This window comes from Mytilus galloprovincialis, chromosome 1 (assembly GCF_965363235.1).
Source record: "Mytilus galloprovincialis chromosome 1, xbMytGall1.hap1.1, whole genome shotgun sequence".
NCBI lineage: Eukaryota > Metazoa > Mollusca > Bivalvia > Mytilida > Mytilidae > Mytilus > Mytilus galloprovincialis.
Genome location: NC_134838.1, coordinates 41,120,297 through 41,264,475, shown reverse-complemented (window position 1 = coordinate 41,264,475; position 144,179 = coordinate 41,120,297). Strand labels below are relative to the sequence as shown.

Sequence of the window (144,179 nt, the reverse complement as noted above, 5' to 3'; positions counted from 1 at the left end):
TTTTGTATTAAGAAGTTCTACTTGTTGTCATATCTACAAATTTACATATTATGTTAGGGACTATATTCTTTTGATTGTTGATTGTTTCAACAAGAACCATTGGTTTTCAATCTGTTCATGGACCCCCCTTATTTAAATTTCAACCTTTTCATCTAAAGATTATAGGATATACACATAAGAGACATTCATTTGCACTTGGACATATCTAATTATTACATATATATCAGTTATATAAAAATATAATTTCTCTTCTTACATTGTTCAACAACAAATACACCAACGTATCCCCAAAAGGCCCAACAAATTGTGGTGCTCCATTAAAGGAGGATGTGTTTTATTAGACTGTATCCATTTTGAAATATGAAGCATGGTGATATAATCTGAATCTTGTCTTTTAATGTAAATATAACGGAATTTGATGAGACTGTCATCAAAGTCAGGAATATGACAGTTCTTGTCCATTCGTTTTTGATGCGTTTTGTTATTTGATTTTGCCATGTGATTATGGACTTTCCGAATTGATTTTCCTCTAAGTTCAGTATTTATGTGATTTTACTTTTGATTATTGTTATTAAGTCAGAATAATTTTAATGTATTTGAATCTCAATTTTTTGTTTATGCTTCGATGGATTATGAAAAGCTGTGGTAGAATTATCCAGCAGTATATGAAATTACGATAAATAACAACTCACTTTGTTTTTGATGCTGACACTTTGTTATTGAATGTTATTGAACATTGTTGAATGAAAAGAAAGAGCGCGTCCTTATAATCGTTAGTTTTACCGATGCTGGGTCGTTCAAATTACCGATCTCGTTAAAATTACCGATTTCGTTAAAAGTACCGATCCGTCCTGACTGAATAACGTCATCAAATTCACGTTTGAAAACGCTTACCTACAATTTACAGTATTGTTAACAGTTAAAAAGTTGATTAATTGTATTGATACATCGTAAATAATATTAGGCTGAACAAATTCTCCATCAATGACCGTCCATGGTTAAATGAAACACATTTCAACAGACGTCTTGTAACAAAAAAAAATAAATCTATGGAAAGCCAATCTGGACATTAATCCAAGCATTTACCGTTTATCGATAAAAATATAACGGCAGCTTTTAAAATGAGTATAGTCGCCGTCAGCTGAAATTCGTAGCGGTTATCGGTAAAAATAATCTAAACTATAAATCGCGTTCACTCGAGATATAGTTTTTCACATTCCATTCATAAATCGCAAAAAGAAAAACCCCTACTGACCTACCTTTTAAGTGATCATACTGTAATAATCCTGACCTTCACATTTTGCAGAATATTTTCCATTGTAATTCCGCCATCTTCGTTTCTATGAGGATCATTTGTTTACATATGACATTCGTCACTGTACGCAGTTTCCTGAAATGTTCCTTTCATTGATGTGATAATCCAATCACTAACCTTTAAAATGCTGTAACTTTCTTATGAATGCATAAAAAACAATAAAAGAGGTATACATAGATAGATAAAAGATTAATCTTTTAAATGAATGCAATATTTTTATTATGCAATCATTATGTAATCAAATTATTATGTAATAAGTGGCAAAATCTGGGTAAGTTCACTTCAATGAATTTAGCTCTATCATCTCTTTAACAATACAGAAAATTTTAACGAAATCTTAATCAACACATCATGGGCTTCAAAAGGGTGTCTCAGATTGTCTCTATGGTATTCCATTCGCTTATCAATCTCTAACTAGTGTAAACATCCTAACCACATTAAAGAAGATAATGTTTAATTAGGTGTAAAATTTGTTCTATACATTATATCTGAAATCTGAGGCACGCTTTTGTAGATAATGGCCATAGGAACAACATATAATAAAATCAACCCTCTAGGGATACCTATGCAGAAGCTAATTTCATTTGAAAGTGGAAATTTGGTGAAAAATATTTTAGACACAGTTAACATTATAATTGGTTACATAATTGTTGCATAATACTAACATTGCATTAATTTAAAAGAGTAATCTGTTAGCTATCCAGAACTACCACTTTTATAAATTTTCAAGCATTATTAAGAAAGTTACAGCATTTTAAAACTAGGGAGTTGGAGTTATAAAATCTTTGTATTGTGCTACCTTAAACTAGCCAATTTTAACTTTAATTTTATCCTAATCCCTAGGAATGTTCCGTTATTAGGAACAGCTATTTTCCTTTTCAGGTGATAACTGCTATGAGTATGGAAAATTGTGGAATTTGTGTTAAAGATGACGACAGAGAATCCCTGGTCAAGTTGTGAGAAAAGGGGAGTCATGGTATTGATGAAGCAAGCAGCGAGATAGGGGTGATTTGAATGTAGAGTCAGGTCAGTTTGTTCACCAATCCTGCAGAAGAACATACACAAATCCGACAGAAATTCTTAAATATAATAGACAAAAAACATTCTGAAGGAAATTAAAGTCAATACTCCTTGTTTGCGTTCCAATTCAATTTCCATGATCACTTCTTTCGCTGTGGCAGAAAACCAACAAAAAATAAAAATAAAGGTAGCGAAGTTTTTCCTGTACGAACAGATGACTTTCAGACTGGAATTATTCAAGTATGCAATGAACGTGACGATGAATGGGCATCAGTAAATCAAGGAAGACTTCAATCAATAAGTGATCTGCATGCTGCAGATGCGCTGTACCATCAAGCATGCAGCGTGAATTTCAGGACAAACAAAAAGATTCCTTTAACGTTTTCACCTGAACCCAAGAAAAAAGAAAACAGCAGTAGAGGTAGGCCAGCAGCTTATGTGGATTATTTCTTAAACAGTTGAATACCTAAAAAATCATGATGATGAACAAATCACAATTAAGGAACTAGTTGATAATATGAACGATTCATGTGGAGAACAAGCCTACAGTTCTGTTTATTTGAAGAGAAAACTTAAGAACCATTTTAAAGATGATATTCTTATCACAGAGATATCCGATAGTATTGTTACAGTTAGAGATAATGCGACAACCATTCTAAAACTTTTACCTTCGACAAAGCCTCAAAATTCTGAAGATGAGAATTAAGCTATTATTTTAGCAGCTGCAAAGCTGATCAAAAGTGACATTCGATCAATAGAAACCTTTAAGGAGTACTATCCATTCCCTCAGACATAGCATCGATAGATCGGAATTTGCAATATGTCCCAGATAGTTTTAAAGACTCCTTATGAAAACAATGTTTGTTGAAAAAGACTCAAAACTGAAGATTGCATCAATTGGACAGGCAGTTATGCAAGCGTCTAGACCTCGCATACTTCTTACACCCTTACAGCTCGCATCAATTGGACAGGCAGTTATGCAAGCGTCTAGACCTCGCATACTTCTTACACCCTTACAGCTCGGGCTTGGCATAAAGCTTCACCATAAGTTTGACTCCCTCTTTCTTGTGTCGACCATACACCGTCTTGCATGGGTTTTGTACATCATACTCCAAGGTTCAAAGATTTGAATCATCTGCCGCTATCTCTCAGGGGATTGACCTGCCAGAAGATGTCAGCAATAGTTTTATTCAGTTTGTTGCAGACAATGTTGATCACAATATCAGAACACTGGATGGTATTGATACATTTTATGGGATGGGGCTTATTGCAGGAATTACACCTTGAATAATGAAAACTGATGCCATTCTTAGAAGGGGATGTTTCTGAAGAAGATATCAGAAGACTCGAAAATCAACATTCAATATTACAAACCCCAAAATGACTTTATGGCAAAAATGACATATCATGAGCTAGAAAAAATCAAAACTATAGGTAAAACAGATTTACTATCACTTGTAGTTTGGCCTTTGAAAAATCCAACTCCAAGATGGGAGAGGTAGCTGAATATATAATATACACCTTATCGCTATTTAGTCCAATCCGAGAAAAACAGTCATTCGGTGTTGACATGAATATCAATTATATTGTCATTTTTATAAATTTCTGTTTACACAACTTTGAATTTTTCGAAAAACTAAGGATTTTCTTACCCCAGGAGTAGATTACCTTAGCCGTATTTGGCACAACTTTTTGGGATTTTGGGTCCTCAATGCTCTTTAACTTTGTATTTGTTTGGCTTTTTAACTATTTTGATCTGAGCGTCACTGATGAGTCTTATGTAGACGAAACGCGCGTCTGGCGTATAAAATTATAATCCTGGTACTTTTGATAACTATTAACGCAACTTCCTGTTTGGGTCATGCCGCCGAAAATAGAGGTCATCAGTAGTGAGCAGAGAGAGGAAAAACTTTAGAAAGCGACCATTAAGAAACTTTGATAGAGTATGATCCACTTTTTCGAAATTAAAATTGAAGTAAAAAGATATTTTGTTTAAAGTATTTACGGTAGTTTAAACAGGGTCCCAGATAGCTTTAACTGGATGAAAAAGTTGTGTAATTTTAGAACTTATCCGGAATAGAATAAATAGCGATTAGGTGTATTGAGATAATGAAATATATAATAAACTGGAATTATTTTTCTTTAAAAAAAATACTTAGCCTTTCAATGCCATAATTCCAAAATACAGAATACACATAACATTGAAAACGACATTTTGAGACAATTAATTTCTATATGTCCGCGTTTTTTCGAGAGCAGTCTGTGCTTTTTTTCTAGTGCGTCCGTGTTTTATCGAATGATTATTAAAAATTTGTATTGCTTTAAATGTTGTCAGTATATTTACCTTTAAAAACAATAAAAAAAAAAAGGTTCAAAATAAGTACGTTCCAAGTCCAGAAACCAATGCATTCATCAGTTTGACAATGGTGTACTTACACTTATATTTTATAAAAGTATGGTTCATTTGTATTTATTATATTGCTGTTTGTCACATCTCATAAATTACATTTTCACACAGGCACTTTTCTCAGAAAAAAAAAACCCTTTATAAATATAGGAAAATGTGGTATGAATGCCAATGAGTCAACTTTCCATATATGATATAGATCAAAGTACTTTTTAAAAACAAGCCTTGGCTCTAACTGAACAGCGAGCTATAAAGGTCCCAAAAAAAACTAGTGTAAAACCATTCAAACGGGAAAATCTACGGACTAATCTATATAAAAAACGAGAAACACTTATGAACCAGATCTACAAACGATAAATACTGAACATCGGATTCGCGACTTAGGACTGCTGCAAACAAATTCAGCGGGTTACAACGTTTTAATAGGTACCAACCTTCACTTTCATCTTAAAAGATAGTGTAACATAACAATGTATCAATATATTGAGTTATAAAAAAAAAAATCTAAGACAAATGCTTGTGCATGTACAGTATATATTTGTGAGGTCAAAATCTAATGAAAATACAAAAAAGAAGATGTGGTATGATTGCCAATGAGACAACTCTCCACTAGAGACCAAATGACACATAAATTAACAACTATAGGTCACCATACGGCCTTCAACAATGAACAAAGCCAATGCCGCATAGTCAGCTATGAAAGGCAACGAAATGACAAATGTAAAACAATTCAAACGAGAAAACTAAATGCCTAATTTATGTACAAAAAATGAACAAAAAATAAATATGTAACATTCCAGCAAACGACAACCACTGAATTACATGCTTCTGACTTGGGACAGGCACATACACTCAAAAAGTGGCAGGTTAAACATGTTAGCGGGATCCTAACCTTAGACAGTGGTGTAACAGTAAAACATAAGAACACACTATAAATTTCAGTTGAAAAAAGCTCAACTCATCAAATGGATACAAAAAGAAATACGTAAAAAACACAGAGAGGACGTGGCCGGGTACTTGTATATCCCAACAACAAAAAGACACGAAGTACTCATGAGAGTAGTCGTAGTTACTGACAGCTAGTTCAAAGCCACTAATAACTAATATAAAAATCATGCATCTAATACTTAATTATCAATCAGTACACATCCAATTTAAAAACGTCATAACAAATCAGAGAAAAACATGACCAAGATACAGGTATCGACAGATTGTAGATCCATGAATGTGTAAATGTAGTTATATTTTTGACCTTATGCATAACTGATGATTATGCAACACTTATGCAGCAATATTTTTTGGATATTAAAATAGATCATTGCGTGGGTCGAACGCCATTTTGATGTACTACAGCAAGGTGACTGTAAAAAAAATCAAACTGCAAACATATGTATTAATTTTGCAATTTACATAGAAATGTATCCTTTCATTGGAATCCAGAATTTTGAAAATATACCCTTGATAGACTGTATTAACATAGCGCTCACCATCCGATGTATTTCTTTTGATTATTTTTTCAAGGGTTCAAGCTGTCAATATCTCATACTGTTTAGTTAAAGCATATTTATAGTGTACGTTTCGGAAAGTTTCTTTCTTTGTCAGTAGTTTTACCTGCATCTTTTGCTGCAAAATTTCTATCCTCTCCTTTGAAAACAGGAAATTGGTTGCAGAGGAAATTAAACTCATCATAGATACCAGGATTCAAATTTTATATTTATGCCAGACAAAAGACTCATCAGTGACGCTCAAATCAAAAAAATGTTTAAAAGGCCAAATAAAGTACGAAGTTGAATTGTTCCCTCGACAAGTTAAACCCATTTTTAAGGTACTTTTGTACATGTAATAACTTGTATTTTTACCTTGTACAAATTATAACATGTACAATTTTTTTGTACATGTTATAACCTGTACAAAATCGCAACTTGTACACGACATATATAACAATATTACATATGGTGTAGCATTCTACTGTTTTCATTGGATATAACGATCACGTATTTCAAAGGTTATTTGACGTATCTGTAGCCTTGATTCTATTTTTGTGTATATTGAAGCCAGGCCTGGGGTAATGGTAATTTGTAATTGTAATGCATTGTAATATTACATTTTTTGGATGTAATGCAAAGTAATTTGTAATGCACATTTTCTGCATTACAATTACATGTAATGTAATGATTACTTTAGTTAAAAATTGATGTAATGCCTCCATTACAGTACATTACTTTTCATTACAAATTGGTAAAATAGATAAAATTGAAGAATATTGTATAATAAAAATAAAATATTAACAAAAACAAAAGAAAGTATGGAATAAAAGTTTTGTCACAGTTACAGCGAGTTGACTGTTAGTGTTGCTCTCCACCAATTGCAACTCATTCAAAATTTTGACCAAATTGCAATTTGTTTTATTAAACCAAATTGTTCAACTGGTCAGAATATTGAACAAATTGTTCAGTCAAAATGTGAAAGTGCAAGGTGATAAAATAAAATATACTTACAATTCTATAAGACTTTAACTCCACTTTAATGATGATGTGACAAAATTTGTTTATCAGTTTGTATAGTTATATTATAGTCATTTCCATGCTGAAGAGGAACTGTTTATTTTGAATTGCTATAAAATTGTCCAAACTAAGCTTTCATATAGTTTTTCTTTCTAAAAGTATTCTATATTTATAAGAATCAGATATCATTTTAAATAAAACATCATATATTCATTCATTCAGTAAAATATGTGTGAAATAACAATATGCTATTGATAAGTTTTCAGGGGAGATAACCTAAAATATTATTCTTTTGAATAAAGACTTTTTGAAAGAAAAGTTATTATCTCCCCCATGGAAACTTCCTACAAACATATATTGCAATTTTACACATATTTTACTGAATATGAAATGTTTTAATTCACATAATGTCTAATTCTTATAAATATAGAATACTTTTAGAAAGAAAAACTATATGAAAGCTTAGTTTGGACAATTTAATAGCAATTCAAAATAAACAGTTCCCCTTCAGCATGGAAATGAATATAATATAACTATACAAACTGATAAACTAATTTTGTCACAACATCATTAAAGTGGAGTTAAAGTCTTATAGGATTGTAAGTATCTTTTATTTTATCACCTTGCACTTTCATGACTTGGCTGTGGTTTTCTACAGCAGTTGGTTCAAATTTCTGACCAGTTGAACAATTTGATTTTATAAAACAAATTGCAATTTGGTCAAAATTTTGAATGAATTGCAATTGGTGGAGAGCAACACTAACAGTCAACTCATTGTAATTACTGTATTAAATAAATTACATCAATCTTTAAAACACACATTAAGGTAAGAAATATAAAATGGTAAAAAATATCAAGTCTTTGATCTTGGTTTCTGATATTTGTTAAATATGATATGGGAATATTTTGGTGTTTGGTGGTCTATGAAAAATCTTATAAAAAAATTATCAAACAAAACTATATAGATCAATGAAAAAAAAATGAAGATGAAAATTTCATAATTCTATACACACCTTACATGTATTTCAATGAAATATTGAATATACCAAACAACATTTTTAAACCAAACTGTGGTTTGGGTCCTGTCTGTGTTGTTATTTCACCTAATTTAATATCACAATGTTTTTATTGCAATCAAATCTTCTCAACTTATGTTTGTCCTCACAGAACCCTTAGGCATTTCACAAGATAATCCTTTAATGACACATTTGTTATATCCCTTTGAAATCCTTAATGATGTCTTAATGATAAAGTGATCAATGTTAGAAACAAAATTATATGATAATTAATTTATTTATTTTTTACCACCACCTAAGAAACTTGAAAGTGACTTTTTCAGTTTCATGCCTCCTACTACTCAATCAATGGGTATAGACACAGGTACGGTGCAGTACATGATGTTGACATCTACTTGTCTGAGCCATGTGAAGAAATTTCAATCAATGCACTGGAATAATGGAAGTCAAATTCAGTGTGCCTTTCTTCTTTGGCTAATACAGCTATCAAGTATTTAGCCATTTCCCACACATAAGCTCCTGTAGAAAGGCTTTTAAGTATTGCCGGAAAGGTGTACAGAACTGATCGCTGTTCTCTTAATGGCATCACATTTAAACCACTTATGATGATAAAGTGCACATATTAATTAACCAGTATTTGAAGTCTATGTACCTAACACTGTATACATATATATATGTACATATACCTTTGTTTTTGAAATGCTTTTTGTTTTTATATTGAAAAAGTAATGTGTAATGTAATGCATTACACAGGCAAAGTAATTGTAATGTAATGCATTACATGTGAGAAAAAATGTAATTGTAATTGTAATTGTAATGGAAGAATCACAAAGTAATTGTAATGTAATGCATTACATTGCAATGTAATGGCCCCAGGCCTGATTGAAGCTATGTTTCTATTTATGTGTATATTGGTGGTCAATATAAAAACTAGAGGCTCCGAAGAGCCTGTATCGCTCAACTGAAGTTACTTGGGTTTATAAAATCATACAAAAAAAGAAAACATTTGGTTTAATATTGCATTCCATTCTGTGGATTTCTGAAAGAAGATATTTGTATGTATTTCTCATGGGGTCCTTTGTTAAACTAAATCCCCTGCTGGCAGCCATCTTTGATGATGGATCGGCTACAAAGTTCCAACACTTGGTCAGCATATCATAAGGAACATTTATGCAATGTTTCGTTTCATTCCATTCCGCGGTTCTCTAGAAGACTTGTGTATGCATTTCCCTTAGGGTCCTATGTTACTAACTAAGTCCACCGCTGGCCGCCATCTTGGATGTTGGATTGGTGACAAAGTAACAACACTTACTCAGTGCCCAAAAAGGAACATTCATGCTATGTTTGGTTTGATTTCATTCAGTGGTTCTCTAAAAGAAGACATTTGTATGAATTTCAAATAGGGGCCTATGTTAAAATAAGTCCCCCACTGGCGGTCATCTTGGATTTTTGATCAGCAACAAAGTAACAATACTTGGTCAGCACCTCATAAGGAACATTCATGCCATGTTTGGTTTCATTCAGTTCAGTGATTCTCTAAAAGAAGTCATTTGTATGCATTTCATATAGTGTCCTATGTTAAACTAAGATCCCCGATGGGTGTCCATCTTGGATGATGGATCGGCTACAAAGTAACAACACTTGGTCAGCACCTCAAATGGAACATTCATGCCATGTTTGGTTTCATGCTTTTCAGTGGTTCTCTAGAAGGAGTTCAAAATGTAAAAAGTTAACGACGACGATGGACGACGACGACCTTCGGGCCAGGTGAGCTAAAAATCTTAAATTAATGGCGTCATGACTCACAAAAAACAACCATAGAGGAATCAGTTTAAATCAGAGGAATACAGTTTATCAGGATATTTCAAGATTTTTATGTTAAATGCAGACTCCAGGAATGCAAGATAGTTTATGCAACAAGCTTTTGAAGTTATTAAAAAAATATTTAATTTTCAATACATTATTTACATATGTAATAGGAAAATTAAGGACTTTCAATCAGTTAATACGTTTTATATTGACCTGTTAGATTATATTCGACTTCGTCCTCGGTCAATATAATCTGAACAGGTCCATATATATCGTACTGACCTCGTCAAAAGTTCATGATCGATAAATAATATTTAGTTTGCTTTTAATTTAATGATAATAAAATCAATATTAGTACCAATAAAAACAATATTCAATGATCTACATACAGTATTGAATTGGATACCTTTTAGAATAAGTATATTGGAAGGATCAATAGGTTTATCAGGAAACGTTTCTAAATTTACGGGCACAGTAAACAACATTTCCGTAAGCATGAATATGTACTATCCCGTTTGAAATAAGTGTTCTGCAGTTACAACCAAACTAACAAAATATTTGTATCTATGGAAAAAGTTAGTTCAGGTTTTAATTAATTTGTGGGAATAAATTCCTTGGCATTTACCAGTTTTACATAGATTTTGTTCGTTAAAATCAAAAACGTCACAACAGACACCGGCATTGCGATCTAGTTGTGAAATATAGATACCGTAAGATGGATACGTCAACATTCAAAAATAGAAAATTAACGATAGTGTTCCCGTGTTAAACCGAAATATTTGAATCTAGGGAAGGACAGTTATTACCGTTTATCTAAGCATAGATTATTGGGATTCAGACGTACATACATATAGTTAATTGTTAATTATATATGAAATTTATGAAAGATTATGAGTCACCTGGATTATGTTGTAAAGACCGTTTTATAAAGGATCGAGTAAATCCTAACTTAAAACTGTAAACATTTTGATCAACGTATTAATATGCTTTGGTGATTTATTGGGAATATATGATAGTGTCGTGTCGTTCACTTATTTATAGTTATAAATTAGATAAAATAATTTTAAAGTCAAGAATACCTCTTTTTGTATTCAAATTTTCTTTTATAAAAAATCCCGGACAATTTCTTGAAAAACCCAGCCGGTTTCACTGTTGGTCGCGTAAAAACCAGACAACACATTAATTTTTCAATGTTAAATACAAGGAAATTGTACTTCTTTGTTGCTCAAAACATGCATAGTATTCAAAATAAGATGGGTAGTAATGTAAAAAAAATCTATTGTAATTACGCATATTTTATCTCTAAAAAAAACTACAATCGAAACAAAGTGGACCAATTCACATAAAAAAACCAAGATCCTAGCCGGACATTATATACCCATCGTGGCATTAGTTTCTTTAAATGAACCCTATGATAAGACTGAGACTATTAAAATGCACTAGTGGCAGGATAATGCATCATACCACTTTCAAATTGTTTTCGTGTTCTTTTTAATACTTTGCATACAATTCTTTGTTGGACGTGGTTTATAAACTTGAAATTCTTCTCTCAGTATTTTCAACGTATGAGCAAGAAAATGTTCAATAACGGGGAATACACCGAAATTAAAAATAAGAGAATAAGATAAAATGGTGTCCATGCCAGAATTCGAAGTGGCTGTGAATAAAGCCTAAGAAAAAGTCTCATTCTATAAAGTCATTGCAATCTAGTTGAGGTTTTCGAATGATTAAAAAAGAAAACACGGCTTGTTAATACAACAAGTAAAAATCTAGAATCTGGTAAAGATTATATAAGATGGCAAGATCCATATGTTGTTAAAGGTGCAATACAACCAAATCATAGTACTTCACATCCGGTTGTAAACCGAAAATAGGTCGAAAAAAATCCCTTGAATTTGACAGTTGTGGGCAAAAAGTAAAATCACAAAAATACTGAACTCAGAGGAAAATCCAATTGGAAATTCCATAATCACATGGCAAATTTAAACGACAAAACACACCAAAAACGAATGGACAAGAACTGTCATATTCCTGACTTGGTACAGGCATTTTCAAATGTAGAAAATGGTGGATTAAACCTCTCACTCTTGTCAGTCTTATCAAATTCCGTTATATTTACAGTGATGCTAACCCTACATTTCATTGCAGTAATACAAAACACCATTATTTTTTTATTAGGGGATTCTATGGAATATTTTGGAAACTTGAGGTTATAAAAAAGAAGATGTGGTGTGATTGCCAATGAGACAACTATCCACAAAAGACCAAAATGACACAGAAATTAACAATAGGTCACCGTACGGCCTTCAACAATGAGCAAAGCCCATACCGCATAGTGAGCTATGAAAGGCCCCGATAAGATAATGTAAAACAATTCAAACGAGAAAACTAACGGCCTTAATTATGTAAAAAAATGAACGAAAAACAAATATGTAACACAGAAACAAACGACAACCACTGGAGTACAGGCTACTGATTATAGGTTACATTGTTTCTAAAGTGTGTGCACAGGTTGAAAAAAGGGGTTTTTCATTGGCTACCTTCCAGTGATGGTTTTTTTTCGTATATGCAATTTTTTTTATAGTACAGGATAAAACTTTACTTATGCCAAGTATTTCTTTATTTGAAACAAAGATAAATTCTACACAATTTGTTGATAAGTGCAAATTTAACAAAGACTAATTGGGGAAAATCAATGGTGGTATTACACCTATAGAAATGTTGATAAATAATTCATAGAAATGTTGATAAATAATTCAGACTTTTCACACTTGATCAAAGGAAAATTGCATTCTGCAGTCATAGAACAAGGAATCCGCGTCTTTTTATTTGAATTACATAATTCGGTTTTATTATTACTTACTGTGTTTTAAGTTGCAGTAAGAATATTCATATTCCATGTAACACACGGATTGAAAACTATACTCAGAGGTATTGAATTAGTTGTTAAAAGAAAACAAGGAAATCTCAAGTGAAAATAAGAATGTAGTTAACTTAACTGTCAGTCAGTACATTATTGTTACTTTTATTATATGTATATGAATAACACGAGACGTAGATTATAATCTAATAACACAACGCTTACCACACAAAATAAAAAAAAACAATGTCTTTAACAATGAACAATTACCAACACAAAATGCCAAAGTATAACAAGTACCTACATAGAATATTTAAAAAATACCGATACAGAGAGCCATAGTCTAAATCGCCTTGGAGCTATGAAATAAGTTTGAATAAATTAGACAGACACTCAGCTCTCTTTTTTAATATATAGACAAGAATAGCCGAAACATCACTTCCGCACTGTGAACATTTTTACACTTTGATTTTTCACCTTTTTATTTAAAAATGGACGCTGTCCAGATGGCTGATTATGGGGTTTTTTTTTACACATAAACCTTTTTTTATCTTGATATTAACTTTTTTTAATAAGTACACATATGTGTTAATGCTGTTAAAAAATTGAAAACAAAACGTTTTATAATTTCTTGCGTTCGAAGCGCTTTTCTGGATGTACCTTCCCCAGGAACGCTCAAATCCAAACATTTGGAATCCGACACGATTGCAATATCATTTAACGAACCAATTTTCCTGCACAAGATGCACATTTCGACAATACATGTCTTTTCAGTGATGCTCGTAGCCGAAATATTTGAAATACAAAGCTTATATAAAAGGTGATGAGCTATAATCCAAAAGGTCTTAAAAGAATGGCCAAATCCGTAAGTTGCGTATTATTATTGTCTAATGAAGGCATATTTCCTGAACAAAATCCAAGACAGAAATATCATTTCTTTGATAAAAGCCTGTATGGTTTATCTCCCCTGTTACACATTTCATCACCTCATAGCTATTTAAACCACTGGGTCGATGCCACTGCTGGTGGACGTTTCGTCCCCGAGGGTATCACCATCCCAGTAGTCAACATTTCGGTGTTGACATGAATATCAATAATGTGGTCATTTTGATCAATTTTCAATTTCCTGTTTACAAAAATTTGAATTTTTCGAAAAACTAAGAATTTTCTTATTCCAGGCATCGATTACCTTAGCCGTATTTGGCACAAATTTTTGGAATTTTGTATCCTCAATGCTCCTCAACTTTTTACTTGTTTGGCTTTATAAATTAATATGGGATAATTTAGGTCGTCAATCAATGGCCACATCCACACTGTTTTGAATATGATTCTAAGGTTGTCTTGGTTATATATTCTGACGGTTGACTGAATCTATGCTATGAGAATGACGACATATAGATAAGATATATCTTGTCTGACAGTAATCAACCTATTGAAGATGAAGTCATTTCTCTTTTAATTTTATGGCTAGTTTTGTAAGTATAATCTGCTGATAATCTATAATGGAGGTAAAAGTCTTTAATCATATTTTTATTCTTTGCTGCTAGATTCAGCTTTTGTATATGTGGCAGAGACTTTTGATATCATCATTAATATTAAGTCTATAAAAGAAGAGTTGTGAAAATACATTTCCTTTTCAGAATCCATATATCAAATTATAAGCACTGAGGGCTTTCTTGTACAAGCATCAAGAAAGTTCACAAATATGATACCATGAACACAATAAACTCATCATAAATACCAGGATTGAACATTACAAAAGCCGCATCAGTGACGTTCGAATAAAAAAATGTTAAAAAGGCCAAATAAAACGAAGTTGATGAGCATTGAGGACCAAACATTCCCTAAAAATATTGCCAATTACAGCTAAGGTAATCAATACCTGAGGTAGAAAAGCCTAAGTATTTCAAAAATTCAAAGATTTGTAATTCGTTAATTAATAATTCTAACCATATCTATGATAATTCATGTCAAAACAGAAGTGCTGACTACTGGGTTTGTGACACCCTCGGGAAATTAAAACTCCGTCAACAGTGGCATCGTCACATTGGTTGTAAATAATATCATCAGAAATACAAGGATTGAAATTTAATATTTGCCCCAGATGCGCACGTGATGAATATAGTTTAATTATGTTAATTCCGCAATGATCGTACAATGTACATCTTCTGGAAAAGACCATAACAAGAGACAGCAAATGGTTAATATATATGGTACAATAAATAAGATTATTTGGTGTTGTTTGGTCAATCGATCAAAACAAATGACACGTGAGTGATATGAAATCAAGTATAAGTAAAGTTGTATTTGCTGCTGAATTCCTTACATTTCAATCCTGGTATCTATGATGAGTTTATTGGTACATACTTGAAGAAAAAGATTTAACTAATCGCGGAACACATTGATCCATCCTGAGTCAGACATAATTGCTCTTACACCTGGTGATGCCCCAACAAGTATGCCATCGTACCATTTCGTACCAGCAAAGACCAAGTATGGAGTAATATCCTCTCCAGCAGCACAACCATAACATATGATGGTAGTAGTTCTATATTTTCCGCTTGTTGCGTCTGGATGTCGATACCAATTTTTACCAACAACTGAAGGAGTAGTGTGGTTTTGAGAAACACCTTTCTCGAGCGTCAACATTATAAATATGATTGGGAACATTTTCTAGCTTGTATTTGTGTACTATTGCTTAGGGCTTCCTCTCTCTATGAAAAAATTCTGGAACGTCCCTTTGTGACACATTCTTGGTCAATCTTTCCTAAAACACGATTTCATTTAGTGTCTGCATATTACATTATACTGGCGTAAAGCACCACTTGCTGACATTCCATCGTTAAGAGATATGTATAAATTTGTTAGAGAGGTAGTTGAATACTGTACTTACTTCTGCTTCATGTCATATTTCAAAAAAAAAATAACAATATGAAGTCAAAAAAATAAGTAGGATGGGATAAGAATATCCATACAAAAATATAAGAATTGAACACATATGGCTACACATTTTATAGGACTAAAAATAAGTGCCCGAATCAATAGTTGATTTTGTCGCATTCACGGTTGGTATAGTGTCCGGCTAGGATCTTGGTTTTTCGAGTGATTTGATCGGGATTTTTCGATTTTTATCATTTTTATCCGAGTAAATATGATCATAAATTTAAACAAATAGACATCTTTTCTGACAAGACACGATATAGAAGCTTGAGTTTAATATACAAGGTCTGTTAGTATTTGAGATAAAAAGATATCAATATGGCATCATTTTTCGTAAAAAAAAAAAATAAACAATGCTTTTATTTCAAAATACAGAATAAATCCATTCTTACATATATACCGAAGGAAATGGATACATGTAATCTGTATATCCTTAGATAACAAGACACTAGCAAACTATCGATGAGTATGCATATTGCCTATAGCTTAAAATGTTATATTATCAGATTATTACATGGCTTTTTTCATATCGCATGTATTATCAGCCCTAGGTTCAATATCAGCCCAAGAGCCGCATGGCTCGAGGGCTGATATTGACCGAGGGCTGATAATACATGCGATATGAAAAATGACATGTTATGATCTTTTTATCATATGCTTCAACAGTAGAGGAAAATAACAGATTCATATATTGATCCTTCTACGTGGTTCCCGAAAAGAAGTTGAAAGAGTAAAAAGTTCACGGACGTCGGACCCCAAATTTGATACATTCAATATGAAATCTTTCTTTTATATGCCTCAACAAAGAAAAAAAACCCACATTTTAATATTGACGAATCGACTAAAAATAATTCAACAATATAGATAATAAACATTGTTTGGAAAAGTCAACTTTTTTAAAGTAACTTTCTAAATTATGTTTCAGAAAAACTTAAAAACTGCATTTATTTAATATATATATTTTTTTGATTTAATCAAGGACGTATAACTAACATATACGTCCTTGATTTAATGTAATCATTTTACACAATATACTTTCCACTATTCAAATAATTGTTTTGTGCACTACATTGTAATGTTTTTCACTGAAAACGTAGCATTGAGGTGTATTTTCCGGAATTTGCCGAGTATCACCGGAATGCCATGTGATAACGTCACGGAAAGGTATGTGATAACAATCGAAGCATGTGATAAACTTTTCATATCAGCCCGCTAAACACCAATTCGAAAAATATGGAAAATACTTTAATTTAATGCTATTATCATACGGTAAAAATCATATGTTATTTAGTCTAAGTATATGATAAGTCAGTATATTTACGTTTATAAAGTTTCATTCATGTGTGTATAGTGTTGTTTGTCACATCGCATACATAACAAGTACACACAGACACTTTTCTAAGAAAAATATCTTAAATACCTTAATATATTAAGGTATAAAGATTTTTTTCTGAAACAAAAGTCTGTGCATGTATAGTTTATATATGTGATGTCAACAATCTAATGTAAGCATAAACAATTTGGATTCAGACATACATACATATAGTGTATTTAGCTGATGAACTGTTCATTTCGTTTTATTGTTAATAAGAAAGACTATGATTCCCTGTATTATGTTCTAATGACCGTTTTATAAAGGATATAGTAAATTCTAATTTAACACTGGAAAGTTGTAGTAAAACTTCTCCGCACATTTTGATAATTGTAGTAATATGTTTCGGTGATTTTTTGGGCGCATATGATATTGTCCTTCGCTTAATAACAGTTACAATAACCACGAAAGAGTCACTTTTTTTAAAATTTCAAGAATACTTTCTTTTTTATATAAAAATCCGGATCATTTGTTGGAAAACCTGTACGGTTCACTGTTGCTCTAAAAAAAAAACAAAAAAAAAAACAGATAACAATTCACACTGAATGTTTTGGTTAAATCAATGGAAAATGTCCTTCTATGTTGCTAAAAACATGCATAGTATTCAAATAAAGATTGGTAGGAATGTAAATAAAATATAAGTACGAAATAGCAGTTAATTGAGCTTATCACATATTGTATCCCGTCCTACACTCGAACAAATTGGACCGGTTCACTTGAAAAACCGCGATCCTGGCCGAACACTATACCTACCGTGGCATAAGTTTCTTTAAATGAACTCTCTGATAAGACTGGGACTATTTTAATACACGTAGACTAGTAGTCTTATGATAATACACAGGCACTTGATGCATGTAACATCATCCCATTTTCAAATTGTTTTTGTGTTTTTCTAATACCATGCACACAATTTTTCGTTGAACGTGGTTTATAAACTTGAAACACTTCTCTCAATATTTTAAAAGTGTAAGCCCGAAATAATAAACTAATTGTATTGAAAATAAGAGAAAAAAATAAAAAGGTGTCAATGCCAGAACTGCTTGTGAATAGATCTTAGAAGAAAAAGTTTCATTCTATATAGTCATTGCAGATTTAGTGAATGATTTAGAATGATTAAAGAAGAAAACGCGGTTTGTTAATACAATAGAGATCAAGTAAATAAAGATTATATAAGATGACAACATCCATGCGTTGTTATAGAAACCTTGATAAATTATTCAGACTTTTCACACTTGATCAATGGAATATTGCCTTCTGCAGTCACAGAACATAGAATCCGCCTCTTTTTATGTAAATTACATAATTCTGTATTTCTTAAGACTACTTTATATGGTACTACTTATTCTGTTTTAAGTCGCAGTAATGTTATTTATATTCCATGCAACATACGGATTAAAAACCATCAAGGTATTAAATTAGTGGTTCAAAGAAAACAAGGAAATCTCAAGGGAAAATAAAAACATAGACCATTTTAACGTCAGTTGGATACATTGTTACTTTTACCATATGTATATGAATTTTAAGCTAACAACACAACACTAACCACACTAAACAATAAAAATATACTCTCAGTCAACAATAAACAACTACCAACTCAGAATGACAAAGTCTAACAAATACCCATATAGAATTTCTATAGGTACCGATACAGAATGCCAAAGTCTAAATCGCCTCAGACACATAGAAAAAGTTTGAATAAATTTAACATATATCCGAACCTGTCATTAATACAAAGTTCTTAACTGATGGAAAAATAGAAAACATGCTGCATAACAAAAACTATAAAGAAATTCACTGGCGTGGTTCTTCACTCAGGCGGAAACAAAGGAATTGGCAGGTACGGTGCATTACGTTTGCGCGCATTACCATTACATTTGCGCTCAAAATTCATTACGTTTGCGCGCAGCTTTTGATTACAATTGCGCGCATTTTTTGACAGGTAAAATACAGGTAATTATACTTATTTATTTATAATTTGTTCAATTATTTACAAGTATAGTACTCATTCCGTTAGTCCGTTCAGAAACATATCATACAATATTGTATTATATGTCTCTGGTCCGTTAGTTGGATTTCGAGACCATTTTATTATGCACAAGCACTAAATCCTAGAAATAAATATATATACAGATGTAACTGTTAAAATATGTTAAAACATCTAATCTTTAATAAAGGTAAAAGTATAGATAAATTCATTACTTTATATTACATGTCGGTAGGTGCCGAAACTCCATGTTTGTACCTTGGTGTAACTTTACAAACTAACTTATATTATTTACTAATTTTAAAAACGAACACTATATTAGTTGAAACACTTTTCATCCTAAAATATTCACAATGAAGTTACATGTATGCCTTAACACAGTGTAGATACTATTCTGTACGCTTTCCGGAAGTCGCGATTTTCGAAGCGAGAACTTTTTGGATCACATTTTAAATTTGTCGGATATACTATATTAAACGGTAAGATGTTCATCTGTACATTGCTTAATGATTAATTCAGCTGACATCGATACTCACAAATGGTTTATAATTAAATTTAGCACATTCATTATTCGTATCTTTGCCTTAATTAAGAGATTTTCAAGTGCATCACTAAGGAAAATCAGTTGGTGAACCTAAAAACAATCTTTTTGCACTCTTACTGTACAAATTAACGTAAAATCCAGACTTAATTTACTAGATAAAGTGTATTTTAAGTGGTGGTAAAAGTTTCAGCCAGATCTTTGAAGCCAGAAATAAGAAAATTACACTTGTTTGAATTTCTCACTGTACGATCAGTCTCGCTTGTATATTTTGAAACTGTATGATCAGTCGTTATTTCACTGTATTCTAGTAGTGATTTCAAAGTTATTTACGATACATTAGAAGATGGCATTTTTCTAAATAACACAAATATATTTTAATAAATTCACATCCTGTAAACTTTTCAAACATGTTTTAGCTTGATATGGTGTACTCGACTTATTACATTAAGTATAAGGATGTTTGAATGTGGCTGAAATAAGAAAAAGGTTTGTTTGTTTATAGAAGTTTCAGAAATGTCCTCCGTTTTACTTAAAATTGTACAAACACACAGATTTAATAGTTACTATATAAAAATGCATGAATTTACAAACATTCGAGGCCGTACTGTAGCCTATAATTGATCACAGTTCCTTCACTTTGTTTTGGATGTAGATCTGTCTCTTTCACACTCAATTGTACACCACTTTGTGAGGCGATGGTTTATAGTGATAATGAAGTCCGTCTTTCCGTTTGTCCGTTGGACCGGTACAACATGTTTCGCCGGTTTTGCAAGCGCATCTCCACATACACCACTTAATATACATTGGTGTTTCCAGACATTTTTAAATGGAGAGGGGGTCCAATCCAGGAGAAAAGAGGATTCCAAATATATGTTCCCATACAAATGCATTGAAAGTTAAAAAAAAGAGTTTCAAACCGCCGGATCCCAATTTTCTTGAATCCGTCAATGGTATAACTATTACTTATTTTTTTCTCGGATTCCGTATCATAAATATAAAAAAATATAAAAAAGAAGATGCGGTATGATTGCCAATGAGACAACCGTTCACAAGAGATCAAAATGACACAGATATTAACAAATGTAGGTCACCGTATGGCCTTCAACAATAAGCAAAGCCAATACCACAGAGTCGGCTATAAAAAGCCCCGAAATGACAATGTAAAACAATTCAAACGAGAAAATTAACGGCCTTATTTATATAATAAAAGGAATGTATTTCTGATTTTATTAAGAATATTTTATGGGGTCTCTTTATATAAGATACGGACTTGAACATTGCATTATATGGGGGCACCCATCAGATATTTTCAACCGTGACCTCCAAAACCAATTGTTAAACTTTTCTAAAATTGCTCCATTTGTAATCTATTAATGTATGTATGGACCTTCTATTTCGAATATTTTGTAAACATATTTTTGATGTTTCTCTATCGTAAATACGGACTTTGTCATAACCTTATATTGGGCGTACCTATTTTATATCCACAACTTCCTTCAGACACTTGTCATAACTTAATGAATCTTTTTTTTTTCAGATTCCTTATCATTTAATTCAATTGTGTACCTCTTATTTTGGTTTTTCGAAAAATCATCAGTTTTTTATTTCCATGATATGGACTTTTCCATTACCTTATTGGGTGGTACCCGCTTACTATACGCAACTTTCAAAAACTTACCATATACTAGTATTAATAAAACTTTCTCATATTCGTTATTAAATGATGCCCCTGTGCACCTATAATTTAGTTTTTCTGGTGGTTTATTTTTTTCCAAAACATGGACTATAGAAGTGGCGGGGTATAATTTCGTTAATTCTTTCCTCAATACCTAAAGTTTTTTAACAAAGCTTTCTCTATCTATTTTTTGTCATTTTAAAAGAGACAGGCTTGATGTATGTAATCACCAATTGATCAACGGTAGACGGTGTAAATAGTCTTTAAAAATGTAATAGTTAAACAGATAACTGCAACGACACACTAATACAGTCCACAAGCGAATCATGTATTACTTTTTAGGCATTTGATTTTAAGTAAGACTGACAGAACAAAAATTAATTTGCCGTCTACAAAAATCATCAGAAATATATTTGTATTGTCTGATGAAAGAAATTACACGTTATAGTTCCATGGACACAATCATAATATCACATAGACACATATATACCTTCAAATTGCCGTTGTTTTTCAGTCAAGGTCGTTAAAAACTTCCATTTGTTGTTGTTTTTTTCTTCAAAATCACGACTGGTCATACAGACAAAAAATCTGAAATCGCTACTAGAATACAGTCAGTTTTAGACTGATCGTACAGTAATTTATTTTGGGTTCCTCAAGGAAAGCATATTTTTTTATTTGAAATACGAACATTCTACTTAAATACGGTAGGAATATTGAAACAGTATATATTTTACTGTAAACTGATGCAAATATTCGCAATAAAAGATTATCTGCTTTGTACTACGGGAGCAAAATTGTCAATCGATTTCACTTTTTTCTATGAAGTTGATGTGATGCACGCGAATATTTTATATTCTACTGCATGTTTTTGTTACAGATACTCATATTTATGATGTTGTACATACATTTAAGATGTGCAAAGCACTTTATAGATATAGGAGTAAACAAATGATGAGAAAAAGCACCAAAACAAAACCGTTCTGTTAGCCAGTTTGAAATCCTCGCTTCGAAAATCGCGACTTCCGGATAGCGTACAGAATAGTATCTACACTGTGCTTAAGCTAAACTACTTTATAATGATAGCTTTATAATTCAATTTGGTTTACTCGGAATTCAATGTGAACAATATATAATCTGAATTAAGGAATATTTTCATAATTAATTATTGATAGTCATATATTATTATGAAAATAAAAAAAATATATAGTCAAATACAATTTGATTTAATTTTTATTTATATTTTTACCTGTAAATGAATGCGCGCAAATGTAATTGAAAGCTGCGCGCAAACGTAAAACATTTTAATCCCCAGGTAGGTAAACTAGTATCCTAATCTACCAATCAGCTCTTCTTTTTAATCTATAGACTAGACAAATGACAAAAATGTCAGAATTTTTTACACGATACCAACTCTTTATTTAAAATTAGACCCTGTCCGGATTGCTGATTTTGTTGGTTTTTTTACGCATATTACTTTTTTATATTAATATTAACTAATGTTTTATAAGTATATATGTCGCATATTTGTCAATATTGTAAATTTTTGGAAGTTGTGTGTCCTCTCGCATATATATACATAATGTATTGTTTGTATGCATGCTTTGTAAATATTCTATTGATATAAATTGTTATGGGAGAAGACTTTATAAGTTTGATTAACTTGTGTCTCATCCCTTTTGCACATTTACGCAAATAAAATATGTTTAAACTAAACTAAACTCTGCATTTATTTTTTATTTTTTTTGAATGAAAACATCAGTTAGGAATTTTTCATGTTAAGTTATTAAAGACTAAACATTGTTTTAAGTGCGTCAAATATATTTCTACGCAGCTTGTCTGATAACACCCTATATTTAAAGTAGACCAATCGCTTGTTTTAATGAGAGGCATTTAATCTGAATTTTGTTCAAGTTTGAAATGTTAATTTAGAGAAATAAAAAGTTTTAGCACACTATAAGGCTCAACTGTACTTGCAACACTATTTTCAATTTTAACGACATGACTCCCGTTGTTTTTTTCTTTCTTTTTTCTCATTTATTAAATTATTGAATTTGCTATGGATTTTTTTTTCAGACAAACTTTTTTTTTGCAACAAGTCGAAAACATTTTTTTTCTTTCAATTTTAGTATTACATATATATATAGTGGCATCTGAGGGTGCTCCCCCCCTAGAAAATCAAATGGTTGCTGTCTTAGAAATTTACCCGATACTATAAATACCTAAATACATGTGGTACATATTTATGGTGTAAGCTCGTCTAAAATCTTCCTAGTTAAAGAAGAGTTGTTAGTAAGATATGTGTGTACACAACCCGATGCTGACAATCTATCGAGAAACAAAAAGACACACACACACACACACACACACACACACACTGGCACTGCAAAATAGGACGTGACATTATCTCTTTCTATCAGTATCATTCTATATTTAATGAAAATTTAACTATTAGCTATAGCCGAATCAATATTTTCTAATAATACAAACAGAAACGGAAATATGGATTTTAATATTCTCTTTTAAACCGCTACAACTATCCGAACAGATTAAAATATTAATTCTTCAAAACACATCAAAATAGAAAGGTAGAAATCAATAACATCCTTAAAGAATTGTTTCACACCTCAGCACTATTGATTTTAAATTCCATCTTTTCATTTATTTTATGTATTATTCATGTTTGAAAATTTCAACATGTAATGTCATATGTCTTTGACTATCTGTGGTTCGGTTGCTAAACAACGCGATATACCTGTACAGGTTAGCTGACAGTTTTATCCAGGATCAGCAACATCGGTGCGACATAGTTGTGAGCGATGAAGAAAATGGCGGGTCTGTATACCCCGCTTTGTCTACTGATGATTGTTTCATGGACATCTCTTGGTGAGTAAATCATAAGTTATTAAAATTATTGTTTCTATTCTGACCATTGTAATTCTCTATTAAGAATAATTAAACACGGTCATTGTTTATTGATTATCCACCTTTTGTCAGAGTTAAACTTTTAAAATTATTTCAATTCTGCTTTTGATATTTAATTTCGAAAAACAACAAATACAGGGGGATCAATATACCAATTCAATAATAAAGCAAAGCCCAGTTTAAAAAAAAGAGTCATTCTTTTTAAAATGGAATCTTGCCTTTATAGAACTTTGATTAAAATGAATGGCCTGAAAAGATATTTTTATTTTTTGCAATCGGAAAGGCGATTTTTAAGTTTAAGTATAAATAGGAAGGGGTTAGAAACGATGAACGGCAAAATGATTTCTTTAGTAGTGATGAACAAACAGTAGATACATTCAGAATTGAGTGATTGGTTGAGTGATGCGGCAAATAGTTTATGTACAATGTGGATGAGAATAAATTGTATTAAACATAAAAGGTAAATCTGCCTAGTAGTTGTAGATAGACCAGGATAAAAGATGGAAATTCCATCTCTCCCCAGAAAATAATGGGATTATGGATGGGAGCATAAATATGCGTTCGACAGATTACCTTTACACCCCTCCATAGTTGTGGAAAGTGTTTTAATGGGGAGAGAGGTTAGTACTCTGCCTACATAAACTCGTTTCGATTATACGTGGCTGTGTATTTATGCATTCCGAAAAGTAAAACAGACGCTCTTACTAGCATATTTGGTTTTACTGCCAGGTTGGAGAATACCAATCCTGACCTTATTTCGAGTCAATCATTGGGGATTCCACATCATAAATTTGGATTACTAACAGGGAAGCAGGAAAATGTTAAGTAAGATCGACAAGAGAAAAAACACATATTTTCACATAATTTTACAAAACAGACACAATTAAGTCTGCCTCCTTTCTTGGCATACGTCTAGATATCGATAATGATGGTCGGTTTTGAACAAGATTGTACGACAAAACAGAAGATTTCAGCTTCCGAATTGTGAAATTTCCGTTTATATGTTGCAAAGTTCCAGCATTCGACAGTATATGAAGTGTATATCTTCCAAGTTTATACTTAACTCCAGAGCTGGCTTTTCATGTAATGACCTCTTTGATAGCGTGTAACTGATTACAAGGATGCCATTTAAACAAAAGTTCCAGGCAGTGACGATTTGGTTGAACGTTATCGAATTTGTTTCAGAGATAACCATATGTATTTTCCAACTGCCGTAACCACAATCCTGTCCTCTTCTGTCGACTGTGACCTACAAAATTAGAATTATCGACGGTATTGTACTTACATGAGTGACACGACAGGTACATTGTACCACGTGTGGAGCAATATCTACATTATCCTACCGAGGCACCTGAGATCACCAAGTTTTGGTCGGTTTCGTGTTGTCCAGTCTTGATTTCTTCATTCTGTGTTTTGTGTGACTTATGCGTTTATATATCCTTTAGATATGTTCGCCTTGTTTTCGCAAGGTAAATGATATGATAGTGGTAAACGGTTTGTTTCATTGTACCAGATATTCAAATAACACGAAAGTCATTCATAACTCCATTTTATGAAATTTAAAACAAATCGCTATCAGAAAGTTCTGTATGATCGGGATCCTTTAATATTCAGAAATTTATTTTGCTGTTCCCATGTGACATTGGAACAAAATATGAATCCCTGGGGGTATGTTTTGACACGGGGATATTTATATGCACCACATTCAACCACAAAGGTAATAAATGGAGTAATTGACATTTAGCTGCCCGGGTACTCCTATTTGGAAGCTAGACTATATCTAAGGAAGCCGCCGAGTAAGCTTTGCAACCAGCCACGTCTGTTCATAGTGTTCAAAAAGATGAGTGCAACGCGTTGTTTGCTGAGGGTAACACAACTGTATCAGTCCAAAATCCCTTAAAGTAAATATTTGAAAGTGACTTTATTTAAGACAGAATTTCTGCAGATGACGAAATTCCCTGATAGATCTTCGAATTTCCATTCTGCGTTTCTGTCCAGTTATGTTATTATGTTCTACTTAATATTTTAATTTCGTCAGCCGAGATGCAACGTCTTACGAAGTCAGGTTCTGTGATTTATGTTTTAAGTTTCATTTAAATCCATATATATATATACACTAGTAATGTTTTATTTGGTTTGTGGCACCGTTAAAGTCCACAGTTCCTCTAAAGTCTACAACACCGCTAAAGTCCACAACAGTTTTCCGCTAAAGTCCACAACGCCGTTAAAGTCCACAAAATTTCCGGTATAGTCCCCAAAATGACCTCCGCTAAAGTCCACAAAAAAGCAGCGTTTAAGTCAAAAAAAAATTTTTTTGTATTATCAAAAGATCAATTTTCTGTTTTTTTACACTCGATATTATAGATCTAATTAAAAGCATGTACTTTTGTTCTTAAAAAGTATATCTTGTCAGCATAAATTATATTTTTGATGAATGAAAAGATTATAGTATTTGCTTTATAACCATCAATTTGATCTTTGTTTTGCGATTTTATCAATCAAACAGACAACATTTCTGAAAAGTTATCTAGATATTATACTCTTTTATTCTTTAGTAGACATTTGTTCAAGATCTGTAATTGAGGTCTGGCTAAAATCGTGTTGAGGTCGAGGTATGAGCGGCATGAAATTGTAAATTTTCGTTGCTTTCACGATTCTACTACGTCCTCATTACGCTTCTACAACGATCCCGCTACGATTATATCACGTTCTCACCGCGCTTGTTCCGCAACCTCACTACGCTTATCAAGATCTTTCTACGTTCATCACGTTCTCACTACGACAATACCACGATTTATGCGATTGCTACACGATATTACCACGCTTCTACTGCGAGTATAGCACGCTTGTCGCACGACCATACTACGATCATACCACGCTCCCAACAATAACGTCAACATTGTGTCCCATATAAATACTACAACTCATTCCTTCTATTTCTCATGATACGTAGAGTTTCTCGTAAAAAAAAAGTCCTGCTACCAAAAGCTACGTAAGGGTACGAGTAGATACAGAGGCAGAGGGAGATCTGATAGTAACAAATCATGATCCAGAAGATATATATAAAAAAAGATATGATTGCCAATATGTCGGACTGACCAATCCAACCTGAATCACTTTTTTTTTTCTGGTCCATCAAGATCAAGTGACGATGCTTTAGTGATTGATAGTAGGGATGACACAGATGTGTCAAGAATGATTGAGCCGTTGGGGGAAAAGGACAAGAGGTTCAAATTACATACATACAAACAAAAGCTGGAGAGCTTTTATACATTGTGTATGATAATGACAATGAGCATGATGATCGTAGTATGAACGTAGTCGGGTCGTAAGAAAAGCGTGACGAGGACGGTATGGGCGTGCTAAAATCGTACTATGATCCTGAACAGCGCGATATAAGCGTGTATAAACGTGGTATAGTCGTAGTGGAAGCGTGTTTGGGTCGGGGTAAGATCGTGATGGTCGTAATGAAGTCGTAGTAAAGTCGCTGTGAGATCGTAGCGCAGTCTCCCCGACAAGAATCGCGCTGTCGCTACGATGGTACAGCGACCTTTGCGATCTTACCACGACCTAACTGCGCTGTCACTACGCTTCTTCTACGACCTGATTTTGCCACGACCGCACCACGATTGTATTGAACATGTTCAAAGTTGGTCACGCTCATCACGATCACGAAGACCTCACAACGACCCTACTACGACCTTACTGCGATCTGCACGATCGCACTACGATCGTCAAAATATTAATTTTTTCACAGATCTTAGTGCAATCGTGGCCTAGTGGGACTGCGCTTTTTTTCGTAAAAAAAAGTTTTTTTTACATGTCGCGCCATATCTCAGAAATTATTCAAGATTGTTGCATAAAACTTCTCACACGTATCATGTGCTCATGGCGCAGCTGTTTATTTCATAACAAATATTCTGGGACTATATCATGTAAGATTTTAATTAATCAAAGTTAGTACCAATAGAAGCAGAACTCTCATAGGTTTATTTGGTAGTATATCTATTATGAAGCGTTAATTATCAATTTCTGATGATATAACACAAAGTTTATATTTTATCCAAAAATTTAATTTGCACCAGGAGAAATATAAAACTAACCGAAGAAAAGTATGACCATATAAACAAATATATATTCAGACAATTCTGCGCCTTTCAACAAATGGTTTGTGAAAATCCAACTGTAAATGCCGTCAAATCTAATTTTTTTTGCATTCACTTGCCGATGTATTTGTGTGTTGAGAAATCCAGAACTAATAAAAATAAGTGTCTATGAGCATTTGAGGGCCAGTGTGGATATAGAATAAAGGCGATAGGAACGTTTATCTTGCATTGAGCCCGAACACCAACAATTGTTGAACAATATATAAGTCATATTGATTGATAAAATGTACGTCACATCAAAGTTCACGGTATCTCTCTCAGAGTTAATTTTCTTTCTCTATTCTCTTTTAAAGATGTGTAAGGTTTTCCTGTTTGAATGGTTTTAATTTTGGGGGACCTTTAAAGCTTGCTGTTCGGTGTGAGCTACGGTTCCGTGTTGAAGACCGTACCTTGACCTATAATGGTTTACTTTTATAAATTTTAACTTGGATAGAGAGTTGTCTCATTGGCACTCATACCACATCTTCCTATATCGATCAAATCAGGTTTTATTGTGACATTTTGGTAGAAACTCATTCAACGCATCGATATCCGATACTAATCGATAAAAATATAAATTAAAGCATAGAATATTTTATTTTTTATTTAGAATTTATCATACTGGCTACATTTCCCTTCTGAAAATCATAACACATTATTTTTCGTTGTTTTCTATAACGAACACCGAAATTAATAACGTTAAACGTTGGTTAAAAGATTTGCAAAAGGAGACCTTTGGGAATTTATAAACTTAGATTTTTTTTGTTTAATTTTATTATCAAGATTGTTGCCTGAATGAATACCTTTTAAATGTTATAGATTAGGAGGCTTTACACCAGTTCAGAGTTATGTCATTCACTGGAAAATTTTGTCAATTATACATAGATATAAGAAGATTTGGTATGAGTGCCATTTTTTTAGAAATGAGGTCCAAATTGGCCTTCATCATCATAATACAAAGATCAAAATTAATTGGACAAGATATTGTACTTTTTTCATGTATCAAACTGATAAAAAAAATACTACCGAGAAAAAAAGGCCCATGTTTTGTATTGTACTAACGGGATGAAAATAACGAATAACATGTTTTTAACAATAAAAAGATGGTGTGGACTTTAACGGTGCTTTTTTTTTGTGAACTTTAGCGGAACTTGCGATTGTGGACTTTATCGACGTTTTCTTTTGGACTTTAGCGGAGGTCATTTTGTGGACTTTAGCGGAAAGTTTGTGGACTTTAGCGGTGTTGTGGACTTTAGCGGAAAATTGTTGTGGACTTAAGAGGAATTGTGGACTTTAACGGTGCCACATTTAACTGCTCAGAGCCAAACAAACGGTATATCAGACTCAATAAATCTTGGGAAGTTGCTTTTGTTATAGGTAGGGTACAGATAATTTTAGAATTGAAAGGTGTTTTTGGTTACTTTTTGTCAGTAAATATTCAATCGTCATTCTAGTGTTATATTTCAGCGGTACTTGTTTCTAAGAATTGTTAAAAGAGGCGGGTACAGATAACATTATTAAAATTGAAAGGTGATTATTTTGTCAAGAAATATACAATCGTTATTGTGGTGTTACAATTTACAGGTACTTTTCTGAAAAATACTCTTTAACTTATATAAATATAGGAAATGGGGCGAAGCAGCCCCCTCCCCTTTTCATATTGCTAATTAGAACGTTCTCGAAACACCTTTGGTGAAGGAGATGTGTTTTAGTGTCATATTATGGTATAGGGGTAACTTATTTTTCATAGACAAGTACCTTGTGAATACGGCATTAATGGATTTTTTAAAAATAAATTTTGAAATTTGAAACGAAGCAGATTGAAACAAAATATTAAGTTATTTCATAAATGAAACTGATATTTTATACTTTAATTGAGGCAGATGATTGATGTATTTTTTTATTTTTTTATTTTTTTTTTTTTTTTTTTTTTTATTATTTCGAGTATTTACTTTTAGTTGTCTAAGATTGTTAGGACTTTTTTATTTTATTTTTCAACTTTCATAATATATCAATTAAAAATCATTCCAAACCTATATCACCCATTCAGGATTCGAACAGAATTTTATTCCAGGTATCATCTTAGGGCACTGTTAAAGTATAAACGAATAAATGTGCTTTTATAACTTTATATTTTGGCTTAATAATATATTAGAATTTTTACGTGTCCTTCTGAATCATATGAACATTAAGAAATTTAAATTGAAGTAAAATAACAGTTCCCACTAGTCTTTTAATTTCCTATTATGAAAAATCAAGACTTTTAGAGCAAGTTAAAATGCAAAAAGACAATCCACATAAAACACCTCAATAATTGATTTTCTTCTGTCTGTGCATATTATAATAGCGTAAAATTGATTTTAAAATATGATAAGCTGGATGCGGTGTCGTGTTGTGATTGGTGACAGTCTGTCAAGACGTCATTTCTCTCACATTGTACTAAAGCATTTATAATTACGGATATATTACCTATTATTCATGCGTGAGCGATATAATAGGTTATGGGCAATAAGAACTATTTGATTAACCTTACTTTAGAACAAAGAGACCGAACATTTATTAAAAAAAGGAAAAATAATGAAAAACTGGAAGCACAACAGTATAATCTCTCAGATTGGCCACCATTACCGATTATTGGGCAAATTAACCTTAAAGTAATTACAGAAGGTGATGTAGACAGTGTAGCTAGTTTTCATGATATTGAAGGTGTTTAGATGAAATCAATGTTGCCGAGTTCACTTGAAGACCTCAAATTAACATTACTTACTCGGGTTTGCTAGAACCTCTCGAGTTGACGCCTCATATCGGGGTCCAACTCTCAATGGGCCAGGGTTAAAGTCGAGCAACCGGTGAATGACGTCAAACCAATCATATTTTTTGTTTGCTTGGTCATGGCCATACCCTTCTGTTACCAGAGTTGTTCCGAGAAGCAACCCCAGTGCGTTCACGTGAGACTCTAACAACATATTTAGTCGACTCTATAGAGTTTTAATTATAAATCCCATGCGGTAGACTATCACTAATTTTATTTGTATTGCTCACTTGTTTCTCTAATGCTGGTGCTATTTTTCTGTGCAGTCTACACACCTTATTAACGTTTCAATGTGAGACATCCGCGGCATAGCGGGACGTCGATTATACTTATTTTCTGTATTCTCATCATTAACGGGTGAATTAAGTATTTATTTGAATATTACTGTAACTAGATGAACGGTTTCCGTCAAGCTTTGATCAACGACTATAAATGATGCAGCATGCGATGTTGCGAATGACACGTTTTGTTGGCTTTTGTTGGTGTATAATTTTAGCTTGTCTGAATCATGAATAAAGAAATCATGCATTCAATTTTAATATTGAGAAAATCAATAGAATGAAATTCAAAACAGTGTGGCTGTGGCCATTGATTGACACATTAAATTCATCCATTGACTGGGACAATTTACGTGAACGTTTGTCTGTAACGACCACTGTTCACGACGTACCTACGATAGACATTTAAACTGTGGGGTCACCAAAGGTTTCTTAACGCCTTTAATTATAAAATAATTCGAAAAATTAATCAGGAATAACCTTTATGTTTTGATTTATATAATTGATATAAATCAAAACATCGTGTTATTTCTGATTAATTTTTCGAATTACTTTATTAAGGTGTTGAGAACCTTTGGTGACCCCATAGTTTAAGTGTCTTTAAAAAGTACATAGTGAGCAGTGGTCGTTACATACAAACGTTCACTTAAATTGTCTCAGTCAATGGATGAATTCAATGTGTCAATCAATGGCCACAGCCACACTGTTTTGAATTTCATTCTAAAAGGAATTTGAGAGAAAATTGATTCAAGGGAAAAAGGAAACTTCTTCATTTCGATATCTGAATTTTTGAGGTTGGAAATAGACAACACAAACACCCAAGAAATTCATATTGTCCGCAAATTTTCCTGTCTACATAAGCATTTCAATAAACATGTAACTTTCAAAATTGCTATAAATAAAGTTTTTAATAATATTACAGAAAATGTGCAAGTGAACCGATGTGTATAAACTCCAATTCACTGTTCTGTGCATAGTAAATGACAACAACACCTTATATGTTTCATGCGTCCGAAGCTGCCTCCATCATTGGAAAATTAAGATTATTTCTCAACAGTGTCTTTTGGTAAACTTTTTTTTCCAATGTTATCCCCCTCCCCGATTCCTGATTGTAATATCTTTATCAATATTTTTAAATAAGTAATTTTATTTACATATTCTTCAGTATATCCTTGTTTCAAATTTCAGAATTAGACAAGGATACATTCTTACTACATAAATGGTCATCCTTTTGAATATTTTCTGAATTTGGTTTTCTTTATATTTTTTCTTCTTCAAAGTTTGACAATGTAATAAAAAAAATCTTTTAACAAATCTATAAAAAATATGACCTTATACAATAAATTCTTTTAAAACTAGTTTTACTTATGAACAAGAATGTGTCCCCAGTACACAGATACCCCCACTCGTACTATCATTTTCTATGTTCAATGGACACTGAAATTGGGGTAAAAAATCTTATTTGGCATTAAAATTAGAAATATCATATCATAGGGAACATGTGTACTAAGTTTTAAGTTGATTGGACTTCATCAAAAACTACATTGACCAAAAACCTTAAGCGGGACAGACGGACGAACGAACGAACGGACGCACAGACCAGAAAACATAAAGCCCCTCTACTATAGTAAATGGGGCATAAAAATCGTTTCCAGAAGCAAAAACAGTGCATGGCATTAACATAAGATACGCTTACGTATATGACTGCACCAGGTTATGACTGCAGTGTGAAAGAGCAAAGGTCGACGACTCTCACCAAATCTGATAACTCATTGTACCTTCTCATGCAAACATTCTAAAATTGAATAGCTGGTTTAAGTAAACAGAAAAACAAAACCCCAAAAGGATCAACAAAGAAATACATTAAAACAGTAACAAGTATAAAGTCGATTGTTTTATCAATTATTTTCTATATTCTTTAAAAAGCACAACCATTTGGAAGGATATAAGCATGTTTTGAATAAACTAAACCAGGTTTATCTACATGCAGCATGGTACAGAGCTTTGCGTATCTTAAAGCCTTAATTGATTATCAAGTAACGTTTTTGTTATTTCAATACCTGAGAGTAAACATTAATGGAAATATACAAATATTTGTTCAGCGACGCAAAAACACAATCATTCAATATTCACGATACAAAGCACACAAATCGATGTACATTGTTGCGTTGAATTTTTCCCATGTTCCATCTGATAGGCTTGCTCCATTAAAAAAGTGTAAAATGTAGTGTTAAGTGATAGCATTTGAACATGTTTGCTTATGTCTATATTTCCTTTAGTGCGTGTGCTTTTATGTAACATGTTGATCAATAATCGCAAAACTGTTAACAATTAAAATAAGATGTGCATATTGAAAGCTATAATGCTATAGCATACATTGTTTTATTTATTTTTGTTAAAGGAATATCTAGTTCAAAATGGAAAAAAAACTTTACCCAAACATGTTATATTGTATATCATGGTTGCCATCGAATATAATATATGTTTACCCCTACATGTTATATTGTATATTATGGTTGCCATCGAATATCTGTTTACCCCTACATGTTATATTGTATATTATGGTTGTCATCGAATATATGTTTACCCCTACATGTTATATTGTTTATTATGGTTGCCATCGAATATAGGTTTACCCCTACATGTTATATTGTATATTATGGTTGCCATCGAATATATGTTTACCCCTACATGTAATATTGTATATTATGGTTGCCATCGAATATATGTTTACCCCTACATGTAATATTGTATATTATGGTTGCCATCGAATATATATTTACCCCTACATGTAATATTGTATATTATGGTTGCCATCGAATATATGTTTACCCCTACATGTTATATTGTATATTATGGTTGCCATCGAATATATATTTACCCCTACATGTTATATTGTATATTATGGTTGCCATCGAATATACATTTACTCCTACATGTTATATTGTATATTGTGGTTGCATCGAATATAGGCATTTACCCCTAAATATTAAGCGCCCCTTGGTATCACGGTAGGCCGGGTTCTTGAATCGAATGTGGGATGTAGTTCCCGCGGTAGTTGTGGCTTCTCGTCTGCTTAACAATGCGGGATTAAGGATCAATAATAGCAATGAATTATCTGCCCCATTTGGGAAACAAATGTGACAAAGTAATGTTGCATGTCTCCAGTCTTGCTAACAGAGAGTCTATACGATGCAAGGAACATTGTGAGTTTGCTTATCTCCGTTACATAACGTCGCCCTGGGGTTGAAGTCATAAAACTTTGATCAGTGCTTGGAACACAAAAAAATGAAGCTCGAAACATGAAATCCAACATTTTGATTAGTTGCTTTTGGAGTATGAATACAAAAAACTGACTCGAAAGTTTTATGACTTCAAGGCCTGTATATTTGCGTAATATATGGCACTGGACGTTATGCAAGCATAACTCATTCAGTCAGCTGTTCTTTTTATTTGTGGATGGGCAAGACTTTTTGGTTCTTTAATTATCGGTTTGTTATTATGTTAAGTACGTTGTTTTACTAAAAATCCAAATCTTAAAAAAAAATAATGTCGCAATGAGGATAATTATGTTTTCACAGAAATCAACTAGTCATTACTTTTTGGATAAAAGATGTCAAAGTTTACGTTAGTAGCTTGCTGCTTATTTCGTTTCATGTTAAAAAAAATGTATTTCAGTTGATTGTGCCGCTCCGGCAGAACTTACACTTGATGTCAATCTTAAAGCTGGATTTGATGAGGTTGAAGTATACATTGGTGGTATGACTAAAATGGAGGTCAAAGTAGCTTTTCCGGTAGGAATGACGAGCGCAGTTAGTATAGAGCTTTTGCCGTCTACAAATGTGACAATTATGGCGTTAGGCCAAATAACAGTTACTGATGCCCCTACAACACATGTTACGAAGACTGGTTCCAGTTCAATAGTCCGGCACATTACTGATGAAACATTAGGTGTAAGTTTTATTAATATTTTCCACATTCTCTTCCATAAAAATCGAACATTTATCGTTACGGTCTTTGCTACCCTTCTTTGATTGAACAAGATTTTTATTTGAAACTGAAACACTGTTTGCATTCAAATGGAGTTGATTAAATTACTGAAATACTTAGACAGAATGTTAAGATAACTCCTAAGTTTGATTTATAGCTTCTTCTTTTTAAAGAGGGGGTGGATATTCTTTGGTTTCGTTTTGTAAATTTCATTTAAGGGCATACGAAACAGTTTTGATCCCGTATCTTAGTTTTTATGAGGCATGTATGCTATTTTTTACCTGATTAAATCTAATATGTAATAAAATATACCTGCAAGTGCTACTTTTTGAGTAAATTGAGATTCAAATTTCAGAAATTTTCCTCAAAATACGGATTTGTGGACGTATTTTTCCTTTCGATAGAAATACATAACTTTTTTGTTTAAAAAGATGAACACGAGCTGTTTTTTGTTACATTATTTGTAATTGATGATCATTTATGTGTAACAGTTATATAAATAGTGCATAAATTTGTACATTTTATTTTTACATATAACTAAAATTTATCAAATGATCATGAATGTAGGGAAAAAACGTAATTTTTTGCTGCATATTAATCAAATTTTTAAGAAAAGTGCACAAACGAGTTCATGGACCTCTCTGTTTTAAAATGCCATTTGGTTTGATTACGTAAGAAGATTATTTGTGCCAATTTTTATGAAAACGTAAATAGTGCATTTTTTTTTTTAAATTTGATCAATATGCAGCAAAAAAATACGTTTTTTTTTTTACTACATTCGTGAACATTTGATAAATATGAGTTATTTGAAAAACAAATTGCACAAACTTAAAAACGTTACGCACAGTGATCGGTTTAGTAATGCCTAATGGTAACGTTACTCGACGTATTTCAATTATTTTCAAACAACTTCTGTACAAAACGTCAAAGATTTGCGCGATTTTTAATACAGGTGGCATTTTCATGATTAACTAATCATTTAAAAAAAAAGACTGTTCACATGACTGATTGTATATTTTTGACAAATAAACTTTATTTCCTCATAATCTTAACTTATTGAAAGTGTACATTTCAAATTGTTAGCAAAATTTCAATATGGGATTAAAAACTTTATTATATACTTAGTAGTAAATACAGATAAATTGTATTTGTAATACAGTCATTGGCAAGCGTGCTGTATCAGCCACCCGTGATGATATCGATATCAGCACGGTTGCAAAAGCTTTATCACACCTTTAATCTGTATGACGTCACGTCATCGATTGCAGTCACTGTTACAAAGGCTTTCAAATCCCTAATCTGTATGACGTCATGTTACACTAAAAAACATCTACTTGAGGTATATGTATATAATAAAGTGTATATGATATGGCTTTTTCAATATCACACACCATATCAACCCTCAACCAATATAATCCCTCGAGCAGAGCTCTTGGGATTATATTGGTGTCTCGGGTTGATACGGATGCGATATTGAAAAAGCCATATGATATTCTCTATGTATCGTATGCCCTAACGGATGTTCGCTCCTCTTGTGTTTGAATATATTTTTCAAGGAGATATTCAGAATCCTCTGGTTTTATCCATGTAGTGCCATTAAAACATTTTGCCGACTTAACCCTACTTATCTTTCCATAATTTTAGTACATATAATTTGAAACGTCATCTTTGAAAATCTAATACAATCCTTGTTAATTTTTTTATTGTTTTCGAAAGGAAAAAGATACCTATTTTATGTGCATGAAAAATCTAGATAGAATTATTTCCAGCCAAATTTTAAATGGCTATTACAACATGTACTAGTATCTCGAAAACAAGCACACAGATCCTTAATTCTTTTCTCCTTTTTCAACTTATTTTCCCTTATTTAATTTATCCGTATTTTATCCATACACACATATATAACATAACTTTTACGTGCTGTTCCTCCATTCTTATTTTCCACATACGAATAGAGTGTCAGAACGTTAAAGATATAAGAAGATGTGGTATGATTGCCAATTAGACAACTCTCCATCCAAGTCAAAAAAATTTAAAAGTAAACTGGTATAGGTCAAAGTACGGTCTTCAACACGGAGCCTTGGCTAACACCGAACACATATAAAGGGTCCCACAAATGACTAGTGTAAAACAATTCAAACGGGAAATCTAGGGCACAGGACATTAGAAGTAATCATTACGTTAATGAACTTAATTTATATTTGTCATTATAGTAAGACAAATGGACCAGAATCCTCCAATGCCCACCATAATGAACAGTTCTACTCGACTCATCCGGCTTTATACATGGGCGTAAAGTGCTTTTCAATGTCCTATAAAAAAGCGCAAACGTCCCGCGCTGGAAATCTAACTGTCAATCTATATTAAAAAAAACGAGAATGTAAATGAGGAATGTATCAAAGAGACAGTTACTCGACCAAAGAACCGAAATCAACAAAAGGCCACCAATGGGTCTTCAACACATCGAGAAACTATCGCATCAGACCGAGGCGTACTTCTTTAAAAGAAAGATGAATACTTTGTTTGTTTAAGTATAATTTGAATAAACATCTCTCATATTTATTTCCTTGGGAGTGTATTTGATATTCTCACTGTAGAACAGAATTTCATTTAGACACTAAAATTAATCATGCTTTTTTTTTTTTAGAAAAATGTACAACTGTCGACTCGTGCTGTGATTGATTTAGGAGACGTTACTGTCACTAACAGTGGTGGAAATGAGGCCGACTATGCTTATCTTATCGAGTTTGAATCGTTTGTTGTGTCCACAACCGGACTGACAGACAACGAGACACACTGGGTCAGCGCAGGTGTTGAGTATGACAACAGTAATAGTATCTGGGTTGGACAGATTGCCCACTACATCAGAACCGCAACACTGGTTTGTTGAAATACGTCGTTGCCGTCAACTGACTAATATTTATAATTAATATCTGCGTTTTTGTATGCATAGAACGAATTTTTTGTTTCGTGTATTTTGACTATTTGCTTGAAAAATTATGATTTTTGTGGCATTGAGAATTAGTGCTGCAGTGAATGAATATTTTATCGAAATAATTTATTTGATCAAAGTTTGAGAATAAATGTTATCTTCACTGTCTTGATAAATGATAAAATACACTTTATTTTATACTGTTAAATTTGATTTTAATACAGTTGAACATATAAATTCAATTGACTTTGAATCTGCTGAACGAGACATCAAGAATATTTAAGAAATTAACCATGTATTGAATATGAACTCATCATAGATACCAGGATTAAATTTTGTATTTACGCCAGACGCGCATTTCGTCTACAAAAGACTCATCAGTAACGCTCGAATCCAAAAAAGTTAAAAAGGCAAAATTAAGTACGAAGTTTAACAGCATTGAGGATAATAAAATTGAGAATGGAAATGGGGAATGTGTCAAAGAGACAACAACCCGACCAAATAAAAAACAACAGCAGAGGGTCACCAACAGGTCTTCAATGTAGCGAGAAATTCCCGCACCCGGAGGCGTCCTTCAGCTGGCCCCTAAACAAATATATACTAGTCCAGTGATAATGAACGCCATACTAATTTCCAAATTGTACACAAGAAACTAAAATTAAAATAATACAAGACTAACAAAGGCCAGAGGCTCCTGACTTGGGACAGGCGCAAAAATGCGGCGGGGTTAAACATGTTTGTGAGATCTCAACCCTCCCCCTATACCTCTAACCAATGTAGTAAAGTAAACGCATAACAATACGCACATTAAAATTCAGTTCAAGAGAAATCCGAGTCTGATGTCAGAAGATGTAACCAACGAAAATAAACAAAATGACAATAATACATAAATAACAACAGACTACTAGCAGTTAACTGACATGCCAGCTCCAGACTTCAATTAAACTGACTGAAAGATTATGATTTCATCATATGAACATCAGGCACAATCCTTCCCGTTAGGGGTTTAGTATCATACCATCATAACATATATGAGAAGAACATAACCCGTGTCATGCCAACAACTGTTTTTAGAATAAATGTGTTTAGTTCCGATGCAAAGACCTTATCAGTGACTCAAAAACTTCCTAAACGTTTTGCCAAATAAAGCTAAGGTAATCTATTCCTGAGGTAGAAAAGCCTTAGTATTTAAAAATTCAGAAGTTTAGAAACCTTTCCTTTTCAGGCCAATTCGAAGACACCAGCTTTTTCCATGGAAAATGTGACAGAAATAAAGATGATGTCTTTAACCCCAGTTGCATTTGAAGCCTGGGTACCATACCCAAACTCATTTATAGCAGTCGAAGCTATTTCACTGTCAACTACGAATGATCATCTCCGTGTTGTGTCTTTGAAATGTATTGCAAGCGGATTAACAACCAATTACGAATTCTACGACACTACTAGCGCCACGACATTCTTGAACTATCCACTACTTCAGGCGTATGGAGCAGACTGCGCAACAGATCCAGGTGGAGCACGAAGACTTAGAGTAGAACTTGGATATATACCGAACAGGGGTAAACCTATAATACGTAGTTTTGTAAAATAATTATTAAGAAATTGATCTTGGGTTGAGTTAGAGATAACCGTAGTTTTTATTCCTTCGTTACATAGGTAAAAGGAGTATACTTATCTGTATCTATATTTACAGTTTTAAGTGCTTGTGCACAATGGAACGGACTTATCCTGCTCGAAAATCATAAATAAAAAAGTATAATCTCCATGTGTTTTAGAACCTAAGTTTAAATGTAAATGAATGCTCCCAAAAATAATCAAAAGATGCGAGCAAACGTAATAATTTTTGCGCGCCAATGTAATGGCTATGTCCTTCGAAAACGTAATGCATTGACGTAAAGTAACGCAGAATTGCGATCGACAGTATTTACATACCAGACGTATATGTAAAAAAAATAAGGAGATCTATGCCTTTAAGAATGTTGAGACATCTGTATGAATCAAAGACTAAATGACAACGACATAAACAACTACAAAATAGTTTAGATTCCGGAGGTATCTATATTGAATAGATAAGTGAAGGAACAAAACGTAGCCATAGATGTTGTTGCCTGTTTAAGCCATACAGATATTTGATCAAACATAAAAACTTACCACTAAGTTTTATAAACTTATCTAACTGTTGTTACCGCAGATTCGTAAATCATTAATATTGAGTTTCTTGGTAGTAATTTTGTTTTTCACAACTAAAATGACATAATATTAACTTTACGAATACTTTATACATTTTGAAACTTGAAAGTCACATTTATGATGAGTTTATTAAAACCTTTGATCTATAAAACAGATTCAACCGTGTATAAGTTTTTATTTACTTCTGCATTTGCAGTGCGTAACTATATTTTAATTATGATCGATATTTCAACCAACAGTATGTAAACGCCCACATATGAATGGTAAGGTGCATCAGTTCGTCCGTCCCTCCTTTTTAAATGTTCAAACCATTTCAAGCAGGTAGGTTTTTAAATCAGGCAAATATGATCATAGTCCGATTCGGGATAACATTATGGAAATATTGATTTACAATGCTAATCAACTTCGTAATTTCTTTGGCAATCCAACGGAATTTGAATCGAATTTCTAAGAAACAAGGTGCGCGTCTTTTGTTTTAAACTGTAAGCATCATGCCATTAACTAGTACGCTGCTAGACAAATGTTAAAACAAGGGCGGGACATTTAGGCGAAATAGTGGTACCATTATTATTGTAATTGGATCGAATCTGATTGATTACTCAGAGGAAAAGTTTAGTCCGTTTCTCTCTGTGTGTGTGTGTGTGTGTGTGTGTTACATTTTAATGTTGTGTCGTTGTTCTCCTCTTATATTTAATGCGTTTCCCTCAGTTTTAGTTTGTTACCCCGGTTTGGATTTTTGTCCATGGATTTATGAGTTTTGAACAGCGATATACTACTGTTGCCTTTATTTAAACATTTTTTTTATTTTAAAGATACGATTCGATATTGACAATTTGCATGGTCTTGCTGTAAGATATTAATTAATCATGAATATATAGGGACAATAAAGAAAAAAAAACCCTGCAGTTTGCATAATTTTGATATTTAAGAGTTGAAAGCAGTCCTTTGTTTAATCATACCATGAAATTTCGATTTATATCAAACTTTTCATTTGTTTTGTCAAGAGAATCACTAGCAGTCATGAATGTTGCATTCTATAGGGAAATAAAATCAAATTTTACCAAAGCTCGGGTTTGTTGTCGCCAATCAAAATTACGGAAACTAATGAAACATACATGGTCTTCTTCGCTATACTCATACGAACATAAAGATTGTTTAATAATACGTAAATAAAACAAAAAGCAATGTGGCATGAGAAATTGTACTGATCAGTTTAATATAAATGAATTGTGACAACTCTGGTCATGTAAATCATGGTCTCCGGATCTCCGAATAATGGGGGGGGGGGGGGGGGGTCTACAAATATAAAAATGTTCGATCAGAAAAAGATATAACTCTATTTAATAACATATCATGAATGCAAAATATACGTGTCGATCTAATCAGTGAATTTTCTTGACAAGAGAAAAGGCGCGAAATCTAGATTTGTATGTGTGAAAACTGAATTACTGAGTCTGAGCGCATGCGAATATTTATACGCCAAATTGAGAAATGAATATATCGAAACGTCGCACGATACTGGTGTCACCTAACGTTACACACTCAAAGACGTAAGCCAAAATAAAAACGTTGGAATGCATGTTGTTCAGATGGCTTTTTATTATAAATTTTAAAGGATTGATTTTTTTTTCCTCAGAAAGGATTAATTGTTTTTTCTTAGATAAAAGATGTTAAGCTTTAGTTTTATAAACAAATTAAAAATAAAAAAGTAACTTGAATTGAAACCATTTGTTTTATATACATTTTAATTATAAAGGCAATCGATTACTTTTTTAATGGATAAACTATGCACTGCAAATGCACTCATCTTTGCACTCCAGAATGTCAAGGCGAAAGGACTACGACATATCTAGCATGTTAGTTCTGCACAAATATATGCAAGGGAATTAGCGGGAACAATTATTATTGCTGTTTTTTTTCTATTAATTTGTATTATAGCGGATCCGACTATTATAGTCCGGAAAACACTTCAGTTCCGCGAGAAAATCTCTCCCAACCCCTTCTTTATGAATCGGTAGAGCTTCCACATAAAACATTAATTTTAAAGTTTTCTTATTAAGCAACAAAATAAAATAGCCGTATTCCAAATCGTCTGTGAAAACCGCAATAATGACACCTGAATGGTTTAAATTTCTATTTTTATTTTTCTCCTTACCAAAATCATATCCATAAAAAGTAGCGATTTCGTGTTCTTATAATTTTATAATTTTTTGTTTTGTTTTTGTATCAATGCTCAATATTAGACTGTATGATGTAGTCATGAAAATATGACAGAACTTATGCGAAACATTAGACTGTGCTTGTGTCATCTTTTTGTGCTTAGCGGTTCAAAAACTTCTGTACAACATTACAATTTCCGATTTTGTACACAACATATGTACACAAAATCAAAATATGAAAATAGACAGTTCAGACATTGCAACGTTGAAGCAGAACAAAACACATCTTTTATTTTTTAGTAATATTTCTAACATTCTGTACAACATAACAATTTGTACACAACAATTATACACAAAACAAAAATAAAAAAATGGACAGTTCAAATATTTCAACGTTGAAGCAGAACAAAACCCATCTTTTATTTTTAAAGTTTTTATTTTATGTATCGTTTAGGATCACGATTACCTGCGGTAGCTGGTGAAGTAGATAAAATAAAATTTGAAGCCATGGTACACATGAAATCAACTGCTATCCTGTCAGATGAATATCCATTTGGCGTTGGAGTAGAGATAGACGGATCGGAGGTCTGGGTAGCAACAATGAACGTCACTGCCATTGCAGCAGACCCGGTGTGTATTACAGATACAATGCATGTTATAACTGTTAAGTTAAGCTAAGGAGTCAATAACCAATGAATCATACATTAATGTATGCACATAATTAGAATCATTTAAAAGTGGTATGATGACAAATGAGACAACTCTCCAATGCTCCACAAGAGAACAAATTAATGAACCGTTGGTTTTCCCGTTTGAATGGTTTTACACTAGTAATTTTGGGGCCCTTTATAGCTTGTTGTTCGGTGTGAGCCAAGGATCCGTGTTGCTGGCCGTACATTGACCTATATTGGTTTACTTTTTTAAATTGTTATTTGGATGGAGAGTTGTCTCATTGGCACTCACACCACATCTACCTATATCTAAATGATACAGAAATTAACAGCTATAGGTCATCGTTCGGTCGTCAACAATGAGCAAAGCACATACCAATAAGTCAGCTATAAAAGACCCCGAAAGGTTAAACAATTCAATTGAGAAAACTAACGGACTAATTTAACATGTACAAAAAACGAACTAAAAATATACATGTAACACAACTAAATTTACAGTTTAAGAAGATCTTCTATAAAGATAAGGAGATGTGGTTTAATTGCCACTCAGACAACGATCCAAGAAATGATGTCACAGTACGCAATTGTAGGTCGCCGTATGACCTTCAACAATAGCAAACACTTAGCAGTATATTCAGCTTAAACCAACGCCTTGATTGCTGACATAACAATAAAATAGGTAAAAAAATATGGCAGACAGCAACTATTGAAAACTTAAATTACTGGATCCTGACTACGAACATACATTGGTCGGAGTTTAACATTTTTGTTAGTGCACAACCCTTGCCCATAACTTAGAAATGCTTAAAAACAGCACAACATTGTGTTTTCTCTCTTTAAAACTTATGTTATATTGTATACCTCTATACTTTTCTCTTTTTAAAACTTATGTTATATTGTATACCTCAATACTTTTCTCTCTTTAAAACTAATGTTATATTGTATACCTCTATGCTTTTCTCTCTTTAAAACTAATGTTATATTGTATACCTCTATACTTTTCTCTCTTTAAAACTAATGTTATATTGTATACCTCTATACTTTTCTCTCTTTAAAACTAATGTTATATTGTATACCTCTATACTTTTCTCTCTTTAAAACTAATGTTATATTGTATACCTCTATACTTTTCTCTCTTTAAAACTAATGTTATATTGTATACCTCTATACTTTTCTCTCTTTAAAACTAATGTTATATTGTATACCTCTATACTTTTCTCTCTTTAAAACTAATGTTATATTGTATACCTCTCTACAGATTGATTTCCCTCTAGACAGCTTTACGGCTGTAAACGGCCTATCAAAGCAAGTCGGAGAGGGATTTCTCGCTACTGCTGTCATAACCTTTGAAAAAAGAGGACTTGTTTCAGTTATCTATAAAGTTCAGTCATCTAAAAATGGAGGTGGAACATCTGGTATTATGATATCACAGGCTTATGTTGATAGTTCTGGGGCAAACATTGAATGTGCGTCTGTCACAACGACATACGAAGCATCTGAAGTAGATGGAATTGTGGACATTGCATATATAAACATTACCGCAGCTAATCATGGTACTAATAATACAGCAGTAAACACGGACGCCGACAAGATACATATCAATGTCGCTATGGTAGGAGGTGTTGGCTATGCAGTAGACGGCCAGCAATACGACGTCGTTATGACTATACACGAACCATCCGGGGGAGGGCATACAAAATCACTAACTTACACTATGAGCGGAACAGTTACGTATGCCGTAAGTACTATCAAACCTCTCTTCAGTAATCAAATAAAATTATTCATTTGTTAATGTAGAAAACTTTTTTTTTTAAAACCGAAATGAAGGATATTCGAGAAATTTTAAATCTTAGTCCGCTTGGTGTCTGTTGTCTTTCTATTACGAACCATCTATCTTTTTGCGAGCTGGAAAGTGTGCGAGCTTTTATATTGTTTGAAAATACTCTTCTTGACTACAGCTTGTGTTATTTATTGGCTGTTTTAAATATTATATGGAAAGAATTTATTAAAGTAATGCAGATTATTTTATTCTGTAAGGTTTTAATTAAATGCTCTTGATACATCTTAAATTAATGAAATGGTTGGTGTCTAACTTGTCTTATTTTAAATGAATACAAAGCAAAAATAGTAATCCTGCACTTTATATATCAAATGGTAGTATTTTTGTCTTTGTGTTATTTTCAGACCAACTGTAACCACACTTTTGAGTTGACGAGCGATTGTGGCGACAACCAGGTCATCACGGAAGGTTCAACCTTTGACCTAATTTTGACAATCACCACAGAAAGAGGCTCGAATCCGGAAAGTCTACAAATTGAGTTTCCTATTCCTTCCAATGTTACTGACGGAACGTTTGTTGTCTGTGGAATCGAAGTAGTAAAAATGGGGAAGAACTTAGTATGCTTCAATCCTGTCCAGCTTGTTGATAATGCCAATAAAACACTGTATGTAACTTTAGTTTGAATATGGAACAACGTCCCAATGCTCTAAGCTTTAACATATCATATAATCTGCGTGTTCAAATGAGATAAAAACCGTTTATTTAAATAACTGATTTCACAGTTTCTTGTTGATTACAGTGATTGCAAAATTGAAATTAAAGGTAAACTATCATACCATATACAATGTTAATAAATTGTTGGAACTAAAAGGTCAATACTAAATTAAAATAAACTATCAGTCACATGAATAGGATAGATTAACTTTTGATAAGCTGACAATATAAGTTTAGGCTAGAGATCGACTATTTAACTTCAAGGGGGTGGGTTATTACCAAAAAAACAAATTCTGATCCCTAATTTGATGAAAAAATATATTGTCGTCAAGCAAATGACAACAGGAAAAATCTGTATCCAGGTATCCAGATTTTTTCTCATAACTTAAAAAGTGTTAAATTTTGATATTGATATCATCGAAAAACTTAATGAACTTGAGGTTAAATAGTTGCTCCCTTCAGTATATTCATGACTGAGATTTTTCTTACCGTAACTCTGTTCTCTTGGGAAACATGCGACATTGTACATGTATAAAGCAGACACCAGCAGACACCAGCGCTCATGAACAATTCACTCTAAAACCTGATATTAAGACTTTAAAAGTAAATACGAGAACATAGATTACATATAAACATATCATGTGTGAGTGAACTTATGATATAAGTGTTTAGTTCGAACTTTACTTTCAGCCTTAGCGATGGTACTTATGAATACGTTGCTGTGGACATGAAGCCTGCATGTAATATGCCCCTTTTTGATGACGAGGAAGAAGATAAATTGGTACTTCGAATCAAGTCAAAATTTAAAGAGGGAATAAATCTAACAAGATCAGAGGACTATTGGTTCGGAATTGGTTCTAAATACACATCCACGCAAATATGGGTAGCTCAGTATCCGCTCTCTGGACAGCCTATAGTATGTTAATTTTTCAATAACATGTAATATGCTGCTATATTTTGAATTCGTTTCTAAGTTGAAAATAGTTCTTAATCATTTATATAGATTATATTTCTTGTTTAACTTTGTTTTAACTTTGGCAAATGAGTTTCTCACAATGTTTATGTTTATTTTAGATTGCACCACACACAAACTCTTAAAATCACAAAACTTAAGTTATCATATAAAATTATTTGAGAATGAATGCAGATAAGACCCATATAATGTAATTTTATTCTTTTATTCACAATATATATGTGGTTTTTGGCTCTGATTCTGACCAATGCTAATATTGTAAATATATATTTTACATGTGACTATTATTTTTGTTGTTACCAATTATGTAAATCAATTGTATCTGATTTTATGCCCTTCATGGGACCTATAATTTTGGAAATAAAATATTCTATTCTATTCTATTTTCATACAGTACGACTTTGAAGGTCCAGCTATCATCACGCATGTGAACATTCTTAACAATATCAACGACAACTCCACATTTCCAGGAAACTACTCCATGTCAAGAAGTTTTGATGGTACTAGCTTCGATACACTTCCAGTTGACGTAAGTAGAATAGCCAATTTTTCTCGAAGAAATATTAACTGTTTTTATTGCTGATTTTATCTACACCTTCTTAGTGGGGGATTAGAAATCCATGGTGCTCGGAAAAAACAACAACGACAAACTCTGAACTCAGAAAGAGCACTACATACTATGAAATATTTGTGTATCGTGTCTTTGTTTTGAGGAACGAAAAGATCAAAGCCATTGCATAATAATGGTGCATAGCACATAGAAATATAAACGCACAATGTCATTTTTAAAATATTTAGTAATATATCGTTTCGCCCCATTTGTAGATTGGTGCACCAGCGGATAACGGAACTCATTCCATTTATCAATTGACAAGTCCACTGATTGCCAAAAAGGCAGGTCTAATGACAGAAAACTGTAATTCCATGTGTGGTGTTGACTACGACTTTACCTATGTCTCACGTGAGTTAACTGTTACAGGAACGACCATGTAACTGAAAAGTTGGGGTCTGTTTATTTTTTTATTTTTTTTTTATTTTCTGATTTCAATTTCAAGCGGATGAAAAACCATATTCTGAATTCTGAATCCAGATTTTCCCAATACCTTATAGGATTAAATACTAAATAATTTGATTGATATCGTTGAAAAAAAAATAAAAAATGTTCGCGCTTTGCTGACTAAGAAAAAAAAAAACATATCTCCCTTGTTAGTTAAATGGTTGCTCCCTAAGGCTACAAATAAAAGTAAAGAAAATATTTTATATATATCGATAGGTTCTTAATCAGTTTTCTTTTACAATAAAACATGTCATCTATATTTTGGTTTTCTTCTACGGACACTCCGTTTTGAACAGAATTTGATTTTATTAATGATTATTATTAGTTTACGTATGATCCTTCTTCATAATTATGACATCTACCTCACAACTTAACTGTAACAGATTAAGATGTAATACATTATATGTCATTACAACGTGATCTGTATCGATGGTTTTGATAGTAATAAGAACGTCTGAAGTTAGTTGTTTGGGAACTCTGAAAAAAGTAATGTCACAACAACGTTGATGTCGAATACATAGAAAGAAGGAACGGGAACATCTCATTTGCAATCCGGAATAATCTACCGCAGGCAATGCAATGAAATTGGGAAATTGTTTTAAAAGAGGCAGTAAACATGCGGGGGTTTGACCATAATATGCTGGAAGTAGTTCGTTCTTCATCCTGCTTATTTGTTTTTTTACTGAGATATTGGTCTTCACTAGTAAATTAATTTTGTTCTGAAACTGAAATTTTTATCTGAACAGCTTGTAAAAGTCAGAACAATTCATAATAAAGAGACATGTTCATTTCTTTGAGTTTAACTAGATATTTGGAGGATACTATATATTTGATTAGATATTTAGAGGACACTTTATATTTGATAACTATTGGTAGTTGATTATATCTTGAGAAAAGTTACAGAAAGTGTTGACATGTCTCAGGACGTTTTTTACATTATCAACACAAATGCAGAAAGCTTTATGCAATACTGAATAAAATCATGGGATTTCTGTTACTCTTGTTTTGAGAGTTCACTGATACTATCGATTTTCCATGGTGCCAGGACAGGCCAGGATGAAAACTATCGAATAATACAATATTTCGTCTACGCTTGTTAATTTTCTATCTTTTATATTAATTACTTTCTGTTTGTCGGTCCACAATTGAAGGCCACTGTCTACATTCCCAAAAATAATTAATGGCCCTGTAAAAATATTATTTTACTGTTGTCAAATCATGCATATGAATAAAACTTTGAAAATTCTTTTATCTTATCTTTTTATGATACCAGTCAAAGACTATATTGACATATTTGGAGACGACAGCGAGCTATTGATAAACGGTATGATTAACGTTTTTGACAACTCCTCTAGTACATGCATGAATCTACCTGTTCAGGGGAACACTCCTCCAGTCTTCTGGGCCAGAATAAATACCACCATCCTACACATCAACCTACAGAGTTTTACAATTACTGTGGAGGGCGAGGGAATATCATGTGTTCGTCATGGAGCAGACAAGGTCCTGCAGGTATCCGTAAGTTTCTTTAATGCACTTCTATACTTCTTTTTTATAGACTATTTACAGCTCATCAGTTTAGTACTCTTATACAAATAGTTTTGTTTCACGACTGATTAAATACCATATATAGATATTCAATGTACTAGTTATACTTAGATATAAACAAAACATCTTATCAAACAGTGTACTTAAAACCTTTTAAGTATGGAAAGTCTAGTATGAGTTTTATATTTTCACTTTGCATTTGTCGTTCGTAGATCATGCGTAGGAAAGTGTTTTGTCTCTTTAAACTGTATTTCCAAATTAGCTACAGTAACTAAGAAATATTGCAAGTGATAGCACTGCATTTTATGATTAATGTGCTTGTTAAAATAGATTTAGATGTTACAAAATAAATATGACTAAAACTACTTGTGTGTGGTGTTATTAATTGGGTAGAAATTTAACAATTCAAACACCGCCAAAAAAATTACTTGTATATTTCATCAATGGTAGCATGATGTAAGATTTAATTTCCCTTTAAAAGTACCCTAATAACCAGATGTTTCTAAGTCAGTACATGGTTGCTATAAGTGAGTTAGTTCAAAAGAACATTAAAATACAATCAAAATAAATTGGAGTTTTAAAGGGATTTATAGTTCAGTTTGATCAAACGTTTTGTATTAGTTGCTGAAAATTAGTAATTACTCATCTTTAGTGTAGATATTTTGTTTTCTTCTGTTGACATCCAATTCTGATGTACACCCATATTCCTTCTCATATACACCCATATTCCTTCTCAATGTACACATTTTAATACAAATTTATATTTGACTAACATGTTCATTGGTTCACACATTAAATAAACCATAATCCAACACTTTTTTCGAAAATCTATGAGAATGCACATTTTCTGCATGTGGCATTCATGTATAATATGTTATTCCACCATTTTCTACATTTGAAAATACCTGTACCAAGTCAGGAATATGACAGTTCTTGTCCATTCGTTTTTTATGTGTTTTGTCATTTGATTTTGCCATGTTATTATGGACTTTCCGATTTGATTTTCCTCTGAGTTCAGTATTTTAGTAATTTTACTTTTTATTCAAAAGCAACACAATATATATCATAATAGTCCAGTCAATCTAGCATAAATTTGACCCTAACCCGAAAGTAATTGCAACAGAAGATTTTTTAGTTTTATTCTTTAGCATTATACCCCAAATATACACAGAAAAAAGTCCCATAAAATCTAACTTGAAGAAGACTAACAAAATCACCATTTAAAATTCCTATGGAGATTTGCATTGAAAAGGGAGATAACTCTTGTAAAAAAGGCAGAAATATCAATAAAAATTGATACAAAATTATAACTTTACCGCTTCTATTCATCAGAATGTATTGATTATTGATTTTTTTTAGCGGTCTTTAGAGTATAGCAAACAACTCTAAAGGTGTTTTTATATATTTCATCAAGCTATTATCTAGACTCGTAATTCATTAGTTGACCATTTATTGAAATTTTAACATGTTAAGGGAAAGAATCTCAAATTTAATAAAAATAATTAAGCATGTATTCATCTTTTTGTGGTTTAAAGTTTCTTTAGATAAGTAAGTTGCTAAAAAAATATAATATACAGATACAAACAATACCAAATTTTCACATTATTTTTTCAAAATGGTTACAAAGCTTAAAATTTGCAATTTCTTTAATGAAAAATGCACAAAAAAATAATAAATCTACCCATAACACTTCGGTTTTGTACATTTCATGAGCAGAAGATATATTATAACCACATCAAAGTATCATACTTTACATACATTCCAAGAAAAACAACTAAAAGGTCACCAAAAAAGACTCATTTTTGCAAGAGTTATCTCCCCTTCCAATGTTAATTTCCATAGGAAATAAAAAATGCTGATTTTGAGTTTTCCTCAAGTTAAATTTTATGGGACTTTTTTCTGTTTATGTAAAGGGCATAATGCTATAGATTAGAACTAAGACATTTTCTGTTGCAATTAGTTTGAGGTTAAATCTTAGTTTGACTGGACTATAGTTAGAGCATATGTACATAGAGTTACATATAGTAAAAGAGAGGCGAAATATATCTGAAGGATATTCATACTTAAGGATGTACTTGGGTGAGGTTTTGGCATTTTTGTCAAATGTTCGGACTCCTTGGTGTTTTTCCATACAATACAATGTAAAGTATTTTGCCCCATAACACCCATTTATTTTTTCATATAAGACTTAATAGCTCATGAAAGGTCATTTACCAAAATTTCAGAAGATTCTTGATTTTCTTTCTTTTGTTTTGAGACCCCAAAAATACCAATGCAAATATAAGGTAAAAGTCCGAGTCAGCCTTTTCCCGCCACATTTTAAATCTCAAATATCTCAAAAAGGAGGTCCATGACCTATCAATATTTTTAGCTTATCTTTATCCTTAATGGATGCTCTACCAGCTTATAGTATCAATTTTAAATTCTTAATTTATTATTTTTCACCTTACCTCACCTAAGTACATCCTTAATAAGTCGAATATAAATTCACAACGCCGCGGCTAAGAAAGAAATGACAAACAGACAAACAATAGTTCACGAAACACAATATAGAAATCTAAAGACTGAGTACCCCGAACCTCACCAAAATCTGAGGGTGATATTATTGAATCATACATGCATACAAGTATGTGTCATCCATGGCATTGTCATGAAATCATATTCAAATTGTTCCAGTTGCTTCCTGCTCTTATCAGTAATAATAAAGACTAGTCGAATCGGAGTCAGAATATAATGTTTGGATAGGGTTACCGTGATGTCTTCTGCAGACCCTTGTGAAATGTCACTTTTTTTTTAAATCTAGCTCAGTGTACATGTTCTCTTCCTTCCTTATATGTATAGATAGTTTTAATAATTGTGGTTCATATATATGTTTCGGAGTTTAATGTGACGTCCATTTTTGCTGAACTACTATAGGTTATTGTTGGGAGCCAGACAACCCCACTGAAACTAATTATGCCGTAAATCTAAATTTATTTATCTACACAATGGTGTGTAACACGCCTACCTATGATGGAACTATTCAAAGCAGGCCTCTAAAAGTATGTAAAACGTCACTATTTCGTATACCCACAACCGATTGGAAATAAGACTCGCAGAATGGTTATCCCGGTACAATTTATTTTCTTCTCATTTTTTCCGCATTTTACTGATTACAAAATTTTGAAATTATATTGTTCTTTTTCAATACTTTACTGATAAGGGATCTTTCTTTTTTTCCTTGAACAAAAGCCTATGATTAATAAATGCAACATTAGTATACCGCTGTTAAAATTGTTTTGCATCTGAATCAATGCATTTGTTATACATAAATAGAATGTTTGAAAATTGGAAATAAACTTCTCCAAGATTAACAAATAGCATCTGCAGGGAAAGGTTACGTTTCCTTTATTTCCCCTGTATTTTCTGTAAACGGATTTAGTAGTAGAGGAATATTATGGTTTAAAAGTTGGTTATTATTGAGACAAATGAAGAATAGTGACCGTATTTTGTGAATAAAAATAACAGAAGGTCGTTAATCAAATAATTCTGCCATTATTCAGTACTAAAATTTATTTGATTCCAATGTAACTGGATTATCCCAATAACGTTTACGGTACCATTTGTTCTACATCTGATGCGCATATCGACAAAAAAATATCTTCGGTGATGATCGAGGCAAAAAAATCCAAAACTTTTTTGCGTTCATGCTTATATATTGGCGAGTTTTGGATGTGTCTATGGGCCACTCGATATCTCTCGGCCGGAAGTCAGAATAAAATTCTCGGAATGTCTCGAAAGTTTTCGGTCATTTATACGTCTTAACAGGTTGTTATCTACGTCTTTGATATGGTCCATTGATGGCCCTTGACGACACAATTATATTTATTTTAAAACGACCACTGTACACTGTGTGTATCTGGGTCAATTATAACGTGGTATTTTCTGTTGTTTTGATAACATGTAAACTAATTATTTTTGAAGATTTAACCACGGGATACTGTGTATTTCATCATAGACTTACGGGAGAGAACATTCTGGTTAAAATATTAATATTAGATCGGAAAACAGAAATATAATATTATCAAAAGTATTTAATTCAATCAGAATCAAAGAAATATATATATAAAATATATACTGTATCTATGTTTCTGAAGAAACTAACAATGATTGAAATCAGAATATTTTCAGAGTTGCAATTAAGAAATAAGTATTTTATATGACAAGATCGTCTGCTTTGGTATTTTTAAATATTCATTTGTAAAGGAAACATAAAAATTAAATCTAAATAAATTCTTGCATCCTACAAAAAAATGTTTATAAACAATAATATCATTATATTTCTACGTTAATTATTTCATACCATTTTAGTATTAAAGTTTTATGAGTAATTATTATTTATTTTTTGTATTGTTATATATCCATAAAACGGAAAGTAAGATAAATTTATTAAATATTTAAATTTTAAAACGGTCGGGAATAAAAATACTTGTGTGTTTTCAATTCATAAAGCATGATTTTAAATCCTTGCAACTCACAATAACCGTAAAAATAATTTACAATAATCACAACAAAATTTAATAACAACCATAATTTTGATTATTTTATACTGTTTTAGTATGGATTTAGAAGTCTTTGCTTATATTTTGTATAGTAATATATTCACAAAGTTGAATGTTAGAATTAAAAAATAGATTCATTCGATAAATAAAATGTCCATCCGTAAATACTTGATGTTCGTGTTTAAGACAGGGCTATGAATCAATCAAATTAAGGGCATCCCTCAAGAAATTTTACGGTCGCCATCATGAGCTGATTGGCCATTATGACAAAAGTGTGTCAGAAATCATATCTGATATTCTCCCTCAGTCATAATAACCTTCCATCATTACCGAACTGAACAAAGAAATAACATGACGGGTGCCGTATACGGTACAGGAAATGCTTACCCTTTCGGAGCACCTGATTTCACTCCCGGTTTCTAGTGAGGTTCGTGTTGTTTCTTAATTATTATTTATAACTGTTGATGTAAATGTCCTGTGGTTTTGTGAGTCTTTGTTTACTCCTTGGTTTTGATTGTTATTGTCTTTATTGATATTATATATATTCAAAAGAATTTGAAAAAATTACTAACAGGAATGTTAGTTTATAATAAAGTTTCAATTCAATTTTTGTTTGTTTGTTTTAATAGTTTAACCTTATAGCATCTACATATTTGTACTATGGTACGGTTTTGAAAAGGGTATTCATTGTGTTGACCAACTATCCTACATGTCTTGATTCATTCACATTATAGAGCACACTATCTGTTTGCGTTTTCAAAAATTCCGGATAAAATGTCAATGAATCCGGAGTCAAAACATTTAATGTAGGCCGTTTGACAACTATTAGATTAAGATATGTGATGACGCAAATGCGTATTCTTTTCCTGAGTATCAGTGAGATGCTTTCTATTTACTATTTCGTGCGCTAAAATACTACTTGCATGAAATAACACTCGTGAAAGCTTATTTTCGTTTTTGTTATCTAAATTCAGGACACGGCAGAATGAGCTTTACATGTGACTTTCAAGCAAGGTCATCATTACTCACTGTATTCTGACTTCGAGTTGTTTCTCTTTTGTTTCTTTTTTGAGTCACTGTCCTATTATAAATTTTGACTTTTTCGAAAAGCTAAGGATTGTCTACCCAAGGAATAGATTCCTTAACTTTGTAATGTATTTAGCCTTTTAACTTTTTTCATTCGAGCGTCACTGATGCTTTTTTTGTAGACTTAACTCGTGTCTGGCATACATCATTTTAATTCTGGTATCTTTTTCTATCTACATACCTTTTTATATAAATTGGTTATTTTGAAAGTGTGTACAGGTATTCATAAACTTCTGAATTAAGAAATTCTTCCGCAAAACTAAGTTTTCCTGTAGAATGTTTGAATGGATTTAAGTAAAATCAGGAAATCCTTAAAATTTGAGATGTTTTATGGATTCCAATCAATTGCATGCCACAGATTTCGTCGCATACAACATCTACCATGAGTAAAACAGCTTCAAATACGAGTTGAGAATATAAAGGCATTCATGTAGGAAACAAAATATAAAGATATGATAGATAAAAATAAATGCATCCATAATCCCAGATTACAAAGCAAACTGAGCGCATAAATTTATATTGCGATAGGTTTTTGCAATTTGCATAAGTCATCCGGTTAGTAGAAATTATGATTTGCCAAATGGTTATATTAATCGGAAAAATTATGTTCATTCCCAAGTAATAAATAAAATAGTTGAGCTTTACAATGACTATTCAATTAGAAGATGTAAATATATACTTTCAACTGGCTTCTTCTATTCACAGTCAATTATTTCAATTTAAAAGCAAACACAAATTCAGCAACAATCTTTTGGGGACCAAGCAGTCGGCGGTCTTAGGTTCATGTATTGCTTTTCTTTTTTTAAAGAAAGCAACTTGTTTTAAAAGAAGAGCTTTAATTCACGTGCTTTAATCTAAAAGGAAACAAACATATAGTTGAAACTCACACAAGAAATCAGAGCTTTCTTTGCATGTGAGAAATCTATTCCATAATTAATAATTTCACAAATTTTGATAACACAATATCCGTATTTTTTATGTTAGTATCGAATCACTGGCTACGGGGCTGATGATACCATCGAGAACTAACAATAATAAAATTTTAATTTAAAGATGGCAGTAAACTCGCCCATATGAACCAATTTTCAACACTTTTACAAAATTACATAGCTAAACCCATAACCATTGTCCAAAGCTCAATTTAAAATGTGTTATACAGTCTATGGAAGAAGCGAATCGATAAAAACTGTTCTTATATCACAAAGCGATATTGTCTAATATCAATTTTAAATATGCAGACATTCCATGCGGAAAATGTTGTTTTCGGCAACGAAAAATTAAGAAAATACTAACTCTAAAACTTATTGATCAAATATAAACAACAATTGAATCTAAATATACATTCAGAAGTTAGTTAGAAGCAAACGTATGTGTCCGTGTAAAATTTAAAGTGCTGTGTTTTTCTTATATACATAAATATACAAATGCTATTAGTTCTAATATCAATGCGATACTTTTAAAATATCATAGCGGTGTTTTTGTTATATTAATATTAGTACTTATTAGTATAAATATTTGACTGCTGTACCCATATTTTGACAATTTTACCTACTATGTCTGTTTTTTTCACGCAACGTTGTAAATATGACAGAATTTGATGAGACTGTCATACACGTGAGAGGTTTAGCGCTATAAAACCAGGTTCAATCCACCATTTTCAAAATTTTAAAATGCCAGTACCGATGGGGTTTAATAAACAATGTCGTAATCAAATAGCTAAGTATCAAAATTATTGTTCACATATATAAAATTTTATATATAATGAACGCACCGAAATAATATATATCTGATATTCTCGCAACGCACGCATGGAAGACTTTCTTTATTGATAACAATGAAACTAACTTGTGACAAAGATTAATCATACTGTCCTCGCTCAGATTGATTCGACAAAATCTGACCTGTACTTTTGAATCTCTTTTTTTTATACAAATTAGACCGTTGGTTTTCCTGTTTGAATGGTTTAACACTAGTAATTTTTTGGTTTTCTGTGAGCCTAGGCTCCGTATTTAAGGCCCTTCTTTGATCTATAATGGTTTACTTGAAACAAATTACTACTTTGATGTAAAGTTGTCTCATTCGAACTCGTGCACCATCTTCTTATATCTATAAATCTTTAAAATTTCCCCTTAAAAATAACTGCTTTCCAATCCTCCAAAAACGTCATTTGGTTGCTTAATCTTTTGTAAAGTGCAATATGAACTAGCACACTTCTAAATCTTTAACGGTAACGACAATTATGATGGTACAAGAACGATTACGTCAATAAAAATATCAAATAAACAGCACTGAACGATCTAAATTTATAAATATAGAAAAGAAATATACACATTTTTACCGTCAATAGACGTTTACATCTTATTTATTTGTTTTTTAAACATTTTTTTAGTATTCATTGAAGAAATGAATTTATAACAAGCTATACGGATTGTTATTTTGCACTAAGAAATGTTCACGTATTTATACGATCGGTTACTAGTCAAAAACGAAAGTCAAATCTCTGTGGCCAGAATACATCGGAATGCCCACACGGTCATCGCGATGTAAAAGAGCGTCCACGCGGCGAGCTAAAATGATGTTCATAGATATATCGATTTACCAACGGGAAAAGTCTTTGATATCCAAAAAGAACTTTTTTCTTTCGCAATATCTTTTTTCTATGTTAATAATAAATACATTTTCTGTTTGACAAAATGTTTAATTTTCGTTGTATCTGAAGTTGTTCAATTTATAGTCTGAGGCTACTCAGTTTGTATCTTCAAAGGACATCAGCATTTGTACATTTTTATTTGTTTGAAATACTTATTTTACCATTTGAATATTCATTGTTATTTGGAGCTGTATTGGATTGGATTGTTTGAATGAATGTTTTTTTTCTCTTTTAAGTAATGATATTTTTTGTCTATTTCGATATTTCGATATTACCCATGTGGATAGGCTATAGCAGTGTGACCTCAAGGGCGGATCCATCCGTTTTCAAAAGGGGGTTCCAAACCCAGGTTAAAGCGGGGGGGGGGGGGTTCCAACCATATGTCCCCATTATAATGCATTGATCGTCCAAACCCCCGGACCACCCACCCCCCCTTGGATCCGCCTCTGGAACTATATTAGAATCTAATAGGTCGGTGGACTATTAACAACCGCATTTAAATTCCGGCATTGCTTCAACACTTCAAATAGAATTAGTCGGTTAAACCATGTGATTGAAAACAATAGACTGAACAGGTTGTTAACACTTTCAACTATCAATAGGGTCAAGCAACATATTCAAAATGATAAGTTCATGTAAGCGTTAATTTTGTTACAGATACGAAATTTTAGTGATATTGATCCTCAAACATTAAGCCGTCATGAACTAAATTTGTGAATTATGTTTGCGGTTTTCTTGACATGCATTTTGACGTGTCATCGTATTTATTATATATTTAAAAAAAACTATAGCAGTTATATTAGAAAAGTATCGCATTCATAAATTTTTGATATTAAAAAAACATCGCTATGATATAAGACAAACATCGCATTGCTATAATAAAATATAGCAGTATCTTTGACTTATAGGTGATTTTGGCTTAGCAAACTATTGAATTCATCTCAATTACATTCCACTGAATTTGCTCCATGATATTTACTGAATGTGTACATCTACAAATGAAAAATCGTGCATTTATGTTTCATTTATTCAACAATTCAATTGTCACCCTGTTTTAAGAAAAGAGTCATTACTTTATACCGAGAAATCTGCCTTTCTTCGTACAAATGCTAACATTCGTCTGAAATTTCCCACAATGCAACTCGTCTATATAAGACAATATCGCTCGTTGATATAAGAAAAGTGTTTATCGATTCGCTTCTTCCATAGACTGTTATATATTTTTTTTAAATACACAATTAGTAATTCCTACTACTTAACCCGATTGTTTATATTCAGATTTCTTACCCAGTGACATCTTCTGTCGGCCGTTTCCATGGTGATGTTAAATTCTGCAAGAATACAATGAGCACCACAGGATCACCAAACACGTGTACATACACTTGTATGTGTCCAAATCCGGCAGAGTGCTCCGAGATCATCATATTTCTGGCAAGTACTGTCGTTGCACCGCCCTGGAGTCTGTGTGGACTGACTGCAGAAAACCTATAATGATCGAGAAAGACAGAATGCAAGAAATGATGAAAGTTCGTTTTTCTCAAGAATGATGGAAAAAAATTAATGGAAATTTGAAGAAAAGTTTTTTAAAATTCATTTTAGATATTGTATTCTCTGTTTTAATGTTGCTTTTGTAAAAGTAAAGACATTTTAGGGAAAATGGTAGTGAAAGCAACTGTTTCTAATAGTTCATTTTGTTTCCTACATTGTACATTTTTAGAAAAGGTTTATTTAGAAATATTTATAAGAATAATTTGGGTCATTTTTAGTGATTGCTAGTGATAAAACAATAAATAAATATTTCAAAATTAGACTTCATTAACTATGTTCAATACTAGTATTTACAGATTTTATGTCTAAGGTACATACAGTTTCCTTTATGTAAAACATATATGCGATCTTATTTCACTAAATATATTTAACGTACATTTACCAAAGAGAAGAAAACACTTTATTCAATAATTACTTTGTAATTCTACACCAAGTGAATATCTGTGATAGTTATTTTATTTATAATATTTGATATTTAATGTTTAATTGATTATTGTGTAGTATGTTCATAACCATTATTCATTCCGCCTAGCTTTGCCATTGTCTAGAATTCTTGAAGACGGTTGATAAGCGGTCGTTTAGCAAACTATATTGGTACCTGAGCCCCTTTTAAATGAAAAAGGTCAGGTACCAAATTATTTTTTTCCCAAAATTTATTTCAAAACATAGTCATTTGCGCCCACCTTTACTTAAATTTCAGATTTTCTTATACTTTGGCAACTGGCGTATTCCGGACATATGACACACCATAAATGCTCATAGATATCTTTAAACTGCGAGGTTGATCAAAAGTTGGAATATAATTCAAATTCAGTGCTTGTACTTGTTAAAAAATATAAGGAGGATTGTCGTCACTCAAACCAAAAATGTACCAGAAGAAATGTATCTCTTCAATCAAATAAAGTCATTTTCAATCAAAAAGATTTTTTTTAAAACAAGATTTTTTTTTCAAAATTGCCTTTCCTTCAAACACAATATTGAAACGCGCAATAACTTGATAATATGGATATATATAAAATTGTTGAAAAATATTCATATCAGTAATATTTAAACAACTTCTCTTTTTCTTTAAATAGTTCTGTGAACGATAGAAATCCAAGGGATATTGATCCGTATTTTTTTATAAAAAAAATATTTTACAGTAAAATTTGAACTAATTGCTGTTTATTTGGGTCTTCTACTATTAAAACCATTTTAATTGCTGTAACATGACAAATCAATATTTTCTGAATTTTGGAAACAAAGGATCCTTTCCAAATACATTTTGATCAAATAGGCGACTTTTTAAGTTATGGATGACAATGGCTAACATTTAACCACTATAGTGCTAGTGTAAAACTTAGCTTTGAATTTCATCATTATCATCACATTTCGTTTGAGATTTTGCAGTTGCAATAAAATATTGATCATTATACTATTAGTTTTAAATGTTGTTTAATGTTTTATATTAACATTATCATTTTATTGTCATGCTGCTAGAAAAAAGAAATAAACCTAACCTTTCATTCGTTTTTTAACTTAACAATGAAAATTTAGTTGAAAGCATATTGAAAATTAAAATTCTACAAATGTAAAATTTCAAGAATTTTAATAGTTTCAACACGGATTTGATTAATTTGATTAGATCAATACACGTATGACTACCATTTGGAAATGTATTGATCTTATTGAGAGAGAAAAATATATATATAAGTATTTTTACAGAGGTAGTCATTTTATTTATGAACTATTGATGATCATGGTAATATAGATGACAAAAATAATTATGTTTTTTATACAGATGAATAAGATACAGTTAGAAAATGACGAATTGACTTTCCTATTAAAATGTACTAACACAACTTATATTTCTTTTTGAAACTAACATATTTAACACTCAATTTTCGTGAGACGATTAATATATAGTACCGGTGATATATAACGGTAAACGTTAGATTTGCTCGATACCTGATACAGATGGATTGTATAAGCAAATGGAGCGATCTTTCTTTCATTTTATTTTTCAAATCGCATTTTTGAATAATGTGAGGGAGATTGCTTTTCTTTAATTTCAATAACTGCAACAGCAGACAACAAACCTTTGCCTATATATTTGCATATTTGAATATTTTAACTTTTAACTGATCGTTTAGCAAACAAAACAAATTTTGCAGGAGATTAATATTATGAACAAACAATTAAGTTATTATCTCTAAATGGATACATATTTAATTGGTCCAATTCACGAAATGTGCAATATCAAGAAAAATAATATTATTTTTTTACAATGATATTTTTTGTATCTGTGATTATATCTGTGATTATATTTTTCTATGTATTTGTTATATACTGCTGTATCTGTTTTCATATTTTCTAGTTCTGTTTTCAATAAATATATTCTTAAAATTACGCACTATTTTATTTAAGTGGTTTTATTTTGATCCCTGACGAAGCTACATTATATGTTGTTGTCTTTTTTTAGTAATCAAATTTTCAAATCAAGGAATTGGTTTATTGATTACACATGGAAAAATGAGACAACAAAAAAAGACATGAAAAAATAAGACCACAAAACAAACATGGAAAATGAAACAACAAAACAGACATTGGTCGCATCTTGCACAATAGTTGTTTAAAGTGGTTATCAAAGGTACCATGATTATAATTTAATATGCCAGACACGCGTTTCGTCTACATAGGACTAATCAGTGACGCTCAGATCAAAATAGTTACAACGCCAAACAAGTACAAAGTTGAAGAGCATTGAGGACCCAAAATTCATCCTCGTTTATTTGTCTCTTGTTAATGATTGTCTCATTGGCAATCAGACCACAAATCCCTATTAACAAGTGGTGAATTAAACTGTCATATACAGAAATAATTAAGATATATGTATAAAAAAACTAAAGACTAGTTTAAGAAATGTTGGGATGATCAAGGTTAAATTGACATTGCGTTGTTATTATTTTTAAGATTGATTGATTGTTGGATACTTAACGTCCAGTAGCAAATCGCTCCTGCATGTTCACACTAAATGCATTTTGATGTAATCCTTTATTTGAGCAAAGGTGACCATTTACTCTTTGGTTGAATATATCTATGGGTGATGTGTTCTTTTTATGCCCCACCTACGATAGTAGAGGGGCATAATGTTTTCTGATCTGTACGTCCGTTCGTCCGTCTGTCTGTCTGTTCGTTCGTCCGTCCGTTCGTCCCGCTTCAGGTTAAAGTTTTTGTTCAAGGTAGTTTTTGATGAAGTTGAAGTCCAATCAACTTGAAACTTAGTACACGTGTTCCTTATGATATGATCTTTCTAATGTTAATGCCAAATAAGAGTTTTGACCCCAATTTCACGGTCCACTGAACATATGAAGTGATAGTGCGAGTGGGGCATCCGTGTACTGGGGACACATTCTTGTTGTTATATACATTTGTATAATGTAATTTACAATGAATCTCCAATTGCCGGAATAAAAAGAATAAGATATGTGCATTGAAAGAAATAAAATGTGTTGATTTTACTTTTATTAGTTACAGCTTGGTCGATACCATTGCATGCGGGCTTTTAGTTTCATCTACTTTTTGATAAAAAAAAACAAACAAAAAAACACACACACACACACACTCCAAGGTTAAAACTCGTTCAGACAAAGCTGCGCTTGCACTGACTGTTGAAGTTCAATTGACTACATGCATGATATATCGCAGGCTTGAGTTTCAAGACACATTAAGGGTTTGTAGCTACTCTTGCTGAGGGCATGCTTTAAGTTCTGTGAATTCACAAGCTCGTATTTCCTATCATGATGTCCTTCATAGGCGCTTGCTGTTCACATGGACGTTATTAAGCATACAGTTCCAAGTTGTAAAGTTGAAATCATCCCTTTTTTAGTTGTACGGACGCCATTAGAGTTGTTTGACCGTTATTTTATAGACATATCTGCTTCACAGATGACGACGGATATGTTTCAATTGTTGTTACTATAGTTCCCTCCCCTTTAACCAAAATATGTCCTACCTAATTAGAATTATCACCAAGGTTATACTGACATCAGTAATACGACGGATGCCATGTGTCGATCTGTCTACCCTTCCAGAGCGCCTGAGATCATCCCTAGTTTTTGGTGAGATTTCTGTAGCTCAGTCTTTAGTTTTAAGTACTGTCGCTTGTTTATCTTTTTCTTTATAAGCCATTGCGTTATCAGTTTATTTTTGACCTTTGAGTTTGAATTTCTCTTCGGTATCTATCGCGTCTCTTTTGCAAGATCTACGTCTAATAAATCATTTAAAAAAAGATAACAGCAATCACAGACACGTGAAAAAAAGATAACAAAAATCACAGACACTTACAAAACACACACCAACTACCAACAACCGACTCCAATGATAAACCCAGATTGAGATTAACGAACAAAGACAAAAACTGAGGATTCATTTATTTTCGTAGGTACCAATTTTCGTGGATTAAGGAAAACCTGCATGTTCTTGGTTATTTAATTTCGTGGTTTTACCCAAGACTGCATAAAAACCTATAGACAATTTGTTATTCGTTGAGCATTTAATTTCGTGGTTCGCCTGGACCCACAAAATCCACGAACATAGGTATCTCACGAATAAAAAGGAATCCACAGAATAACAAAACACGTATTCAAGATGGCTTGTTTGAAGCATATAATGTGGTGCGTTTAAACGTGTTGTACTTGATTAAACCACCCATTAACCTATCTTAGTTGGCACTGCAATATTCGTTCTATAAGTATGAGATTTGGAGCTGTAAAGACCGGGTGTAATAACTCATTTTCATTGGGAAGTTCCTGTACTAATCCTTGATTCCACATTGTCAATTTTTACATAGAGGTCGTTTAAAGAGATTGTCTTAAACATGGGCAGTGTGCATGCATATGCTCATTGCTTTTAAAATAAACAATTTTCTTTTTGAATTTTCCTCGGAGTTCAGTATTTTTCTGATTTTACTTTTTTTTTTAGTTTTAAGACTCCTGTTTTAATTCTTCAAATGACTGATAAGGACTTTCCGTTTTATGGAGTTCGGTATTCTTGCTAATTTACTTTACATATCAGTTTTAATTAACTATTTGTCTAAACTGTTAGTCCTTTTTGGGGCATATAAACTCTTCATTTGTAATAGGTTTTATATATCAATATTTATTTTGGCCTCGGGGAAACACCGAAGTGACATTAATTGTCGAACTGCCCATCTGGTGTAGTGAACGCGTTCTACTTGATCTATATCTTTACTAGTGGACTGTAAATCTCCAAGAGTATCGCCAGTCCAATAGTTCAGGATATCGTTTCAGTACTGGCATGAAAGTACGAATATTATTTGATTTGAATTTGCTGTTCATTCATTTTAAATCAAGGAAAGTATATCCTTCATACAAAGTTCTGATTCATAACCCGATATTGGTCATACTTTTGATCCTGTTCGGTTGTATAGGCTCTCAAACCTGAAATTTAGTAAGTTATAAAACCACTTACTAGACTTACTAAAATTATTATGCAACTACAGCTGTGTACAACATTGTTTACTATCACTCAAGAGGATCACAAAATTGCATGCACAACTACACCTTTTGTCAGCGTATAATCGTTCTTTAGACTATCAAATTGTTAGCATTTATATCATCTCATTTGCAATGTTTTTGTATAAGGTTCTTTTTCAGTAGTAACAAAATTGATAAAAAGAAAAGAATTCACCTGCCAAAATGAAACATACAACGTAACACAAAACACTCAACAGAAACTAAAGATTGAGTGATTCAAATTCAATTAAATGCCTTGCCTCTACAGAAGGGTAAGGAGTTCCAGCTCCGTTTTGGTACACGTCGTGGTAAAAATAGAGTTGAAAATTCGCATGTCATCAACGAGGACGTTGTTTCAACAAATGGAACATATTTGTACTTAGTCGTCTGTATTCAATACATGGAAATAAACTCATCAAAGGTATCAGGATTAAAACTTTCTATATGCGCCAGACGTCTGCAGTATTAAACTTAGTATTTAAAAATTTCAACGTTTTGTAAACTGTTAATTTATAATTATGACCATATCAATGATAAATCATGTCAACACAGAAGTGCTAACTACTGGGCTGGTGATACCATCGGGGAATAAAAACTCCAACTGCAGTGGCATCGACCCTGTGGTTGTAAATAAACTCATCATATATACCAGGACTGATTTTTTTTATATATTTTGGAACATATACTTGGTTGTCTGTGTGCCATACATGGAACATATACTTGATCGTCTGTGTTCCATACATGGAACATATACTTGATCGTCTGTTTGCCATACATGGAACATATTCGTGGCCAACAGTATATAACATGTTCCATGCTTGTCTATTCTGTAGATAGTTTCATAGATTAAAAAAAAGATTATTTGGAATACGACTTTCAATTGCAAATGGCTTAAATGGGTTTGGCTTTCTTTTTTTAAACTTAAATGTACCTGAAAATATTTGCGCAAAATATGAATCGAACTCAAGACAGTTAATTTCAGATATCCTTTTAATTTTGTATGCTTGTACATTTTCATATTTATACATATGTAAAGGACGTATTAACACGGACGCATTTCAACAATATTAAAATTTGCCTTTGCCGACAGTGAATTTATCTTTACTATAAGAACAGTTAAGTAGAAGTTTAGATAAGCATGTTAAGATGTATCCTTTCTCAGATGATTAAAGTGGATGTAAAAATGTAAAAATATTTCTATTGAGAAAATGATTGTAGAAAAGATATATTAGATGTCAAGTGCGGGTAAAACAGACATTTAAGGGCCAGCTGAAGGACGCCTCCGGGTGCGAGAGTTTCTCGCTACATTGATGGCCTTCGGCAGTTGTCGTTTTGACACATTCCTCATTTCCATTCTCAATATTTTTCATAGTCCTGAGTGAAAACGGTAGATTTCGTATAAAATCCGATCTCTTTAAGACAATATAAAAAGAAGATGTTGTATGCTTACCTATGAGACAACTCGCCACAAGAGACAAAATAATACAGAAATTAACAATTAAATCACCGTAATGCCGCTACAAGGCAGCACTCGCACACGTATATTTGAAAGGGGTTATATAAGATGCAAAACTTGTTTCCCAATCCACTATAAAAAGCTATAAAAGGTCCCCAGATGACAATGTAAAACAATTCAAACGAGAAAACTAACGGCCTTATTTATGTACAAAAAATGAACGAAAAACATATGTAACACATAAACAAACGACGACCACTAAATTACAGGATCCTGATTTGGGACAGGCACATACATACAGAAAGTGGAGGGGTTAAACATGTTAGCGGGATCCCAAACGTCCCCTATTAAACCTGGGACAGTGGTGTAGCAGTACAACATAAAAACGAACTATAAAAATCAGTTGAAAAAGGCTCCACTCATCAGATTCATAAAAATACAAAATGCTCATTCCAGATTCGTCTCTCTAGGGACAAACAGAGGTAAGTGTTCATGTAAATGACCACCAAAAAAAAATAAATAAAATAAAAAACAATGTTAAGAATTGGCCTGTGTAGAGGGCCATGGATGCCACTTCTTTTTGATGTTTCCTTCCCTAGGGTTTAACCATTCAGCACTTCTGCGTTGACATGAATTGGCATTGATATAGTCAACATTATTAGTTACCTGTTTACAAAACTAATCGAAATAGTAAGGAGTGTTCCACCCTAGGAATAAACTACCGTATTTGAAAAAAAAACTGCAATTGTGATTCTTTAATGCTCTTCAACTTCGTACTTTATTTCATACAAATAATTTGATCCTGGTATCTATAAAAAGTTTATTATAAATGCATACAAATTGTAGATAATTAAACGTAGACGTAGAAAAACTTAAATCTTCATTGATACTTAATTTTGGCAACAAAAAAACTCTACATTATGTGAACATATGGTCTAGGTGTGTAAACATACGGGTATTTAAATTTGAATAAATAAGAGTAAATATAGATTTTTAAAATCCGAGATTTTATAATAAGGCCATGTTATAAATAAACAACTTTTGTAAGTACCTGCACTAACTGTAAACACTTTTAAAATATGTAATCTATCAAAATGTTCTATCTGAAGATCTGTTGAATGTTCAGTATTTCAGACCTTCGCTATTGCATAACTTCGAACAAGAGCGAAGAAGCTAATTTCATTTGATACCATCACCACTTCCGGGTTCAGTAGAACGATATGTGGATCGCTACACTAACGGGACGAAGCTTTAGATAGAATTGACGACTAGTCTATGGGCCTAAATGGTCGTGCTAAAGCTTCACAACAACTGGCTTCAACAATTACAGCTAAGCTACTTCAATATGTACTTCATGATGCATAAAATATAATTAACGTCGTATCCTCGTGATGACTACATTCGCAGCTGCGTCCAAGCAGAATGGAACCATTAAATCTGATCCCTCTCTCTCTCTCTGCTCATTAAACTAGCGGCTCTTAAGAGCCTGTGTCGCTCACCTTGGTCTATGTGCATACATGTATTAAACAAAGGACACAATTGGATTCATGACAAAATTGTGTTTTGATGATGGTGATGTGTTTGAAGATTACTTTACTGAAAATTCTTGCTACTTACAATTTTCTCTATCTATAATAAACTTGGCCCTTTAGTTACACAGAGGAAAATATTTTGTAAAAATTTAAAAAAATTTATAAAATTAATGAAAATTGTTAAAAATTGACTATAAAGGGCAATAACTCTTTGAGGGGGTCAACTGACCATTTAGGTCATGTTGACTTATTTGTGTAGATCTTACTTTGCTTAACATTATTGCTCTTGACAGTTTATCTCTATCTATACTAATATTCAAGATAATAACCAAAAACAGCAAAATTTCTTTAAAAATTATCAATTGTGGGGCATCAACCCAACAACCAATTGTCCAACTCCTCTGAAAATTTCAGAGCAGATAGATATTGACTATTAAAACTATTTAACCCCTTTCAGATTTGCTCTAAATGCTTTGGTTTCAGAGTTATAAGCCAAAATCTACATTTTACCCCTATGTTCTATTTTTAGCCATGGCGGCCATCTTGGTTGGTTGGCCGGGTCACCGGACACATTTTTTAAACTAGATACTCCAATGATGATTATGGCTAAGTTTGGTAAATTTTGGCCTAGTAGTTTCAGAGGAGAAGATTTTTGTAAAAGACTACAAAATTTACGAAAAATTGGTAAAAAATGACTATAAAGGGCAATAACTCCTAAAGTGGTCAACTGACCATTTTGAACATGTTGACTTATTTGTAGATCTTACTTTGTTGAAAATTATTGCTGTTTACAGTTTATCTCTATCTATAATAGTATTCAAGATAATAACCAAAAACGGCAAAATTTTCTTAAAATTACTAATTCATGGGCAGCAACCCAACAACGGGTTGTCCGATTCATCTGAAAATTTCAGGGCAGATAGATCTTGACCTGATAAACAATTTTACCCCTGTGTCAGATTTGCTCTAAATGCTTTGGTTTTTGAGTTATAAGCCAAAAACTGCATGTTACCCCTATGTTCTATTTTTAGCCATGGCGGGCATCTTGGTTGGATGGCCGGGTCACCGGACACATCTTTTAAACTACATACCCAAAAGATGATTGTGGCCAAGTTTGGATTAATTTGGCCCAGTAGTTTCAGAGGATAAGATTTTTGTAAAAGATTACTAAGATTTACGAAAAATGGTTAAAAATTTACTATAAAGGGCAATAACTCCTAAAGGGGTCAACTGACCATTTCGGTCATGCTGACTTATTTGTAAATCTTACTTTGCTGAACATTATTGCTGTTTACAGTTTATCTCTATCTATAATAATATTCAAGATAATAACCAAAAACAGTAAAATTTCCTTAAAATTACCAATTCAGGGACAGCAACCCAACAACCGGTTGTCCGATTCATCTGAAAATTGTAGGGCAGATAGATCTTGACCTGACAAACAATTTCATCCCGTCAGATTTGCTCTAAATGCTTTGGTTTTTGAGTTATTAGCCAAAAACTGCATTTTACCCCTATGTTCTATTTTTAGCCATGGCGTCCATCTTGGATGGTTGGCCGGGTCACGGGACATATTTTTTAAACTAGATACCCCAATGATAATTATGGCCAAGTTTGGTTTAATTTGGCCCAGTAGTTTCAGAGGAGAAGATTTTTGTAAAAGTTAACAGACGACGCCGGACGACGACGACGACGACGGACGACGGATGCAAAGTGATGAGAAAAGCTCACTTGGCCCTTCGGGCCAGGTGAGATAAAAAGATGGTCAGTCGCAAGACAAACGTGTTGCCTCTGTCCAGCATGTATACCTATATTCGCCATTGGCAGGTCAAATGTCTCCTTTCATCGTGCTGTCACAACATGCAAAGCGTTCTTAATATTTTATTGATTGTAAATTTGTTGCGTTTTGAATATGTGTGAAATAATTGTCACTGTACGTTAAAAAACAAACAAAACAGACAAGTACAAAGTCATCTTATTTTTTATTTGTGCATACTCAATTGAGATCTTCAGTTATGCAGAAAAAGTACACGACTTTGATAAGGACATTTTAGAATTTAAACTATGTAATACTAGTATATGAGAAATACCTCTTAGTATTCTCTCTATTCGGGAGGCTGTCAAATTATTCATGAACAAATGTTTTCTGAAGTATTAGATGAAATATGGTACTGTTTTTTTTTTAACTATAAAGAATAATAAGTATTAAAATTTTTGTCATTTTGATTAATTGTAGAATTTCATAGATATAGAAAACTGAAGGTTTCCCTATCAGATCAAATATTAGAATAGTTTTTTTTCGTGTTGTAGACTTTTAAATTACCATGGAAAAGGGAAGAATGAATAAAGAAGACGAAGACAGACTTCAATCGAATATACTTTACCTGAAAGATAACGTAAATCCTGACGATGTAATAGATCATCTTTTACAAAATCGTGTGATCACTTTTGATCACCATGGTGATTTGAAAAGTGAAAAGACAAGCTCGGACAAAATGGATAAATTGATTAAGATTTTGAGATTTGCGGGATCAGATTCGTACAGGAAATTTGTGAACTGTTTAAACAAAAGTGGATATTCGCATGTTGCAAAACAACTCTTGCCAGGTATGCAACTAACTTTGATAGTCACGTTTGTTAAAAAAAGCATCAAAAGAAAGGTAGAAATCATAACTAATGACTAATAAATCAATCAAATCAAATCAAATAATTTTATTGCCATATAAATCAAAAACATGATCTGTGACAAACATAACATATATACAAAAATAAACAATACAATATTAAAATACAAAATGAATCGGTTCCAATTATTGTTTTGGGTCTCCCGTCCTCAGTTCTAATGACTGTCTTATAAAGGAAACTGTATTTTTAATTTGACTGTGAGATGTGGGGTTAAGTATTATTTTAAGTTTAAGCATGTCATCTTTAGCAGTATCTTTCCACTCCGAATTGATTTTCATGAAGTCAAAATATTTGTTTTTATAAAAGTTATATTTAGGGCATTTGTGAAAGAAGTGTTTTTCGTCCTCTATCTCATTACAGAATTTGCAATATCTCTGATCTCTAGGGATCTTAAGATGTCTACCCTTTTCTATTAAAAGAGTGTGTTCGCTAATTCTGAAGGTTTAGTCACGTTTCTCCAACATTTGATAATTAGACTAAAACAACATAAGGGATTAGGGGGTCCTCATAAGGACTGGCATCGTGATAATTACCTGTAATTCAACTATATCAGGTCTTAACTAAAATATTGTAAAAAGGGATATTGTTTAAAAATATTTATATCAAAACATTAACAAACCATATATTTTTGGTCGAGTATAGCAAGAAACGATTACGTAATTATTTTCATCCGCCGTATTTGATTTACAAAATTAAAAAGGTTATTCAACAAAAAAAATCCTTACATAAACAAGGGAAATTCTAATCAAACTGAAAATTTCATAAAAAATTATGAAGAAATAATCTCGAAATCATTTTTTTTAAATATTTTTTTTATTAAAAGTAACACGAAAAATCGAAATGTTCACTGACTGTACCTCATTTTAGTAATGTATTCTATTACTTGATATATTTTTGTATTTGTGTTACATGTAGATGTTAAAATCTAAACCGATGCAAAACAGCCAAGTTTTATTTATGTAAAAAGTCACCAAAAGCGATTGTCTTCTAGTGCGAAGAACCACATATCTACCTAGTCGTTCTGTCTGTATATCACTAGAGCCGAAGCCAGTTTGCGTGGTATGCTGTCTTAGCAGATGAAATAGTCAGTCGTATATCTGTCCATTTTTTCTACGAAAACGGAGCTGATACAAATTGGGTACATCACGTCGCGTCGTGATCTATATAGTGGTTAACTGTGGGAACTGGCTTGGTGAATATTGTGCACTACTAGTATTTTCGATTTGTTACTTGAGCTTTGGACAATTAATGCAAGTTGACTAAGAATTTTGAATAAAGTCTCAAGATAAGGAGGAGTGTTGGAGCCTGTAATTCGGTGGTTGTCGTTGCTGTGTAATATATTCGTTTTTCGTTCATTATATTGTACATAAATTAGGCCGTTAGTTTTCTCGTTTGAATCGGGTCCTTTTAAGGCTGACTATGCGGTATGACTTTGATCATTGTTGAAGGCCGTACGGTGATCTATATTTGTTAATGTCTGTGTCATTTGGTCTCTTGTGAATAGTTGTCTCATTGGCAATCATACCACGTCTTCTTTTTTATGTATAATTGTTAACTTCTGTTTCATTTTGTCTCTTGTAGAAAGTTGTCTCATTGTCCATCATACCATGCACATCTTTTTTTTTTATATAAAATAAAAAATTACATCACTGTGTTAGACTATATGGACTTTTACAATTTTGGGAGACTATTAAAAAATATATATGTATATCTTTAAAAAATATATACCTTTTTAAGAATATTTTGGTCAAGAACAGGTGAATTACAGGTAGATATCAAGATCCAGTCCTTAAGAGGACCCCATAATCCCTAATGTTGTTTTAGTTTAATTACCAAATGTTGGAGAAACGTGACCACACCATTCTGAATTTTGTTAATAGTTTTCTGGAGTCAGAATGGTAATGTTTTAGGTAAAATTCTTGTTTCAAGTTAATCTTAATATTTTTGTATAGGAAAATTTTATGACTTTCATCTAAATTCCCTCCGCTCCCATTTCGATGTAATAAAACAAAAACTCAACACATAAGTAATGATAATCATATTTTGGCATAAATAACAATTTACAATCATACATATGTCATAAATAAATTTCTCATTTAAAGTCCATATTCTTGATAAATATTAATTTCCAAAATATATAAATGCACCAGTCACTTCCCAAACAGACATCAAATTCATCAATCTGCATTATCTGAAAAAGACTAACTTCTTCTATTTAATAAGGTATAACACATGTACAAAAATATCAAATAATACAAAAATAAAATGGGCGGGAGGGTGGGTAAATTTAACATGTTGAACTGACCAGTAAACTTTTCAAAATGACTAGGAAATATTTATGAAAATTTACCTGAAGTGAACAGGTATTTCTGTTAACCAATGAAATGCGTATAAATTACGAACGATAAATTTTGTACAAACAGGTAACGAGTAATGTCGAAAGGTAACGAGTAATGTCGAAAGCATCCGAGATGGAATTAAGTATTTTTAATTAATTAAAAATTTACCAATTCCCTCCGCTCCCATTTCGATGTAATAAAACAAAAACTCAACACATAAGTAATGATAATCATATTTTGGCATAAATAACAATTTACAATCATACATATGTCATAAATAAATTTCTCATTTAAAGTCCATATTCTTGATAAATATTAATTTCCAAAATATATAAATGCACCAAACCAACGGCCACTATAAAGTGTACAGTATTAAAGAAAAAATTACATTATAATATAAACATACCTGATAATACATACAACAACAGTTACTTCTGGAATCCTGCAAACTAATATAGGTTTACAGGTAAACCAGATGTAGAAGTAATGGTCTAGCCCAGCTTTCTTGACCATCATCTTCTGAAAAATAAAATTAAAAACCACAAAGTATCTTGAAAAAAAAATACATTTAAATACAACATTGTATAATTACAAATGATTAACTACACCTATAAAAAAGTTTCTTAAAACTGAAACACCAAAATAACTTAAGTGTAATCTATCTTTACAAAAACATTTACTTTTATAAATAGATCCTGGTTGCTGAACAAATTGCTTATAAGTTTTGACAAATAAAATATTTCTCTTTAAAGTAAGCTTAGCCAAAGCTTTATTACATTCTATTACAGTTTGTTTTGTGTCATCAAAATCTATAGGTCTTGGCAAAATTGCTGAAACTATTATCTTTAAAGAAGGAAAAACATTGCAAATAAAATCAATTAAATTATTATAATATTGAATAATCAATTTACTGGATAAACCATTCCCAACATCATTTGTGCCTACATGCAATAACAAATGTGTGTATTTTCTTAAAAGTGATTTGTTGTCTTTTACAAATTGATGAAGAGTGTATATATTAGCACCAGATATAGCATTGCATTCCAGCCAGTTAATGTTATTTACATATTTACAAGTAGAATCTGACAGCAACAAAACCTTATTTTTTGACACAATGTCTACAAAAAAATAAAATAAGATAAGATAAACAAACAATATTAATTCAGAATCTCATCAGCCATAGCTCGTGAAATAGACAATTTGTCATGTAAATCAAATTCTAAATAAACTTTATATGCGTCACTACGCCAATCCCCGTGAAATTGTATCAACTCGGAAGGAACTTTACTGTGAAAAGCCCATGTAGCCCCTCCTCTCCGAAAAGAATGAGAGGAAAATTTGGAAGAATTTAAACCACACTTTTCTAAAATGTCCCGTAGTCTTTTCTGAAAATAAGAATAACATAAAATTTTAAATCCTTTAGATTGTGGAATTAAAAAAGCGGGTTTTTCACCATCGGCTGGTATAAGAGTGCACATACGATTGTACGCGTTGTACGGACAAAGTGGAGACCCTTTTATCTTAACCAATGGTAACTCCAGTTTCCTATTACCAAATTGAATGGTTTTTGACCATTCCATTTTAACCAACAAACAATCACTAAAAACAATAACGTTATTTCTGCATAATTGTTTGTGTGGATCAAAATTCTTTGCCGAAGTTGGAACTAAATTAGACTTTCTAACCATAAGAAAAAAGGCAAACAAAAAACAGCACCAGATAGTGACATCTGACGGATTAGACATATCTAAAAATTCACACATTTTCAAAAGAATCTGTGGAGTAATAGGCAGAGCTCTGCGAGGCATATGATGATTTTGACGAGACAACCCTCTAAACAATAATTTTATGGAAAACCAATCTTCCGTTGGAAACTCAAATCCTAATAACAAATGTAAAGTCTTGACACCACTAATATAATTTTGAATTGAAGCTACACTCTTAAAACTCCTACTCAAAAAATTTCCATATAAACAAAGAGTATTTACAGAAGTAGGCAAAGGTGACATATTAAAATATGTGCAAAATAAAAAGTAAGAAACAAATTGCACTTTCAAATTCTTGTAAGTTCCTTCTGCAAACGCAGATTTTTTACATAACTCCGTGTCTTTCTGTAACTTACATAACTCAGTATCTACAATAAACAATATCAAAGAAAAATCACCATGGTGAAGTAAAATGAAACAGATCATCATCCAATTCAATTTCTTTCCACGCATTGACACGAGCCAGCTTTAAAAACTCTGTACTAATACCGGGATCCATATCCCACCTAGAAAGCATGTCAGCAATTCTATTTGCTTCACCACTCAAATGCCGTCCTTTTACTTGAAACTCGTGACTAGCTGTCAGAAAACAGATTTCTCTGAGACAAGATTGCATGAACGTATTTCTGCAAGCACCAGAATTTAGTACAGTGACAGATGAAGAATTATCACAATAAATAATAATCCTAGAACCTTTAAGTACACTTGCCCAAACTTTCAGACACACCATAACACAAAGTAGTTCCAGAGCATTAATATGCAACTGTTGCCTGCGAATAAATGCAGGAAAGACTGTATGAAAATACCTCCCATTACAAATACCTCCACAACCAATCAAAGTTGAATCGCAAGAAAGCACACAATCCGGACTAGACCAGTCAATAAGAAACATCATAGAAACTCCATTGTATATGTCTAGAAACTTGCTCCACCAAAATAAATCCATCTTAATATACTTGGGTACACGTTTTGTAATATTTTGACCACCAAAAGTCCGCAACCAAACCAATAACCTTGAAACAAAAAGTCGCCCAGGGCGAACACATGAACTCACGAAATGAAGTTTACCGAGTAAAGATTGTAAATCTCTGAAAGAGCATTTCTCCTTTTGCAACCAACTTTTAACCAAACCAAGTATTTCCTCCAACCTATCCTTAGTAATAGATAGAGTACAACTTACTGTATCAAAGAGTATACCAAGAAAAACCATAGATGTAGATGGAGGAGTGGCCTTTTCTACAGATTCCTCTAAACCACAGTTGTCCAATACTTCACCCAAAATAGCATAAGCGTCAAAGGCCTTCTCTTGTACATCACAACCCGCTAGATCGTCAAGATAGTTAACAATTTGTAAATCATAGTGAGCGTCTAAAATAAAACTAACAGCGTTAGTCACCCTTTGACAAATATATGCAGCTGACCTTAGTCCCATGGACAATACCCGATCAAAAAAGATATGATTTTCCCATGAAAATCCAACCAAATGCCAGTCACCAGGACAGATTGGGATTTGTCTATAAACACGCTTTAAGTCCCTCTTAAAACACAACGAACCAGAACCTTTTCTCCTTATCAACTCCACCAAAGAGTCAACTGAAGGATAAGAAACCTTGATAGGATTACCCAAATATAAATCTTTAGAAATATGACTGTTAACTGAGTCCTCACCATCAACACCAAAACTCAAATCTAAAATCACTCTACAATCTATAGTATCCTTCTTCGGCACAGAATTTAATGGAGAAATAACCATGTCCGTATTAAAGGGATTACTGAAAAAAGGCCCAATTATGCTACCGTAGGTGCACTCTTTTTTCAAATATTTTCTCATATCATCTGGATGACTTCTGGCTCCAGCATGATTTTTTTCCTCAGACAAACCTGAACATGAACCTTCGCAACTCAATGGGAACCCATACTCTAAAAAATTAGCTATATCTGAATCATGATACATAGATAACATAGACCTAAAAAAATTGACATTCAGCTTTGAGTAAACAGGAATTTTACAACCAAATACATTTGGCACGCCTGAACTCTTAACTTGATTATGAAAATGCACAAGATTTTCAATACCATGTTCACCAAAAATATGTTTTAAACATGTTGACCCTTCACATATATTGCAACAATCTAAAGCACAAGCATTCTCAATTTTACTGCCATGTAGTCATGACTCATGATGAGGACACGATAGATCTAACTCAGCATGTGGCAATTGCTTGTTATCTTTCAATAGACAAGACGCACAAACATGTTGCACATACCTTGTGACCCCCTTTATGACCTTATCATGAGCACTGGAAAAAGAACATTTCTTTTTCTGAAAATCAGAGCAGAACCAAACAGACGGTGTTTTTACAATGCTAGAAGATTTACTAATGTTACCTGTTCTATTCTGTCTAGATCTGACGGAACTAGCCAATAAAGGCGTCTCAATGTCCGCAGTATCATCAGACCACTTATTTTGACCAGATAAAAAATGATAAATTATTCAAATTTTAAAGTAAATTTGGATTTTATTAGATAAATACTTACCATCATAAATTCTGAGTGTAACCCCAATTGCGTCATAGGTCAGATGGAAAATCCCTACTAAAAATAAACGTACTCTCACTGGTCCGGACATATACCCCTGTTTGCCCATATTCTTCCATTCAATTTCCTCAAGACAGAAACATAAGGAAAGGGGATGAAGGGGAGGTGGGTGGGACCTATAATTTATGATGGTAAGTATTTATCTAATAAAATCCAAGATTACTTTAAAATTTGAATATCTTATAGCTATAAATACGTTACCATCATAAATTCTGATTAACAGAATCTAACGTAAAGCTGAATCCCCTGTAACAGAAGAAACAGGAGGAAAGTTCAATCTTTGTGCTGAAACTATAGGTCCAAGAGAGTATAAACTCTCGGCAAAAGTAGCCATAGATTGGAGGTAGTGAGATATAAAAGAGTTCTCATTTCTCCAGAAACCTGCAGACAGTACCTCTTCTAAAGATGCACTGTTAAACAGAGCCCAGGATGTAGAGATACCCCTAACATCATGGGCTTTAACATTAAAACTATTTAAAAGTTCTGCCTTAGAAGAACCATAAGCTAAAGATATGCATTTGCATATCCAAGTAGAAATAGTTTTAACAGAAAGATCTGAGATTCCTTTTTTAATAGGAATAAAGAGTCTTGAGTTAGAAACAGAACGTAAACTACACGTTCTTTCAAGATAAATAGAAAGGATTCTTACTGGACATAAAAGTACAGAAATAGAATCGCTAGGGAGTGCAGGAATCACAACTGGTTCTGCACCCTTATCTGGAATCTGATTCTTTGCCAAAAAAGCAGGATCCGTTAAAAGAGTAACAGAAGATTTATCCCTGTTAAATCGAAGGCAAGCATCAGAAATAGAGAAGGCATGGATTTCACTCATTCTCCGTCCAGAAGCCAAAGCTAAAAGAAAACAGCATTTATAGGAAAGAAACCTTAAATCTATTGTTTCTGCTGGTTCAAAAGGAGGAAGTTTTAAAAAGGATAAAACTAGTCCAAGGTCCCACTTAGGAACTAAAGTTTTTTGTCTTGGTCTTTCAAGACTAAAACTACGAACCAAAAGAGAAATATGCTCATTGATTCCAAAATCTGGGCCACCAGAAATATGAATAGTTCTTGAGATAGCTGATCTATATCCCTTAATAGTAGAGGGACATAATCCTTTGGATTCAAAAAGAAAAACTAGAAAGTCTGCTAATTGTTGTACAGTGACTTGGAAAGGATCAATTTCCCGCTCACTACACCAATCTGAGAAGATTGACCATTTTGCATCATAGACAATGCTAGTGGAGTCTCTGACAGACTTTGTGAGATGCTTGGTTGCTCCTTCAGAAAAACCTCTCTTTCTGAGGCTAACCCTGAGAGAAGCCAGGCGTGTAGATGAAGTTTTTCTGGATTTTGATAAAGAACCTTGCCCTTGATTTGAGACAGAAGGTCTGGTCTCAGAGGTAGAACTAGAGGACAAGCACATGAAAGGCGCAGAAGGTCTGGAAACCAAGACTGTTTTGGCCATGCTGGAGCAATAACTATGATCTTGCAATTTTCCCCTGCTATTTTCTGAAGTACTGGGGAGAGAAACCTGAAAGGAGGGAAGGCGTACCCGAACATTCCTTTCCAAGATAGGCTCATTGCGTCTACCGCAAAAGATTTTGGATCCGGAACCGGAGACACAAATGTTAGAAGTTTGTGATTGAGACTGGTCGCAAACAGATCTATCTGAGGTGACCCCCAATGAAGAGTCACAGCTTTGAAAACTACTTGAAGTAGTTCCCACTCCGTGTTTACTGGAGCAAGGGATCTGGATAGAGTGTCGGCTAGAATATTGAGGTGCCCCGCAATATGTCTCACCACTAGATGAACCTGGAGTTGAAAACACAGAAGGAGAATGTCTCTGGCTATCTGATAAAGAGAAGGTGAATGAGTTCCTCCCTGATTCTTGAGATAAGCTACAACTGTTGTGTTGTCCGTGGCCAGAATGACAGACTGATTCTTTAGAGACATTTGGAAATGATTCAGTGCAAACAGAACTGCTTTCATTTCCAATACATTGATATGCTCTTCCAAAAGATCTGGACTCCAGACTCCCGAGATTGTAAGCCCCTCCAGATATGCTCCCCAACCGAGGGTGGAGGCATCTGTGAATAATGTTAGACTGGGAACTTGAGGGAACAGACATAGGCCCCTCATTACATTTTCCCGTACTAACCACCATTGAAGGTGTGGAAATAAAGGCTGAGTGATTGGAATCAATGCTTCCCATTCTTGTGAAGCTGCAATCCATAACTTGTGCAGATAAAACTGAAGCGGACGAATGTGAAGTCGTCCCAATGGAATTACATCTGCCAGAGAGTTCAATAGACCCAGAAGTTGCAAGAATTGACGTGCTGTGACTGATTGAACCGTCAGGAATAAATGTATTTTCTGACATAGTTTTGTAAATTTCTCCTCTGGTGGGAGGACTAGGCCTACACTGGTTAGGAAATGTTCTCCCAGGAAAACAAAGTCTTGAGACGGAATTATCTCTGACTTTTTCCAAGAGATAAGGAAACCTAGGGACAGAAAACAATTGATGACCAAATCTGTCTGAACCCTCAATTTGATTGGGCAAAATTCCTTGAGAAGGGAATCGTCCAGGTAGGAATGAATCTGAATAGACAGGGAATGTAGGTGAGCTATAGCTGCCTGCATGATTTTTGTAAAAGCCAAAGGGGCTGTAGACAGGCCAAAAGGGAGAGCCTTGAACTGGAAAACTTTGTTGTTCCAAACGAAGCGAAGGTATTTCCTGTAAGTTTGGGAAATGGGAATGTGGAAATACGCGTCTGAAAGATCTAGAGAAGTAGTCTCATTCCTCCAGTCTTCTTTGGAACCAGAAAAAGACGGGAATAAAATCCCGGAGACAGAGTTAAGATCGACACCTCCTCTATTGCAGCTTTTTGTAACATTGTGTCCACTTCTACTGATAGAAGTTGACACTTTACTGGGTCTTGAGTATGAGACAAACTTATTGGAACTGCAGACAGAGGAGGTGGGTTCTTGAACTGAAGTGTTAATCCCCCTCGAATTATTGACAGCACATAACAGTCTGAGGTAATTTTATTCCACTGATTTAGGAAAAAACTTAACCTCCCCCCTACTGGTATTGATTTTTGAGGAATTTGTTGTAAATTTTCCCCTGGGGAAGCTGTCAATAACGTACGAGGGGGCAAGAACCTAGGTACTAGACCCAGGTTTCTTGGAACCCTTAAAACCACCAGAAGGCTTACCTGAGCTTTTTCCTGAGTTATTGGGTTTGTTCTGCGGTTTGCCGTAGTTATTCTTCCTTTTCTTAGCAGAAGAAGGAGGACCACCTGAAGCAGAAGTACTAGTAGAACTAGATGTAGCATTAACCGACCTCTTGCCATTAGTAACTTGTACACTAACTTTGACTGGAGGAGGGTTTTTGCTGAGTTCCTCTTGAACCCGCTGTAAGGGTAAACCAAACATCTTGTCAGAGAGTGGAGATTTCAGTAAAGAATCTTTCAAAGGCTCAGCGATAGAAATGTTTTCAAGAAACTCTGCTCTTTTAGATAGGGTGCAATTAGCAATAGAACCCATTAAAAGCAACTGAGATGAACCTAAAGCTTTATCCAGTTGAAGTAAGAAGGATCGTACTTCTGCTGGAACAACCGAATCTTCGCTGTTAAGCAAATGTCCGGTTGCAGCTAGAAAATGTTCGGCTGTGCCAAGAACTTGTGAAGCACTACGAAGGAGATTCTCAGTCTTTGACCAAACAGGTTGAGTGAGACGAAGACCATCTACTGGCTTTTTTCCCAATAAAGATGACATAGATTTGTCACAATTGGGAACAAGTCTACCCAGTGAAGAATCAAAGATATCAAAATCCTTGTACTTAACCTGATCAGAAAAGGATGACATTCCAAATCCTGAGATATTGTTATTAGCAACCTTTTCACTAGCAGAATTAGCGATACCTTCATTAATAAATTGTAAAGCAAAAGCCATATGGCCAGATTCAGGAAAAGAATTGTGAGAAGTCACAGTATCCTGAGAAATACCACAGGAAGCTTCAAAAGTTGAAGAAGGTTTCTTCGGCTTGGAAGGAGAGGCAAAAGGGATATGTGCTTCATCCCTCATCAAGGTATACACCTTATCCCTAAGATCCTTCAAGGAAGGAGGATCCTCAGTCTCCTTGGTGGGAGGTTGTTGAGCTGACTTAGAAGAAGGCTCAGGGGCCGTCTTCGATACCTTGGGAGAAGAAGAACTTTCAACATCCTCATCAGTGAGGAAAGCCCTTTCATGACTCCCAGGGGAAACAGAAAGCTCGTCATCCTCCCTCTCATCACATTCTACAGACTTAGCTGGAGAAGGTTGATGAGAAGAAACTCTATTCTCCAGTAGAGTCATACGACTGGATAGAGTGCTAAATTCAGCCTTGAAAGACTCACCAAAGTCCAAAAGTAACTTCTGTAACCCATCCAAAGGTGATGCATGATCAGAAACCTGAGTACCATGAGAAGAACTAGAAGCTTGAGAGTCAGGTACGGTGGTAGAAGGAGCTACTGCAGAAGTCAAAGATACTGCTACGGGTAGAGCAGGAGCTAAAGGTGGTGCAGTAGCTACCCCAGAAGGGGGACCATAGAAATTGTCCCTATAAGGCCAAAAACCAGGTTGGTTTGGCATAAACCCACCATAAGGGTAAGACTGTGGCCAAGGTGGCTGAGACCATGAGGGTAAAGGTTGTGTGCCCGTGTTGGGAAGCATATACCCACAATAGGATAATGGGGGTCTAGAACCTGGCAAGTTCAAGCCCATAGCTGTACCTGGGACAGAACTAATAGTACCCGCTGAATTAACAGGCCTAGATAAAGTATGAGTCACCGAAGTTGACGTAGGTACCCCCCCCCAAAATGCATGGCCGAACCTTGTGAAAGGGTCGGATAGGTAGCAATACCAGACACCGTTGTCGAAACTCCGGTCAATGTACTGGTAGTTTGGGGGGGACTTAAAGGTAGTGACCCATCTAAGAGATAGTCCGAACCAGGAATACTTACATACGGACTATTCAAATTAAAGTCCATAATAAATTTTACTTTAGTAAAAAAAAACACAAATAATTTGTTTAGAAATTTAAACAAAACAAGGGAATATATTTCCAATAAAATACACAATTATATGAAAAGCAATTAAGCTATTCAAAACAAACTAAACACTTCTCTGTTGAATCTGTAAAACTTGATGTGCACGTGTGACCGATGTCGCAGATGGAAATTGAATGGAAGAATATGGGCAAACAGGGGTATATGTCCGGACCAGTGAGAGTACGTTTATTTTTAGTAGGGATTTTCCATCTGACCTATGACGCAATTGGGGTTACACTCAGAATTTATGATGGTAACGTATTTATAGCTATAAAATTTGTACAAACAGGTAACGAGTAATGTCGAAAGGTAACGAATAATGTCGAAAGCATCCGAGATGGAATTAAGTATTTTTAATTAATTAAAAATTTACCAGTCCTTTATCTTTTTTTCCAATAGATTATTGAAAAAGACATTGCAATTAGATTTAATTTGCTTTTTTATGTTATTTAATGCTGTACCTGTATTTTGTACAGTTGTTATTATTTCTGGTTCAATATCTAATTCTGTTAAAATAAACAATATTATTACAAACAGGGAAAAACTATGAACAATGCTAATCGGAAACCACATACATAAGACCGTGTCTGCCGACTTATTCGCTGAATATCATTCAATATAGCCACATATTTTCATGGGCAAAAGACAGCAATTGCGTATTATTTTCATTTTTTCCATCTGACTTTCCGACTTAAGTCATAAAATTGAAGTAAACAGAAAAATGAACGAGGTGTGTAGGGAATACCGATAATTATTTTTTAATCAACCTATGCATTGACTTAACTGGTTTTTATGCCCCACCTACGGTAGTAGAGGGCATTATGTTTTCTTGTCTGTAAATCCGTCCGTTCGTCCGTCCGTGCGTCCGTCCGTCCCGCTTCAGGTTAAAGTTTTTGTTCAAGGTAGTTTTTGATGAAGCTGAAGTCCAATCAACTTAAAACTTATTACACTTGTTGCTTATCATATGATCTTTCTAATTTTAGAGCCAAAATAGACTTTTGACCCCAATTTCACGGTCCACTGAACATAGAAAATGAAAGTGGGAGTTTCAGGTTAAAGTTTTTGGTCAAGGTAGTTTTTGATGAAGTTGAAGTCTAATCAACTTGAAACTTAGTACACATGTTCCCTATGGTATGATCTTTCTAATTTTAATGCCAAATTAGATTTTTTACCCAATTTCACGGTCCATTGAACATGAAAAATGATAGTGCGAGTGGGGCATCCGTGTACTTTGGACACATTCTTGTTTCATTTAGCTTTGAAGGGTACAACAGTAACGGATTTAAAGCCAGAGTTAATAACAAATACAGAAGAAACCGGAAGATATGCTACTGAAAACGAGGAAAATTTACTCAAAGCAGGATCAGAATACAGCAACACCAACAACTCACAAAAACCACAGAGAATCGCTGCTGATTCGAATGTTGCAGACGGTCCTATAAAACCAGAACAAAATACCAAATGCACGTCTGTTGAAGCGGCGATACCAGATACTTCAGAAGAAGCAGGTTATGATGAAATTCCACCAGAGGAGGAACATATTGACGATACGGAAGCAGAATACGATACTCCTCAATTTACAGACACAACTAAACTGTGTCTCCGAATTCCATTTAGAGACGACAAGTTGGAAGAATCGTCCCAGTTTAATTACTACAAAACATACACGGAGCTGTTGTCTCTCCCGGGATGGTGCCCAAGAATAAATGACACAAATGTAAGTTCCAATAGATAGTGTCTGGATGGGGGTCTTTCAATTCTGTCATCGTTAATTCATAAAGATATTTTCTCTATTCTTTATAAATTTTGTTGGTTATTCTCCATTCTTTATGTTTTAGATTATTCTCTGTTCAGTATTTTTTTTAACCTGCTTTTCTCTTTTCCTCATAATTTTTTGCCCTTTATTCTGTACCTTTGCCAATTATTCTCTATTCTGTATAAAAGCGCATTCAGACCCTCATATGGACGGTATATACTTAGGTGACTTAATACATATATATATAATTTAATTTTGGATGTAACGCGTCTTCTGATTGGCTGACGTTATTTTGTTATGAGCCCATAGACATAATTTAGTCATGTGACCGTGACGTCATCAACGTTTTTTCATGGTTTTCTACGGTTTAAAATGGAATTTAGAATTAAATTATAAGAAATGACTGTAATATTTTTTCTGTCTATTCGAAATAACATAAAAAATGTGGTGCGCACTGTTAAATAACCCGCTACGCGCGTTATTCAGTGTGCACCACATTTTTTATGTTATTTCTTCATAGACAGAAAAAATATTAGTCATTCCTTAAATAATATAATTTATTTATGGATCTGACAAACACACAATCAATTTCAATGGGTGATTTGACATTTAGCAAGAAAAAGTATAATATATTCATTAAAGTTGCTTGTTTTGAAGTTACCGTTTTGTAGATAATTGTGTTGTCTATCAAACACCTGATTGAACAAAATACGCAAAATATCGTCTTTTTTCTTTACGGGCCAAATTATGTGTAACGTGGAAAAACGGAAAATTAAGCTGGTCGATGAGAATTTGGTGTTGATGACACGATCAAGATTGTGGCAGAAATTCTACACAATAAAATGTAGTTCGTGTCCATAGCTACATACATATTTTTTGAATTTTCGAAAACATGTTTTAAAAGTAGTACACACATGTAGTATCTTACTTAGTTTTAAGTAAAGCCTTATCTCAGTAATTTTAGATAGTACGATCAGCATTTGTTTGTAAAATGAGAAAAAAATTAGAAAATGTTAACAATGAGTGGAACATTAAAATTATTTATGATACACATCGATGCAATATTAAACTAGAAGAATAAATTAACATTGATTTATTTATAGCACAATAAAGTAGTGAAATCTCTGAAGAATGAGGAATTCTTTATATGGTATAGCAAACAGAAAGAAGCTTTTATAATAACTCTAAGGTATAGTACTAGTGAATTAATTTCGGTGTATTTTCATCCATAGTATCAATACCGTTAACAAAGCATTTTTTTTTTTTATGTTAGTTCTTTTCTTTGGATGACGGCTGTCGTATGTCTTAACATTCCTATTTTACATATTGTGAATCACAATATAGAAGTCACAGCGTGACACGTGCTTGTCCTCAGAAAATGCAGGAAATATTTGCGGCCGGTCACTGAACAAACGACGATCAACTACTATTTGGTACCTACCAATTGAATGATTTATAAATTCGTTCTCGTTTTGAATATGCATCAGATATTTGCCACTGTACTTGGACAAACTTCTATCAATTAATCGATAAGAAATGAGAAAATGGAAAATAGTTCTACCTTTTCAGTTCTAATGTAACTATTTAATATATCATCTTTATCTGAAATTTATAGTGTAGAAGTTTAATTTATTATATATTACTACAGTTGATTTATTACAAGTAGTGTAGGTTTTGATTTTGTTTTGAAGATGGTGGTATAAAACTATGAATTTACAGTGAGTTTTTTCTCTTTTCTATTTACAGTACCAACTTGCACAAAAACGGTTGTATTTATGTCAAAGTGAAAACAAGAACGAGTGGAACTGATAGTTTATACAGGATATCAAAAGAAAACGAATTTAAATCACTTTTAGAATTGTTTAAACATTACTTTAATGAAGGTTTACCGACAAAATTCATTAAGAAATAAACATTAACGAAACTTGTATTTGATGTGTTGCTATTCGTCTGGATTAATCGACATTCCCGCCATTTATCTTGGTCGGCCCACCCTGCAGAAATTCAATTTATAAATTCGTTCTTAAACTAAATATGCATCATCATCCATGAAATATTTACCACTGGATATTGCACAAAATACATTCAGTTAATCAATTATAACATGTATAGTTACTACGAAACTACTTTTAAACGTCTCATTTAAAGTTTCTAAGTAAATAACCATGAAAATTAAATTTAAAATATTGTATTGTATTGTATTGTTTATTTGTGTGTTTCTCTGTTCTGAATGTTCTTGCATTTTTTTTTTTACTGTACTCCTGTCATGTAATGTTGTCATCTAGTGTTAAATATATATTACATTGCCATAGAAGCGCGATGTTTGGATACCCTCAAAACCAGGTTCAACCCACCTTTTTTTCTTAAAATGTCCTGTACCAAGTCAGGAAAATGGCAATTGTTATCTTATTGTTCGTTTCGTCGTGTGTTGCATTGTCGTTTGTTTTTGTTGCACTTCAGAATTTGTATTGTTTCGTTGTTTTCTTCTTATAGGTGATGTGTTTCTCTCTGTTTTAGTTTTTTCTCAATCGATTTCTGACTTTCGAACAGAGGTATACTACTGTTGTCTTTATTTACATGAACTGTTCAATTGTAGCTTTCATTTTCAAACAAGAAATAAGAGGCTGGAGAACTGTTACTGACACTTGTCTGTGTGCATCCAACAACAAATGGAAGTTTTTAACGCCCTTGCACGGTCGGTATGTGTTCATCCGAATCTCTCATATGCTTTTTAAAGTACAGAAGCACATCATGAACAATCAAGCATGTGTATTGTCTTGGATACTATTATAGATATTTTACAAGTTTGTTTTTAAATAATTCTTATCAAAAACGAGAGTGCACACGCTTAAATATGTCTCGCCTGTCTAACTTATCATTGCATGTATGTTATAAGTCTGTAACATGAAGGTTCTCCCACAAGTATCATATAAACTGAACATTATTAATGTTCTATGATTATGAGGTCATGGTCAAATGAATAGACCCGACAGACATGTACACCTTACCATCGTTCCGTGCATCAAATAAAGTTGATCTGTTGCTTATAGTATCTGATAACGGGACAAAATAACGAAACCTTATCATTGACAAATGAACAATGAAAATGAGTTAAGCCGGTAAGAAAATACCTGTCAAGCTATAAACTATATAGTTGACCTATTGCTTATAGTATCTAATAAACTTAGAAAATACCAAAACTGATCATTGATCAATGAACCATGCAAATGGGGTCAAGGTAAGATAATAACTGTTAGACAAAATTGTGCTATTTATAATTGTCCCATACACTAAAATTAGCTCACCTATTGCTTTTAGTATTTGAAAAACCAACCACAACACATAAATTTACCAATGAACCATGAAAATGAGGTTAAGGTCATATGATATCGACAAAACGGACATCTTCCCCTTACATTCATTGTATACCTTACCTTACCTTACCTCTGTATCTTTAACCTCCTAGATAGAACCACACCAGTGTCTTCATAGGCACCAGTATGTCTAACAGTAATATCATCCACCTGCGTGCTTTATATGTAGTGCAGTTAAAGTTCTATACCAGTGGCGGATCCAGCCATTTTAAAAAGGGGGGGGGGGGGGTTCCAACTATATGCTCCCATTCAAATGCATTGATCGGCCAAAAAAAAGGGGGGTTCCAACCCCCGGAACCCCCCCCCCCCCTGGATCCGCCACTGTATACCATTGAATTTCTGTTTTATATACAGGTTATTTACCCATTGTTCATTTTCCGAATCACAGTTGTTGGTTATTACACCTTTTGCAATTGAAGATTTCTTCTTTAAACTTTTGAAAACAAGCAGTGTAAGGGAGGTAATCAAGTAATCAAACATATATACATTCACATAAACAAGTTATTGCCTGTAATCTAGAAAAACGCTTCTTTTTGGCCCCTTGTTCCTAAATGTTCAGGGATATTAGCCCCCTAACTAAATCAAAGCCTTCCCTTCTTTATATGGAACCTCGTGGTACCATGTCTGAGAGATCCATACAGTTAAACAAGTTATTGTCCAGAAACTATAAAAATGCATGTTTTTGGCCCTTAATTCCTAGACTGTTTGCCCCATAACCCTTAAAATAAATCTCAACCTTCTACTTTATGGTATTAACATTCTGGTACAATATCAGAGCAATTGAAATACTTATGCACAACTTATTGTCCTGAAACTAGATAAATACTTGTTTTTAGCCCCTAATTTCTAAACCGTTGGGACCATAACCCCCAAAATCAGTCCAAACCTTTCTTTTGTGGTTACAAGCATTGTGTTAAAATTTTATTGATTTCTATTCACTTATACTGAAGTTATTATCCAGAAACCATCCGTTTTCGGACGATGACGATGCAGATGACGCTGACATGATATCAATATACAACCAAATTTGTTTTTTAATTTTGCGGTCGTATAAAAACTTCTTTTTTCCAGCAGTCATTGAACCATGAAAATGAGGTGAAGGACAATGGTCATATGACAGACAGAAACTTAGTTTCATAAGGTATCTGCATACAAGGCATGAAGCATTCAGGTCTTCAACCTTCTAAAAAAAAAATTTACACAAATATTTTATGTTAGCTAGAAAGTCGGAATGCACTTTAATTAAATTTTGATAGATGGTGGTTATTTTAAGAAAACATTTAAAGGAAATATATAACTAAAATTTATGCTTGGTTGGGGTCAAACATCCCCCCTCCCCAATTACATTTATTTTTGGAACAGCCCTCATTTAAGAGTGAAAATAATTATATCAAATAAGGACAGTGGCTTCTTTTGTGTTAGTCGCCTTGAAACTTTTTTGTAGGTGTACATAAAAATAGCTTACACCAAGATAAAGATAGAAGGTTTTATGTTACAACTTAAAATATGCTACTCTTACAATGCTTTTAAAATATTCAAATGTTCGCATTTTCAACCACAAATAGATATATATTGATTGATTATTCGTTGCTAAATGTCCAGTGGCAAATTCAAAATAGATATAAGAAGGCTAATCACTTTTATAAATCAAAGCGCTGTAAGCGCTGAAGGCAGTTAACCAAAAACCAAGGCAACCGTAATTATGAAAACTGTGGCAATGTTGCCTCAACATTAAACATTCATATATAGTACATTCATGTTTATCTAATGATTTATTTATTAAGGCAAATAATTTATATGTTATCATGGTTTCAAAAGCAATGCATATATCAATGTATATTTTTTATGGTGAGTCTGCAGTGGTACAAGTTCCCAATGATTGCAGTTGTTCTACTTGGTAGTTAACCTTGGTTTTATTTGACTGCTAGAAGTTCAATTTGACGTAGTATGAACATGTAATAGTATGAATGGACTGGTTTCCCTGGAAAGAAAACTGAGTGTGTGTTCTATAGTACAAAAGTTATGAGACACGAATCAGACAAATGTTCACTACAACAGGGATCAAAGATGAGGTCTGACTGACTTGCCCATAGTAAATGTAAATGATTTGTTATTTTGTCCCATACAAATGAATATATATAATTTAGGGGTAGGGATCTCAACGGTTTTCAAGTTCTCAAACAGGTATGGGTAGGCAGAGGATTTAGGGGGCAGGGGGCCCGCCCCCCCCCCCCTTTGGGGAAAAAATTTGGTTGCTTATATAGGTAATCACTGAAGCATGACTGGAGCGGGCCCCTCTTAGGTCAGTCAGTGGGCCCCACTTATGAATATTTCTGGATCCGCCACTGGGGGTAGGGTGACCCTAGGGACTTCCCCTACATTTCATTGTATTTGTTATATTGTCCCATACATGAATATATATGGTTTAGGGGTGGGGATCTCATTGGTTTCCAAGTTCTCAAACAGGAAGGGTAGGGTGACCCAAGGCACTCCCCCTATATTTCATTTAATTAGTTATCTTGATCCATACATGAATATATATTGTTTTGGTGTGGGGATCTCGACCGTTTCCAAGTTCTCAAACAGGAGGGTTGGGATGACCACAGGGACTTCCCTTATATTTCATTTGATTTGTTATATTGTCCCATACATGAGTATATATGGTTTAGGGGTATGGATCTTGACCATTTCCAAGTTCTCAAACAGGAGCGTGAACAGTGACCTCAGGGACTCCCCTATCTTTCATCTGATTTGTTATATTGTTATACATGAATATATATGGTTTAAGGATGGGGATCTCGACCATTTTTAAATTCTAAAACAGGAGGGGTGGGGTGACCCCTAGCGACTCTTCCTATATTTCATTTGATTTTTCATATTGTCACAAACATGAATATATATGGTTAAGGGGTGTGGATCTCGACCGTTTCCAAGTTCTCAAACAGGGAGGGTGGGGTAACTCCAGGGACTCCCCCTATATTTCATTTTTTATTTATTATATTTTCCTATACTTGAATATATGCAGGGGCGGATTTAGACGGGGGAGGGTTGCCGGCTTGCACCCCCCCCCTTAAATTTGCAAAGCATGGGTTGTTTCTCAGCTTAATAAAGAAAATTCCGATAATTTTACCTCAATTTTTTTTTAGCCTCGCTCTGCTCAGCAAAAATTTAAGTTTGCGCCCCTCCTAACCTAAAATCCTGGATCTGCCCCACATATGGTTTAGGGGTAGGGAGCTCGACCGTTTCCACAGTGGCGGATCCAGGGGGGGTTCCGGGGGTTGGAACCCCTCCCTTTTTTAGGCCGATCAATGCATTTGAATGGGAGCATATAGTTGGAACCACCCCCCCCTTTTACTCTGGGTTGGGAACCCCCCCTTTTTAAAATGGCTGGATCCGCCATTGTTCCAAATTATCAAACAGGAGGGGGTAGAGTGGCCTAAAGAATGCCATCATATGATTTACTTACATTAAGGTATATATAATATAGTTGCATTATTTGTGAAACTAAAGAATGAAACTTTCAGCTACCTTAATTGACCCTTCAAAATTGAGAAAAAAACAAATAGCCCCTCGAAATTGCAGTAATATGTTTACACTTTAAAAGCATCTCACATGCATTATCATGATTTATCATTTATAAAGAAAATTTAGACTGTGACCATGAACATGTATATTGTTAGATATACTGTTCCCAGCTGTCACGTTGTATTGGATTTTTAAATTAAAATTTATCAAAAAGTAATTTTTAGTTTTTGAATAAAATATGTTTCTGCTGTTTCTTTCTTTTACATATATCTTTTGGTTTACAAGACTAGTGTTTATATTCATTTACCATGCATAGATGTATTTTTTCACCTGCTTGGATTTATTTTGTAAATGATCGTCAAACCCGGAATTACCCTTATCCGCGTCCGGAATCGGATCCGATTTTGTAAAATTTTGTCTTCACGGCCGCCATTGTTATGTGTTTACAATGTTGTTTTTGTCAATCAGATACGATTTTACTCGAATTTATACAATATTTGTCGGTAATTTTCTGTATAAAGCTAGCGGTTGAACAAAATAAACATCGCCGTCATGAATAATAATGATAAAAATAAGTTTTTAGCTCGTTTAATTGGAGACTTTGGTGAACAAGGTGAAAAGGTTTGCAAAGTAATTTCTTATTTTCTTTCAAATGTAAGGCGACTACGTCGGGCGTAGCTAGAAACCAACTATCCAAGTCGAAATTCCGCTTGCAAAAGTGGAAGGTCTCGGACCACTGCTAATTTGCACACCTGCCTCCAAATTGAAAAGCTACGAAAATTTCTTTTTCTAATTTGAAATTGCCGCCAACAGCATGAACAGTTGAATTATATAATAGACTACTGACGTAGTTGTACTACGTATTGATGACAAACAATATTCCTACGACTTTTGTCATTTAGGAAATCTAAACTGCTTGTCTTAAGAAATTTTCGGCGATTAAATATTTCATACAATTGTTCTTTGACATCTTAGCTAAAAGCACAAGTCATAATGAACTACACGAGGATTTTTAATAAGCACTACTTCCTATGTGTAACTTTAAAACTTTTGGATAAATCGACGATCATTTAAGGTTTTTCTGGTCATTTTTTTTGTAAATCTTATTTTCTTATAGAAGATGCCTTCAGAACTTTGTATGATTTTATTTAAAGTTAGAGTTAAAGTGTGTTTAATTTCAAAAGGTTCCTTACTGCAAATGTGTATTCACTTTATATATACCAAAGATGTGATCACAGGTGTGTTATTTCTATTTTTATTCAATAAAAGAAAAACAGAAAACTGAAATACAATAATCTATTCACAAATTGTATTCAAACATGTATTCTCCAACAGTCATACAATCAAACATTCAAGAAGTACATATTTGCTGTTTTATACAAAAGATCTGCTAATAAACACTTTTGACACTGTATAAACCTAACTGTAGCAGTATATTCTAAGACATATTGATATCAAGCATTCATCTTGATTGCATTTATTCAGTTCATGTGTCTTTTTAAACAATTTTCAAACATCTTGCTTTTTTGCATAGGTTTCAATCTTTTAATGGTCAGAACATGAACAGATTTGTAAAGTTTTTTTTTAAGTTTTCAAAGGTGTTATCATTGTTTATATAGATTTTCAAGTATTTCTATGTTTACTACAAAACTTTTCGGTGCCAATTGTTTAAGGTTGATAATGATATATTTTCTTGAATTTCTACTGATGTCAAAATTAGTAATTTTCAAATAGACAATCATGTTATTAAATGTGAAAACTAAAACAACCTTTTGTAGCACATATAATCTTGACTGTAAAAATAAAGGGATTTCTAGAACAAATAACATGGTCATAAATAGTAAATAAGTATAAACAATTAAAAATGTCTTGTTCAACAGAACATCAGCACTATTTGTGACTAAGCAGCAATTACTTATTTTCTGAAACTTATTTTTATGAAGAAGACATAGCTTAAAGAATACAAGTCTTCAAATTCACAGAAATGTTTGAGGCAAAGGTTTTCATACTAAATCCTAAGCTTGCAAGTTTACATTACTTGACTTCTTTTTCACATGAGTGCTTAAATATAATTGATGTGGTAGCCTATTACAAACACATTACTGATTTAAAGAGATGTCACCTTTAACACATGTACAGATCTCCACTTTTATGCTAACCAATCCCCTTTTGATTGAAAAGCCTGTCCAATTTTAGTCATTTTTTTTTTTAAAGAAAAACTTTTTCAAAAATCAGGGTTTGGATTAGTTCGGTTTCATTTTACACAAACAATGAAAATCTTTGTATCTCACACTATAACTAGGTATTTCTATAATTGTGTATACTTTCTAAAAAGGAATGTTTGAATAGCACTGTGTAGAAAATATAATTCATTTATCATTTTCTGTCATGTAAAAGGAATTCTATACACGAGTTATTTACTATATGCTAGTATAAATTGCTGTTGGAATATGAAGTGAAACAGTTTTACCAAATTAATTTCCTATAAATGTATCAGCTTCTTGCAGACATCTTTTTTGATAGTTACAATTTTATTAAGTTACTTTTTCACTGCAGAAAAAAATCCACAATAGCTAAACTATAACCGGTCTTTACATTATATCTATGTGCTAAAAGGCTACTCAAAAGTTTTATGACTTAATGAACTATTTAAATATGCATATGATCAGCTCTATAATTTTTTACAACAGATGGTCATACTACAGTAGAATACTTGGAAGAAAAGAGCACTTTAACTTTAAATACTATTACATTTAAATACTTCTACTATCCAAGCTGGTCCAACTGTTTGTTAGACCTATTTGCTGATATGTATTTCAAGTTGAAAACTTTTGAATTTTTGTGAAGCAAAGAAAAAATATATCTAACATAAGACCTTTCAACTGAAACTCAAATATTCAATCTGCATTAAAAATTTCACACATTCAAGCATACCACGAGCATATTTAATTACATGAAATTATATATAAGTATTTCTGTTGTCATAAAAAGGACAACTGCTAATGGCTGAATGGATGATTAAACTGCTGGTGTTATATTTCTTCAAAGGTTATAAAAGTTTTACAGTCATGACAGTTTGTTTACAGAATGTTCCATTTCATGTTAAAAATACTGTAAACTCAGAAATCGTTGCTTTTTTTTATTATTGCGAAAAAGCGACAGGGTTATAATCGGAACTTGCATTTTGATATTCTTATATGAATTAAACAGGATTTTTTATCAAAATCGCAATAATAAAATCACATTTTAGTCTTAAATGACAAAATCGCAATAATAAATGCACTCAATAATTTCTGAATTTACAATAATCAAGAGGGTTATATAAACAAATCCCGGTGTACAAATGATACATATCCATGCAATTTAGAGTTTGCTTTTAAAGTGATGATGGACTATAACAAACATCTTTTTCTTGGTTACAGAAAGTATTAACATTGTAAGTACTGTCATTTTTAAAATCAACAGAATGTTTTTAATGAAAAGAAAAACTGAACCATATAGCTGTAATCTAAGATTTACAATAGTAAATACATACATCTAATGAAACATAGTTTACCCTAACAATTTCAAACACTAAAATCAAACTGTTTGTGCAAAACACACCAATACCTAAACCCTAACCTAGTTCAATATAGTCTGTTGGTACTGAATTCATACACATAGTGTATATAACTGATAACTGTGTGAATGAAAATTAGAGTCTCTTGTATATATTAACTTTAAGTCATGATAAATGAAACCAACTAATAAATACATAAACAGTCAGTTAAACTGTGATAACATGAGAAGAAATCCAAGCAGCATACATGTATTTTACACTACAGTTTTTGTAGGAAGTGATGTACACAATGTCCAATCTCGTTTATGTGTATGTAGTCAGCTTAGCATGAATTGTGTCACTGAAGTTCAAACTTCATTTAACCAAGGATGTTGAAGACATTCCTCTGCAGTTGCACGTTTCTCTGGATCGAATTCTAACATGGGGACTATAAAATCTCCAAATGCTCCCGCTTCCTCTGGCGTCCATTCATACTTTTCTTGTAACACCTCAGTTAGAGCCCATGGTTTTAGTTTTAAAATGTGTTTCAGCTCACCTGAAAAGTATTAATTAATAATTAGAAATTAATAGTAAAATAATGAAGATTATAATGTTTGTTTCCTTACATATATCCATGAAATGTTAAGTGTTTGTTGCAATTATACCTAAAATGATTTTCATAGATATCTAATTTACTAGACTTTTGAACTTGAGTGCTTGTGTTATTAAAATCGTGTTGAATATGTTGCAAGTTCCTGACATTCTGATGGAGTTTATCATATTTTAAGCTGAGTTTGACTTTGTCACAACTCTGCTAAAATAAATACAATGTTGAATAAAATGATATAACAATTCCAAATACCCATCTAGTTAGATTCCATAAAGAAATACAACAATTCTTAAGTAAGCATGTATCTGTTTTAAAATCAGTTGCACACATGAAATAATCCTTACCCCTTCTATTAAAGAATTCCCTGGAATATTTGCCGGCCAGTGCTATATGGCGAGGTATTGGCCCTAGAAGTTCTATAATATGGGCAATGTGGTCTTCATCTCTAGAGTAGTCTTCTCCTGAATGAGGCTCAAATAAATAATCACCAACTATCAACTCAAATGCCTACAAATATATAGAAATTATATTTAATATATTACGTCATATGAACAAAAAGTGTCAACAAAGTCGATGACAAGACGGTCAATAATAAACAAATATTTGTAATCTTTAATCATAACATCTGTGCAACTACAATTATATTGTTCACTTAGCAGATTTAGTAATATGTAAGAAGACGACAGATATGTTCCAATTGTCATCACTACAATCGTGTCCTCTTTTCCTCGAATATGACCTACTGAATAATCACCAGATTTGTGTGTGCATGAGCTCGAAGGGTGTCACATTTGAAGCATCTTCTGCTAACCATCCCATAGCATGTGGGATGTTTTTTGGTGAGTTCATGTTGCTCAGTCTTTTGTTTTCTATGTTGTTTTTTGTATACTGCTGTAACTTTCATTGTTTTTTCATTTTTTGTCATAGGACTTTGGTATCCAGCCTCTCCTTCAAGTCATATAAAACATAAAAAGTATAATACAATAGAACCTACCATACATGCAGTACTCCAGATATCTGCAGGAGGACCATACCCTGCCCCTATCAACACCTCAAGACATCTATATTGTCTTGTCTGGATATCTTCTGTAAACCTGTGATACTGAAACATAAATATATAGATATATTTCCTTTTTTTAATTATGAACTGATCATGAAAGAAATCATTTTTAAATTTTTTTTTAAAGACATGACCAAATGTCTCACTAATTAATTCTGTTATTCCAAGTTTCAATATCCTATCTATCTATCTTCAATTCTAACATGACGTCTTTCAAACGCTTTTGAGTACACACCCGTGGTAAAATATGAATATATTTCCTGGGCTGTTTCAAACGTACTCCTAAGTCATATGCTCTTTTATGAATGGACTTCCTGACATCATAGAACATGGACATATGAATACACTGTATAAGCATTTGACGTGAAAATATACGCTGGTGAAAATGAAAATCAACACAAGGAAATGTAAACAAATGATGCTTAAATGTGTAATATGCCATATTTTTTTTAAATTTTAAGACATATAAGTAAATTATCATTTAAATTCATCCAAAACAATATAAATATGTCATTATAAATAGTTTAAGCATGTCACTAATTCAGTTTGCTCCATTATTTAATGCCAATTTAATAGTGCGTTTATTCATGCGAACCGCAAATATTTGCCTCTACCAAGAGCACTTCAATCAAAAAGAATTGCCGTATTTGTCCTACTTGAATTGAAATAATTCATGGGGATATCACTCAGGGTAAATATTTTGCATTAAGGGCCAACCTGTGGTAAAATCATATATTCAAGCCCCCATGAATTATTTCTTAAGTATTAATAGTCTCTACCAGGTCTAGATACTTCCTTACTTTGAGTACAAGAGGTTGTAGCTTTGAACCTCTGCTTTAAAATTGGTATTTTGGTGCTTCTTCACCAAGCTTGTGGCATTAGAGTGCACTTTTATTTATTCCTTTTTTTTTCCCTAATGAGCATTTTTAGAGGAAAAAGTTATTTCCTTGACAAAATATTGGTACACATGATTAAGCTATACATTGTGTCCAATCTATTATCAATGTAATATATGAACTGCCAACTTATGACAAATAATATGGAATCTTTTAAATAAGTATTATTTGCTTTGGTAAAAACAATTATCGAACTATGGTTTCATAAACAATATAAACTTACTGTCCAACAGGCATTTCCTAAATCAGCAATTTTAACAGGAATGTCACATTCTTCTCTCACAGGATCTGGTCTGGCAGCATTTGCTTTCCCACCTAAAAATACATAAACATATATTCAATCTGAAATATTTGAAGCCTTCGTGCTAATATATATTATGTTAAAAGAATGCACAGGCTAAAATGTTTTCCTTCTTTACTAACCACTGATTTGATGCTGATAGTCCGAAATATAAAGCTTTACTATTAACTTTAGTATCACATAAACTTAACAAGATCCAAGAAAATGAGGTCAAGGTCAGATGAACTATGCCAGACAGACATGTACACCTTACTATCAACCTATGCATTTCATATAGATGACATATTGCTTATAGCATCTAAGAAACAAACTTAACTATGAAAACTTAAAATTGACCAATGAATCATGAATATGGTACCAGGATTATAATTTAGAACGCCAGACACGTGTTTCATCTATATAAGACTCATCAGTGAGGCTCATATCAAAATATTTTTAAGCCAAAGTGTTGACTACTGGGCTGGTGATACCCTTGGGGACAAAATGTCCACCAGCAGTGGCATGGACCCAGTGGTGTAAATAGTTATCAATGGTACCAGGGTTATAATTGAGTACACCAGACGCGCATTTCATCTACATAAGACTCATCAGTCACGATCGTATCAAAATATTTATAAAGCCAAACAAGTACAAAGTTGAAGAGCATTGAGGATCCAAAATTCCAAAAAGTTGTGCCAAATACGGCTAAGGTAATCTATGCCTGGGATAACAAAATCCTTAGTTTTTCGAAAAATTCAAAGTTTTGTAAACAGGAAATTTATAAAAATGACCACATTATTGATATCCATGTCAAGATCAGATGATACCTGCCAGTGAGACATATTAAATTATTGATTCAGATACATATAGACTAGATGATCACCATTTCCTATTTCCTATAAGAAAATTTGTTCATAATCTTTTATCTTACACCTGACAGCTACTTACTTGAAGAATCTGTTTTATCACTGGGAGTCTGACTACTTGGACTATGTGAGCGTCTATTTCCCCTATGGTCTTGGGCTTCCTCTTGTGGCACTTCTTGATCCATTGCTGTCTCACATTTACTAGAAAAGTTTGTATTCACATCACCGTTCTGAGATTCAAATCCATTACACATCGGAACGTCCCCTGCATCGTGTACAACCTCTGAATTTTGTTGTCCTTCCTCAACTGATTTCTTCTCATTTTCCACATTTAATTTGGATTCAACGTCTTTGATATTTAAGTCTATAATGTCCGGTTGACACATTTCTGTGGATTTTTTTTCAACATTATTTTCGTTTGCATTTTCAGTTTTTGTTTCATTCACAATATTTTTCTCTTTAACTGAAAAACAAATAGCAGTTTAATTTATTTTTTATTTATCATATTTATGCACTTGAGTCTCGATAAGTTTCAAATAAAGTAATAATAAGCATGCAAAATATTCACATATTTTTCCACAAATAAATATTAATGAAGAGACATAATTTTATTCCTTGCATATTTCTTAAGAGGCGTGAAAGTGATAAAAAAATCACATTTGATACACCTTTGATCTAACAAACACCCAGCTAATTCTAAATTTTAAACAAATGTATTATGCAAGTTGCAAATTTTGGAACAGGATTTCCAGTAGGCAGAATTTGTAATATTAGAAGCCAAAATTGCTGTCCATGAACCAAAACCATGAAAATGCATAGCACCTTACAACTAATAAAGATAACATTAAACGCCAAATTTCAAATCAATATAATGCAGAGCTGCTGAAGAATGATGACCGAAATATGAAGAGCACATGCTGCTATCCGTTACCCATGTTAGACTAACAGCGATGACCTCTAGTCCTTTCACACAACAAATTGAACAATATCTAGTTTCAGCCAATTATCAAAACTTCCCACAAAATCCTATTAAATTGTAAAGACAAACAAGCATGGGTATTATGTGGTAACTAACTCTTATAGACCAGATATAACCGGGAAACTGTGCAAATCACTTCTTTCAGTGTCAAGTTTTATATAAATCCAAATGCTGAAAAGAAGAACATGTTTAATATATTAAATCAATACAGAAGTGTTAAAGGTGATGAATAATTGAGTTATCAAACGAAGTATACATCTAGCAATGAAGTAATCTTAAAAAAAATACTGCAAGTCTAAATTTCTTGATGAGAATTGGTCTAAATGTGTTTTAAAAAAAGGTAATAAATGCCTCAATCATGTATACTGCCAACTTGGCTTGCAATGATACGTCACTTCATATTTACCTTTATTATTATTATCTGATTCTGTAATAGTTATTTCACTATCGTTTTTGGTTATATTTGCTTGTTCAATCACAGGTGATGCGTCAGAGCTAGGGACAGTACTTTCACTATTGGGCAATGGATTAGAACTTTCAGAAGTTGGTGAAATAAGATTAGAGCTGTCCGAAATGGGTGAAATCAGGTTAGAACTTTCAGAGCTAGGCATATTTAGACTGGAAGTTTCAGAATTTGGCAGATCGCTGGTTTCTGTGTTGTCTTGATCAGTTTGGTCCATGCCTTCCCCTGTTGGGTTCCCCTCTGGAAAAGAATTGATACTGGCACTCTGTGTCATCTGTAAAGTTAAAATATATCAATAATTTCTCATGTATAAATTAATCACTCAGTTCCTCTGTTTCTGCTGTCAAAACAATATCTATAATTATGACTAAACTACACTTTATTCATTTTCTGATTACCTATGATGTTGTCTGCCCGTTCGGCCTTGTTTTTTTCCAACTTTTCCTGTGTGTCTATCTCCCAGTTGAAAGTAACTGGTATTTTTTGGTATATGTAATTGCTTATTTTTATACATAACAAATAAAGAGATCACAAGTTCACAACACTGACACAATAATTAATGCTATATAACAAATTCAGGAAATGCAAACAGTTTATTATAGCATTTGTGAAGATGTGAATCTATGTTATAATATTCTATTTACCATCAAATATAAAATCACTATCATTTATGATTTAAATTTTGAAATGAAAGGTATTTCAGATTTTTTTTTGTTAATCTTAATCTATATCAAATAACAGTTCAGAGTTAGATTCACTATTTCCTGCCAAAAAATCTCAATACATCTGATTTCTGTGACAGAGGTGCAGATTGATAAACACAAATACAATGAATACATACATACATACTACATACAATCTTAAGTCAGAAGTGATACGATAACAACAACATAAAACATGTAAGTTCTATACAATTGTAAGTTCATTATGTTCAATGGTCATGATTGTAGTACAGTATATTTTCATTAAAAGACCTGTCAAAAATTAGAAATTCCCCCCCCCCCCCCCCCCCCAAAAAAAAAGATGAATAATATCAGTTTTTTTAAATTAATTTTAATACAAATCAAAATAGATACAAAATAAATTTATTGTAATTTTATTTTTTTCCAGAATCATTTTACACTAAATTTTCACATTTTGCTATCCGAGGTAGTAGTATCCAAAATGTTGAAAAACGACAAATGTCAGGTTCTTCTTCTCAGTGTATTCAGTGAAATATTTTACATATATACCAAAAACAAACCCTGCATATCCGAGATATCCACTTTATGGAATTTACTGACAGAAAATATACCAGTCGTTGGTTCACTTGTGTTCAATTTTACATATTTGAAAACTTTATAATTCAAATCATAATGCAAGATATTTTGAAAAATTGAAACAAACAAATTTTACATTGATATACAATTACAGCAGTACCATTAAACTTTGGGATACAATATTTGATTTTACAGGGCTATAATATCAAAACATAACGTTGAAAGGTAGGAAAAGACTTTTAAAATCATCCCACAACTAGTTTACTTTCGTTAAGTCATATGCAGTCCATCAAATGGAAAGATGTGTGTCCAAAAATAAAATTCAACTTCCTACCTTCATTTTAATAGAATAGTTCCCCCCCAAAAAAATTGAAATGTGTACACTTAACTGATTTTCTACCTTAAATTTAATAACATACTGACCAACTGCTGTAGATTATTTTTGGTAGATTTGCAATAGGGATGCGTTGTTTCCAGAAAACCAAATAAATAAGCATCTTGTATAAAGATCTGGACAAGAGGATATAAGCAAAGGGAAGACTGATAATTTGCAAAATGGGTATGGTTAACAAAATCAAGAATGCATGATTTACTAAAAGATATACAAATTGATAAAAAAAAAATAAAAAATTGTCATCTTTCCGTAAATATTCATTATTTTAGTGCTTTTATGGGATATAAAAATCCTTTTATTCATTTAATTTACAGATCAATTAACTGTTGGTTTAATTCCTTGAAAAAGGAGCAATATAATAATGAGACAAATCCAAAGGGTTCTAGATTAATTAACAAATGGTAGAATGTAGTGATCTTATGAAGTACTAGAACACACCCTTGATATTGCGTTGCAGGTCCGTGACTGCATATATATAACAATGCGTAAGCCTTATTTTAGTATTGGTATAACTATTGTCATCCGATAAAGTCATGCCGACTATAAGATACACAGTTTTCTCTGCTTTCAAAATCTTTCTGTTTGAACCCGTCGATCAATAACTTATCAATAGTTGGTAATATTAATTATTTGGAAAACAAAAGGTCCTGTAATGGAGTATTTTAACAGAGTATTGCTAACAAATTAAAAACTGTACCTATATATATATATTTTTATATATATACGTCTTATTTTAAGTCCAGATTTTTAGTATTTGTATTATTATCTTAGAAAGTCTTACTGATTGAGATACTACAATAGGGAAAAATTTGACAATGATTGAATTTAGTAGTGTCAACCCTGTGATAATGACCCATGTATATAGCAAAATCCTAAATACACCGTTTGGTGGTGCGCCTGTCAGATGCGGAATGTACAGATAAGGTAATAGGTAACAGATGAACGTACTATTGGTATCGGTATCGGATTCGACCCGGAACTTGTTAATTATTGGCAATATCAATTATGTGGAAAACAAAAGGGTCTGGAGTGGTGTAATTTTTAATCTACACCATTGTCCTATATATATTAGCTATATATAAAGTTGAATTCTTTGATTTCTCGTTTTTACCCCATGACGGCTGACAAATTGGACCTTGTTTTTTTAGTATTATAGATGGGATATGAAACTTTCAATATGTACTTTAAAAGAACCTCTAGATCTGATGTCTGTTTTATAAATAAACTAAGTAAAATGTTTACAATAATAAATATAGATATAACCTAGAGAAAAACTAAAAAAATATATCAAATGATAATGAAAACTGTTCCATGTCAACAAACATGATACTCAATAAAGCCACTTTTAAAATGAGTAATACATATAGAAACACACTTATAAATGTGTCAAGATTTTTGCTTTACTTGACAAAAACCAAAGTGAAAGTGCCTTCACTGTGTCCCATGTATGCTTTTATGGAACAGCCCTGATGTAAAACATTCTAAATTTACATATAAATACATGAGGAAACAGAAAGTCAAATGAATGTGTTTCTCTTGAAATCTTAATGCCAGGAGTGTTAAAAATAGCTAGCACTATATTATGCCATTAATTTTAGAGTATTGCACACCAAGTTAGAATGTGAAATAGTAATTAATTTTGAAAATAGCTATCTAATTAAGTTGGTTAAAAAAAAATTGCTACACATGAATTGTGTTAATTTTCATTAGGACACGCCATGTTAAAATCCAATGTGAAAGTGCAAATTTTTAACAAAAATGGCATTTTAAGTCACTTCAAAGTACCTCTATTTTTGAAATTTAAATTTCAGAAAACATAAAATAACCAGAACCAATTTTTGTTCTTTAAAGCTCAAATTAACATGTTTTTCTTTCTTTCAAACTAGAGTAGCAGCAAGCATGGATTTTAAGTCTAGCTTTTAAGAAATTCTACCAAAAATGTTTTTCCAAAGCAATGAGAAATGAAAGCTACTGAAGTGACATGACATTGGTCAGATGACAAAGAGATATATTACACCACCACATCAACTAGGTTTGATTACAATTGCAACAAAGGATGCAATGACTACAAACCGTTGAATCAATTTGACTTTCCTCTATTTGTTGCATTTGCACCTCTAATAACTGCTGCTGTTTCTTTAATTTCTTCTTCATCTTTTTCTTCTTATTTTTGGACATTTTGGACGTGTCTGGTTTCTCTTTTGGTGCTGTACTCACTGCAAAGTAAATTGATTATATTTTTAACTTCACATTTTATGTTCCGACATTTGATGGAGATTACATTCTTCTTTTCATCACATGAATGTGCTAACTAAGGGTCTAAAAAGTGTATCAAAGGTACCTAGGTACATAATTCTTGAGCAGCTCTATCTGATGAATGGATGATTTTATTTGACAGTTGTGTGCTAAAGTTTCCTCCCCATGAAATATGGATATTTTCTTTTTGGCAATATCAAACAATGATTGCAATGCCAGGAGCATTGAGATAAGACTTGCTAAAACATGTCATATGCTATATATCTATCTTATACAGGATATTAGGACAACCTGTTATCACGTGATAAATGTAAACTGACAGAAAACTCACATATAAGATAGTAAATCTTTAAAGTAAACTGTTTATAGATCTATGATTTGACTCTATTAATTCCATAGACACACATAAAAATTTCCCTACCTGCTGACCCTGGCATAGGACAACCAATCTTTTGCCATTCAAAAGCATCGGCAGCTAATTTACGAACGTGAGTGTCGTCTACACACATCAGGACGTTTTCTGGTTTTATATCTGTATGAATTATTTTACATTTCACATGCAAATAATGTAACCCTTGTAAAACCTATAAAAGATAATAAAATGTATGAAATGGAATGAATTTATTAAAAGTTATCAATATTAAAGCAGGGCTGCCAAGTCACACATTGGGCATGAGACTCATGCATTTTTATGCTTATTTGGCAGCATTTCCTTTGATATATTGTTTTTTCTCTTTGATCTTAACAATTTTGGACAAATCTCACCTATTTGCTTCATGAAAAGTTGTCAGAACTGTTAAAGTCAATTGTGTTGAAAATGAAAGGAGTAGGTTCAGTAAGACCCTTTTGGCCCCAAAATATAGCAGTTTTACAAAATTGTGAAAATGAAAATCTTTCAGCTATTAATTGGAAAGTAGAATGCTTCTGCTACATACATATTAGGCAATATAAATTTTGATTAAAACCTCAAAAGGCTCTCTAATAACCGTAAACTGAACTTAAAAATTCTTGATCTTTATATCATACCTTCTCTTTCGGTTTCAAACTTATTTTATTCTTACCTGTTTAATAATAGATTTGACGTTTCGTACAGGAATTCCTTGGTAATTTGATCGAATTATCAACTTCAATAAATTATTTCCTAAAACTTCAAATACCATACAGACATCTGTGTTAAGTTAAGGATCAATGCAATCATAGAAACAAATCATATATATACAAGTATACAGGAAAATCTCAATTCATACAAGCATTTATATTTGTATTTAATTTCTCAATTTTGTATGTACCCTCATTTCTGTTGTATAGGTATGTATTTTTTTTAATCCATTTTCAGTAATCTTGTAACATTCAAACATTTTCTAAACAGCAAAAACATAGATTTTTTTCTCTTCTTTCAAAGAGCTTCTTAATTCAGAGATTATCTATTGGTTTTCGGTGTACTATTTTTGAAAGGTATTGATTTTGTTTTTCTTTTGGTCATCATATTTCCATCTGGGTATCTCATTTCTATTTTTGAGTAATAATATAAAGAAAAGTTTTTCTATACTGTTTTATTTTTGACTCCAACAATTAAATGTAAATTTATAGAGCTAGTCCAAGGACAGGTTGCAATGTTCATATGCATATAAGCATTGTGTTTTTATTATTCCCAAGCCTCATCTTACAGGAAACCCTGCTGCTCGATAGGACATTCTATTACCCCAACTCTTAGTTCAATGTCAAACTGATTCCGCAGGAAAACAAACAAATTATGCTAATCAAAATATCATTAACCATCCCATATCACAATAATGATAGCAAACATTAGACACAAAATCTGTTACACATCGAGCTAAATGTGATAATATTTATCACCTTAGGAATCTGAATATCAATACAAACTGACAGTCTAATGAATGCAATTTCACAGGCCATTTGTAACTCTTAGTCTAATATCAAATTATATTGATTGTAGATATTTATTATAAATAAGTATAAAAAGATACAAAGTGTTATTTGTGTTAATTTTAACATGCCTATAGTAAAGATTTTACAAAAAGAATTTCAATGTAAAAAAAATAATCAATGTCATTTGCTAACCTGGTCCAGTACTCATTTGGCGTTGAAGATAAACCTTGTTTTAACTTAATTAGCTTTATTATTCTAATTATAAAATTTGTATGTTTTTTAAAAAATTCTATATAGCATGAATAATTATTCATGTTAGGTGGAGGGTTGATGGGCTGTTAACATGATCAACTCAGTCACATTCTGTATGTGCCTGTCCCAGGTTGGAGCCTGAAATTCAGTGATTATTGTTTGTTGCAGTATATCATTTTTTTCTATACTTTTTGTCTTGTTTATTGTTTTGTACATACTTTAAATAGATCATTAGTTTTCCGGTTTGAATTGTTTTATATTTGTCATTTCAGGACCTTTTATAGCTTGCTATGCAGTAAGGGTTTGGCCCACTATCAAAAGTCGTAGTGGCCTATATTGCTAACTTCTACAACATTTGGAGAGTTGTCTCAATGTCAATCATACCATATCTTCTTAATTTGATACATAAAAGTTAAAACTAAAAGAATCAAAATAAATGAAAATTAACACATTGAGTGTTGACAAAAACAGAAGGATACGTGTTCCGTTGATACCAGAAATTTTAAAGTCATCTAACAACTGGACTGTTCTCTCTCTGTAATCATCACTTTCATCGCTTTCTCTGACCTGTAAAAAAAAAAGAGAATATAAATACCATTAAATATTAATAAAGTAGTACTTAAATGGAAATGTAAATAAGAATGTGTCTATAATATAGTACATGGAAGCCCCACTCGCACTATCATTTACTATGTTTAGTGGACCGTGATATAGGTATTAGAATTAGAAAGATCATATCAAGGCAGTGTTTTGCATTTGCACCAATCTGTAATTTTATTTGCACTGATTTTTTCTTTCATTTGCGCCAATTTTTTTTTTCATTTGTGCCAATTTTTTTACAGGTAAATTACAGGTGAATAGATATAAGAGGATGTGGTATGAGAGAACTCTCCATCCAAGTCATGCATTTTTCATTTATCATTTTAGACCTCTTCCATTAGCCACTTGTACAAATGTAATGAATTGTCAATCATAACATGTATAACTGTTGTCCCCTGCTCACTACGGGAAGATGGAAGAAGGCCTACAAGATACACCTCCAGACTTTTTCCTTGACAGTACCCATAGTTCTTTAACCTCTGTCTTTCGGACATCTGCCACATGTTTATGCTCGATCAGTGTTTTGACAATAGAATCCGTGGTGACTCTGGCTTTACACAATTTATGGTACATTTGTAAGATATGTTGTTATGTTTCAGGACACTAACTTTCCGATATGTAAAGCCCTCGATGATTAAAGAATTGACTCCTCGACTAGTTTCAGTGTGTAATATGTCCATCATGTTACAACGAAGTTCCAGAACAATATGAATCAAAATTAACTTAAACTAAAGTAAAATACATTTATAACCATATTTTACCAATGGTATAGTACAGTACATGTTCAAGTATCAACTTACATGTAAATCTAATTAGGAGAAAATATAAAATCAGCACAAATGAAAGAATGAAAATTTTCAAAATCAGCGCAAATGTCATACGCCCTATCAAAGGGGACATACATGTGTACTAAGTTTCAAATTGATTGCACTTCCAAATTTATTGAAAACTACCTCGACCAAAAACTTTAACCTGAAGCGGGACAGACTGATGAACGGACACACAGATTGAAAAAACACAATGCCCCTAGGTGACACATAAAAATACTACTACTATGGTGTTTAAATGCAAATCTAAAAGTATTTATAACTTTTTAAGTGCTATTTTTTCAATTTAATTGAATTAAATTTAGAACTTCCTTCAGAATGGTAAAACTTTATTGAAGACATGATCAATTCCTGTACCATATCTATTTCTTAACACAAGTGTCATTGAAACAAGTATTTATTGATTTGTACATGGATTCTGTTCATAGAACATACTTAGATCTTGACAGATACATATACTCAAATGGTATTGCTTAGTTTCATACAAATATCACTTTTACCCTAATCAATACAATTTAGTGAGTAACAATAGAAATAATGTTGATAATGTTTACCAACAATTTTACTATCAATCACCCAAAAAGGTCAATAAAAGTCAATTTTAAGTTCTGGCCATTTTAAGTTTAAACAAATTTTAGTGTCAATATTTGACTTGAAGTTCCCTCTTCCATAAAAAAAAATCTAGATAAAAAAAAAATCAATAGTGTTGGTGAAAAAGACTTTAATGTTAACTTTACATTGCAAAAATACAGTTTAAATTTACATTAACTCTTCCCTATAACTTAACAAAGCATGTTATAAACTTTAACATTTTCTGACAACTCAGTCTGGTGCAATTGTATAACATGCAAAATTTAAATATGTCAATTTCAATACAGTTGGCACTTGTGGGATGAAAGCCATTACTCGATTTTTAAAACACTTGACATTTTGTAATTCTCTGAAGAGAAATAGATGAGTTCTGTAGAAGTATTACCTGATAGGTCCCAAATGACGTTTACCGCATTTTCCAGGAGTACAGACCAGTTATAAGTGAAGCGTGGGAATCAATGAGTAAGTTTTATTACTTAAATCATTCTTTAACATTTCCAAATGAGATTTTTTTTCAGTTCTTCAGAAATAAAAGTTCAGTAATTGAAATCCTATTATTTTTTTAGCCTGTTACCAACTCAATGAAGAAAATAATTTAAAACTTCATGAACTTGTAGGCGTTTGTTTAACATATCATTCTGGCTGCTTTTAGAATCATTTAGGAAGCGTTTAAGAAAAATGTGATGTAATTACAATGACTATCTTTAACCATAGATAATATCTTATTAAAAAAGTCTTCGCAAACTCAATTCTTATAAAAGAAGTCCAGTAATTTGAGATCAAGATATCATTTTCAGATTAAGGCTTCTTATTCAGTGTGTACTTTGTTCATATAATTTTACAGAAAACACTTCTGCAACAAATCTACACTATCATATCTATGTCAATGTATGTCAGTCTTCCCAATAGACTTTAAAATCGAAATGCCCAAACTGAATTTTAAGAAAATTTAGGCCTGTGGTTGAGCCTTAAATCATTGTGTGGTTGATAAGCATAGACTCCCTTTAACAGCAAAACGATCAATTGATGTTTCTTTAAAGTTCATATTTCACGCAGTCAGGGATAAACTTTTGGCAGGTCAGGAAATCAGTAAACTACTAGAGATAATATTTAAGGCACGATACAAATAGAAAACAGTTCAATCATTTCATTTTGAATACATACAACAGACAAATTTCTGCCAACAAAGACATCACCAACAATGGACAAGTACAACATTCAACAGTATGTTCCTATGTCAATCTCAACATACTGTGTCCACAAAAAGTTAAAATTATCACAATAATCTAAATAAATCTTGTCAATTTATGATTGATCAATTAATTCCTTGATAAATGAATGTCCATCAACTTAAATTACTAATAAAACTTTAATATTGTATCTGGCATTGTGTTTTGATTTGTTAAACTGAGCACACTAGAAATAATGATTATAAACAAACAATAGACTGTGGTTTCATATTCATGAGTAAACTGACAGTTTCACTGACAAGTAATAAATCATCTTAATTAAGCAGGCAGCTTTCAACCATCAAGGAAGTGAAATGAACAAGTCTACATACATTTGTCCCTGCACTAGAATTAAAAACAAGAATGTGTCCTCAGTACATAGCTAACCCACTCACACTGTCATTTTCTATGTTGAGTGGACCGTGAAATTGGGGTTAGAACTATAATTTGGTACAAAAACTTTAACCTGAAGCTGGACAAACGAATGGACGCACAGACCAGAAAACATAATGCCCCTCTACTATCGTAGGTGGGGAATAAAAAGTCGGTTTACAAGAGAATCCTTCATAGAAAGACACCTTTCCCCTGTAAAGGATATTACAAATGGTCCCTCTAATTCTTGTGGAACATGTCAACAGAACCCTACACTAAAGTTCTGTGTCATATTGGTCTCTTGTGGACCGTTGTCTCATTGGCAATCATACCACATCTTCTTTTTTTATATTGTTCAGTTTTAAAATGCTTCTTCTTACATTTTAATTTTATTTGTATCATCTTTTTTCAATTAGTAACACCTGTCATTCTGTGATGTCATCAAAATATGATATTAAAAACATTTTAAAAAAAATTCACACAACATGTGCTAAACTTCCTATATCAAATTAACCAATACTTATTTGTTTTTGTTAAAATCTATCAATAATTTCTAATCAATCATTCTACTTCCTCCTTTAATATAATATTTACATATCTCTTTGTCAACTAGTTCTACAAGATCACTTGCCATAAATACATTTTTGTGAGCGTAGGAGGAGGAAATTTACAATGTCTAATTTCATTTTGACGTTACAATGAAATAAGACAAAATTCATTGTCTCAATACCATATAATGCATGACACTCATCAATGAAGCAATAATAGAATGGGTCTGCGTTTAGATAAATCAAACACCTGACTAGCAAATTGTTTTCTTTCAGATGAAGCACACTAGTAAAAACATTGGCTAACACCACTAAAGATGAAACTATTATGTTTTTCCAATGTTAACATGACTTGTTTCATTAGTACATTGGGAATTTTCGCGACAGAGTAATACATTATTTCATGAATGAAATGACGCATGTAGGAAAAGTTGACTTTGTAAACTGAACCTAATTCAAATTACATTCACAAAATAGAAACACGTAGGCAGAAAATTTACTATTTTTGATGTCTAATTTATTGGTTGAATCCAAAGAATCGACCAATATGCACTTGCAGCTCATAAACTATCTATTTTTTTCTAAACTTACACATTTCAATAATTTAATTTCATCCAAAGCTGTTTCTGTGTAGTGCTGGGCACTCTTCACAACCTTCAAAGCTACAAATCTTTTACACCTGTAAATATAAACATAATAAAACTTGAAATACTATATCAATATACAAATATAAAAAAAATGGATAATGTGTAAATGGGACATAGATAAAGCCCCCTCCCCCTTTTCCCCTTCCTTTTTTGCATTTATTAAATGTTCTAAACATGCTAAAGGGAAACAACAAGAACAAAGTGATGCAACCCAAATTTTATCTTGATCTAGATCTGTGTTTTGTTGTTTTGTGGTAATAAGCATTATGTATAAGTTTCATAACATTTGGTTAAGGTAAACTAAAATTTAAGAACAGAACCTAATTTTGGGACATACAATTAAATGAATGTACTTAACAAACTAATGGGCTAAAGAAGCTAATGACACATAGACCAGAAAAAAAAACTAATGTTGCCTACTGTTGTAAGCAGGGCATACATAACCAGTTCTAAAATTATTTATACAAATTTTTTGTACAAATTCAGTTCAAAACAGGTCATTTCACAATCTTCTGTATGGGAGTATTGTTTGTACCAAAAAACCTCCTATAACCAAAATTTTTTTTTTCACAATTCAGTGTACATCTGAAAAATGCACCAAGAAGCCCAGGATGCAAAGTAGTAATATTCAATTCTTTTAGGCAAACGTAAAAAAAAAAATGCTTTCATGCATTAAGCTTATTGAAGCATTCTTTCAACATAAAAACATAATCTGTCATAATTCATGTTATCTTGAAGTTGCATTCAAGCCCATTAAAACAATTAAGCTACATGTATTTTTAGACTTTCCCAAAAACAATTCTTTTCTCAACATTTAACAAATGACAAACAAATGGGTAAATATGTAAATCTCTTTTGGAATATAGGGAATAATAAAGTTTGAAAAAGAATAATGGCTGTGATCCCAGTTCTACATTATTCTATGTGAAAATTCTGTGGTAATTTGCATGGCATTGAAAGACAGTTAAAGTGCAGCTCACAAATGCATCAAAACTGTTTACACAACAAAATAGATTAAATTATGTACACAAATCAATACAGCTGCATGCATTGCATGTTATGTATCAATCAAGAAAATATTCAAATAAAAAGTCAGAGGCATGTTGAAATTCAGTTGCATATAATTGTCCATTGGGAATAAGTTCTATAGATTTGTAATTAATCATGTGGGCTAAAACTGAAGTTTATATAACTGTTTATTCTATTAATGAATGGTAATAATAACATATATATATATATATATATATATATATAACTATATGTTAATTAATGTCATATGACTGACTGCATCATTAACACTTTATACATGGTGTCACTTCTCTAATTCTTGTACTATTTCCAAGGATAACTTTTCATTTATCATAATAACATCAGTGTACCTAATCCAACGTCGGGGTGTAAGATGTTATATCTATATTGGCGAAAGCAGTTTTTATCAGATAGTTGGTAGATAGACAAGAAAAACATGTATTATTTAAGTCCATCTTTCGTATTAAAGGAATAGCAATTTTTTCATATGTTCATTCTCTTGGCAAACAAATGTTGGGGACAAAATAATTTGTCAAAATTGAAGACAAAACACAATTCTCTTCATGTTACTTTGTTCCTTGATGCACTGGCCATGGATATTAGACTACATTTACTTCCAAAATCTACTTACGACATATCCCAACATAACCAGACAGTAGAGAAATGGCCCCATCCTAGTTTCCTTATCACATGGTATTTATTGTTGAACAAGTCTCCAATCTTTACAGGATGATATCCCCCTGAAATAAACAAAATATAATTGTTGCAAAAAATATAAAGATTAAAACAAATACAACAATGTTAAATAAGGAACAATATATAACAAGTTTTGAAGAAGAGTTACAGTACCTTCCAAAAATTTTGCTGCTATAGTATTCAAGCATGGCGAATTTACATGCAAGTCCATTAATATATTTTATATTTAGATTCTATATCGTGGTGGGCAGTTTTGATTGAAACAGGAGGCCATAAGTCGTAATGCTCGTAACCACCAACATTTGGCCTGAAAACTGGCAATTCCCAATAAGATAAGTCAAAATGTTCTTGTATGGTCACTCACATGTGGGATTCACAACATAAGTGTTGACAGACAGTGAAGTATCAGTTTCACTGTCTGTCAACACTTATGTTGTAAGAAGTACTTAGGCCAATTGGCAACAGAAGCACCAAATTAGAAAGGAACTTGTTATTATTGATTTTTGAATTATTTTCATTTTGACTGTGGCCTATATTTCACCACAAATTTATGACTGTGACTAATTCCTGGATGTTTTCAAACTCATTCAATTTAAAAACAATGTAAATAGCTCATTTCATTTTTAATTTATTTTTCCATCAACTGAATATTGATTGGAAAATAATTCACTGTAAAATAAGATATCGAAAAACAATGGTACAGAAAGTAGCTATACACCCAAAATGCAAATGTCCACTACATGAACCTAGTATTAGATATTCCCTCAGTGCATTAATTCAACACCATGATGTTATGGTTAATTCAAAGTTATAGCTTTCATGCAATAATTCAATTTAGAAAGGGGTATAATTAAGGATAAAACATTGATAATTCAGGATATCTAATTACAATTAATAGCATCATATCGTAAATTGAATTATGGTTGATAACTGATTCTGTAATTTTACAATATCATATGCCTTTTTGTGTGCTATTCATTTTTGCGCCTACAAGAGTCCACAACTGTAAAAAGAGGACTTATCGTAGGTGTGCTTAAAACAAGAATGTGTCCATAGTACACAACTGCCCCACTAGCACTGTTATTGTCTATGTTCAGTCGAATATAAAATTGGGGTCAAAAGACTCAAAACTCTAATTTGACATTAAAATAAGAAAGATCATATCATAAGGAACATGAGTACTAAGTATCAAGTCGACTGACTCCAACTTCATTGAAAATTACCATGACCAAAAACTTTAACCCGAAGAAGAACAGACAGACCAACAAACACACACAAATTCCTTTACAAATAATTTTGTAATGGACCTTTTAAATATCTAATCAGCTTTGTCTTCTGAAAAAGATGCAAAGCAAAGCACATGTAATACTGCACTGTATGGCAAGATTTACAGCATTTGATGCGTGTGCTACTCTATTATCAGCATTAACATTTATACATGCACATGAGTTGATGACATGTATGTCAAGTTTATTCACAGATAACACCATTCAAGAATGCCAAAATAATTCTGATGTATTTTTGCATTATAATTAAGTTGGAGGATGTTCTAGAACATAACAACAATATAAAATTCCTTTCAATATGATTTGTATCTTCCTAATTACTTCTGTAAATTTCAAGACTGACACCAAAAAGCCAAGTAAAACCAATTAAAACAATTCATCTCCTGCTGATTTTACAAAGACATGTTTCCTCAACGTTTAACGTGACACGATTGTGCAATTGTAGGAGATTACGTAAGATTTAACTGATACAGTGAGCCATTGAGGCCTTTAACAGTCGTTAGATTGATTGGAATTTCTTCCAGTGAGATATTTTATTCAAAGAAATCGTGGATTATCTTAGAGATTCTCCAAGTGAATAGTTATTCAGCAGAAAACACTTGAATTAAGCCTTGATGATTTATTGCTATTATAAAACCATATCCTCTTGAAGGGACACTTGAGCTTGTAAGATCAATTTTAAACATCACTATCACTACAGACAGTATATATATACCTTTGCCATATTCAGACTGTGATTTATGTTTAGTTTTCGTGTCAGACTGTGAGTCCGACTCGATATCTGAGGAGGAATAAAGATTGTCCCAGTTTAATGCTATGTGGTGATGAAACGATTTCTCAACATCCTTTTTCTCCTGACTAGATTGTTTAACCTGACGTTTAGAACTGCGCCATCTATCCAATGTCTGTCTGAATTCTGAACTCATTGCTGATTGATTGTTTTGACTTGAAAAATGTATTGGTATGGCATCTGCACGATTCTGAGGCAGTGATTTTAGAATTCTGTGAGGAGGTTTCCCACTAAAATGACTAGGATGCTGACTGTTCAATCTCCTCAAATAATCATTGTTTGTTCTATTATTATTTTCTATATTAAAGAGACTAGATTGGCGTAACATTTGTTTGGCGTTGTGAACCTGGTGTATGAAGTTATCAACCTGATTACACAGTTCCAAGGATCCTGTACTTCTACGATGATGACGACGGTTCTGATTATCATAATACTGATAGTCATAACCTCCTGTCCACGACTCACGGCGGCCCACCTCTGATGGTGGCACAATTTTATACATTTCCATGTAGTGGTTGTAACGTTCCCTATATTCACTCATCTTGGCAGTGAAATGCAGAACTAATTCACTTTGAACTTTTACATATATATATGAACTTCAACAATATTAACTGAATGTCAAGTCACTTCATTCTTGGACACTTTCGAACAGAATGACCAGTCTAATCCTAATTCCTGTTTTTACAAAGCTTACATAACCATTGAATATAAAACAATTGTCCAAATATTATAATCCTATTTCAGTTTTGCAACCTGTCGCAATATAAGTGTAATCTGATTTTCTCCAAAAGAAAGAAAACCTTTTTTCAATAGGTCATTATGTCTTTAAATATCGATCCCTTGTTTGCTAGATTTATTCATTTTCCCACTGATTCCGACTATAATAAGTCCTGTTCAATATTAACACTGATTCACATAATACAAATAAATCCTTTTTGACATTAGTTACCATATAAAAAACAGGTACTAATTACTATTTAAAGCCAGAGTCAATAAACAGTTGTCAAACTTTAGTTCTTCCGGCTGTATTCCTCAATAATTTATTTTCATGGTGTCCTCATTCCATTTAAATGAAAATACAGGTGTGATCTCCATATCTACATTGTAAAAACTTTGTCATAAATCGTCGCCCATCTATCTACTTTATGACAAGTCTGTACATCTTTTGTCTTTCCCTGGTATTTAATGTCATGTAAATAAACTGTGCTTGCGACCTAGACAATAAAACCCGCATTCAGCAGTTTTTTAAAAGCCCCCACATTTACACGAACAATTAACGTTTTTAACTTAGGACTTTAACCATGTAACATTTAGAATTAAAACTTTCATAATAACAAAATAAATATTAAAGGAAAATATCGTTCAATATCGAAAGCATGCCATGAATGGTCAATGAAATTTTTTAATTGTTTTGGAATAGGATATTTGTTATGAAATTAGACCTTATTTATAATTGTAACCTTAGACAAGTATGGACAAAGCCAAACCATCCATGCATATAAAATGTTTAATCAATGCTGAAATAGGATCATATATATCTGATCAATTTAGAAATAACTAATCTATCAACTTATATAGAGCTATCAATGGGCCCTAATAATGAATAATTAATGAAATGTCCATTACAGGAGACCATAAACATGTCATTATCCTTATAATAAAACACATATATTTTAAGTATATTGTTACTAACAATATACTTCTGAAACAAAACAAAAACAATTTGCTTTGTACTTTTGAAAGTGACATTTGAAAGTACATTGTAGTTTTAGCCAATAGAAATGTTTAAGCATGTGAACCCTATTTTAACCCTTCCCTTCATAATGACACATTTTGATGCCACCCCCTTTACTCCATAAAGACGCCTTTATGGGCCTGTGTAGTACCTCAGTTGAAACGCTTTGACTACGAAATGTCTGCATCAGACTTAGAAAAAATTATATCCAATATGAAAAGGATATATTCATGAGAATTATTGAAATAATTCATTAATGAAATATTTGTTTTCACAATGTATTAATACTTTAAACCTGATGAATTTTCAGGGGTGTGGAAATATTTGTTGTGAGCACTTGTCCCCGGGCAAGTGAAACCTAAAATTTTACTTGTCCGGAAAAAAATTTACTTGCCCTGATGATCCCAATAAATATTGAAGTATTTCTTGTTAGCTAATATATGATTCTTACTTAGCACTGTTGTGCATCACAAATGAAATATATTTGTTTATATGTGTAAAACATTAGGAAAGTAGGAAATGGGTTGACATCAATGGGACAGAAACCTAACGGCAAACCAACCAATGAAATGACATGTAAAGGACAATTTTGCAGCAGTTTTTGAATAAAAATTGTAGCCAGTAGGTATACGTACATATACTAAATGTGAGGACAGTGATTGAAGAAATGTAAACTAAATAATAACTATTAATAAAATTGAGAATGGAAATGGGGAATGTGTCAAAGAGACAACAACCCGACCAAATAAAAAACAACAACAGCAGAGGGTCACCAACAGGTCTTCAATGTAGCGAGAAATTCCCGCACCCGGAGGCGTCCTTCAGCTGGCCCCTAAACAAATATATACTAGTTCAGTGATAATGAACGCCATACTAATTTCCAAATTGTACACAAGAAACTAAAATTAAAATAATACAAGACTAACAAAGGCCAGAGGCTCCTGACTTGGGACAGGCGCAAAAATGCGGCGGGGTTAAACATGTTTGTGAGATCTCAACCCTCCCCCTAACCTCTAACCAATGTAGTAAAGTAAACGCATAACAATACGCACATTAAAATTCAGTTCAAGAGAAATCCGAGTCTGATGTCAGAAGATGTAACCAAAGAAAATAAACAAAATGACAATAATACATAAATAACAACAGACTACTAGCAGTTAACTGACATGCCAGCTCCAGACTTCAATTAAACTGACTGAAAGATTATGATTTCATCATATGAACATCAGGCGATTTTGTGGTGTTTCTCTCAACTGACACACTTGTTTTTTTCTTGATTATTTATCATTCGTCTTGATGGGCAATTAATGCGTCCCTTTTATTTTCCACTTGACAACAAATAATGTTGACATTTCATCTATAAGTAGGACAAAAACTTAATTTATTTTCCGAATTTCCATAGATAGCCAGGGGCAATCTGATATCCACGATATCTGAAATTCTCGCTTTCTTTTTTTTTAAATACTCTAGCTGTGTCCTCCATTTGCATTTAAGGTTTTCTACTCGACTCATGACTCTTTTTGTCTTGCTTGCCCACCTTTTTATTATGTAAATTTATCGTCATGAACATTGATGTTTTTACTTGCTGAACATTGGTTTCTTTTACATAAATTAAACATCTTTATACGTTTTGAAATTAATTTTATGTTTTTTTGGATTTGAACTTTGTCTTGTATAATTTTTACCCGTCCACGGGCAACCAAGACAAAAATAATTATTTGTCCGGTTGTTCAAATGTACGAGTCGGGCGAGTCGGGCATAGCATTTCCACACCCCTGATTTTTTTTTATTGAAAAAAGTCCTATGTGAATCCAGTATGTAAAAAAACATTCCATGGAGGAAAGGGTTAAAGGATATATAAGGGCATATTGTATGATCACAAATGAAACAACAATCCAAAAAAGACCTGAGACTCAAAGATATGAACATTTAAAGTTCATTGCAAGGCCTTCAAGAATGATAAAAACTCATAAAGTAAGCTATAAAAGGCCCTGAAGGATGAAAGCTTTGCTTTTGAACAAACCAAGCAAGCACATATTTTATGGCCAATCTTACTATTTATTGACAACATAGTGTTTTGAATTGGACAGTATGACTACATTTCTTGCATTCATACAGTACTGTACAAGTACAGTGATCACTCAATCATGTGGTTCATTAGTGGACATTATTTATGACCTATTTAAACTTTCTCTACTTGCAAAACAAAAACTAAGGACAAGTTACTCCAAATATATCTTATTTAGACTCTTTGTAAAGCCTATAATCATTGTCATTATATAGACCTATCTGTTCTCCACTGACCATATCAGAATGACTTTCATAAATTATCATCTCAATGTTTACTATTTAAACCATAAATTTAATTTTACTATACATATATCCTTTATTAGTTTTGTAGATAACCTACATTTCAAGTGGATATAGAACAAATATTCAGGTCAAATACAAAATTACTAAATCTTAATTATAATCATCTATTCGTTGTTTCATTTTTTCAATTCCTGGTTCATAAGAAATCCATAATTTTGATTGGATGACAACAGTCACATGGTGTTATTCGTAAAGTTTTATGTCCCAATATAACACAACATTTATGACTCACACAATTGTCTATGACATAATCATATGCATAATTCAAAATGCAAAAGAATACTTTGATTTCAACATAAAATTTCCTGCTAAATATTTTATTTATGTCTATAGGTTTTGTCATTTGAAGAATTTGGTGATAGATCCTCTGTTTAAACAGACTGCCTCATAACAAATTACATGGGGTGGCATATGCCACCAGTCTATACACAGATTCATACAATATACAAAATTAAAGGCAAATAAATCCAAGGAAAAGGACTAACATTTCCATCTAAAGGTTCAATCTGGTAGTATAGGATAAATTAAAATAAGCAATATGGGCATTTTCAACTAAAATACAGGGACTAACCCACAATTTTCTCCCACCTAAACATTCCAAAACATTGACTCAATTTGAGGACCTGTTTCCATAGAATCATTATGTTTTGGTACCCTGACAAAGAAGTGTTGGAATATTCAATTTCAATCAGAGATGGGTTCGATTACTTTCAATGTAATTGATTAAATTACAATTACTTTGTCATTTGTACGATTAAATTAAATTAATGATTACATCATTTCTGAAGGTGTCTGATTAAATTAATGATTACATTGGCAAAGTAATCATGATTACATCTGATTACAATGAATTTAAAAAAAAAACACCATTTTGTATGATGTGAATGAATAAATCTTTAATGTATCTTGTGTGCATTTTTAGAATGATTTTGTTTGATATATTATAAAATGATGACTTCAAACTTCATTTATTTAATAAACCACAAAAGTTCACTACATTCATACATGAACATTGTCACTGGTTATGACCCATTACAAATTTTCAATCAGTCACAGATATAAATCTTTATGCACTCTCATAGAAAGTCTACAAAAAGTAATTTTCAGGTTAAATTTCTTATGATACCTTTTTCATAATCCGATGGATCTTCTTGTTCATCGTCATCTGATCCAAGGATTTCTTCTTCTTCTTCATATTCTGGTTCTTTGTTCTGTGGTGCTTCTGACCTATAAAGAAAAGAGAAATAAATAATACAGTTACATGGATAACAAATGATGTAACAAAATGTCCAATTATGAACTTCTGTCTAAGAAAAACCTGGTAAAAAGCAAGAATGATTCAAGCAGTCACTCAACTTAACAAAAAAATTATGACAATACCTCGTGGGCTCTGATCTGGCTATACTGAGGTCTTGTTACCTGAAAAGATGTATTGTTTTTTTTGAATAGTAAATGTTTTGCTTGTATCTTAACTAATTCAGAAATTGTTTTACTTGACTAAAATTAAGAAAGGAAATGGGGAATGTGTCAAACTGTATTTATTTATAATGACACGAATGAAGTCAGGTCTATAAATATATTTATATATATATATCTACTTAGACAATATATGAACAAAACATCGTTATACAAAACAATAATTAATGGAAGGAAATATATTACTAAGAACCTTTCATTGGGAAAATAATGATAATACAACATGCAATGAAAAGTTCATTTTCATCACATAAACCAAACCAGAAACTTTCATTACAGCTGAAGAAACAAGTCAATATTTATTCAACTTTTCTCATTAATCAACTTTCTCCCAATATTGTGTAATTGCTGGGATGGTCCTAAGACTTTTCTTATATATATTTGTCTCATATAATGTTCAATTTATTAGAAAAGAAGCCATGAAGACAATTTCAGAGACAGACTTGTGTAAATCTAGGCTCAGACAAAACATAACATTGGTACAGTAATCACATGTTTAAACAAAAGTTCATTACATCTGTAATATAGAAAACATTGCATAAATCATATTTGTGAGACAAATTCTAGAGTAAATAAGAACTTCCAGTGAACTTACAAAAAGGATATCCCATCCCTAAAATTTGATCATCTCCCATTTAACAAGTTGGACCAGAATTAAATTCCTTTATGCGCAGTCACTTGAAATGTTCTTTGATTGAGTAAAGTTCATCTTAGACTTTGACCAGTGACCACTTACCAGGAGCTGTTTCAAGGTATGTGGACAGACAGACTGACAGGGTGATTCTTATAGACCACCACAATGTTTGTTTGTTGCATTATAAGTTAAGAGGCAAGATATTTAACACAGATAATCAGAGGTCAGCTCCAAACATATAGCAATGCAATGACAGAAGAAACAACATATAATGTGACCTCCTGCAACATTCATGTAAATCTAGGAGATTTATATTGGTAATTGGTATGTAAATCATTGATTATCAATAAGTAAGTAAAAATGTATTAACCTATAGCTATCCAAGTGCAACTCCTTCATGTTCCAGCCTATATTGACAAGTATTTCAGCCAGTGTATACAGTGTGATTTAAGCTGCCTGATTCCAAAATACATCTACCATAAACAAAAGGTTCAGTCCTAGGTTCAGTTTAGACTCTTTTCACTTCAATAATTTTGCAACTGATCAGACTAAAACTTTAAAACCTACTTATGCATGGTGACATTAATAACCCTTTGAAAAACATGTTGGACTATATTAATTTGACTTTGAGTGAAATATGCTATGAACTTGTGTAATGTTATCAATCATAAGCTTTCTATAAGGAGATTTACCACAGCTAATTATATAACATTACTATTTTGTTGATAGTTACAAGCTTTAAGGTAATCAACGGAAGTAGGATCACACATGATGCTTTGTAAACAAGCATTGAAGCACATTAATTAAAATGAGAAGTACATGTTCCAAACTGTGTACAAAAGACAAAATTAATTATGGTTACAATCAAATGTTTTGAAACTTTTTAATTTAGCTATGAAAATGTCAAAGTTAAATTATATTAGGTTTCAGATTCTCAGAAAGCAGGTAAAACTTAATGGCCTCATTTTTGCACTAATAGATAATCAAATCAGTACAAAAGAAAAAGGGACTTAGGAATTCTTGCAATTGTTTAGATAATAATTACATGGCATAGGCGGATCCGAGGAGGGGACTGGCGGGCCCTCCCCCTTTGGTGGGAAAAATTCAGTTGATTATATAGCGAATCACTGAAGCATGACTGGAGCGGGCCCCTCCTTATGAAAAGTTCCAGATCCGCCAATGCATGGCAAAGATAATCCACACTTAATTCAAAATTTTTCTAAACCATCAAAAATAATCATAATGTCTTTATAATTATCATTAAACAACAGATATAAAAATTATGGCTTAGAATATGTGTCCAAAGGACACCATGCTCAATTCACACTAAAAATCTGGGTCAAAACTATTACTTTAGTATCTTAAAGTTCACACCATACAGTAGTAATCATAATGTCTTTATAATTATCATTAAACAACAGATATAAAAATTATGGCTTAGAATATGTGTCCAAAGGACACCATGCTCAATTCACACTAAAAATCTGGGTCAAAACTATTACTTTAGTATCTTAAAGTTCACACCATACAGTAGTAATAGTGCATGTAAACTCAGTTCCATGTTGATTAGATTGCAACTTCACCATAAACTACATGTAACTTTTATAAACCCAAATGTTAACCAGGTAACAAACAGATATATGGACAGACTATGCACAGTCAAGATAACGTTATGTTCTTCTATTCTTGTAGGTCAGGCATCAAAACAGTGTAGGATGAAAACACTGTGAATAATAACACAGGATAAAAGGGATGATATAGGAAATTAGGACATAAAATGGAGTCCCTACTGACCTTGATCTCCCAGTGTAAAACTGCTGCCAATTTTGTTTAAGTATGCCCAGTAATTTGCTCATTCCATAATTCCACATTAAAACCCATCAAATAATTATCCAATCACCATTAACATAAGTCCTATAATAATACTAATTACACCAGATCTCCCAAGTATAACATAATTAACTCTTACAGTTTACTAACAACACACTGTATGTCAATTTCAATAGGTACTCCTCAGAGTCTGAAGGATTACGTCTATTTCTTATGAAACCTATTTGACTCTGACATAGGTCTGAGTGGAATATCTCTGGAGAACAGATACTACTTAAACTTCTGTGATCAATAAATACTCATCTGATATAAACAACACTGTTAATTTCCTTTCCACAGATTTATTTTGGCCATTGTTCAGCCAAGATTGTTGATGGCAAGACTAATTTTTTGACATAGCTCTCAAAAACAAGTTATCTTGTTTCAGATTCTTTTCCCCAGACAAAATGTGTATTCTTGCTAATGCAACTTTAGTATTTGTTTCCGGGATTTCAAAAAGCTTTTCTATTTTATGTAATAGCACAGAACTACGCTGACAAAAAAGAGTTATTTTTGTAATTGCTCAATCTATTATCTTTGAATAGAGTCGAGTGTTTTCATTGAGAAACTATTGTGAACCTGTCAGTTAAATATAGCAACACATTTATTCTGCATATTCTACATTTCATGTCCAATTGTAATTAGGCAGTTCTTGTTCTGAACTTAATGCTTTTCCAGAAATAATTCCTACACAAAAATAAAACAAATTTTATGGATTCAGGCAAAATATCAGAATGATAGATGTATCACAACCGAATCCCTTCTTCTTTCACATATTTCTTATACAGTGTATTCATTATTTCCTTAAACATTGTTAAATGATGCCAGTTCATAATGTTTTTTGAAACTAATGACATGTATTATGCTGTCAAAATACATATGGATCCATGGACTAAATATGCACTTCAATTAACTTTTTAAATTAAAACAAGTTTGTCATTTTCTTCTTCATGTATTTGCATGTTATATTTAATAAACTTCAGCAATAAATTCTACAGCTGTCCAGATATCCAAGTTTCAGAAAGTGTATATGTCTCAAGGGAAACCAATTCTGCAATACTAATCAAACAAGTAAAAAACCCATCTTTATATTCAATCTAGAGATCTGGGATAGCTTTTACATTATGTTACTTTTTCTACAACATTCTTTACTGTACATGTACTCCCCTAAGGTTCATGCTTAAATATTGTATTAAAAAAAATATATTTAAGTGTTCAATTTATTTGCATATCATAATTAAATGCTTTGAAAACAAGAATGAATCCCCAGTACATGGATGCTCCACCAGCAGTATCATTTTCTATGTTCAGTGGACCATGAAATTCGGGTCAATTCTCTCATTTGGCTTACAATTAGAAAGATAATCACAGGGAACATATGTATTAGGTTTCAACTTTTCAAGTTGATTGAACTTCATCAAAAACTACCTTGACCAAAAACTTTAACCAAAAACTTCGACCTGAAGCGGGACAAATGAACGGACAAACGAACTGACGCACAGACTGAAAAACATAATGCCCCTAGGTGGGCCAAAAAAACTTGAGAAGTCAAATACATTAAAACAATAACATTGTAGGATATATTCTTGATAAAAACATTAAGAAATCTGGAACCTATAATTTATTGTCCTAAAGTAGCGAGTCCCTATATATTCATATCCCTCCAAATAAATGAGGAATATGTCCATGGGAAACAGATGATGCCCACACATGCATATAACATCTTTACCTGTCATGCTTGAATGGTAAAAGTGACTACCCAATAAATTGTACTTGATCTGCGTTTTGTGGTAATAAGCGTTGTATTCAAATTTTCCTGATCTTCTGTTCAAGCAAACTTAAGTTAGATTGATTGATTGTTGGTTGCTTAACATCCAGTGGCAAATATTTCATGCATATTTAGGACGAGAACAAGTTAACAATATATAAAATAGGTAGGTCTTGTCACAAGAGAGGCCATCTGGGATGATGATCTTGGAAATTTGGACTGCCACTGGAAAATGAGGGTATATTGGATAGGGACAGAAATTTTGCCTTGCAACAGGCCACCTACGGACCCCTCAAAGAGTTGTTGCAAGGGTTCTTAACGTGCAAAGAATGTGGCACTCTCTTTACACGAGGCATCGCATTTAACGTCCCCATTCTGACCGGACGTGACTGCGAACTTGATACATCCCGCACAGCCAAACGGACTTCCACTTCAGCAAGCGTTTTACTACCGGTTGGACCATATTTCTATTCCCCAGTCACCCTTGGGGGGGAACTGAAGTTAGAGAACAGAAACACACAAACTTCAGAATTTTATCCATTTGTAAAGGGGCAGAACTCCTGCTATGACAAGGGCATCAAAATTACTTGATAACAGATAAATTCTCTTTCCATACTGATTGGATCTGATCCAGTTATTAAAAGAATGTGAGATTATAACACACAACCTGAGGCCAAATTCATTTAACTACACATCTCAAGTTTTTTATTGCAAAATTTAATGAAAAAGTTGTTTGTTTACTAAGGAACATGATTAAAGAATATTTGCCTCAATCGAAAAAAAATGAGAGAAAAAAACTCAAAATAATTACATTTACTAAATAACAGTTGATCCAAACTAAATAAGAAGTTGTTTGTTTGAAGCAGGAAGACATTATTTCTGATATAGTGCTGATCCTTGCTCCTTTATGATGATTGAAAGTTATAAAACTGATCAGTGCTTTTACAAATAATCACACAAAGTTTGCTATAAATAGATCGTTACATCCAGAAAGATACTGATTATCAAAAATCAGCACCTGATACATATTTAATGAATATAATTATATACTTCTTTTTTTAAATTTTCACTGCAGAGTGCAGACAGCCACTAACACTGACTAACATCTTTATAGTTTTCCCAGCACAACAAACTTACATAGAACATACTTATCAAAATGGCATAAAAGCTTTGGTTTAATTTTCCAAAAGTCCATGATAATTTAAAGACATAAAACAAGAATGTGTCCATAGTAAATGGGCTTGGATGCCCCACCCCACTATTAATTTGTATGTTCAGTGGACCCTGAAATAGGGGGTCACAACACAAATTTGGGACAAACAAACTGAAAAAGACCAGAAAACTATCGAAGGTGTCTGGGCATAAAAATGCATGCCAACAAATGTGTTACATTTTAGTGACCCAGTATGAGATACAGCTCAAAATTGTGACCAATGTTTGCTTAAAATAAGTAACTAAGGTTCCTTTTTTCTTTCTATTTGTTACCATTTTTCTATACGGCAAATGCAAGATTTGCCAAAAAAAAATCTGTATTTCTCATATGTTTTTACACGAAGTTCAAAGGTCGCATCAGGTAAAACAATTTAAAATTCATGCTTGTTCACATTAATTTTTTTACATTTTAACTTCAACCTTTATAATGGTTATCTGAATAAAATAGTGTGGGACTCCTGATTGATTATAAATACCTTAGGTGTTGGACTTATTCAAATTGAAAGATTAAATAATTCCAGAAAATCAAATCTGAGTCCTTCAAATTTTCTTTCTTATTTAGTGCAGATATTACTAATTTATTGGAAATTGCCTTACTACTAACTACATTTTAGGTCAACTTATGCCGAAAGAACATATACTTTTTTCTCATGTAACAAAACACTGACATTTTAAGTAACTGGAATTGCTACCAAATTTATCATAGTTTGTTTATTCTTCGAAAAAATAAAATTCGAAACCCTATGGAAAATGCATTGCAATTAATTGCACTTTTGTAATCAGGATTCATACAGTGTATACTAAACTTTCAATACAAGGAATGTGACTTGTCTCTTTGTCTAATTTACTCTCTCTGTCTCTATCCCCCTCTTTCTCTGTTGTCCACATATCAATTATAATATTTAATTTGATTCCATAAACAACACAGATGGGCATCTACATGTATATATATTTATACTACAACATTATGCCTTTAAATTTAAATAGTAATAAAAAGGCTGAAAAATCTATGTTCAATATATTTAAGGGCTATGCAAACAAACCTAATGTTTATTAGTCAATAAAAAATGTATTTGTTCGATCTTTCTTACCTCATTTTAATCTACCTGTTCTTTCCATCACAGACAATCAAATTTGTTTGGAACTTCCGATTGTGATTTTCCGAGTTAAGAAGACAAGTCTTCCAGAAAAGATGTATATTTTCTCGTTCAATAACATTGTTTCGCTGACTATTGATCTTACACCAAAGCAACTTGTGTGCTAATTAACTAAATCAGATACCATCATCAATAATCAAAAACTTCAAAGACACAGATTATATACATATACATGAAATTCAAAAGGACGGAAATATACTAATATACAATAATTTCTGTGATGATGCTGACAGTCAAATTGAATATTGCAATTTAAGACTTTCATCAGTTTTGTTGGTACAGACCATCTATATACACAACAGACATTAGTTGATACATATTTGACTGTTAGCCACATTGATTTCTTTTAAAGTTCTGCAATATATGCTATAAATTGATTGATCTTATATAGAAGTATGTTGAAAGATTTCCCAAGGCTGAATATGAAATTTTTATATTTTTTTAGCATCATATGTACATTACAACTGAAAACTATTTAGGTGGAGCACTCAAACCATGCTGCCTTATAGCAGATATGCATACAAATGTTGAGGCATATATAGGCAGTCACAGGGTTACAAAAATTATCCCAAAACTTACTATGACAATGCCATGAAAATCATTTTCAATTCATTTAAAAGTAAATTTATATACATGTATCTTGTCATTAACTTGAGATTCAAATTGCAAACTTGTCCACTAACAGCTACTGTACTGAATTTAAGAAAATAAACTGTATTTAAGATTGTAACTGGAATTATTCCAGAACTAATCATGGAAGTAATATCGAGTAATAATTATTCCATGAACCAACCAAGTAAATTATCACTTGTGTACATTTGTAAGAGTCCCATTTTAACCAGTAATTGGGCATAAAATCAATCTCCATCAGAACCACAACAAATCAATTGATGAAAACATTCCAGTAAGCCATTAACCAGAAGTCAAATGTTCTATATCCATTAACCTTATACATGTTATAGAACAATACTTTCTTGGATCCGATGCCAGTGTGATTCTGACATGACATATTGTAATATTGATAGAAGGGTCGTAAAAAAAAATGTTATTAAATGTGAAACTTAATGATAAAACAATAGAAATAGTACAAATGTAGTACATGCATATATGCATGATATATGTCATATATGTTATAAACAAGAGGAAAAAAACATAACACAGTAAAACACTGGAAAAATCAATCTTCTATATAAAACTGCAAAAAGTCCTGTTTAAAGAGTGACTCAAAGAGTTAGACTTTCAAATTGCATTGTCCTTCAGTTTCACTTTTTTTTTTTAATTTAAACTAATAAGGAGATGTGGTAAGGTTACCAGAGACAACTATCAAGTTCAAATGACATGGATATATAAGCAATTTATGTCACCGTGACACCTTCAACAATGAGAGAAATATGTACCATTTCATCAGCTGATGGCTATGACATGAAATTAAAGGTGAAATAATTCAAATGTGAAAACTTAACTAACAGTCAAATTTCTAACAATACAATTCATGAATACAAATATGACAAACATGAACATAATGACCAATGACAATGAACTACATGTACACTGGCTCCAGATTTGGAACAGGCACATACAAAATGTGACAGTGTTCAATATTTTTGGAAGCACTTATCTGTATCTGTAGTTGGGCAATGGTTTGACGCTTATATATATATATTTGTTTTTCTTGATTGTACATGTATGACTGTATGAATATTATCAAAAATGCATTTGAGGAGTAAAATAAATCCCAATAAAGATTTGAGTACCATTTCCAAATCAACATAACCTCTACAATTCAGTGAAATTCAACTACAGTAGTGTACTAGTGTTACTTGTTGTTACATGCATGTCTCACCTGGATCTGTGGACCATATCAAAAGCAGACAATTGCAAAACTTTCTCAAATTTTAAGAAATATTTGTTGACATACAAATGTAGACCACAATCATGACAATGCTTTATCTGAAACTGTGTAATTTTAATGATTGTTGTTTGTTTTATGTTTAAAGGCAAATGATTAATGCATATTCAGGGTGGCCCTAATTAAACAATGAATATTTGAGTAAAGGTGCTTAAATTGAGCCTGAGTCAGTCATTTATATTCTTCAAGTTTTAATACACCTCAAGTTTTAGTCATGTGACTTCAGCTAAAATGATGTAGGTCAATATTTATTTATAGTATTGATTATTTTTAAATATGTTATGTCAAAAGTTAGGCTGACAATAACATTTATCTCTTCTTGCTATGACTATGTTATATAAATATTTATAGAACTTTACATTATACAAAGGGAGACAAACCAAGCATAATCTAAATGGTCATTTCCATTTCTTGCTTTCAGAATAGTCAAATCAGAACATTTGATTGGTATAATTTCCTATTTTATATGTACATGTATCATGTCAACAAAACTTCCTTTATGCAATCTTTATATATATTCTTGCAATCTACTTTTCATTTTCTCCCTCAATCTGACTTTTAAAAATCACTGATATTTTGAAAATAAAATGATTCTAGTGAAGCCAGTATACCAATTGATTTAAAACAAAAGAATGGATGTTTCACAATCACCCATTAACCAAGATGTCATCATACAAATGTATAAGGAACAATTTACAACAGCAGAATTATGATACATACACTTCAAACTATTCAAAATACATATCTTACAAAGATCTAGAACAGGCAAAGGGAAATAACTCAAAAAATATATGACTAAAACCAAAAGCAGTAATGTTTCATATGACATGTATTGGATAGCCAAAAACATCAAGTGATATAGTGAATGAATGGGAAACAATTACAGACTGATTTAGGAACAAAACTGCAGCGTCCTTATTTGAGAATTTCATCAATTCTCAATATTTATTTCCTATCAGGTATTCCAATTTATTATAAATGCACATTTTTTTTTACAGAAAATTGTACCCAACATATTTTATTCCAATCATTGTAAACAAAATTCATTAAGAATTGTAAATAGAAAGCAAATAAATTTCATATATGTCATTTGTTGTGTTATTTTTGAGGAGTGTGAATGTTGGTAGTTGTTTATGTTGTGTTCCATTATACCGGCAATATTTTATATATTCTATTCTTGTTATAAATCCTTTCTTAAAATGTCAACGATGCATAATTATCATTCCTAAAGTTTTACATAGCTTATAAAATGTATTGTCAGGTTAACAACATTCTTTGTAGAGCAAAACTGATCTTCACTAAAAGATAAAATAAAAGTTCTTCCTGTCTGTTAGGTCTGAATCAGTCTGCACTGTTGGCCACTAGTCCAATGCCCCAGACTTATAAATTTTTGCAGAACTTTGTTCAGACTAGTAGTCATGATAGTTGGAACAGATTTTGGTGCAGACTGCAAGTTAATAATTTCGCTTGTTAGGAAAAACCAAGTTGGCAACATCACAATTATTTTTTCTTTATTTTAAGCAGCTGCTACCTTTATGCTTGACCTGAAAGTCAATAGGATTATTTCTTTCATCCTAACAAATTTCATTGTAAACAAACCAAGAAACTAAAGTATCCATTCCGAAACCAAGTTTTCATTATTTGTTTTTTTTATTTAAGTAACAGTTATCTCAACTTATACCTGTTCACCAAAAAAAAATCAAGGCTTAAATCACATTTTCTATATTTTCCATCTGTACAAGTTTAATTCCAATCAAGCAAGGGAAACAAATCAACATCCAAAAATAATTTTTACCCCCTATTTTATTAGTGACCTTTGAATTGTTTACATTATCTTATCGGGGCCTTATATAGCTGACTATGCGGTAAGGGCTTTGCTCATTGTTGAAGGCTGTACGGTGACCTATAGTTGTTAATGTCTGTGTCATTTTGATCTTTTGTGGATAGTTGTCTCATTGGCAATCATACCACATCTTCTTTTTTATATTGACCTAATGATCCCAAATCAATAGGCTTCTTTCTCAGTCAGTTCATATCAGTTTCAATCCATTTACTGAAGGGATACTCAAGTTATCTGGGGAGCTTTTCCCAAACACTGTCTGATAAAAAAATCTTACGGTCAGACAGAAATTCATAGTAATATTATTTTAGTTAATATAAAGTAGAAAAGGACAAGTATCTTTTTCAGTCAGACAACCCTATAACAATTTGGCACAGACTGTTATCATCAGAAACGAATTTATTTCTGCCACGGGGACTGACAAAACAATTACTACAATGTATATACATGAACATGTGGGCTCTTAAAGGTTTTTTCAAAGAATATAACAAGAATGTGTCTAAAGTACATGAAGTACACAGATGCCCCATGTGTACTATCATTTTTTATGTATAAAATCCCAAATTTGGCATTTAAATTAGAAAGATCATACATGTATTATAAGGAACATGTTTAAAAAGTTTCAAATTGATCGGACTTCAACTTCATCAAAAACTACATCAACAAAAAACTTAAACCTGAAGCGGGACAGACGAACGACCAGAAAACATAATGCCCATAAATTGGGCATAAAAAAACGAAATATTGTAAGCTTGATGGTGTTTACAAGGTTACATAATGCTATGTATATGACATTCACAACTAGTTATCACTCCACACTAAGTCAGTTTTTACAAGAATGTCCTAAGATTTTGACCACCAAAATTATAAAAGGACTGACACAATTTAAGTATTTTGCAAAAGAAATAACTTTAGGTGAGGACCACCAGGGGAAAAAATTATTTCAAAAACTAACTGATCTAATTCTTATACATGTAATATCTGAGACACGGACTTGGCCATGTTACTTTAACTTTGATCATTCACCCATAAATAAGGTAAGGTAATGTGAATCCTATCTGTAAGAAATGTACAATGTGGACATTGCAATCCATATACCAAATGTAATGTTATTACTCATTGTGAGTATTTCACCTGACTAAAAGACTTATTTTCTTTCATGAAGTCACAGAACCATTAGAATGAGGTCAAGGAAAATGGCCATCTGAACAATGGCAAATTCGTAAAATATGGTTGATACAAAGTATGCATTTGTTTGCACCTGATGTTCAGTAGTTGTTGTTTGTTGATATGGTATATAGGTCAATTCATAAGTGTTTCTTCTTTTTTATATAGATTATAGATTAGATAGTTGGTTTTCCCGTTTGAATAGTTTTACACATTTTTGGGGCCCTTTATAGCTTGCTGTTCGGTGTGAGCCATGGATTTGTGTTGAAACCGCACTTTGACCTATATTGGTTTACTTTTACAGATTGTGACTTGGATAAAGAGTTGTCTCATTGGCACTCATACCACATCTTCCTATATATCTATGAAGCATCCAGATCTTCTACCTTATGAAAATATAAAGCTTTATATTGTATAAAAAAGTGTCACCACTGCTTAATTGTTTATGTACAAATGATGTAATTCCTTTTTCGTTGGAGGGGAGAAAAAAAAAATTAGTTGTCTGTGGATTTGCTCAGATTTTTCTTGGTACATGTATCTGGTTATAGGAAACATTTCAAGGGTAGTTTTAAATATTTGTTCCTGTAAAGTTGACAAATTAGTACCATAACTTAAAGCATATCAGTTACATCACTGATGCTTTAGACCTTATCCCTATTTGGTAATTTGTATCTCTTGATCTGAGAATTTTTGACACTTAAACCTTTTTTAAATACGTGTGTTATGTCTTATGATTGCCATGTCAATGAAAAAACTCTCCATCAGAGACCAAATGACAAAGTAACCAGCAATGACCAAAACTTATACCACCACATAGTACAAATTCAGTGCGGAACAAGAATATGTCCACTGTTCACGGATGCCCCAATCACACAGTCACTTTCATTTCCTATGCTCAGTGGACCGTGAAATTAGGGGTCAGAACTCTAGTTTGGCATTAAAATTAGAAAGATCATATCATAAGGAACATGTATACTAAGTTTCAAGTTGATTGGACGTCAACTTCATCAAAAAATATCTTGACCAAAAACTTTGGCCTGAAGTGGGACAGACAGACGAAGGAACAAACGGACGAACCGATACAAAGACCAGAAAACAATAATGCCCATAAATGGGGCATAAAAAATAAACATGACATTCTGTAATGCTTAAAATATACAAAGGTCTTCTTTGTCGGTGAATGTACATTACTTTATTTAACTAATGTAGTATTGACCCACTTTTTACATGTTGTAAATCATTGGTTATTGATCACACTTGATCATGAAACTCACAAAAATGAAAAAATATTCAATATCAAATTCCTAATGTGTATTTAATTTTAATGCTATGTTTCACTCCAACTGTGCACACATTTTATTGTTAATTGTTTTATTTATCACACAATAATCTCATGTTTTCACATGTTGCTTTGTAAACACGTGGTTTGTCAAAACATTGACAATTCCATGGTTGAGTGACTGCTTCTGCATCCCAATAATACCAATTTCGGAAGCAGGGTTTTACAGAAAAAAGACGATAATTACAACTCATTGTGTATAATCATTAATAGAGTCTTCGTTTCAATTTGATCAACATAACAAATGTTCATAATAAATTGCATGAATCACCAAGGAGGCCTTTGGCAGGTATCCATGGCGTGTACAGATGCTACGGCTATAATAATAATGTAACTTATTTGGTAAAGCATGTATGTCTATGGTTAAATATAGGCAAAAGAGATAAACAATTTCCTTAAAGGAAGAAATTAGATAAACTCGATGTACTCACGATCTTTTCTTCTCGTCAGTTTTGAACCGAGACTTCGCTTTTGACCGCTTCTTTTTCGCTTGAAGCACTAAAGCTGCAATGAAAATATAAACCAGTAAGTCAAAAAGCCCATTGAATGTTTGTCAATTTAGTTTTAAGTGACAATAAACCTAAATATAGTACCTTTTCGGGGAATTTTTGAGCTCATCCTAGCTGTTTTCTGTCATTTGTTAATTCATTCTTCATGACGCATGCGTACGTTTGAATGACGAGTCTAAACTTCCGTTATCGTACATCATTACAAAGTGCGCGTTACTAATATACAGTAGCAAATATTGTCCAACCTCGACAGGCGTAAACGCACACTGACAAGTAATCAATCGTACGCTAGAAGTAAAGCAAAACTAAATAATCTATTGTATCTACTTTATTTGTATAAAAATGCTCACAGGCTCAGCTAGAAAGCTGTCTAAAAATGATCAAAAATCAGTGTCAAAAATTTGTCCAAGATTCGGGAGCTGAATTCTTGGCACAAGTACTTGTGGCATTGGCTCCTCACATTTAATTATATTTTTTTATCTAAATTTTAACTTATTTTCGGTTATCGAATGATTAGGCAGAGACTTGTCAGCCACAGGTAAAAAAAAAAGGGGGGTTCTTTTTCCCTCAGTATTTGAAGGTATACCCATAGTATACGGTATATATATGGTAACTTTTTAGAATGTCAAATATATTAATAGGTTCCATTTTGTGGTTTAGGTACTTGGGGACCAGACCATTTTTTTTTTTGCCATCTTCTTTTTATCCAAAATCTTTTAAATTTTCGCCGGTTTCGGCAGTCAGGCTATTTTAAAATGTCATCAATTTCGTTTATTTTCGCGACGGTATTTTGTATTATGAGAACATACATATACTACATATAACTTGTATTGGCTATTAACATAATCAGTCAGGATCCTACATCGTCAAAATTATCTCCCCATTACGCCAGTTCATTTTCACAATCGTAGAAATGGAAGCCATAATGATTGTAGGGATGACGCTGCCAATTTTGCTCTCGGAAACCGATAAATTTATCCACATTGCACCATTACAATCCTTAAGGTTATGTCAGTTGTATTTTAAAAGACAAATGTATCAACTAGCTAATGAGCATCAGGTAATGATCTTGTCTGCATTGATTCAACTTAAAACTATTGTCTGACCGGTTGTCAGGTGGAATTTTCGAAAATTCATAAACATTTAAAAAAATTCTAATAAAATATTTCGTGGAAGGGCAGACTAGTTTTTTTTTAGTGGTTGAAGACTATAAACCCTAGTTTTCACACACACAAAATTATAATTTTTCGAAGATATGCATTTTCATCATCCAACTTGAAAGACTGTCAAGTACTTTCAGTAAAAAAATAGCTATTCGAACACACCTACTCTGTTTTTGTGATTCATTAGATAGGTATTTCACTTGACCCATATATTTCATCTTTTAGTACTGTGATTTTTTTATGTTATAAAGTCAACCTGTAGCTTTGATATATAAAAATGATAGAATATGAAGCGAGACGATGTATGAATTATTCTTGCTTTGTACGATATCAAGACAAAATATTCAACTCAAACACGCCCTAACATAAAAAAAGTGCACTCGATTGTCTCTTTTCGATACAATTATTACCCATTTTTTGAAATTTTTTCTTGAGTCACATAATGGAAGGGCAGATACGATTATTACTGAACTAATGGATTGATATGTTTTCCGTCCGTGGTAATTTTTTTAAAAAAATCGGAGGTTATGCATTTTCTACATCCAACTTGAAAGATACCCTTGTCGTCGACTTGATATCTAATTGTTGTGCTTAACTATGTACTAAATAAATTGAAAATTTATGCAAATGGTGTTTTTAAAATAAAACACTTCGTAATTGAGAAGAAAATTGTAATTTTGTTTGTTTCTATTAACTTTTAAAATTTTTGTCATTATAGTAAACATTACAGTAAGCATTTATCGCCTTCTCTAACAAAGAGCTTCGATTCTTTGGTTCTATTTCAACCGGGTTTCCGACTGATGATCAAGTATAAATTCCAAGTTAACTATCCGCGTCGGTCACAGATATATTATATCAGGAACATATTATAATATATGGTTCCCAAATTATATAGAGAGCGAGTCTTGCGGGAAATGATAGCGAATATCAAATACTAGTACATTTTTATTTTTAGTATATTTTAACTACACACATTTTGACAGTGTTTTCACCTACGTTTTTTTTATGATCCAGACAAAACTTAAGTTTCCATATTGCATTTATTTGTAGTCTTATCCTTACTTACTATATATAGTTACATGCACATATTTGACTTTGAATCCATAATGAATAATAGTATAAAATGGGTTTGGACGAACGATCCATTGGCGGATCCAGGGGGGGGGGGCTTTTTTGGCCGCTCAATGCATTTGAATGAGGGTATATAGTTGGAACCCCCCCTTTTTGTCCTGGGTTGGGAACCCGCCTTTTTAAAATGGCTGGATTCGCCCCTGCGATCGATGATTCAGAAACGAGGAGTACCCGAATTGCATCCACGCTTTATAATTTACATCATTAAAAATCGTATTTATATACAGACGTTTTGCTTTCTATCTTCAAATATTTAGATCAATTTGACATTAGTCCATGCTCACCATGTAAGGTGACTTATAGGTCCATTGTGCCGTGCCGGGTGTATTAAAAGATTTATCGTATATTATATGGTCTTATATGTTTATATATAAAAAGGAAGATGTGGTGTGATTGCCAATGAGACAACTGTCCACAAGAGACCAAAATGACACAGACATTAACAACTATAGGTCACCATACGGCCTTCAACAATGAGCAAGGCCCATACCGCATAGTCAGTTATAAAAGGCCCCGATATGACAATGCAAAACAATTCAAACAAGAAAACAAACGGACTTATTTAAATAAAAAAATGAACGAAAAACAAATATGTAACACAAAAACAAAATATAATCTGTACATATTTACACACGTCACTATAATAAATAATTTACTCACTTTACTTACTTACTATAATGTCAAATCATAAAAATACAAATTGTTTAATTAATTTCAAAGTAATCTTGTAAGAATTTTGCAGCTATTTTTGTTGAAAATGTGCAATTTGGGTACTCGTAGCAAATTGGGTACTGTGACTTTATAAAACAGAAAAACGCAAGAAAAAATAAATGAAATTAATACGGGAAACGAAAAAGTTATAGATTTTGGAAACAATTAAGGGGAGGGCAAGCAAATTGTCCTACCCCAAGTACATATGCCACAGATGGCACACATTGATATATTGGACTCCTCATCACGCTCATCTTACGACCTGACTACGTTCATACTACGACCATTTCGAGTTCTAGTTATGCTCATTGTCATTGTTACATAAAATATATAACCGCTCTCCAGGTTTTGTTTGAAACATCAATTTTAATTGAACCATAGAAAGACCATGAACATGTATAGCAATGCTTCTACAGTCACTAACACAGACACAAATGATATTGTTATTAAGAGAGCGAAAAAGAAGAAGAAGAAGGAGAAATGTTAGACGGCGAGGTCCTGTTGGGTTTGTCCTTGGTTATCAGCCGAAAGGAGACTCCAGTTTGCTCATTATGATCAGTTGATGAACGAGTTAATAATCAAGGAACTTTCTTTCTTTATTTTTTTTTGAAAATGCCACCAAAAATGTTCTATGAACTTTTTACAGAGTTCTCTCTCCACTACCTCTACCTCTACCCTACCACTATGCCCACCAGTTCTTGTAAATTTTGGTGGCATGGATGTAGTTTTTCCGAGAAATCTACGTATTAAAGAGAAATAGAAGGTACAATGTATGAGACAGTATTTATATGGGACACGAAGTTGACGTTATTGCTGAAAGCGTAGTAAGATCGCGCTATGCACGTGTTATGATCTAAGCCTATGATCGTGGTAAGATCGTGCTATAATCACAGTAGAATCGTAGTGTGGAGATCGTGTTGCAATCGGATAAATCGTGATATGGTTGTAGTGAGAACGTGATGAGCGTAGTAAGATCATGATAATGATGATGAGGTGTCAGAATAAACGGTGGTTAGAACGTGTTATAATCGTAGCAGAATCGTTGTAGAAGCTTAATGAGGACGTACAAAGAAGTAGGATCGTGGAAATATCCACAGGTTATATTTTCATGCCGCTCATACCGCGATCTCACCACGATCTGAATTTGTTTTAGATCGCAGTGAGCGTGGTTTGATCGTGCCGCATGGTCTAGTGTGACTGGGGCTTTAAGTGTTGATAAAATGTTAATTCCATGTTAATGCTTAAATTGAAGGGTATGGATGGAGTTTACAGAATAAGCCTCGGTCACACCTTACCGGATAGCTCGAACGGACGCCTAACGGGTGACTTTTTTCAATCCGTTCATGTCCGTTAGACGTCCGTTCTTATCCGTTAGACGTCCGTCCATATCCTTTGCATGTCCGTTAAGCGTACGTTTTATCCGTCGGCGTCCGTTCTGTCCAGTGGGAAATTTTGAGCATGTTCAAAACTTTGAACGGACATCCAACGGATAAAATGTCCGTTGAACGTCCGTTAGGCGTCCGTTTTGTACGGTACTCGTCCGTTTCGTTTCCGTTTTGTATCCGTTACGTGTCCGTTATATATCCGTTGGAGGTCTGGAAGATAAATTCACCAACGGACTTCTACCCGACGTTTAACGGATAAAACGGATGTTGAACGGATGAGAAACGGACTTCTACCGGACGTATAACGGATAAAACGGATGATGAACGGATCTGAAACGGATAAATGCAAATTGAGAAATTTCGCGTCAGAAATGCCAATTATTGGTATGTCAGATTTCTTAAGGTTCATGAATTCTTATTATTCCTAATCGATCTTAGAGTATCATGAGGCACGTCTTCACAATCAAGCAGTTCTTATTCAGGCCAGACACTGCCTTTTGATGGAATTTTGAAGAATAAACCAAAACCAGTTACACAGAAACATTTTGAATATATATATGCGATTTACATGTATTATTATTGTCGCCTTTGATTTTTCCGTATATCTTGTTCATCCGTTTTATCCGGTACGCTTCCGTTAGGTGTCCGTTTAATGCGGTACTCGTCCATTGGATGTACGTTCGACATCCGTTCTGTCCGGAACGTGTCCGTTTCTCGTACGTTGCATATCCGGTGTGTGTCCGTTATGCATCCGTTACACGTCCGTTTTATTCGTTCAGTACATCAACGGACTCCCAACGGATAACAATTTTGTCAACGGACAACTTTTATTTTCATCCGTTAGGCGTCCGTTCGTGCTTTCCGGTAAGGTGTGACCGAGGCTATTATATAGAGCTGAGATAAAGAAAATAATAGGCAATAAGTGCAGAATAAACGTGACAAACAGTATTATTAATACAAACAGAGAAAACCGACAAACAAAAAATAAAGAATAGAGGATGCCAAAATATAAAGGAGAATAGAAAAAAAAGAGCTAACAAAATTAAAAAAACAAACAAAAATGAAGGATCCCCATCCAGACTCTCTTATTACACATTTTAAAAAGCTCTTTACAAAGTCAAATAATAAAAATACCGAACTCTATATGTAATGACCTTGAAAATGGCAAAATCAAAACCTCAAACACACCAAACGTAAACATAACAACAGCCATAAGTTATTACATCCACTGAGAAAGAAACGAAAAATGGATATAAGATTTCAAAACTTTCATGGTAACGTTACCACAAGAAAAGAAGTAAAGACCCCCCCCCCCCCCCCCGCCCCTGAAAAAACACACAACAAAAGGAATTAGAAAAATAGTAATTTCAACACCATGCATCAGCATTTATACGACAAAGTGCTGTCAATGCTTATCTATGTGCACATGGGATGCAATATACTAGTACTGACAGCATCTTACATTATAATACGGGCTAATGTCATAAACGTTGAAGATTAATAAATAAAGCAAACAGTAGTATATCGCTGTTCAAAACTCATAAATCCATGGTCAAAAAACAAAATCGGGGTAACAAACTAAAACTGAGGAAAACGCATTAAATATAAGAGGAGAACAACGCCGGACACAACATTACGATGTAACACACACAGAAACGGACTAAGCATTAGACAAAATCCAAATCCAATACATGAATTTGGGATAGATAAGTACCGTGAAACGTCTTACAGTAATGTGAATTCACACTCAAAAATAAAACATAGGTAACCTTCAATTCATTAGTTCAAAAATACAATACAATTAAAAAGTGTTATTAGTTCGCGTACACACGTTCTAACTTTCCACACTGCGACAATACATTAATCTGTCAACTTTTAACTTTGAATCTTCAATGTTCTATCTCCTGTAACAGACAAAATGTGTCCAGTTAGGAAAATATAAATATAATTCGCGGATCCAGGGTGGGGACGGGTCCGTGGTTTGGACCCCATCAATGCATTTCAATGGGACATATGGTTGGAACCCCTTCTATCCTGGGTCGGGAAACCCCTTTGAAAATGGCAGGATCCATCCATGTATATTTTGAAACATATTGCAAAATATGAGCAGAATAACTTATATATGACGCTTCTTATGGAAAGTAATTTTTAAACTGATCCAACAGCATATAGAAATCAATAATAGCTATTTAAAACCAGTTTATTCCCTTTAAATATTAATTTTCTTGTAGTTAGAAGAGTAACCTTATATTAGACACAAGTCAAGTACATAGATATAGGAAGATGTGGTATGAGTGCCAATGAGACAGCTCTCCATTCAAGTCACAATCTATAAAAGTAAACCATTATAGGTCAAGATACGGTCTTCTATGGAACGCCGTAGCTGCCTTATGTGTACTTGTTTTTAGATACGCTTATACTTTTCAATATATGCACATAGTTTTTCTATATATGCACATACTTTTTCTCTATATGCACATACTTTTTCTCTATATGCACATAGTTTACTTTATATGCACATAGTTTACTTTATATGCACATAGTTTTTCTATATATGCACATAGTTTTTCTATACATGCACATAGTTTTACTATATATGCACATACTTTTTCTCTATACGCACATACTTGTTCTCTATATGCACATAGTTTACTTTATATGCACATAGTTTTTCTCTATATGCACATCTGTTACTTATTCGTTTTTAATGCGCGGAGTATACGGTTGCACTTTGAATTAAATCGTTTTTCAATTGTGTTCATGTCTCTGGTGGTAACAATGTGTTCTTACAGATGAAATGAACCTATAAGCGCGATTGCAACCGTTCCAGTGCTCGGTTAATACCCTGTTACTTATTCACTTATAATACGTTTGTTGTACGTTGCACCTTTTAAAAAAAAAATCAATTGTGCCCATGTCTCTTGGTGTAACAATGTGTTCTTAGAGATGAAATGACCCTATTAGCGCGCATGTACCCGTTCCAGCGCTCGGTTGACACCCTGTTATCTATTCGTTACCTATTCACTTGTAATACGTTTGTTGTACGTTGCACCTTTTAGAAAAGGATTTTCAATTGTGTTCATGTCTCTGGTGGTAACAATATGATCTTAGAGATTGAATGACCCTATTAGCGCGTATGTTCCCGTTCCAGCTCTCGGTTAATACCCTGTTACCTATTTGTTACCTATTCGTTACCTATTCACTTATAATACGTTTGTTGTACATTGCACCTTTTAGAAAAGGATTTTCAATTATGTCCTTGTCTCAGGTGGTAACAATGTGTTCTTAGAGATGAAATAACCCTATTACTGCGTATGTACCAGTTCCAGCGCTCGGTTAATACCCTGTTACCTATTCGTTACTTATTCGCTTATAATACGTTTGTAATACTTTTTATGTGTAGTGTAGTATGTTCAGACTTATTTTTGTTTGTACGTTTTGGATGATTTTGTTTAAATATTCCATGTGTAATGGCAGTGTAAACATTCAGAGTTTGAATTTATTATAGTAAATTTAACATTTAAGAGAAAGCTGTACTTGTCACAAAGCTGCCACCAAAAAATAGGGACATTGCTTTAATCTACAATTTTCTATGACAATGATAAATGTTCATTAAGAAGAGCAAATTTTTATCTTTTATTCATCATATTTGATTTTCAACCATATTTGTAAGGGTTCTCCAAGGAAAATATGTGCAAAAGCAGAAACATGTAAATACTTTAATTTTATATAACAGGTAACAGGTTATTTACCGAGCGCTGGAACGGGTACATGCGTGCTAATAGGGTAATTTCATCTCTAAGAACACATTGTTACCACAAGAGACATGGACAAAATTGAAAATCCTTTTCTAAAAGGTGCAACGTACAACAAACGTATTAAAAGTGAATAAGTAACATGGTATTAACAGAGCGCTGGAACTGGTGCATGCGCGCTAATAGGGTCATTTCATCTCTTAGAAAACATTATTACCACCAGAGATATGAACTTAACTGAAAATCCTTTTCTAAAAGGTTCTACGTACAAAAAACGTATTATAAGTGAATAGGTAACAGGGTATTAACCGAGCGCTGGAACGGATACATGCGCGCTAATAGGGTAATTTCATTTTTTAAAACACATTGTTACCATCAAAGACACGAACACAATTGAAAATCCTTTTTTAAAAGGTGCAACTTACAACAAACGCATTATCAGTGAATAGGTAACGAATAGGTAACAGGTTAATTACCGAGCGCTGGAATAGGTATATGCGCGCTAATAGGGTCATTTCATCTCTAAGAACACATTGTTACACCAAGAGACATGGGCACAATTTAATTTTTTTTTTAAAGGTGCAACGTACAACAAACGTATTATAAGTGAATAAGTAACAGGGTATTAACCGAGCACTGGAACGGTTGCAATCGCGCTTATAGGGTCATTTCATCTGTAAGAACACATTGTTACCACCAGAGACATGAACACAATTGAAAAACGATTTAATTCAAAGTGCAACCGTATAATCCGCGCATTAAAAACGAATAAGTAACAGATGTGCATATAGAGAAAAACTATGTGCATATAAAGTAAACTATGTGCATATAGAGAACAAGTATGTGCTTATAGAGAAAAAGTATGTGCATATATAGTAAAACTATGTGCATATATAGAAAAACTATGTGCATATATAGAAAAAGTATGTGCATATAAAGTAAACTATGTGCATATAAAGTAAACTATGTGCATATAGAGAAAAAGTATGTGCATATATAGAAAAACTATGTGCATATATTGAAAAGTATAAGCGTATCTAAAAACAAGTACACATAAGGCAGCTACGGCGTTCCATAGTCTTCAACACTAAGCTTTGGTATGCACGTACCAAACAGCAAGCTACAAAGAGCACCAAAAATTAACTGGTGTAAAACCATTCAAACGGGAACATAGTCCAATTCCTTGTTCCATCTTATTTAAGCCAGAATAAGATTGATGCATAATTCCAATATAATATCTTTGGAGATATAGATAACAATACAATGAGGAAATGTCCAGGTATTGTAAAACGACTGATTTTGTTTAGCTACTTTCATCTAGCACAATGTAAAAGAAAAATGTCAACGCCTTCTGCCGCCGACGAAGTTTTATTGCAATTAATATTATTGTGTATTCAGAATCTATAGGATATGTGTTGTCATTGTAAGACAACATACACTACCAAGAATTTACCTACGTTTTTTTTTTTTTTTTGGTATATTTCTACCCTCTTGCATATCAGTACTGTTTGGTAAGACTAAACACTTATAATGTTATACATGTACTTTCTATTAATTCAGTTCTGTTTATTATTGTTATAAAATAACTGTACAGTTACTGTCTAATTCTATAAATTTTGGGGTATTCACATTGCTTTCATGTTTTTTATTTTCAAATGTTCTTCCATATTTGTTATTTATCTATCCCAAATTTAGTGTATAAAGGATATATGTCTAAATGTATTGTAAAACGACGTTTTACTAAAACTGCATGACATTTCTTACATATTATTCATTTCAGACAATTTCTACCTCATCATGTTATTATTCCCTAGCTAAATTGGGCGCATTACAGGATATATATGCAAAACAACAATATTTTTTTTTTTTTTTGTTGTTGAAAAATTGGAAATTGAAAATAGATGCTTTTGTTTAAATTTTGATCAGTTATGGGGACTAAGGTATTATAATACTATTAATTTTAGCGAATACCCCTTCATGAAAAATTATCTTCACAATTTAAACCGCTCAATATAGATTGCATTATTACGCTTTTAAATATAAAATACTGTTTTAATCTATAAATTGAATCCAAACCAATTATAATTAAAAACCAATTGTTCAGAGAACAATTGAAAGTCTTTCCACACCAAAGAAATTATGATAAGAAGGTAGTTTCTTCATACTGAGGCGATAAATTATGGTTTAATTATCTTTTTGAGTGATATATAAGGGAGATTATATGCTATTTCCGGTGAAATAAATGTCACATCCGGTCTCATATGATAGCTGCTTTCACACTGATTCCAAAAATATATAGTTTCTATATACTTTTGTATGTAGAATGGGAGATAATTGGCCACTTCCGGTTTGTTGGAAGTCATTTTTAGTCTTCAGTAATCTGTTCATGTATCTATATGACAAAATATATGGATTCTGAGTACTTTTATGTGAAAAAATTGCAAAAAAAGCTACTTCCGGTTTTCTAAAGGTCACTTCCGGTAGCCATTTTTCAAGGTCATTTGTCATTTAACCTTTTGTATAAGGTCAAATGTCTTTATTATGAACTTAATTGAAGTTATAATCAAATAACCTCATATCAAGACATTCCAGGGGCACCAACTCCTATAAGA

At 32.7% G+C, this 144,179-nt stretch overlaps 4 protein-coding genes across 10 annotated transcripts; 2 read left to right on the top strand and 2 right to left on the bottom strand.

Annotated features, from left to right (window-relative positions):
- The first annotated feature begins 24,155 nt into the window (after positions 1-24,155).
- Positions 24,156-61,830, top strand: LOC143074642 (uncharacterized). Of its 2 annotated transcripts, none has more exons than XM_076250005.1 (12): positions 24,156-24,329; positions 35,282-35,556; positions 38,241-38,474; positions 39,751-40,084; positions 43,329-43,504; positions 44,804-45,283; positions 45,730-45,989; positions 46,730-46,955; positions 47,407-47,541; positions 47,838-47,973; positions 49,343-49,581; positions 59,173-61,830. In XM_076250005.1, the coding sequence occupies exons 1-12, from the start codon at positions 24,263-24,265 to the stop codon at positions 59,383-59,385; spliced, it is 2,775 nt and encodes a 924-aa protein (XP_076106120.1). In that variant the 5' UTR covers positions 24,156-24,262; the 3' UTR covers positions 59,386-61,830. The 2 variants fall into 2 exon arrangements, with proteins under 2 accessions (XP_076106120.1, XP_076106115.1); XM_076250000.1 differs by having other exon boundaries at positions 24,158-24,329; positions 49,343-49,587.
- An 8,426-nt stretch (positions 61,831-70,256) lies between these two features.
- LOC143074628 (uncharacterized) lies at positions 70,257-86,366 on the top strand. Its single transcript, XM_076249995.1, has 4 exons — positions 70,257-70,553; positions 83,678-84,138; positions 85,281-85,366; positions 85,924-86,366. Exons 1-4 carry the CDS (start codon positions 70,271-70,273, stop codon positions 86,087-86,089), a joined length of 996 nt encoding a protein of 331 aa, XP_076106110.1. The 5' UTR covers positions 70,257-70,270; the 3' UTR covers positions 86,090-86,366.
- LOC143074615 (uncharacterized) lies at positions 72,618-77,207 on the bottom strand. Its single transcript, XM_076249989.1, has one exon. The coding sequence runs from the start codon at positions 75,187-75,189 to the stop codon at positions 74,128-74,130; it is 1,062 nt and encodes a 353-aa protein (XP_076106104.1). The 5' UTR covers positions 75,190-77,207; the 3' UTR covers positions 72,618-74,127.
- A 5,992-nt stretch (positions 86,367-92,358) lies between the features above and the next one.
- Positions 92,359-133,608, bottom strand: LOC143074563 (SRSF protein kinase 1-like). 6 transcript variants are annotated; one of them, XM_076249974.1, is made up of 15 exons: positions 133,507-133,608; positions 133,345-133,417; positions 119,669-119,769; positions 112,294-112,402; positions 110,578-110,665; positions 106,299-106,386; positions 104,739-104,845; positions 104,099-104,261; positions 103,495-103,637; positions 99,712-100,042; positions 98,409-98,789; positions 97,404-97,495; positions 96,219-96,326; positions 95,569-95,731; positions 92,359-95,170 (listed from the first exon to the last, which is right to left on the bottom strand). In XM_076249974.1, the coding sequence occupies exons 1-15, from the start codon at positions 133,529-133,531 to the stop codon at positions 94,983-94,985; spliced, it is 2,160 nt and encodes a 719-aa protein (XP_076106089.1). In that variant the 5' UTR covers positions 133,532-133,608; the 3' UTR covers positions 92,359-94,982. The 6 variants fall into 6 exon arrangements, with proteins under 6 accessions (XP_076106089.1, XP_076106099.1, XP_076106092.1 ...); XM_076249984.1 differs by lacking the exons at positions 133,345-133,417; positions 133,507-133,608 and adding an exon at positions 126,593-126,612; XM_076249977.1 differs by lacking the exons at positions 133,345-133,417; positions 133,507-133,608 and adding an exon at positions 122,447-122,523.
- Positions 133,609-144,179: the final 10,571 nt, after the last annotated feature.

Excerpts from the sequence above, each read along its gene's own strand:
- LOC143074628 (XM_076249995.1), top strand. The coding sequence starts at position 70,271 with ATGGAAAAGGGAAGAATGAATAAAGAAGACGAAGACAGACTTCAATCG. Across the intron at positions 84,139-85,280 it reads CAAGAATAAATGACACAAAT|CACAATAAAGTAGTGAAATC; the intron begins GTAAGTTCCAAT and ends ATTTATTTATAG. Across the intron at positions 85,367-85,923 it reads GCTTTTATAATAACTCTAAG|TACCAACTTGCACAAAAACG; the intron begins GTATAGTACTAG and ends TTCTATTTACAG.
- LOC143074642 (XM_076250000.1), top strand. The coding sequence starts at position 24,263 with ATGAAGAAAATGGCGGGTCTGTATACCCCGCTTTGTCTACTGATGATT. Across the intron at positions 24,330-35,281 it reads TGTTTCATGGACATCTCTTG|TTGATTGTGCCGCTCCGGCA; the intron begins GTGAGTAAATCA and ends AATGTATTTCAG. Across the intron at positions 49,588-59,172 it reads ACAAGGTCCTGCAGGTATCC|ATTTCTTACCCAGTGACATC; the intron begins GTAAGTTTCTTT and ends GTTTATATTCAG.
- LOC143074563 (XM_076249962.1), bottom strand. The coding sequence starts at position 114,975 with ATGAGTGAATATAGGGAACGTTACAACCACTACATGGAAATGTATAAA. Across the intron at positions 104,846-106,298 it reads TTCTGGTATCAACGGAACAC|ATGTCTGTATGGTATTTGAA; the intron begins GTATCCTTCTGT and ends AACTTAACACAG. Across the intron at positions 95,732-96,218 it reads TCTGGAGTACTGCATGTATG|GCATTTGAGTTGATAGTTGG; the intron begins GTAGGTTCTATT and ends ATATATTTGTAG.
- LOC143074615 (XM_076249989.1), bottom strand. The coding sequence starts at position 75,189 with ATGCGTGGAAAGAAATTGAATTGGATGATGATCTGTTTCATTTTACTT.